The sequence below is a fragment of the Mirounga leonina genome, unplaced genomic scaffold, assembly GCF_011800145.1.
Source record: "Mirounga leonina isolate KUSES-001 unplaced genomic scaffold, KU_Mleo_1.0 Mir_101609, whole genome shotgun sequence".
Classification (NCBI taxonomy): Eukaryota; Metazoa; Chordata; class Mammalia; order Carnivora; family Phocidae; genus Mirounga; species Mirounga leonina.
The window spans coordinates 5,815,114-5,959,292 of record NW_023270164.1 but is presented as its reverse complement, the minus strand read 5'-3'; the positions used below and the strand labels follow the sequence as shown (position 1 = coordinate 5,959,292).

At 41.1% G+C, this 144,179-nt stretch overlaps 4 protein-coding genes across 7 annotated transcripts; 2 read left to right on the top strand and 2 right to left on the bottom strand.

Moving 5' to 3' along the window:
- Nucleotides 1-33,480: 33,480 nt before the first annotated feature.
- MED14OS (MED14 opposite strand) lies at nt 33,481-37,002 on the bottom strand. Its single transcript, XM_035003227.1, is given in 4 exon segments — nt 33,481-33,751; nt 34,212-34,315; nt 36,424-36,794; nt 36,796-37,002. Coding segments are annotated over 2 exon segments (417 nt in total). The 3' UTR covers nt 33,481-33,751; nt 34,212-34,315; nt 36,424-36,584.
- Nucleotides 36,675-110,003, top strand: MED14 (mediator complex subunit 14). 2 transcript variants are annotated; one of them, XM_035003179.1, is made up of 31 exons: nt 36,675-37,253; nt 41,989-42,015; nt 44,321-44,426; nt 50,247-50,420; nt 51,056-51,185; nt 51,624-51,752; nt 52,072-52,179; nt 52,730-52,862; nt 53,834-53,984; nt 54,489-54,600; nt 66,406-66,531; nt 68,657-68,735; nt 72,766-72,925; nt 76,669-76,863; nt 77,232-77,366; nt 80,037-80,113; nt 85,478-85,638; nt 85,729-85,875; nt 86,535-86,626; nt 87,576-87,728; nt 88,045-88,314; nt 91,655-91,795; nt 93,334-93,445; nt 95,995-96,126; nt 98,195-98,377; nt 99,316-99,551; nt 101,524-101,703; nt 102,217-102,324; nt 104,405-104,530; nt 105,072-105,264; nt 107,838-110,003. In XM_035003179.1, the coding sequence occupies exons 1-31, from the start codon at nt 37,039-37,041 to the stop codon at nt 107,909-107,911; spliced, it is 4,365 nt and encodes a 1,454-aa protein (XP_034859070.1). In that variant the 5' UTR covers nt 36,675-37,038; the 3' UTR covers nt 107,912-110,003. The 2 variants fall into 2 exon arrangements, with proteins under 2 accessions (XP_034859070.1, XP_034859079.1); XM_035003188.1 differs by lacking the exon at nt 95,995-96,126 and having other exon boundaries at nt 36,688-37,253.
- A 2,099-nt stretch (nt 110,004-112,102) lies between these two features.
- Nucleotides 112,103-134,277, top strand: CUNHXorf38 (chromosome unknown CXorf38 homolog). Of its 3 annotated transcripts, XM_035003195.1 has the most exons (7): nt 112,103-112,396; nt 112,549-112,683; nt 118,903-119,022; nt 120,624-120,773; nt 121,067-121,246; nt 131,428-131,590; nt 133,141-134,277. In XM_035003195.1, exons 1-6 carry the CDS (start codon nt 112,181-112,183, stop codon nt 131,587-131,589), a joined length of 963 nt encoding a protein of 320 aa, XP_034859086.1. In that variant the 5' UTR covers nt 112,103-112,180; the 3' UTR covers nt 131,590; nt 133,141-134,277. The 3 variants fall into 3 exon arrangements, with proteins under 3 accessions (XP_034859086.1, XP_034859091.1, XP_034859101.1); XM_035003200.1 differs by lacking the exon at nt 118,903-119,022 and having other exon boundaries at nt 112,104-112,396; XM_035003210.1 differs by lacking the exons at nt 112,103-112,396; nt 112,549-112,683 and adding an exon at nt 114,179-114,197.
- A 3,643-nt stretch (nt 134,278-137,920) lies between these two features.
- Nucleotides 137,921-138,656, bottom strand: MPC1L (mitochondrial pyruvate carrier 1 like). The gene has a single exon (XM_035002749.1). It carries the CDS (start codon nt 138,568-138,570, stop codon nt 138,028-138,030), a length of 543 nt encoding a protein of 180 aa, XP_034858640.1. The 5' UTR covers nt 138,571-138,656; the 3' UTR covers nt 137,921-138,027.
- Nucleotides 138,657-144,179: the final 5,523 nt, after the last annotated feature.

The window sequence follows — 144,179 nt, the reverse complement described above, 5'->3', positions numbered from 1 at the left end:
GGGTCCTGGGATTAAGCCCCGCGTCAGGCTCCCTGCTCAGCTGGGGAGTCTGCTTCTCTCTCTTCCTCTGCCCCTGCTCCTGTGCTCTCTCTCTCAAATAAATAAATAAATAAAATCTTAAAAAAAAAAATGTAAAACATAAAACTAAACCATATAGAAAGAAAAATAGGAGAAAATCATCACTGTCAGTGGTTAGGCAAAGACTTTTTAAAAAAGATTTTATTTATTTATTTGAGAGAGAGAGTGAACACAAGTGGGAGGAGGAGCAGAGGGAGAGGGAGAAGCAGACTCCCCACTGAGCAGGGAGCCCAACACAGGGCTGGATCTCAGGACCCTGAGATCATGACCTGAGCCAAAGGCAGATGCTTAACCAACTGAGCCACCCAGGTGCCCCTAGGCAAAGACTTCTTAGACATGACAGCAAAAATATGATCCATTAAAAAAAAGAAAGGACTTGTACCCAGTATATATACAGAACTCTTAGAACTACATAATAAGAAAATCAACAGCCAGCAAAAACCTTAAAATACAACCCAGCAATCATACTCCTGGGCATTTATCCCAGAGATATGAACATTTATGTCCACACAAATGATCATAGCAACGTTATTTGCAATAGCCAAAAACTTGAAACAACCAAAGCGTCCCTCAATAGTTGAACAGTTACACATACTGTGCTACATTTATACCACAGAGTAATTACTCAGCAATAAAAATCAATACATTATTGATGTATGCAACAACGTGGATAGATCTGAAAGGTAGGCTGAGAGAAAAAAGCCCATCTCAAACTGTTACATACCATGTGATTCCACCTATACAGCATTCTCAATGTGCCAAAAGTATAGAGATGGAAAACAAATTGTTGGTCACCAGGGGTTAGAGTTGGCTGCAGGGAGGTGCATGGCCATGAGGATAAAGGGAGCGCAAGGGAGGTATTTGTGTCAATGGAACAGTTCTGCGTCTTGCCAACTGTGGTGGTTACACAAATCTACACACACGACAATATGGCATAGAACTATACACACACATTATACCAATGTCAATTCCTGGTTTGGCATCATACTATAGTTATGCTAGATGTAATCATTGAGGAAAGCCAGTGAAGGGGACACATGACATCTCTATAGTATCTTTGCAACTTCCTGTGAATGTAAAGTTATTTCACAATAGAAGAGGTTTTTTAATGGCAAAAGACCTGAACAAACATTTCACCAAAGAAAATAAACAGATGGCAAATAAACATGTGAAAAGATGTTCAACATCATTAGCCATTAGGGAAATGCACATTAAAATCACAAGGAGGGGCACCTGGGTGGCTCATTCCGTTAAGCGCCGACTCTTGATTTTGGCTCAGGTCATGATCTCAGGGTCATGGGATCGAGCCCTGTGTTGGGCTCCACACTGGGCATGGAGCCTGCTTAAGATTCTTTCTCTCTCCCTCTGTCCCTTCCCTTGCTCATGCTCTCTCTCTCTCTCTGAGAAAAAAAATTTTTTTTAAAGATTTTATTTATTTGAGAGCGAGAAAGAGAGCACTAGTGGGGTGGGGGGGTAGGAGTAGAGGGAGAGAGAGAGAGAGAGAAGCAGACTCCCTGCTAAGCAGAAAGCCCAATGTGGGGCTCAATCCCAGGACCCTGAGATCATGACCTGAGTTGAAGGCAGATGCTTAACCGACTGAGCCACCCAGGTGCCCCAAGAAAAAAAAATTTTGCAATAAAACCACAAGGAAACATCACTATATATCCATTAGAATGGCAACAACAAAAAATACTGACAAAAATCAAGTGCTGGCAAGGATGCAGAGCAACTAGAACTCTTGAGAATACACTATTGGTTGGAATGCAAACTGATACAGCCACTGTGAAAAACTCTTTGGCAGGTTACTTTTTATGAAGTTAAACATATGTTTGCCATATGACCCAGCAATCTTACTATCAGGTATTTACCCTAAAGAAATGAAAATTTACATTCACCCAAAAATCTGTACATGAATGTTCATAGCACCTATATTTATAAATGTCAAAAAACTAGAAACAACAGAAATGTCCCTCAATAGGTGATTGAATAAACAAGTCGTGGTATGTCCATACAATGGAATTCCACTCAGCAATAAAATGGAAAGAACTATTGCTAAATGCAACAATATGGATGAATTTCAAAGGCATTGTACTCCAAAGTCTCAAAAGGCTGCATACTGTATGATGCCATTTGTATGACATTTTCCAAAAGACAAACTATAGTGACAAGAAAGATAAGTAGTTTCCAAGGGGTAGGGGTGGGGCATGGATGTGGCTGTAGAGCAGAAGGTCAGCAACTATTTTCTTCCTTTTTTTAAAAACATTTTTTTAAAGATTTTATTCATTTATTTGACAGAGAGAGAGAGACAGCTAGAGGGGGAACATAAGCAAGGGCAGAGGGAGAGGGAGGAGGAGGCTCCCCATTGAGCAGGGAGCCCGACACGGGGCTCCATCCCAGGACCATGGGATCATGACCCGAGCCAAAGGCAGACCCATAACAACTGAGCCACCCAGGTGCCCCTCAGCAAATATTTTCTGCAGAGAGTCAGATGGTAAATATTTTAGGCTTTGTGGCCTGCATATGGTCTGTGTTGCATATTCTTCTTTGTTTGTTGCTTCTGTTCTTTTTATAACACTTGAAAATATAAAAACTATTCTTAGCTTCTGGGTCCTAAGAAAACAGGGCATGGGACAGATTTGACTCGGGCGCAGTTTGCTGACCCCTACTACAATGAGATAGCACAAGGGAGTCCACGATGTGGTGTGTGATGTAATTGATCTGCATCCTAACTGTAGTGGTGGTTACACAAATCTATAGATGTGTTAGAACTCATAGAAGTGTATGCACATAAAAATGTCAGTAATATCGTACGCTAATTAAGAAAAAAAGACCCCAGTACCCAATCAGGTCTGCTCATCTGTCACGAGAGATCAAAGATGGCCTTTTCTCTAAGATACAGAGATCAAGAAATCTTTTTAAAGATGGTTTCTACTTACTCTATTTATAAAATTGTTTACCATAGTAATTCCCTCAGTTAAAATGGCACCCTTGTTTGAATATGATACTGAATTCAATTGTAATTTATTAGGTTATGATGATGACAACTGTTTCTTTGAGGACAGGAAAGGCACGTGTTGATTATTCTCTACTACAGAGAAATAAATGTATTTAGCACTTATAACAATGTCCAGTTTATTAGCTGAGCCATGAACATTGAAGCTCAAAGCAGTATGTGAGTTTTAGCCTGCAAACAGCAATTCAAGCTGAATTGTTCTCTAATAAGTTGCCTTTGTAAGCGCCAGAAATGGTAACTTGTGTTATGGAGAATATGCCCTTTCTTAACTTTTCTAAACTGGAGACGAGAATCTGAGATTTACTTGGATGCTCCAGAAAAGAGGGTCACTGTACCATAGCAGCACTTTTCCACAGGCCTTGCTTACTGCCAGAAAGAAGACTCAGCATACTGTATTTAAAAAAATCCAGAGAACTGACTTCTGCGGTCTGGCCAAATGAATAAATTTTTAATGCTTCCCTAAAAATAGTCCTTAAGAAAATAAAAATATTTCATCTTTAGTAGTGATTCTCTTGGTGGTAGGTTATGTACCTCGGGGTCAGTGATATTTTTGGAAATTATACGACCTAATCCAACAATTGCTGGCCTGGTGATCCCTTTGAAAAATAGTATAAAATCTTTCATCTAGGCAGTCCTTCAAAGTATATTTATCAAGTATATACTCTGGAAAACAGTATGAGGTTTCCTCAAAAAGTTAAGAATAGGGTGCCTGGGTGGCTCAGTCAGTTAAGCGGCTGACTTCAGCTCAGGTCATGATCCCAGGGTCCTGGGATTGAGTCCCGCATCAGGCTCCCTGCTCAGCAGGAAGCCTGCTTCTCCCTCTCCCTCTCCCTCTGCCTCTCCCCCTGCTCATGCTCTCTCTCTCTCTGTATCTGTGTCTCAAATGAATTAAAAAAAAAAAAAAGTTAAAAATAGAACTACCCTATGACCCAGCAATGGCACTACTAGGTATTTATTCAAAGGATACAAACACAGTGATCCGAAGGTGCACATGCACCCTCATGTTTACAGCAGCAATGTCCACAATAGCCAAACTATGGAAAGAGCCCAGACGTCCATTAATAGATGAATGGTAAAGAAGATGTGATATATATATGAAATGGAATATTACTCAGCCATCAGAAAGAATGAAATCTTGCCACTTGCAATGACATGGATGGAACTAGAGGGTATTATGCTAAGTGAAATAAGTCAGTCAGAGAAAGACAAATACCATATGATTTCACTCATATGTGGAACTTAAGAAACAAAACAGATGAACATAGGGGAAGGGAAGGAAAAATAAAATGAGATGAAAACAGAGAGGGAGGCAAACCATAAGAGACTCTTAACTCTAAGAAACAAACAGGGTTGCTGGAGGGGAGGTGGGTAGGGGGATGGGGTAACTGGGTGATGGGTGTTAAGGAGGGCACTTGTGATGAGCACTGGGTATTATATTCAACTGATGAATCACTGAATTGTACCCCTGAAATTAATAATATACTATATGTTAACTAAATTGAATTTAAATAAAAAATTTTAAAAAATTGCTACCCCTTAATAGTCACATCCCCTTCTTCCCCTCTCATGCCACAAACTCTAACCTCTGGCAACCACTAACTTGTTCTCCATCTCTATAATTTTGTCACCAGAGAATGTTATATGATGGGTGTCTGGGAGGCTCAGTCAGCTCAGGTCATGATCCCAGTGTACTGGGATTGAGCCCCGCATCGGGCTCCCTGCTCAGTGGGGAGCCTGCTTCTCCCTCTCTCACTCCCCCTGCTTGTGTGCTCTCTCTCAAATAAATAAATAAACAAACAAACAAATAAATAAATAAATAAATAAATAAATAAAATCTTTTAAAAAAAGAAAAAAGAGAATGTTATGTGAATAGAATCATACAATATGTGACCTCTTAAAAATGGCTTTTGTAAAAAAAAAAGGGGGGGGTTTTGTTCACTCAGTGTAGTGCCCTTGGAATTCATCCAAGCTGTTGCAAGCACCAATAGTTACTTCTTTTTATTGCTGAGTTGTATTCCGTGGCACAGATGTACCAGTTGTTTAACCATTCACCTGTGAAAGACATCTGGGCTGTTTCCAATTTTAGGTTACTATAAATAAACTGCTAGAACAATCATGTATAGGTTTTGATGTGGACATAATTTTTATTCCTCTGGGATGAATGTCTTAGAGTGTGACTGCTGGGCCATATGGTAAGTGTATGTTTAGTTTTTAAAGGAAATGCCAAATTGTTTTCCGGAGTAGCTATACCATTTGACATTCCATCAGCAATGTATAAGAGATTCAGTTTCTCCACATCTGCGCCAGCACTTGGTGTTGTCATTATTTTTTCCCAGTTTGAGATATAATTGACATGCAACAGTATATAAGTTTAAAGTGTGCAACAGAATGATCTGATATATGTATGTACAGGTTTCCTCTGCTATCCAAAAGTAGGGTGTTCCTATGAAGCTTCATAAGCTGAAAGGGCATAAAGCAAAGCAATTGCCATTAATTTTTCTGGAAAAAGTTTTGAGTGTTCTCAGCTCCACCAAAATCACCCCTCTTAGGCTTGTCTGATACCTTAGGACACATCTTGCTAATGAGATGCACAAAATACATCAAGATAAAGCACAAATGCTCATAGATGCTGTTGAAAGTTCTGGTGGCTAGATGCTGAGATGCCCAATGTAGTTCTGAGGGAAGAAGCTTGGCGGGGCTGCTCTCACTGCTCTTGGGGTACACGCTGCCTCTTTTTTTTTTTAAAGATTTATTTTATTTTATTGAGAGAGAGAGAAAGAGAGAGCATGAGCGGGAAGGGCAGAGGGGGAGGGAGAGAGAAACTCAAGCTGACTCTGCTCTGAGTGTGGAGCCCAACATGGGGCTCGATCCCATGACCCTGACTGAGATCAGGACCCGAGAGGAATCCAAGAGTCAGAAGCTCAACCGACTCTGCCACCCAGGTGCCCCAAGGTGCCCACCACCTCTTTAATGGCTCTCTGCAAAACAAACACCAAATGCTATTTTCGCTTTTCACCTTTTGTCGTAAAAGCAAAAATCTTCAGGTATCTTTTGACTAGCAAAAATAGGTAATGATGTAGGTTTTTTGTAGAAGTGAAGTGGTATAATGTGAATGTTTGAAATGCGTGGGATACCAGTGTTGCTGAATAATTACCACAATAAGTTTAGTTAACATGCATCACTTATTCATTTGGTCATACCACGGAAGTCAGTTCTGTGTATACTGTATGATCTGTCTTACGTGTAGAGCCTAAAAAAGCAAACTCATGGAAACAGAGGTCAGATTTGTGGTTGCCAGAAGCGGGGATTAGGTGATGAGAGAATTGGGTGATGGTGGTCAAAAGGTACAAACTTACCATTTATGAGATAAATAAGCTCTGGGGATATAATATACAACATGGTGACTATCGTTAATAATACGGTATTGCATATTTGAAAATTGCTAAGACAGTATGGGGTGCCTGGGTGGCACGGTTGAGTACAACTCTTGGTTTTGGCTCAGGTCCTGATCTCAGGATTGTGAGATCGACCCTGCTGGGGACTCTCTCTTCCTCTGTCCCTCCCCCACCCCCCCACCCCCGTGCTTGTGCGCGCGTGCTCTCTCTCCCTCTCATGAATGAATGGATGAATGAATGAATGAATAAATAAATAAGAAAGTTGCTAAGAGAGTAGATCCTAAAAGTTCTCATAAGGTAAAGAAAATTTTTGTAACTATATGAGGTGACCTCAACTCATTTTTCTCTGCTCCAGCCACATTGGCCTTCTTATAATTCACTCAACACATCAGACAAGCTCCCATCTCAAAGTTTTGGCATTTCTTCTTCCCTCTACCTAGAATGCTCTTTCCCCAGATAGTCTCACTTCCTTTGGATATTACTTAATGTCACCTTCTTATTCATCTCCACACCACCACCACCATCACTCTTGCCCAAGACATCCTATCCCCCTTCCTGGCTTTATTTTCTTCTCCATAGCACTTAGCACTATTGATACAGTTCTTTTTATATCTATATTCTATAAGTTTACTTATTTACCCTGTCTTTATCTGTTTTTCCCACCACAATATAATCTTATGAAGGTATGATTTTTTATCTGTTTTGTTTTCTCTTCAGTGTCAGTGTCTAGAACCAACTCTGGCACACCGTAGGTGCTCAACAAGTATTTTAAGTGAATTATGTTGTCGCCTCTAATTGAGGGTGTTTCAACAAAGAACTGTTGGTTGACTATTATGCTTTAAGGAGTATAGTGCTGGTTGCTGGGCAAATATTTTCTACAACGTATTTCTTCCATATCCTTCAATCATATTTTCACTGTATCAATAGGTATAACTCTAAATAATAAAAGATAATTTTGTCTGTCAGATCCCCATTCAATGCATATATAGGAACTGTGAATATAGGCTCCTCCTTCTTCTTCAGACTGCAGATCTTAATGAGCCAGGATTTTGTTCGTTTTTTCCTTAGGTATGTATTATTCTCTCTTCTAGCAATTTCTTTGTGATCTCTTTCCCTTCTTATGTCATTCATCTTCTTCCCCCACTCCTTGCCCTAAAAAATTTAGGAGACTGGTTGATATCCAGGAAAACCTTTCGTCTTTTACCTTGATCTTTTTTTCAGTATTATCTCAATTTCGAACAGGCTTAATTAAAAAAAAAAAAACATTTCTTAGATACATGTATTATTAGACATACAGTTTTATCATCAAGCTGTGCTTACTATAAAGCTCTCTCCATTGACAACGTGTACAAATTGCATTGGTAGGATGAAGAAGGAAGCAGGAGAGGCTTCTGGAACTAGCATCTGTGTTCTTCAAATATCAGAATTACTTGATGATGTTTAATGAGGCACTTGCCCATTAATTTTAACTTGGCTTTTCAAATTCTTTGGACATCATCACTCTGCAATGTATTTTTAATTTTCCAGAGTAAAACCTTTAATTATTCTTCTCATAATTTTAAAGTATAACCAATCATTATGGCATTTAATGGGAATATACTAGGTAGTCAGAAAAATATTTGAAACTAGATTGATTTAAAAATAGAGACTTGCTTTCAAATGTATGCACGTTAAAAATATTTTGAAAGTATGTGTTTTCTGCTATGGCTCCTAAATAAAATATAATGACCAGAGAGGTACATCCCCTACTTTTTACTATGAAGGCTCGATATTCAAGATAAATGCCTTTTGTTAATCTTTCCTTTTTTGATTATTTGTAATTCTTTTTTTTTTTTTTTAAAGATTTTATTTATTTGGCAGAGAGAGACATAGCGAGAGAGGGAACACAAGCAGGGGTTGTGGGAGAGGGAGAAGCAGGCTTCCCACGGAGCAGGGAGCCCGATGTGGGGCTCCATCCCAGGACCCCGGGATCATGACCTGAGCCGAAGGCAGACGCTTAACGACTGAGCCACCCAGGTGCCCCTGATTATTTGTAATTCTTAAGAAGTTACTCTCAGCTAATGAACTGGAATTACATTTCCACACTTGGGCATACTAGGAATTGTTTAAGGTTTAAAATGCATGATTTTAAGCATCTGGATAATTTAAAAGTATAAAGTTATTTGTGGAGAAATTTAAAATGTTACACAATGGCTGAAATAAAATTCTTGGGATAAGAATAGTGTGTGTGGAGGTGGGTTTGAAAAATCCAAAGTCCAACATTTTACTTTTTAAAAATGGCAATTCCCTGTTTTAGTAACTGAGAATTCTAATCACAGAGCATGCCAGATTTAAAAATATTTATTTTAAAACTTGAATCTATATTTGTCTCTTTATAAAATACCTTATGGTGCAAAGGCACAGTTATTTGGTTTAAAAGTATTTACCTAGATAGAGCCTCTAGATTACTTTTCCTGCTTTCAAATTTGTTGAACTTCAACCTACTGAGTAATCACTTGTACTTAGGTCATGAGTATTTGTTTATTTTACTTGTCTACTGATGGCACATGGGAGTAAAATCCATTTTCAAGGTCTCCCTCCTTGAACAGAGAAAATACTATAATAATAAGCCTCATTATCTCACCATGATAAAAAAAACAACAACCTCTAAAGTCTTTGTTTGAAGGATTCAAATAACATCTGTTGCAATACCAAAGCACCAGTTCATTAACCACCTTTCTTCTCTACTCATTTTACCTGCATAAAATATAACTCCAGGCTCCCTAAGGTAACTTAATTTTCATTGAATTTTTTTTTTAAAGAAATTAGTAAGTTGAAGCAGTAGAGGTGAAGGCTGTCATTTTTTAAAATTGTTTACTTCTTGTCCATTCCCAATTATTTCTGCCACCTGGTGCACAGAAGATGTGGTCCAACAAAAGGGATTATCTCACACACACACACACACACACACACACACATCTGTCATAGTCCTGGTCCCAGGAGTTCACATATTTCACTTTCGTTCTTTGGTTTGCCATTTTCATGTTCAAGTTATTTAGTTGCTAGCTTTCTTTTTAAATAGGAATTATTTGTGCAACAAAACAAGATGATAAATTATCCCACCCAGAAAACAAAATATGAGCAAGTGGGGACAAACTAGTGACAACTACAATACCTACAGTATTATCTTATATGCAGAAGGAAGCACAGGGAAGCAACAGGGCCTCTCACTGACTTGAAAACAAAAAAAAATAATGAACAGGTACTCACTGAATGCTCATAGAGCCAACATGAGGACAGGAGCTAAAACTGTAAAGGGTTTAATATTCCAATGGCAGGTGAGTACCATGGGTCTGCAGTAAGGTCTAAGAGGGCTAAAACAGTCTGGCTAACACATATGGACTCTTAGAACTAATCAGCTAAAACATCCTTTAAGGATAAATATCCACACTGAGGAGATCTGCTGGTGAATCTAAATTGAACAGGATAGCGAGAATAGAGACAAAGGAAAGAACAGGTCAGGAAAAAAAAAATAATAGGGGAACAGAGTCTAGAAATCCCAGAAATTAAGCCACCATAGTTTTTGACACTTCACAAAAACAACAGGAGAGAGCCCTAGTCATAAATTTACAAAATCCCTATCTCCCTTCTAAAAGTTCAGGAAAATTAATCCACTTGAAAATGAACAGCAAGGGCACCTGGGTGGCTTAGTCAGTTAAGCGTCTGCCTTCGGCTCAGGTCATGATCCCAGGGTCCTTGGGATCGAGTCCCTCATCGGGCTCCCTGCTCAGTGGGGGGTCTGCTTCTCCCTCTCCCTCTGCCTGCTGCTCTGCCTACTTGTGCTCTCTCCATCTCTCTGTCAAATAAATAAATAAAATCTTAAAAAAAAAAAGAAAATGAACAGCAAAATAAAATAAAGAACAGAAGCCCCCTAATCATCTTGATAGATACAGAAGAAAGCATTTGACATTCAGAATACAAACTTTCAAGAAACCTAGAATAGAGGGGGAAATCCTCAACCTGATAAAGACATGTACAAAAACCCTGCAATTAACATGATACTTACTGATAAAAGACTGGATGTTACCTCTTAAGATTGGAAACAAAGCAAGGATGCCCACTCTTGGCACTTCACTGTTGCCACTTCAACACTGTACTGAAGGTTCTGGCCAGTGCAATCAGGCAAGAAAAATAAAAGCCATCCAGATTGTAAAGGAAGAAGAACAACTGTCTTTATTGCAAATGACATGATCCTGTATGTGTCAGAGACACAGATGGTGTATTACAGCATCCAGAGGAAGGAGTTGTAAGGAATTTACAAACAAAAAACTATCAGATCTAATAAATAAGTTCAGAAAAATCCCAGGATGCAAAATAAGTTTATGAAAATCAATTATATTACTATTTACAAGCAATAAACAATTCCAAATGAAATTAAGAAAATAATTCCATTCATGATACCATTAAAAAGAATAAAAATACTTAGGAATAAATTTAACAAAATAAGTACAAGTATACTGAAAATTTAAAAACACTGATGAGGGAAATTAAAGATTTAAATAAATGGAGAGACATCCTGTAACATCCCCAAATTGGTCTATAGACAAACACAATCCCTACCAAATTTCAACAATTTTTTTGTGTGTTTGTGGAAATTGATAAACTGGCTGTTGGGAGACAATTCTCCATGGATATTCCACAGTTCTGCAGAGTGTAGGTCTTCTGAGCAAAGAACATGTTTGAACAGCAAAGACCTTGGAAGCCAGAGATTGAGAGATATATCTCCCTAAAGACATTTGCTTACATTCCAAGATAATAAATCCAGAGACCTTTCCCTCCCCTCCCCAGAGAAGATTTCCTTACATTCCAGAGTAAAGATGAGGTTATTCTCTCTCCCAAAAGAGAGGAATGGGTAGATGTGTCAGCAAACCTTATGTGAGCTTAGAGTCTCATAATTTTGGGGGTCCATTCCTGTAGCGAAACCCACTGCATATGCAGGTAAACATCTGAGCCTCATTTGTATTGCCCTGTGGAGAGCTGCTGCACGGAGAACTGACGCAAGATGCTACTCTGGATGCTGTAATATACCATCTGTGTCCCTGACACACGGATCTGATGTCTTCTGTCAGCATATGCATGTGAAACTGTGACAAACTTAGTTGGAAAGTAGGGCAAAATCTCAGACCCTTCACAGTTTTTGACTTAACACTGATCCTAAAATTAAATGGACCTAGAATACACCCCCCTCCAAATTTTAAAAATGAAAAACAAAGTTGGAGGACTTTCACTTCCCAATTTCAAAACTTATTATAAACTGTAGTTATCAATATAGTATGATGCTGGCACAAAGACAGACCTATAGATCAAAGGAAAAGATCTGAGAATCTAGAAATAAACTTTTACATTTATGGTCAATTGATTTTTGACAAAGGTGCCAAGGAAAGGATAGCCTTTTCTATAAATGGTGCTGGGAAAATTGGATTTCCATGTGCACACTACACTCCTACATTAACTCAAAATGAATCAGAGAACAAAGTGTAAAAGCTAACATTATAAAACCTATAATAGAAAACAGGTGAAAGTCTTAAGCACCTTAGTTAGGAAAAGATTTCTTAGATATGACCCCAAAAGTATGACTCATAAAAGAACAAATTAATAAATCCAGTGTCACCAAGATTCAAAACTTTTGTACTTCTAAGTTCAAAACACCACTAAGAAACACCAGTAAACACCCTAAGAAAATGCGAAGAAAAGCCATAGACTGGGAGAAGATATTTGCAAATCACATATCCACATCACATTGCAAGTCACATAAAGGACTTGTATATCCAGAATATACAAAGAACTTACAACTCATTGATAAGAAAACAAACCAATTTTATAAATGGATGAAAAACTGGACTTGTTCTCTACGCCTAACTAGTACAGCCTGCTTATAATGATTAAGTGGGATCCAGAGTTTCACAATATAATACCCAAAATATCCATGATACAGTCAAAGATGACTCATTATATGAAAACCCAGGACAATTGCATCAGATGCCAACACAGATGACTCAGATATTGGAATTATCTGACAAGGATTTTAAGGCATCAATCCTAAAAATGCTTCAATGAGCAATTATGAACACTCTTGACACAAATGAAATAGAAATTCTCAGCAAAAAAAAAGTTTAAAAAGAACCAAAAAAATTATAGAACTGGAAAGTCTAATTACTGAAATAAAAAAAATTCATTGGATAGGTTCAACAGTATACTGGAGAAGACAGAGGAAAGAATCAGAGAACTCAAAGACAAATCAATAGAAATTACACAATCTGAAAAATAGGGAGCTCTTACATTTAGGTCTTACTTTTTTTCTGGTACTGTTTAAGGAATTTTTATTAAAGTAACAATTTTATGATCCAATTTACGTTTCCTTTCTCAGTTATCAATTCTGTTATTTAAAACAGAAGAGACATTCTGAGCTATTCCACAGTAAAGAATTACAAATTTAAAGAAAGGAATGCTTTAAATTTTTGTACTTTGCTGAACCACTGGTGAGAAGGCAGTCTTTGATATATTTTGAATTAATTTCTGTATATGGATTGAGGTATCAATCCAAATTCATTCTTTTGCATGTGCATATCCAGTTTTCCCAGCATCATTTGTTGAAATGGCCAGTTGATTTTTGACAAAGGTCCAAAAGTAATTCAATGAAGGTAGGACAGCTTTTTCAACAAATTGTGCGGGAACAACTAGGCATCCATACATAGGGAAAAAGAAGAAAAAGTAAGCCTTGACCTAAACATCATACCATAGAAAAGTTATACTCTTTTAATACAAAAGTTAATTCTAAGTGAATTATGAATTTAAATGTAAAATGTAGAACTGTCAAACTTTTAGTAGAAAACAGGAGAACATCTTCGGGACTCAGAATTAGGTGAAGAGTTCTTTAAAATGACACTAAAAATACTATTCGTAAAAGAAACCATAATAGATTAGACTTCAGAATTAAAAACTTTTATGCTATGAAATACTTTACTAAGAGGATGAAAAGACAAGCTACAGTGTGGTCAAAATATTTGCAAAGCACATTTTCAGCAAAAGCTTTCTTTGTAGAATAAGTAAAGAACTCTCACAACTTAACAGAAAAGAATCCAGTTGTAAAATGAGCAAAAGACAAACAAACATTTCACCCAGGAAGAGATGTGGATGGTGAATAAGTACCTGAAAAGATGTTTAACTTCATTTGTCATTAGAGAAATACAAATCTAAACCACAAGGAGCGATCACTACAAACTTATTAGAACAGCAAAAAGAAAATATATTGATGATACCAAATACCGGTGAGGATGCAGAGAAGCTGGATCTCTCATGCACTAGTGGTGAGAATGTAACCTGGTGTGGCCATTCTAGAAAATATTTTGGCAGTGTATCAGTTTCCTAGAGTTGCCATAACAAATTACCACACACTTGTCAGCTTAAACAACAGAAATTTATTCTCTCATGGGTTTGAAGGCCAGAACTCCAAATCAAGGTGTTGGCAGAGCCATGCTCTCTCTGAAGACCATAGAGAAAGAAGAATCCTTCCTTGCCTCTCCCTAGCTTCTGGAGGCTCCCCGCGATTCTTAATGTTCCTTGGCTTATAGATGCATGACTTCAATCTCTGCCTCCATTGTCACGTGATCTTCTTCCTTCTGTGTATCTCTCTCTATAAATCTCCCCCTCCTTTCTCTCTTTTTTTTTTTTTGGAAAGATTTTATTTATTTATTTTAGAGGGAGAGGAAAAGAGATTGCGTGTGTGAGCAAGTGGGAGGGGCAGAGGGAGAGGGAGAGAGAATCTCAAGCAGACGCCACAGTGAGCAGGGAGGGTGATGTGGGCACAGTCGGTTAAGTGTCCGACTCTTGGTTTCCGCTCAGGTCATGATCTCCGGGTCGTGAGATGGAACTCCACATCAGGCTCTGTGCTCAGCGCGGGGTCTGCTTGAATTTCTCTCTCTCCCTCTCCCTTTGCCCCACACCCAAATCTCTCTCTCTCAAATAAGTAAATAAATCTTTTAAAAACCCCTAAGAATTATTAATGAGTTAGAGGTGATTACTAAAAGGATAAAAGAGAACTCTGAAGAACACAGGAATAGCATTGCAGAGAGCAGCCATTATCTCTAGAGTTGAGGGAGTAGATCCGAGGACTTGAAGGAACACTGCCCCTTCCACCACCCTCAGGGTGGGACTCAGACCTTGGCACAGAGGGTGGGTTGCAGCCCACTGGATGGTGGAGAAGTCCTCTGAGGTATAGCAGGTCAAAGCTGGCCCACACCTGGCAGGCCCAGACTGGCAAACAGGGAGCTGCTCACCGGTGCTGGAGACCTGGGGCTAGTAAGCTAGGGCTGGCAAGCAGGGAGTTGCCTGTTGGGGTGCCGGGGAAATCCACTGGGCAGGGGGGTGCCACTGGGTCTCCTGTACACTGCTAGCAAGGGTGCCGCCTGCTTGGATTCTGGTGTAAATTACCGAGTGGTAGGCACCGCTTGGTCTCTTGCACACCACGGGCAGTTGCATGATAGATTCAGGAAAAGAAAACGCCCCAGACCAGAAAGATAAGCTCCTGCCTCTGCTATGCTCTACACTGTTCCTCCAGCACCCTCACCCGACAAAGCCTAACATTATACTATCCAGCTGAGGAAAATGTTTACAAGGTCCGGTATCACAAAACAGGGCAAAGAAGGGTAGATTTAAAGCTTAAGAGCAATAAACTGATAATTGGTACATCAAGTTCTTCAGGAGGTATCACTGGACTGGGACTAATTTTTTACATTAGTTGTATAGTTTGGGATTACCAAACCATGTGGGTAGTATAAATTTGGACTTCAAACCCAGAAGAGGTATATTCTTGGAATTTTGATTTTTCAGGGAGACTCCCTCCCTTCAAAACTTCCCATATAGCATTGCCTACTCGTAAAGGAGGCCTTAATCCTATGTGGCAGGGAATTATATAGCCATAATAATATTTATGCAAAGATACTTATATGTTTTAGTACTGAAAGTATTATGTTACAGATTAATTCAGATATCTGAAACCTATCTAGAACCCCTCACTGCTAACAATGCCAAATTCATTACATGGAACAAAAATCCATGGACAGAATACTAGAACATCTGAAAGAAATACAAGCACAAAACCAAGAACAACCATGAAAGAAAGCCAACTTCCCAAATGGAAGAAATAGCTAACATAGCAAACTAAAGAAGACTTTAAAATTAAGTATAATATCCCAGAGATATTTTAGACAAAAGTACATGAGAGAAAAGATATAACTAGAGCTTTTAGAAATGAAATAAATAACCATTGAAATAAAAAATTCAAGGGAGGGGCTAAAAAGAATAACAAACACACCTAGGAATGATATTAAAAATATTTACTGACTAGTATGACACAATTATCAAAAAATCAGAATATCCGCCTTAGAATAGTATGCCCTAACAATGTAAACCAGCTTAATTTCAGCCTTAAACACAGATGAAGATTGAGCCAGACAATTTTTTCAGAATACAATGCACAGGGGCAAAAAAATGAAAAGACATATCAAGAGACATGGAAAATAGATTCAGAAGTTTAAATACTCAGGGTGCCTGGGTGGCTCAGTCAGTTGGGTGTCTGCCTTCAGCTCTGGTCGTAATCCCAGCATCCTGGGATCGAGCCCTGCCATCAGGCTCTCTGCTCAGTGGGGATCCTGCTTCTCCCTCTCCCTCTGACTACTTGTGCTCTTTCTCCCTGTCAAATAAATAAATAAAATCTTTTAAAAAAAGTTTAAATATTCACATGATTGTGATTCATGGTAAAACAGAGATAGTGAGGGGCACTTGGGTGGCTCAGTCAGTTAAGCATCTGACTCCTGATCTCAGCTCAGGTCTTGATCTCAGGGTTGTCGAGTTCAAGTCTCATGTTGGGCTCCATGCTTGGTGTGGAGCCTACTTAAAAAAACAAACAAATAAAACCCCCCAAAACCCACAGAGATAGTGAAAGGAAAGGAATACAGAAATAATGAACAAGATATTATCAGAGTTCAAGATGTCAGTCTTTTGGCCACTAAATACACAAACACACATATGGATTTTTTATAAAATCCCCCACCTATATACATTATGGTGAAAACTGAGGTCTTATAATTTAAAGAAAATCCTAAAAGCATTCAGAGAAAAATTAACTGGTTACCTATACAGAAACCTATACAGAAATGAGAATAAAATTGGCAACCATGGATGCTATAAGACAGTATCTTGAAAGTTCTGAGGGAAAACATTTTGATCCTAGAATTTTATACCAAGCCTCAGTAGCATTCAACCTTGAGAGCTAAATGAAACATTTCTGTTTAGCGCCTCTAAATTGTTTTTTCAGACCCTGACAATAGCAAAATTCCTCAGTGTCTAGACATGCAAACTATTTTTGAAAGAATTATTTGAAAATGTACTTTGTCAACATAAAAATGAGTCAAAAATTAAGAAAAAAGAAAACAAATCTATGTCAATATTGCTGAATACTGCAAAAAAAAAAAAAAAATCAACAGTCCAACTAAATTCCCAGGTGATTTCTATGTGTGAGGAGCACAGGCAGCACAGGAAACTGCATGTTAGGGTTCTTGTTTTGTTGGGGTAGGGTTAGAGAAAAAGGTATAGGTATTTATTGATGGTTCATGTTTATAAAAAATACATTTAAATAATGTAACAGGAATGAAACAAACAGAACTACTCAGTAAGTTATTTGTAGCACTACATTTACATTATGTTCTCTTAGGTAGGTCCATCTGAAAACGGTCCCTCTATTCTTAGCACCTTTAATCTCAATTTGCTAATGGGCTATTGGAAAATTAAGTAATAGCTAATATATATTGGGCAATTACTTTGTGCCAACACTGTTTTAAGTACTTTATATGTATTATCACATTTAAGCCTAATAAAAATAACTCTCTAAGATGGAGAAAGGGTCATTATTACTATTTTATTGGTAAGAAAATTGTGGTACAAGGTAGATATATAACTTGCTCAAATAAGCCAAGATTTGAACCCGGGCCATCTGGTTTCGAATCTCCTTATGTACTACTTTGCTGCCATAGTGGCAGAGTCTTCAGCTTTACTTATTTATTTAATAACTTTGTAAGCACCTCTGAATTCCAAGGCAGTGAATGAGTAAAGGAGGGGAGCCTAGTTAGAGGTGAATAAGACTCTGTTCTTACTTTAATTTACCCTCTTGCAGCTAGTGGGTAAATAGAGAAAGCAGTATGGCATGGTTTTAAAAGAATGGATTTGGAACTGGGGTTGAATCTTCACACTAGCACTTACAACGATGAGATTACTTCATTTTCCTAAGCTCCAGTTTCAACAACCATGGAATGAGAATAACAATAGTACCGACCTCACTGAGTGGTGGTGAAGATTGAGAAGATGGTCTATGTAAAGAACTCAAGCCATTGTTATTTTAGGCAATAAGAACGTGTCTTTGGAGCCCACAAATTTCGAGCTGGGGAGATTAGGAAACACTTCATGGGAGAAATAATATTTGAGCTAGGTTTTGAAGAACAAGTAAGATGTTTAATATGTAGAAATGGGAAGAGGTCTATTCAGGCTGAGCTAACATTGCGAGCAAATGCATGGAAGCAGGAAGTTAAATTGGGTCAGATCATACAGTACACTAAAGGAAATATTAGTAAATAAAGCTTGAACAGTGGCTTTGATTTGTATTTTGGGAAAATAAATGAAATGAGATTATGAACTCCAGGCAGACAGAACTTCTTTGATTTCCTCCTTAATTTTGCTACCCCGTGTCCCATGGAATAGAACTGAAGAGCATAGAAGTTACATGTGTATCACATGTGTTGATGGGGTAACCCCATGTCTGTATCCATCTGCTTTTGCCCCCTCCTTGTGTCCATTCTAGAGGCTACAAAAAGCCTTGGTTTCCCAGTCTCCCTTGCAGCCAAGAGTGGCCATGCTTCACAGCCTGACTAATGAACGACAAGCAGAAATCTATTGGAGGGCTCCTGGGAGAGTCTGGCTTTATTTATTTATTTATTTTTAAGATTTATTTATTTATTTGACAGGGAGAAAGAGCACGCAGGGGGAGAAGCAGAGAGAGAATCCCCAAGCAGACTCCCCGATGAGTGCAGAGCCCAAGGTGGGGCTTGATCCCAGGACCCTGAGATCATGACCTGAGCTGAAATCAAGAATGGGCCACATAACTGACTGAGCCACCCACGCACCCCCAGAGTTTTGCTTTATAATGAAAAGGAGGACAAATATCCTGGGACCATCTCTTTTTCTCTACTTCATGCCATGTCTGGAGTTGCAGCAACCATCTTCTGATCATGAACTTATGGAGCAGAGAATCCTGATATAGTTAAGACATTAAACCAGTTCCTGGGGCACCTGAGTGGCTCAGCTGGTTAAGCATCCAACTCTTGGTTTCAGCTCAGGTCATGATCTCATGATCTCAGGGTTGTGGGATCAGGCCCCATGTCCAGCTCTGCACTCAATGTGGAGTCTGCTTATCCCTCTCCCTCTGCTCCCTCCCCCACACTCTGTCTCTCTAAAATAATAAATAAATAAAATCTTAAAAAAAATTCCCCAGCAGCTGCAAATCTCCAGACACCTTGTTATGTGAGAAAAATGAACTCCCATCCATTGCTGGCCACATTGTTCTTGCACCCAGAATCATTCCTAGCTGATACAATGGAAGATATTCTGGCTTTAAGAATTTTAAAAACAAAGTAGAACTAGTTTTTACTCAGGCAGAGTTTTATTTATTCTGTTTTTCTCCGGTCAATGCCCACAGTCCTAATGATTTTGAAACCTAATCTAGTATTTGGCTGAGGTCAGACCAGATCTGGGAAAGTCTGTAAATGGGCTGTGACAACTACATACCAGAGACAGATGGGTTTACTGTTCAGTGGCATTATTCATCAATACAGGTTTCTGCATGGGCCCTTAAATCTATTTATTATTTGTTCTATCTGCAAAAGTGTCCTGTTGTCAAAGAGAAAATACTCTGGCATTAAATAATGACCTACAGTATCAGAATAATTGAACACAACATACATAAAGTGGAAATAATTGACCAGTATGGAAATTCAGCATGACAGAACTGTTACTTTGCTGCAATGTAGTCTAACTTTTCTGCAGTGAAGAAATTGTCATGCAATGATTCCAGGGGATGATAAAAGCTTAACCCAGTATCAGATTTCAAGGTATAGATTTATCCACATATATTTTTATATCTTGGTGGCCTTCAAAATCAGATCGTTTGGGTTCAATATCGTCTATACATACAAAATATATACTAAATATACAACACATACATTTCTGGTTGTTTGAGTCAGCAAAAAGATAAACCTGAAAAATTAAGAAAACACATATAAATGAAATTACTGAAGAATCAACAATCTCATAATATTTGGCAATCTTATTTTGTGCCTTTGGTTTAGTGAATGTTGCTATACCACTACCTATCTCTCGATAGTAACTAATTCAACAATCTTTTGATAACATTAGAGGAACTAATTTTGGCATCCTTTGTAAGTATCAAATAAAAACCAAAGTTATAATTCACATTTTCTTGAGGAGCATCATTTTCTCTCTAAACTTTGCTTTTAGCTTAGAGTTTCCTTCCCTTTTGGCTCATTCTCTCTTGTTCAAAAATCTCTAAAAATAATGGGCTACAGTTTTTTGAAGTAAAAATGAATCCTTTTATGAAAAAGATTTATGTATTTGAGAGAGAGAGAGAGAGAGAGAGAGAGCGTGCAAGTGGGGGTGAGGGGCAGGGGGAGAGAGAGAAAGAATCCTCAAGCAGACTCCCCGGCGAGTGCAAAGCCTGAGGTGGGACTCGATTCCAGGACCCTGAGATCATGACCTGAGCTGAAATCAAGAGTCAGACACTTAACCACCTGAGCCACCCAGGTGCCTAGTGAAAGTGAATTCTATACAAATATTTCCATTGGTTTATGGGAGAGGTAGTCACCACCGGTCTCAAGCATCCTTATATTGCCTTGCTAAGTGTTCCACACTAAGGCCTTACCATCCCCTGATACTGACTAGTTTCTATAGTCACATATACAGTAAGGTTAGTCAGGGTGACCAAAAGATGACTACGATGTGATGGTTTGCTCCCTGGAATGGGGAACAGACTTGTTTGATGCTTGCTACAAAACATGCCGAGTTCTCGATGAGTTCCTCAGCCGTGGCACAATCCACTAGGCATGTAGCCTCTCATGTCACATCGGGAGACTTGGGGACACAGGAACTCACTGCTATGCTGATGCTCCTACTGTTTGCTGTGCTGGAATAAAATGTCTCATTGTGATTTACTGAATCTTGTTGCCTACTTTTTTGACATCTGTGGAAGTAGGAGTTTTACTCTGTTAGCCCCCATCAGACTACCAAAAACAAACCTATAGTGTAACAAAATCAGGTTAATCAACCCACTGCAATGAGGGAGATCACATCAGAGGAACCATGAGACATTTTATCAAATGAAGGATAAGATAGAGGCATTATAGGATTGGGGGGGGTGGAGTTTAGGTGAAATTTAAATGAAGCCATAGGCTCAAAGCAAGGCTATGTGTAAAGGGACCAAAATCAGCTCTAAGCTGCAATGTAAACCCCTGGATTCCTTGGAATCTACCAAGTTAGGATATATGTACAATGTTGAATCCAGAACCCCTCCCTGAAGCTTTGCACCTACGGTAATAATTGCAGCTGTTTCTCTAGATCAAAGTGACTTAAATTCTCCAGGCAAGAACGGGATGTTGTATTTTTAAAGATATATTTTGAAAAAGCCAAGTTTCTGATAGTCTATGATTTTAGAGAATAAAGTTTCTCAGTGAGTATGGCAGCAGTAGTCACCCAAAGAAGGTGGTTATTATGACATTTTATACCTATAGCATGTCCTTGGGAGAAATATTACTTCCTGTTAACTGTGCAATCATAATTTTTAAATGGAAAATTCAGTTATATATATTTTTAAACCACAGTAATAATTAACAGTGGCTGTTTTTAGGAATTTAAACTTAAAAAAATAAAAAACTTTTTTCAAAATTATTTAAGAGTTTGATATAAGTACAAAAAGTAAAAAGAATATTTTGAGTTTAACAAAATATGTTCTACGATTTTTAAATAAGTCATAACAGAAACCCTCTGTTATCTCAGCAGAGAATTAGTTGGTGGTTTTACCAAAAAAAAAAAAAAAAAAAAACCCAGAACAAAAAAAACTAATTTTTTCTATTCTTGGTCAATGGACATTTGGGTTGTTTTCATCTTTCAGCTATTGGGAGTAGTGCTGCTGTGAACATCTGTGTACAAGTAATTATATACCCACTTTCAATTCTTTTTGGATATTTACCTAAGAGTGGAATTGCTGGGTCATATGGCAATAGTTAGCTTAGCTTTTTTGAAGACCAACCAAACTGTTTTCCACAGGAGCTGTGCCAATTTACATTGCCACCATCGACGCCCTGTGGGGCCCCAATACTCCACATCCTCACCAACACTTGCTATTTTCTGTTTTGTTTTGCTTTTTAAAGATTTTATTTATTTGACAGAGAGACACAGCGAGAGAGGGAACACAAGCAGGGGGAGTGGGAGAGGGAGAAGCAGACTTCCCGCTGAGCAGAGAGCCGGATGAGGGACTCGATCCCAGGACCCTGGGATCATGACCTGAGCTGAAGGCAGATGCTTAACGACTGAGCCACCCAGGCGCCCCTAAAAATTTATTTTTTTTAGAGATAGAGTGCAAGCTTGAGTGGGGGAGGGGCAGAGGGCGAGGGCAAGAGAGACTCTTAAGCAAGCTCCATGCTCAGCACAGAGCCTGACATGGGGCTCAATCTCACAATCCCGAGATTATGACCTGAGCTGAATCAAGAGTCAGACGCTTAAAAAAAAAAAAAAAAGAGTCAGACGCTTAACTGACTGAGCCACCCAGGTAGGTGCCCCTGTATTTTCACTTTCCTGATAATGTCTTTTGATGTGGGAAAGTTTCTAATTCTGATGCAGTCCACTGTATCTCCTTTTTCTTTCATTGTTTATGCTTTTGGTATCATAATTTAAGAGTCCGTTGCCAAATCTAGGGTAATGAAATTTTTATCCCTATGTTTTCTTCTAAGGGTTTTATAGTTTTAGCTTTTACATTTAGGTCTTTGATCCATTTTTGAGTTAATTTCTATACACAGTATAAGGTAAGGCTCCAATTGCATTCTTTTGCATGTGGATATCCAGTTGTCTGGCACCATTTGTCGAAGAGACAATTCCTTCCTCATTGAACGGCCTTGGCACTCTTGTCAAAAACCAGTCAGCCACAGATACACAGGTTTATTTCTGAATTCTCAGCTCTAATCCATTGATCTACACTGTTGCTTGCTTGTTCAGTGACTTTTCTAAACTATTTTTGTAAAGTCTGTATTCTTTGTCACATGTGGCTACCTAAGCCTCTGTTCTGTTAGCTTTGTGATCAGTTAGTGTTTTGACAGTTTCCTTAAATACCAAAAGAGAAGAAAGAGGAAGAAAAGGGAAGGAGGAAGAAGAGAAGGAGAACAAGGAAAAGGGGAAGAAGGAAGGAAAAAGAAAAAAATAAACTACTCTCCCAGTTTTCATGGATTGGCTCAATATGGGAGCACTTCTCCAATGCTTAGCCAGGCTCATTTGCAACCCTGCCTTAGCCTTCACATCCTGCTTTCGTGGAGGCTGTAGTCCAGCTGGAGGCAAAAGCTTAGGGTCTTTGAGGTTCTTCTGAGCTTGTATCAGGTCCTGGGCATACATGTGGCCTTCTTGATTCCCAAGTATATGTGGGAGCTTCTAGAAGTCTGTATTTCCCCATGTATCTTCTTTCCTGATCTCTTCCTTACTAGGCTTTATGGTCTATTTGTCATCCTGACTGTTGTTCCTTGCCCCCAGGCTGCTACAGCCAATCCGTAGGCCTCTAAATGCTTTGGGCAAAAGCTGTTCAGGAAGCTGCCAGTGGTCCAGGAATGCTCCAAGTTGCCAGAAACAAAGATAAACGTTGTGCAGGTCCTTTAGAGAGCCACCAGACAAGTCTAAACCCACAACCACAATTATTTGAGAATAAGGTCCATATTCCTCTCTTAGGCACTAGCAACCTGCACCCAGAGTATGAGCTGCTGTCCTCATGGGTGCTGCCAATCTAGGGCATGGGAGACCATAAGTGGGCAATTTAAAATGCACTGTGCTCTCTTTCCATAACTCAGCAGCTGTTGTCTTCACCAAGCCTTCCTCTGGTTGTTTTAATTGTTTGACTAGATTCTAGAGTTTTGCAAAAGTTGATTCTGATAGTTTTTGTCAGCTCATTAGTTGCTTCTGCGGAAGGATGCAGCCCTGGAGTTCTCTAATTCTGCAATGTTCAGTGACATCACTCCTTAATATACCTTCATATGAATGTGTTTGAATGTAAATATATAGCAATGTAAATAGACAATAAAATTAAAGGCTTTAATTTTAAGAAATAGTGTTAACGTATTAAAATGTATTTTTTTAAGATTTTATTTATTTAATTATTTATTTAGAGCAAGTGGGAGGAGGGGCAGAGGGAGAGGGAGAGAGAATTTCAAGCAGACTCCGAGCTGAGCACGGAGCCCAACACGGGGCGCAATCTCACGTCCCTGAGATCATGACCTGAGCTGAAATCAAGAGTTGGACACTTAACCAACTGAGCCACCCAGGTGCCCCTTAAAATATGTATTACATTGAAATCACTATTTTAATAAACTAGCAATTTCCTTAAGTAACAAACAAATCATATCTATTTTCCTGCATGCATATTCATATTTTATGTAATTATTATATTGTATATAGTATAATTATTTTTATTATCTCCTTTAATCTACACAGTCAACTTTTGTTTTCTCCAGACCCAGAGAAAACTAATAGACAGGAAATCAAGAACCTCTAGCTAATTTTCCCTGCATACACTTTTTAGATTATATTAATAAATTTTAATGGGGAAAAATAAGGACATGATCTAAAGCACTGGAATGTTCCATTAACTCACAACAGTTTTATAACTTACAAGAATGAGAGTAAATTGAAACTACATTTAGTGACCAAAGTTTTATATATTTTGTACTTAGAAATTGTCCAAGTATCCAATGATTATTTGTCAATGAATTCAATCTAACGTTTAAAACCTAACCAGATATTAACTAAAGATATGGATAAAAGATGTCTGTTAAACTGTAATCTGGTGAAACACCATTTTTTATTTTGTAATCCTTAATATTTTGTGCAATGAAAATGTATTTGTTCCATAAGACCAATACAGGAAATTTAGGAAGTTTAAATAATGAGAAGTTTGGCCTTAGTTGCATAAACTAGAACACTGACTTGCATTAATTTTACAGACTAAAACCAAGAGAAGACATTCTTCTTACCTGTAATTATAGTAAAAAAGGCCACGATTTACTTTTCGTGTTTTTTAAAGTGAAAGAAACACAGTTTATTTTCTTTTTTTTCCTTCCTCATGGACATTTATAACTATCTGTATTAGATATTCCTAGAATATGCACCCAATGACAAAATAATTTTTATTATTATCTTTAAAATTTCCCAAGTGAGGCAGAGAAAAACTGTAAAAGGAAAGGAGGAGCCAGTTTCAGAATGAAGTTAGCACTGTAAAAGCTAAACACCCATTTTGACATACGGTTATATACACCTTCCCACAAGAGTCATTAGAGGTGTTTTAACCAGTAACTTGGGGCCTTGATAATTTTATCAAGTCATACCGCTGAATAGTCAGTACTTGCTAATACACAGTGTATGGAAAAATAACGTGATTTCTCTTTTTCAGACAGGATAGTCTCCTCGTGAGTTTTTTTCCTTTTGTTCTAAAGCACCTCTCAGATGAACAATCTTATTTATGTCAAAGTTACCTAAGGTGGGCACTACAATTCCAAATTATCCTCAGGGAAGTTATGCCAGAAGTTAGTATGTTTATTAGCAAACAACTCCCTGAGAAATTACCTGACGCTCAGTTAAACATAAAAATATCACTCACAAATGACTTGGGCCCTTAACTCTAATAATGTTAAGTCACCTCAACTGCTCACTGGAAAAATCAGCAGCTTCCTGGAGGGCAGAATATTTACAAAGATCTCTCCCAAGGCCAATTTCTCACAAGTTCTCAGACAACATACAAGATGATAGACAGGAAGAACACAGAGGATAGTATTAAAAGACATATTTCAGGGGTGCCTGGGTGGTTCAGCTGGTTAAGCATTCTGCCTTTGGCTCGGGTTGTGATCCCAGGGTCCTGGGATCAAGCCCCACGTGGGGCTCCCTGCTCATCGGGGAGTCTGCTTCTTCCTCTCCTTCCGCCTCTCCCCCAACCCCCTGCTTGTGCTCTCTCTCTCTCAAATAAATAAATCTTTAAAAAAAAAAAAAAAAGACATATTTCATCAGAGGACACCAAAGTCTGATCGGAACTCTAAAATCCCAGGATGGGATAACAAATCTGATACCAAAGGGCCAAAGAGATCATCAGAGTCCAGATTCAGTGCAAAACCCATACTATCGCGATAGAAATGCCTCAAGTAGGGGAGATACAAGGGGCTGCAGACGTGCACATTTTACCGAGTGAAGGGCCCTGGTCCAGAGCAGTGAGGGTCCTGACCCTACCTTGGTAGAAACCCCAAATTATCCTAGCCTACTCAGCCTAAGATCACCCAGGGACAAACCTGTAGTCCAACAAAAATCAGTTTTTGTTGAGCCATTGTGGTGAGGACACCTGGGACCACTTTGGCTAATGAGTGGAGAGCTGTTGAAGACCTGGCCGGTATGTCTGAGCCTGAGTGCTGTCGGTGCTCCAGACTGACTACAAAATGGACAGAATGAAAGCCCCCATGATGAGCCCTTCACTTCAGAGAATGGCTGAAAGGATGTGGTCTGCCCCACCCCCACGTTGGGTGGAAGACCCCACTATCTTTGCTTTTAGTACTTGGAGGCCCTCAGTGGTAGGCGGTGATGACACTGAGCCAAAAAATGCCTGGGATAAAGATGGGCAGCCCAAACAAGGCAAAGACTCTGCAGTGCAAGACAAAACTAGGAAGGGAATATCAAACTCCCTTCAAAGGGACCCATAAGGCAATGTGGATATGGCTGTTCAAGCAGGGGCTACCCACAGAGGAGATCGATAGGGTGAGGACCAAAGAAATTTGGTCCGGATATTGAGCCATGGGAGGAGGGGCAGCAGACAGTGAGCTGTCCACCCAGCTGGAATGGGGAGTGCCTCTATGAAACCAGACTCCTCCACAGAAATCATTCTCTCTACTGGAAGAACTAAGAAGCCAAGTGGCTGCCTTACAACAAATTCCTCCTTCGGCACTTTTACTGCTTGACTGTCAACTCTGTATTCTGATTTAACTGCCTTTAAGGAGAAAGGGGACTGAGGATGGGGGTTGAGGTTTCTCCACTCCCAGGGCAGACCAGAGGCCTTAATCTCTAATGAGGGCACAGTGAGGTGAAGGGAGGGCAAGGAAGCAGGATAAAAATTTTTATGACTCACTCAATTACCAGTGCTCGTTCACAGCCATGCATTCACCTGGCCAAAATTGGAAATGAATATGAGGAAGGGAATTAACTGTAACCATCTGAGTCTAGGTTTTTGGACCCTTGTTGTACACCTTTGGCAAAGGGAGCCTGCTTCTGCTCGGAGGCATCCCAGGGGGTTCTGGACTTGCTGCCACCCTGACACCTACCCACGACATTCCATTTGCAAAACAGCTACTGGTCTGCTATTGGGCAGGCACTTGGAGAGACTGAGCATCTCACCCAGTACCTCCGGGTTACACTGCACCTAGATATTCTCATCTTAGGTTGGCTCTACTCAATGCTAACAGAGTCAGAAAGGCACAGTAGTCTTTTCTTATTTAATGAAAATGGCACGCCTAGTCCCATAGGTGTGTCCTCCTCACCTGAAGATATTGTGGCCACAACTTTAGGGGCCATGGTAGCCCCCCACTCCTAGATCACTCATAGGGGCAGCCTCCAGCTACGTAGCCACTAGCAGAGTGTCCTTGAGGATGCTTGGGCTTGGCTTACTGATGGCTCAGCCAAACTAAAAGCTGACGGTGTGTCCTGGGCGGCAGCAGCTGTCCAGCCCCAAACATGTGGTAAGGACTGGTTCAGTACAATGGGCCAAACTGAAAGCCATCACTCTTGCCCTAGGCAGTACTGCTGAGGACCACCCACGTTATATTTTTCCTGACTCTTGGGCTGTGGCTTAATGCCCTAGCTCTCAGGTCAGGCACCCGGATGACGACTGACTGGTACAGCAAAGACAACCCTCTGTGGGGCTGTGAACTTGAAAAAGCCATTGCTACAGCCCAACAGGACATCTATGTAGCCCATGTGGACACTTGTAGAAAGGGTCCACACCCAGGAGAGACTGAATGCAGCCATATGGCTTATCAGGCTTCCAAGGGAACATCCTTTGGAACAGCTGAGTAGAGAAGGTCAGTACTGAAAGGGTGGGAGCAACGGGAGACTGGGTACTCCATATTTATGATTCCACCCGGACAATCTCTAGTCCCTCCTCTTTTTTCTCCTCTGGTCCTAGTGCCTGGGAAGCCTGGCTGGTTTCATCTTAAGGTGGCAGTCAGACCACAGGGGGAAGGTGACTACAGTCTTTGCTTCTGCTACAACTTGGTTTCAGTTGTTGGGGGTGGAAGAGCACTGACCATGAGGAGAACAATCAGTTGGTGACATTCATGAGCCCTAGAGTGTCCCTCCAGTGGCCTGCTTGATGACAGGGGACATCACGGTCCCACCAAGTTCTACCATGGTGCCCATCTGAAATGGAAGAAGGTCTGGGTGGAGGTGGGAGTTAGCTGAGTGAAGAGAGACGTAGTGGCTACTGACTTAGACCAAATGAACTAGGTGGCCATGGAAAGGGAACAATAACCCTGATACCTGATGATGGGATACCTTCATCCCTACAAGGTGTGTGTGTGTGTGTTCGGGGGGAAGGAGTGGGAACATGGAATGCTTTCTCTGTCCCCTTCACCCAGCACTGCAGCATCACAAAACAGTCACATGGTTCATGTGAGTCAAGCAGCAGCTGTAAGTGACACTATGACCCTGCTGCTGGGTTTGTCATCTCATCCCTGCGCTATGAACTCATCTGGGCTTGGCCACATTGGAACTATTCTGCTGTGCGGGACACCCTCAGGATGGCAGGGCTATTCAGCTCTGCCTGGTACCCTAACAAAAAAGCAGGACTGCTCAGCTGGGCCTGACATCTCAGCTCTCTCCTCACGCATTCACCAGTGCAATCTTGTTTCATTCTGACTGCTAAGAGTTAAGGCACTGAAGTGGGCCCCAGGGTTTCTCAGTTATGATGCAGCTCACTGAGCACAGGGTCTCCATCTGGGCCCATCACATCATGCCACAGGACTTGGGGGCATAAGAACCAGAGCTATCATGGTGGTGCCCCTGCTGTCTGCTGCACTGAGGCTCACTCTGATCATATGGTCTACTTTTAGCACCAATGGATGGCAGGTTTACTCCTAACAATCCAGAGGGCGGGGTTCTTCCCTAACAAAGATAGAAGAAGGCAAGATAAGATTTTTATCTCTCTCTTTTTAAAAAAGATTTTATTTATTTATTTGACAGAGAGAGACACAGCAAGAGAGGGAACACAAGCAGAGGCAGAGGGAGAAGGAGAAGCAGGCTTCCTGTGGAGCAGAGAGCCCGATGCGGGGCTCGATCTCAGGACCCTGGGATCATGACCTGAGCCAAAGGTAGACGCTTAACGACTGAGCCACCCAGGCGCCCCAGATTTTTATCTCTTAATGAAGAATATAACTATATTCTAAATGGGTTCCTTCTTCCTTCTATTTCTTTTTCCTTTGTTCACCCATTAGAAATCAGTTATTTAAAAGATAATGAATTTTACGAAGAGGTATCTGTACCCCCATGTTCACTGTGGCATTATTCACAATAGCCAAGACATGGAAACAACCTAAGTGTCTACTGATGAATGAATGGATTAAAAAAATGTGGTATCTATTTATCTATCTAAACACACACACGCACACACACACACAGGAATATTATTCAGCCATAAAAAAGAAGGAAACCCTGCCATTTGGATAAAACTTTGATGGCAATAGGCTAAGTAAAGTAAGTCAGACATAGAAAGACAAAGATCATACTGTATGGTCACACTTACACGTGGGAATCCAAAAAAGCCAAACTCATAGAAACAAAGAGTAGATTGGTGGTTGCCAGGGGCTGGGGTGGGGGACATGGGGAGATGTTAGTCAAATGTTATAAACCTCCAGTTATAAAATGAGTAAGTTCTGGGGATCTAGTATACAGCATGGTGACCATAGTTAACATGTGTTGTATATTTGAAAGTTGCTAAGAGAGTAGATCTTAAATGTTCTCACCACAAAATTTTTTTAAAAAGTAACTGTAAGGTGAAAAAAAAGACATTGAATTTTAGCACAGCTAGAAATTTTTAAGATTATACATTTGGATAAGTTTTTGTTTGTTTGTTTGTTTTTAGAGCTCCTTGCAAACATTCTTATTTCAAGGCCTGAAACCAAAGTTGTTAAAATATTTGACACTTTCATGTCTTTTATAAGCAGGTATAATTTTAGGTTTCCTGGTAGTTTTTTTAATGTTAAACACTCTATAAATTACACAAATGTTTTAAAAATCTGAAAGATGGGGTGCCTGGGTAGTTCAGTCAGTTAAGCGTCTGACTTAGGATGAGGTCATGGTCTCAGGGTCCAGGGATCAAGCCCCATATCTGGCTCCCCGCTCAGCAGGGAGTCTGCTTGTCTCTCTCCCTCTGCTCCTCCTCCCGCTTACGCTCTCTCTGTCTCTCTCTCAAATAAATAAAGTTTTTTAAAAATCCAAAAGATTAAATATATACTTAATTTATCACATATATTACATATTATATTTATTACATATATATTAAATATACATATATATTTTTAAAGATCTTATTTATTTGAGAGAGAGAGAGAGAGAGAGAGAGGGAGCACAAGCAGGGGGAGCTGCAGAGGGAGAAGGAGAAGCAGACTGCCTGCTGAGCAGGGAGCCTGATGAGGGACTCAATCCCAGGACCCCAGGATGATGACATGAGCCGAAGGCAGACCTTAACCGACTGAGCCACCCAGGTGCCCCTTAAATATATATTTAATTTATCATATATTATATATATATATTTTTTTAAAGCTGTTGATTAGGAAAGAAAAAAATCTGGACCTTTAGTTGACTACCCATTTTCAATTATTCAAAACTTTTTACTATGCATATTCTCACACCTACAGAAGAGAAGGAATAGAGGATAAGGAACTTCCATGTATCCATCATCAACTTTAATAATTCTCAACATGTTGCCAATCGTATTTCATCTACCTCTGCCCACTTTTTTCCCCAGAGTGTTTTCATAGAAATCCTAGACACTTCATTTCACATGTAAATATATGTAAATCAATCTTAATACCAAATAAAGGAATGCAATATAAATAGAACTACAATGTACAGATGAAGGAATATACCTGTGCCATTCATTCATGAAAGCCAGATAGCTAGGCACACTATGCTAGGTGCTGGGGCTATCAGAGAGAGCTACATGAGTATAGGAAAAGACAGTAAGTTCAGAGGTTATTAGGTGAAAAAACAAATGCAAGAATTATTACTCCTAAGTGATGATGATGGTAATAGTTAATATTTATAGATCACTTACTGTTTGCAAATGTTAACTCATTAATTCTTCACAATCATCCTCTGAGATAAATACTATTATTACAGATGAGGAAATTGAGACCCAAGAATTGAAATAACTTGCTGGAGAGCATTCAGATGGTAAGTGGTCAAGCTAGGATTTTAACCTAAGTGGTCTGATTCCAGAGGCTGTGTTCTAAGGAAAAAAAAAAAAAAAGAGAGACACAGAGAGAAGACTACTTTAATCTTCTGGTAAAAACAATGCTATTTATTCACCAAACCATTTCATTTTCTACCTAGGCACACAAGAAGACTGTATTTCCCAGCTCCCTAGCCTTTATTTTAAAAAGAATTTATTGGGGTGCCTGGGTGGCTCAGTCGTTAAGCGTCTGCCTTCGGCTCAGGTCAGGATCCCAGGGTCCTGGGATCGAGCCCCATGTTGGACTCCCTGCTCAGCAGGAAGCCTGCTTCTCCCTCTCCCACTCCCCCTGCTTGTGTTCCCTTTCTCGCTGTGTGTCTCTGTCAAATAAATAAATAAAATCTTATAATAAATAAAAAATAAAAAGAATTTATTATTGGGGTGCCTGGGTGGCTCAGTTGGTTGAGTGTTTGACTGTTGGTTTCAGTTCAGGTCATGGTCTCGGGGTCCTGAGATCAAGCCCTGCATCTGTCTCTGCACTCAGTGCAGAGTCTGCTTGTCCCTCTCCCTCTGCTCGTCTCCCCACTCTCTAAAATAAATAATAAAATCTTAAAAAAAGAATTTATTATTGAAGTATAGTTGATATACCATGTTATATTAATTTCAGGGGCACAACATAGTGATTTAACAATTTTATACGTTAAGCTGTGCTCCCCACGGTAAGTGTAGTCAACATCTGTCTCCATATAACATTATTATATTATTATTGACTACATTCCCTATGCTGTACTTTTCATCTCTGCAATTTATAACTGGAAATTTGTACCTCTTAATCCCCTTCACCTATTTCACCCATCCCTCACTCCCTGGCCCTCACTGCAGCATTATTTATAATAACCAAGTTATGGAAGTAACCTAAGTGTTCATTGATAGATGAATGGATAAATAAGATGTGGTATATATACAATGGAATATCACCTAGGCATAAAAAAGAATAAGGTTTTGCCATTTAAAACAACATGGATGGATCCAGCTCCTAGCCTTTAAAAGGGCCATGTGACTAATTCTGGCTAATGGAATTTGGGTGGACATAAAAAAATCTCCCGGTTAGAGTGATGGCTTCCCAAGGTAGGAGCCTGAATCTCTGGGTTATTACTTAGAGCTTAGGGTAGTATGGGCCTCTCCATCAGGTACATCTTTCCTGAACTTTGTGAGCATGAGAAATAAACTCTTACTGTGTTAAGTCACTGAGATTTGGGGGTTTGTTATGGCAACCTGTGTAAATTATACTAATAGAAACACTTTAATTTAAACTGTAACAAATTATGAAATCTTTAAACATACTGAAAAGTACAGAATATATTAACAATCATCTCTCCCTACCCAGATTTAATAGATATTAATATTGTCACATTACCTTCAGGTATTTCTTCCGTAAACCCATTAAATATAACAAATAGCTAATAACCAATAATGCACCACTCATCCCTCATCCCTGCCTGTAACTACCATCCTGAAAGTGCTGTCCTCCTCATTTACATTTTTTACTTTGACTACAATATATGAAATTATAGAGTGTTACTTTGTGTGCTTCAAAAATGGACAGAAGAAACAAAACAAATGAGCGAAGGAAGAAAAGAGAGAAAGAGAGAGACAAAGCAAGAAACAGACTCTCAAGTATAGAGAACAAACTGATGGTCACCAGAGGAGAGGTGGTTGGGGGGGAGGGATGGATAAAATAAGTGACGGGGAGGAAGGAGTGCACTTGTCACAATGAGCTCATATAAAATGTATAAAATTGTTGAATCACTATACTGTACGCCTGAAAATAATATAATAGTGTATGTTAACTATACTGGAATTTAAATTAAATTTAAAAAAATAAAAAAACAGGGGCGCCCGGGTGGCTCAGTCGTTAAGCATCTGCCTTCGGCTCAGGTCAGGATCCCACGGTCGTGGGATCAAGTCCCGCATCGGGCTCCCTGCTCGGCCGGAAGCCTGCTTCTCCCTCTCCCACTCCCCCTGCTTGTGTTCCTGCTCTTGCTGTCTGTCTCTCTCAAATAAATGAATAAAATCTTAAAAAAAAAAACCCTAAAATTAAAAAATAAAAATGGACAGAAATGGTATCAAAAAAGATTGGTGTTTTCATTCAGTTTTGTTTTTGAGATGTATCCACACTGGTACATGTAGGTCTAATTCCTTCATTTGAACAGCTACATAGAAATACAGTAATTTGGGGCACCTGGGTGGCTCAGCAGGTTAAGCGGCCAACTCCTGATTTCAGATCTCAGGGTCCTGGCACTGAGTTCCGCGTTGGCTCCACACACAGCGGGGAGTCTGCTTGAGGATTCTCTCTCTTCCTCTTCCTCTGCCCCTTCCCCTGCTCAAGGGCGTGCTCATGAGTGCACGTGCTCTCCCTCTCTAAAATCAACAAATCTTAAAAAAAAAAAAAAGAAATACAGTAATTTACTTAGCCATTCTTCTACTGAGACAGTTAAGATCATTCACATGGTTTGGCTTCTACAATAGAGCAATGAAATTCCTTGTACATTCCTAATATCATATATTCAGGGGAGGCCTCCCTGAGGATTTTCTCATTTATGCTGATACTAGAAGGATGAGAAGCTAGCCATGTGAAGAGCTGGGAAACAAGTGCTTCCCATATTTGGAACAGTGGACAAGCCCTAACACCGTAGAAAACAGCACATATTAGACCCAGTGAGGTTACAGGTATAGTAAGTGAAGGAAAGAGTGGCAGGAGATAGTGGTGGAGAAGCAGGCAAGGGTTACTCTGTTAATGGCTTTAGAGACCACAGTAAGAAGTTTGGGTTTTCTTTTACAGGCAAAACAATTAAAGTTTTCTCATTTTTTTCTAGGGTGGTCAGACCATACTCACAGTATTGTGAGTTCCTTTCCTCAACTTTACCATGAACGGAGCATCTCTTGAATGAATGCAGTTACTGCTTTTGCTCTCTGTTTTGGAGGAACTGGCTGCAGTATCTCATAAAAAGAAAGAAAAAATTACTTTTTAATTTCTTTCCCATTCATTTGTGTCTGAGGGGCAGCTGTATGCTTCAAAATGAAACTATATTTATCACAATTTCATTTTTCCATCAAGAGGGCTTAAAAGGAAATGTTCTCTTATTTCTCCATATTTTGCAATCAATTTCTTTTATTAAAATCAGATTGACTTCATGAAAGATGTCAAGTGTTTGGGTCAATTGAAGAGCCGAGGAAATATCATGCTGCTAGTTCTGAAACTATGTGAAGTGCGACAGAATCTGGTGATGACCAAATAGGGGAACAATTGAAAAATGTGAAAGAATTATGTATATACACTACAGTGCCAAACATTGTACTGTAGGCTTTAAAATTATACATTACACGATTCCCAAAAGTGATTCAGATGAGTCATTCCTTTAGTAACTCAGTCAAACATGCTAATATTTTTTCTCCTTCCCCGTTCATTTCTTCACTAGCACTTCCTGTATTTGTCTAGCGGCTACACTATCAGGTTGGGAGGTGGGCTATCACCTCTTTGAGGAGCTTCCATTTATATTACCTCCCTTATTGCCAACAATTCAAGCATAGCACCTCTCACAGTTCTATTCCTTGATCGTTGCCCTGTTTTCCTTTGGAATATCTTTTTAACAAGTACTTTTCAATTTTTAAAGGTATCTATTGAAACAGAGAAATTTCAATAGAATCTAATTTGATGGATGTGGGTGAAGTCTTCTCTATTCTAAAACCACCCCATCCAATTAATTTTTCTCTTTTATTTGCAAGTTGGTTGTACTGTCTCTAGGTAGAACCTTATTGCCAAATAGAATGTATACCAAAATACATGCTGTGTAACTGTTTAATATATGCAATAAGGCAGAGTTAAAATCCTATCAACATCACACAGAATCAGAATCTGAGTTAGAAAAGACCTTAAAGACCATCTTGTAGGACCACCTATCTTTCCTGTGTATGTGACCACCGGCTTTTTTTAAACTCAAGTCAATAGTTTTCAGAAAGGTGTGTGTGGGGGGGAACTTCAATAAAACAAATCAAAACAACTGCAAAAGAAATGGTACCATTCTAGCTAACATAAAAATGTTTGTTCCCTGAGGTAACTTGCATAGGGAGGAATAAGTCTGTGCCCTCCAGCAACTGCACCTGTAAGGGGTGTAAGTAGTCCTAAGGCATTTTGATGAGTACCATGATGATACTGCGTGTAAATATGCTTGAAGGCCACAAAAGAGGGAGCAAGCGACTATACTCCAAAGGTTACAGGTGAATGGCCTTCAAGAATGACTGAGAATCACACAAGTGGACAATAAGAGTATTTTAACCTTAAAGAACAAGGGCATCTCCTACACCTAAGAGTTACAGATATGAAATCTGCAAAAGGATGTTTCATAAAAGGGTCGCAGCAATTGACGCTTTTTAACAGTGGATTTCTACCTTAGCTGCACATAAGGAAGATTTTAAAAACCTCGAACCCAGACCTCACATCAGACCACTTAAAGCCGAATCTATGAGCGTGGCATAAGTATTTTTTAAAGCCCCGCCCCCCGACGCCCCGCGATTCCAACGCGCAGACTGGGTTGAGAATCACCAATTTAAAGCAGGAAGCAAAATACTAGACGTGGATTTTGAAGGGGAAAACTGGAGGTAGGACATAGAAAAAGAACTGAAAACCCTGGGAGGGCAGGGCGTCTACAACAAGAGCAGGGACAAGAACCGAGTGAGAGCCAGCGGTAGAGGATTTAAGGGCTGTTTCTGTGGTAGAACTCCCGGGATTTGGGGGTCGGTAACGAGAGCGGCATATGTCCAACTCCATTAAAGTGAAGTTATTCTGCCAGCAGCCTTGCTCCTACCCCCCATCGTATTTTCTCACATCTTTTCCCACAGTTAAGAAAAAAAAAAAAAACAATGACGGAAACGTCTATCCCACGAAAGGCGCATGAGCAGACTGTGGGAGGAGCAAAGATCTGAGAAGCCACAAGAGCGGCCACAGCCGCTACAATTTCTTCGCGATTCCAGAACCACAACTCACGAACATCTTGGGAGGGAGCCTCCCCAGCAGCGTTTGAGCCCCACTGGGGAGCGCTGATAAATACCTCAGTGTAAATTGGAGCCTTTTAAGCACCGGAGGGCGGCGACGGCAAGGGCGGGGCAACTACTGACGTTCGCGGTGACGTAGCCGGCTCCGCCCCCACACCCGCTTCCGGCGACGCGCGGCCCCCGCTTCCGCTTTCCAGGCCCGCGCGCCGGCCCCGCCTCACTCCCACGCGCCCCCAAGCGTCACGGCGCCGGACTGCCGGAGAAAAAGCACAGGTTGCTGTCGGAAGTCCCCCTGCAGGTTCCCCTTCCGTTCTGCCTAACGACTTCCGCTTTGGGCCGTCAACATGGACGCTGCGGCTGCTTGCCGAAGCGGACTCTGATCGGTGGCGGAGGCGCAGCTTCTCTGCGGAGGCCGCCCCGCTTCCCCGCCCTCCCCGCCTCCCCCCTCCCCCCGCCTCCCCCCCGCCCCTCGCTCCAGTCGCTGGGGCCGGCGGGCTCGTCGCTACATGGGGGCGGGCCTCCGCGGCCGGCGCACGGCTTCCTGTTCGGAGGCGGCCTGGCGGTAGGCGGCGGCGACTCTGCCCGCGCCCACTTAGGCGCGGTGACCGAGCGCCTGGGAGGCTCGAGGGCTTCATCTTGTGCCGCTGCGCCAAGCCCGGCCCTGCGCCGCCATGGCCCCAGTGCAGCTGGAGAACCACCAGCTGGTCCCGCCTGGAGGCGGTGGCGGGGCCCCCGGTGGTCCCGCGTCAGCCCCGGCGCCGCCTCCTCCCGGAGCCGCCGTGGCGGCGGCCGCTGCAGCCGCCGCCAGTCCGGGCTACCGGCTGAGTACCCTCATCGAATTTCTTCTGCACCGGGCCTACTCCGAGCTCATGGTGTTGACGGACCTGTAAGTGCCGCGAAACCCATGCCTGCTCCCGAGCCCCCCCCCCCCCCCGCATCGCTTCCCGCCCAACCGGCTTAGAGAGGCTCGCACCTCCCCACGGGGCTGCTGTTTTTTCCTTTCCTCTGGGCTACTTAGTCTAGAATTTCTGAACTCTTGGGGCTCAGTGGAGGTGGAGGAAAAGCTTTGCATTTGGGGTCTTTCTGGAGAGGAGCAACGGAGACTTGTTAATTATGTATGTTAGACTCACTGAAAATCCCATTTTTGGGGTTTTTGCTCGAGTTGCCAGTAGAACCCTATTGATTCCTTGGTTGGAAGCTTTTTATCCGAAAGCCCCAGGTTAGGGTTTAGGAATACATAATATTCGAATTCCCAAAGACAGGAAATCTGTTTTACAGCGTCTTGAGGGTACATTTTAAATTTAGGTTTTAATTGCTTCTGACAGTTGGAACTCAGGAGATCTATTGTGTATAAAATAATCCAAAATTTTGGATTCCAAGGTTTGTTTGTTTGTTTTTTCCTGAAATGTTTGAGAGTGTTTGAAGTCTTAACGCATTTAGTGTAAGTAAAAGATTTATTGTAACTGGTCTTCTGTTATTGTCTCTTGGAGTATGTAAGGAGTTTATAAATCAAGTTACCAATGAAATGCTTTGGGACATGATTAGGTTGTTAATCCCTTCAAAATAGGATCAGAATACACTAATTCTCAGTGTGTGAAGAAAAGACACTATAAAATTTGGGGGTATGGGGCGCCTGGGTGGCTCAGTTGGTTAAGCGACTGCCTTCGGCTCAGGTCATGATCCTGGAGTCCCGGGATCGAGTCCCGCATCGGGCTCCCTGCTCGGCGGGGAGTCTGCTTCTCCCTCTGACCCTCCCCCCTCTCATGTACTCACTCTCTCTCATTCTCTCTCTCTCAAATAAATAAAGTCTTTAAAAAAAAAATTGGGTATATATACCTTAATTACTGTTATACATTTTAAATCCAGGTTCAGAAAAAGTAAGAATTTTAAGTTTTTACTTAATTTAGTTTTTATCTTTTATGTTGTTACACTGCAGATCAGTGTTTTCATTTGTATGCATTAATATGTAGATATTAGGCTGTAAAGTGGCATAGTAATTTGTTACCAGAGACTTAAAATATTTGTTTGCAGATGACTGAGTTAGAATAGGTTCCACTTATTCCTGTAAAACATCATTCTCACTCAATTTTGACATATGGTACTTTATTGAATGGAACAGAAAAAAGTCTTCCCTGTCTAATGAGAAACTTAAATAGCTGTCATGATTAGGTGTTATTAAAGTAATATACTTCTCTGAACCAATTATTTTTGGATTTCATGAAAATTTAAGAGTGTCTATGAAAAAATTTCATATATATGTGAAGATCACCTACCCAGTGTATAGCTATGGAAAAATGCTGAAAACTGCTATCAGTGATTGTATAATTTGTTCTTTCATAGAGGATTTCTAGAAATTTTTTGAATTATATTGTGTTCTTCCTATTTTACAACTTAGTTACAAAGAAATGTCTATTTTATTGCAGTAGAATAAGTGTATAGTTTTAATCCTGCACCCTTTTTATGATGATGATTCCCATACTTCTGTCTCCAGCAGAGACCCCTCCACTGAACTCCAGACTCTATATCCAGATGCCTACATTTAAATACCTAATGGGCATTTCAGTCAATTCCACTTGATATATTCCCCCCCCCCCCAAACCTCTTCTGTCTCACTAAAGAGTATCTCCATTCTTCCTGTTGTGGCTTAGGCCAAAAATTTGGAGTAATTCCTCTTTCTTCCAACCCCATACCCAGTACATCAGCAAGTCTTGTCATCTCTGACTTCAGAGTCTGACCAGTTTTCAACATTTCCATCAAGTGTGAATCCTTCTCCCATGTTGACTGCAGTAGTCTGCCAGTTGATATCTCTAACTGCTACCCTTGCCCCTTTACAGTTTTTGTCATCCATAAAATAGCCAGGACGATCCTTTTAAAACTTCTCTGCCCACAACTCTGCTGCGGTTCTCCATCTCACTTATGGTTAAAAGGTTTTATAGTCACCTGTATTTGGAATGACCGTAAAACTTATGGTCCAGATCAGGACACTTTTGAGCATGAAAGGTGGTGTTCTTAATAATAATGCTGGGCGCACCTGGGTGGCACAGTAAGTTAAGCATCTGACTGTTGGTTTTAACTCAGGTCGTGATCTCAGGGTCATGAGATCGAGCTCCATCCTCAGTGAGGAGTCTGCTTGAGATTCTTTCTCTCCCTCTGCCCCTCCTGCCCGTGCTCTCTCTCTTTCTAAAATAAATAAATCTTAAAAAAATAATGTCGGAGCAACAGGCACGAACCAGGACTATCTTGGGCAAACCAGGACATGTGTGCGGTCTGTGCCTTCTCCCCCTTCCCTCTTTATCCTCATTTCCTAATACTCTCCTCTTTGCTTATTCTGTTTCAGCCACACTACCCTTCTTGATGTTTTTTGATAGTGCCAGGCACACTCCCACCTTAGGGCCTTTGCTTTCCCCCCAGAAATCTGTGTGGTTTGCTTTCCTATTTCCTTTAGGTCTTTGTTCAGATAGAACTTACCAGAAAGACTTTCTCTGACCACGCATGAAAAGCACTCTGCCCCTGCTGTCTATTTTTTACTCACTGCTTTGTTTTTTTCTTATCGCTACTGGGTACCATTAATTTATTGTCTACTTCCTCCCCACTGGAAGCTCCCTGAGGATGGGAATTTTTGTTTGCTATGCTCCCTGGGCTAGTTAGGCACATAGTTGGGGATTAACTAAGTATTATATTGACTTAGTACATTAACAAATGAATTTTTAGAATTGCCATTGTAGACCATGGAGTATTTAATGGGAAAATACATTCCTGCTCTTGATACTTGGGTATATAAAATAACTCTTTTCTCTTTTGATTTGTGCTAGCCAAATTAGTTTAGGAACTTACCTTGGAGTTCCTAAATCATATATTTTTCCTTGTTCCAGGTGGGAACTGTCAGAATCAATTTATTGATGTAAAACTAGTGTTCTAGGTTTACTTTTTATAAGAGTCTTATTTCTGCCATATTTGATGTTCGCTTGTGAACTATTGAAAGTAAAAAGGACCGCCTTGGCAATTTCAGTGGTTTGTTTTTGGCCACAGATTTCTGTGTTTTTTTTCCCCCCCTTCTGCTTGTCTACCCCCACCTCCTCCCCAACATGCATGCTCTCATCTAAGAGTTTATACTCTGCCTTGACTTAGGGAATTAGGTTCTACCCTTTTTTTTTTTTTTAAACCTGTTTTAATTAAAATAAGAAAATGCTAGGGTCTCAGTCATGTAAACTTGTCTTACTACACTTCAGTGTAAATAAGTGTCTGCTACTTCCAAAAATTTGCATTTTAGGGCTTTTGCCCCAAATGGTGAATTTGTTATCCATAAAGGAATTTTAAATAGATTAGGAGGAATTGGGAGGAAAGGGATGTAGACAACAAAGCCTAATCTTTGTCCCGGAAATGATACCGTCTCTGACATGAGATGATCCTTTCAGGATCTCTGGGGCACGTGGGAAGAGCTGGAACAATGTTTCCTGTTCTCTCAACCCCCAGAGGCTCTCCTCTTTTGTTTCTCTCTGGCTCTTATGCACACACCTGCATTCAAGGTTCTCATTCTCTCCCTCCCTTGAGGACGAGGGTTGTGGCTTCTCAAAGGGAGTGTTCTCGGGAGCTTTCACATGTAGAGGAACTTGCCAGTAGTTGTTTTTCCTTGCAGTCTTCTAAGGCCTTAATTTCTGCTTGTACCTAGTTTCCTTTATCACCTGGATCATAACTTCAACTTCTGTCGCACTGTCTACTCTCAGAATTATTGTTAACTACAGGCCAGAACTCATTTTGATAGTTTCCCCTCTTTGTACCTCGAACTCTGGTTTTATTTTTTCTGCACCTGTGGCCTGTGGGTGGGAGAAGAGAATCTAAGCAGCTCAGTGTGTGTTCTTCAAGAAGGAATTAGATGTAGAGGAGGCTTTAGAGTTGCTCAGGCCTTTGAATCTTGAGCCATGGGACAGAGATTTCCAGAATGTGGTGATTCAGGAGGCAGATCAGGACCTTTGTAAGCATCAGTGAATGTGAGAGTGTTAAATGGTATAATTTAACAGGGAAAATAGTGACATTGGTTGCTGGCTGTTGTACTGGAGTACTAGCAAAAAAGAAATCAAAATCTTACTGGAGCTTAAAAGTAATCATTTACATCTAACCACCATGCAACATCATAATTACCATAAAACCCTTGGCTGACACTGGTCCTTTTGTGTGCTTAGCTTCCAGTTTTGCCCATTCTGACAAAACATGGAGAGATTATTTCTTGGAAGCAAGGTTCCATTGGATAGAAGGAGGCTAGCAGCTAGTATTCTGCATCCGTGTCTATTTTGGTTTTAAAAGAATATCTTTTCTAACTCTGTGATATAGTAGTGTGTTTAATGTAAGACTTGAACTTTTTAAATGTTTGAGGTTCATGCAATACCTTTTGGACCATCTTGAATGGGGGAGGAATGTTCCTTTGTTAGTTTTTTCCCTTATAGCCATATTGCTAGAAACTTGTAAAAAGGAGTAGGTAGCCACATACGCCTGTAGTGGCTATTTATCTAGTTTTTCTGAAACACTAAGGTGTGTAATAGAATTGAAATAAAGACTGTTATCATAGTTTGATGAAGGTATGTGTATATTTAGTCAATTTCTTTTGTTTTTCTTTTTTCTCTTAGACTGCCAAGGAAATCTGATGTGGAAAGGTGAGTATGAAAAAAAACTTAAATCTATGTCTGTGTTGGTATATCTATGAGAGTGTATGTGAGAAAGAGTGTGAGTGTGTGTGGATGTGTATGAAGGGTAGGGCTGTGGATTGGAAACCTAGGTCCAGAGAACCTAGGGTGATGTTTTACACCATTTGTTTAGGGAACCCTGGGAAATGTGATTTCCTCATCCTTGACAGTTCTTGGTGTAGACCAGCTCTGGACCTTGTGTTCTAGAAACCTTTGTTGTTAAGTCCCTGAGGGGGAGAGGAAGATGTAGAAGGTATAGAACTTAATAGAAGCTGAGGAACAGACTGACTTAAGTTGGCTGCTGATTTACTGTTTGCTATGAAGATGCTATTAGATGTCTTTAGAGAACTGACATTTGCATACTGCTATTGCTGTTTCACAGTTGAATTTTGATTGAGTTGGAGTTTGGGGCTTAAGACATAACTAAACACCACTGTGCCCATAGGCCAAAGGAACAAGATAAATTAAGGTTTCAAAGTAATCCTGTAATGGAGGTTTAAGTTGTGGCCACAGTATGTAGGCTACTTGACTGTGTCTCTGGCACTCTTATGCTCCTTGGTTAATTTTTTTTTCCCTAAATACCAAGTCACTAGGGAAGATTTATTAGTGACTCTACTCCCCACCCCCACCCACCACCAGCTATCTTTCTGAGGGAATTGGATCAAAAAGGTAGAGATGGGGGAGACCGTTGAAGCATACTTTTGTTATGGTTTGGCTGGTCAGTTTTAAAGGAAGGAAATGTAAATCCGGATTTCTTCTGTCCACTCTGGGGTGGGAAGGGAAACTGGGCCTTGAAAAACTGACTCATGCTGCTGATCACTTGAGATTGCATGGTGTCAAAAAAGTCATGTTACAATAGTTTACAAAGGTGGGTGTTTGCTTTCCAGTACAGGAGATCATTTGGGGAACCAAGTTAATAATAGACAGATATGTTTGCTCTAGGAGAAGAGCAGAGGGCTCACGTGCTCTGTAAGTCATTGCTGAGTTGGAGTTTGAGTACTGGGGCTCCCAGCACTGAGATGGTGCCAGGTCTTAATGTACATTTCCTATTTCTGCTGTGCTCCAGTCTTGCCTGTGATGCTCTGCTTGTTATCTCTCTTAAGATCCTTAACAGACACTGGCAAGGAGTCTTAATTTTATCTGTGCCCTTGCTTCTTCTCTTTGTACTACCAATAATCATATTGCTGGCTGAATCTTAAGGAAGCCTTTTCAGGTTTTTTTGTGGGCTACACACACATGCTCTCGCTAGGAGTTAGACTCTGTAGTCCTCAGTCAGGATTATACTTCAACAAAAGCTTTTATTTTGGTGCATTGCCTCATGGTGTTGCTATTGGTGAGATACAGAGATGTGGGTTGGATCTGTAGTCCATTGAACAGCTGTACTGAGATTAATATAGGTCAGAGTCCACTTGGAGGGAGGTTGATGTCCTGCTGGGTCCTGTCATCAGTCCCAGCCTGTCGAATATATTTTTCAGTATCTTAAAGTAAACTACGAAAGTGATTTTCAATTTTATAGCTGTCAGGAAATTGAGAGGTCTAGCTAACATACTGACAAAGCTTTTAAGGCTTTATGAGATGATAAAAATACTGATGAGTATTGAGAGAATAAGCATCGTAGTGGATATAGCATAAAAATAGATACGGACAGACCATCTAGCTTTTATTTTTAGTGCTCAGTTTAACTTTGTTTAGATGATTTAATATCTAAGTTTGTCACTGAAATTAGTTTGGTAAAGTGTTGCATAGTTCTTTGATTATTCAGGTGTTTAAATCACGCTCTTGCAAGATGGGAAATGGGCCCTTGCTTTTGTAGAAGTGAGACACTTTCAAGCTTTGGTAAAGATCTGTTTCAGTTCCTTTCTCGTAACAAAAAGGTTGCAAATTCATAACTCATAGTCTTAATTATGAAATTCCTGACTCTTAATTTGTTCCTCTCTGTGACCTAGTTAACTTTTACGTTGTACTTTTATGTCTGTGAATTGGGTATAGTTCAGTAAACAACTTTTATTGTCACACAAAATTAATTTTTAAAATGTGATGGTGGTTTATTGCTAAAACATTTTTTTTGGATTTATTACTCGGAAGTAGAAAATAAAAAAATGCATGCAGTATACAAAACGTGACAATAATTCATATTTAGGTAAGTACCTTAGGCGGTTCATTTTATTGTAATGGTTATAAACAAAGATTGATTCATATTTTAGCCCAGATGAAATAAATTGTGAAATACTCTTTTCAAATATGTTCGTTCATTAATAATTGTTTTATCTTATAGGAAAATAGAAATAGTGCAGTTTGCTAGCCGGACACGTCAACTCTTTGTTCGACTATTAGCTTTAGTAAAATGGGCTAATAATGCTGGCAAGGTGGAAAAATGTGCGGTGAGTTAAACTTTTGATTTTATTTTATATAAAATAACTTTTTGGAATGTCAATTTATAATAGACATAGCTTCTAATTTTAGCTTTAATTTATATCTGTTGATTTGTTTTGAGAGACAGTACTTAAGTGAGTAATCCTATTTCTGTACGAAAATGTGTAAGGGCATCTGGCTGGCTCAGTTGGTTAAGCATCTGCCTTTGGCTCAGGTCATGATCCTGGGGTCCTGGAATCAAGCCCCACATCGGGGCTCCCTGCTCAGCGGGGAGCCTGCTTCTCCTTCTGCCTCCCCCCCGCCCCCCGCTGGTGCTTTTTCTCGCTGTCTTTCTCTCTCGAATAAATAAGTGAAATCTTAAAGAAAATGTGTAATATATTTCTGTAGAAACTTAGTATTTGATCACCCAAGCAGGAAAAGAGACTAGGTCGTATCTGGAGACATCGTTACTCTAGAAGACATTAAATATGAGACTTAAACTACAGGGGGGAAATAGCTTTACATTTGTACACTTCCTTAGAGTGTGCAAAGTACTTCCTTGAATTTTGCCTATTGATTATTGAAAACCCTCTTGAGTATGGCAGAGTTGGTATTTTCTTCTTGTTTTACAGATGAGGGAATAAGGTTCTTAGGAGCTAAATGGCTTCTTCAAGGCCACAGAGCTGATAACAGCATTTATCTGTTTGTTATGCATCTACTGATTCTCCAAACCCTTTAGTGAGCACAGGGCATAGGATATGGCAGATGAGATTTAAGAAAGGCACAGCCCCTGCCCTCAAGAAGCTCATAGGCTTTGTCTGTTAAATCACTCTTGAATTCAGAGGAGTGACATGTAGTGAAGTGTACCACAGATGCTAAAATCAGCCTCCCCTGCCCCCCAACCAAAAGAAAAGAAACCCAAGTTATGAGCCCATAACTTGGGGAGGATGGCGCCGTGTTAACAGACGAGGCACATGATTACTCCCTTCTGTTTTACTTCGGTCACTTCCTGTGAGGAGAAAGGAAAGAGAGTAGACTACCCTTTCATATTGGAAAGGGTAGAGTAATCATTCATAAAGTGAATAAAGTCCTAAAACAATGAGAGCATTTATTCACTTTGAGGTCAGCTCTACAAAGCCAAGTAACCTTCTAGCCACTGTCAGTTATATTTGGAAAGTAGGTAGATTCTCTAAGCTTAACACTGATGCTCATATTTTTTTTTCATTCAGTTATGTAATAACATTAAAAATTTTTTATCAGTTTTTATCAGCAAAGGCAGAAAAACAGCATTACATTGGTTCAGTTTTATTTGAGTCCTTTTCAAATTCTCTTAAAGTTTACAAATTAAAATGAGCAGCCACCTGGTCATTATAGAGGTATGTAATAAATTTCTTTTTAGCACCCTGACAAGCTAAGTTGAAACTATTTTTATAGTACTTTTATATTTGCAAGTCTATCAGGGTTTGCCTCTTCCATAAAATCCCACATCAGAAAGGAATCTAGGACACAGTTGTGTTTCTGCACGTGATTTCCTGACCTCTCCCCTCCATTGTAGCCACTGCATTCACTGTCCTCGGTTCTACTAGGTTCCTCATCATTAGGCACAGAGCCTAGGTGAAAGTTGCTAAAGTGAAAGGAGAAAAGGGGTTGTGAAGAAGTTGAGAATTGTAAATGCTAGAATAATAATTTTTTTTAAGTTAAAAATAAAACCCAATTTTCACTGAAGTCGATACTCAATTCCAGCTCTACCAACTAAGCTAGTGACAATGCTGGAAGAATTCTACCAAGATAAATTCCAGCCACATATCTTTTGTCCACAGGAGTAAGCTGTCATCCTTCTGAAATACAGCCTCGATCACAGATTTATTTAGAGGGAGAATATTTTGTACCCCATATATTGTTTTTCTCATGGGGGAAAATGTTCTTTGATTCATCTGTTGTCTGTTGGTATGATAGGGAAATTAAAGTTTGTATTCAGAAGCTCTTTTTTTTGTCCACTGAAAAGCATCATTTGAAGGATAGTTGTGATTATAAATATTAATAAACAGACTTATACCAAGCTTATTTATCAGAAAGTTTTATAATTCATTTTTCTGGAAATTTGGGAACACCAAATGTAGTAAATCTATTTTGGTTGAAATGAAGAAGCATGGTATAATATTTTTGAAAAGCCTAGGGTATTTTCTTAATAATTACTTAACTTGGGGTAATCTTTTCTTAAAAATGTTCAAACTTGCAATGAAAAGTTAGGTGTCACTGAAGTATATCAAATCCCAAGTGTTCAGTCTTTCAAACCTGGTGTTAAATCCCTAATCATATCATGGGTATTTCAGTTATCTGTTTAATACTACTGAGTTGTGCTTCAGTAACATAATGTCAAGGAAAATCCAAAACTCTTGGTTTTGAAATTGAGCCGTATTGTAATTCATCTTTCATTAATTCATAGTTCAGCATTCTTTTATTAGTTTTTTGAATTGGCTGTTCAAATAAATCACATTCTAAATAAAGTCTCATACTGAACTTAATGTAAAGTTTTGGTATTTTTGTTTTGTGAATGTAGATACCACAGATGTGTTTATGTCAGGTATTAAGTCCATCAACTGGAGAATTAGAAGATTATTCATGTTTTGATTCTTCTGTTCTCAACCTAGTGATTATTTACCTAGTCTCATTTGAGATTCTTAATAGATAATGATCTTTAGCCATACCAGACATATTAAGTGTGTAACAGTGTATAATATATAAATACAGTTTATAACTCTAATGGTAAAACAGTCTCGATCAGGTTTTATTTAAGAAAAAGAAAATCTCTCTCATTCCTGGAGCTTTTTAAAAAACAGCTTTATTGAGATATAATTCATATACCATACAATTCACCCATTTAAAGTATACATTTCAGTGGTTTTTAGTATATTCAGATATGTGCAACCATCAGTCAATTTTAGAACATTGTCATCATCTCAAAAAGAAAATTTGTAGCCTTCTGCTGTCACCTCCAAGTGGCCCCCCGCCAGCCCTAAGGAAGCATTAATCTGTTGTCAATAGATTTGCCTACTCTGAACATTTCATATAAATGGAATTATAATATGGGGTCTTTTGTAACTGGCTTATTTCACTTAGCATAACGTTTTCAAGGTTCATTCATGTTGTAGCATGTAGTAGTTAGTACTTCGTTTCTTTTTATAGTTGAATTGTATGGATCTACTATATTTTGTTTATCATCAGTTTGTGGACATTTAGGTTGCTTCTAGTTTTTGGCTGTTATGAATGTCGCTGTAAATATTCATGTGCAAGTTTCTGTATGGACATTTCTCTTGCATATGTGCCTAGGAATTGAATGGTTGGGTCATATGGTGACTATGTTTAATCACTTGAGGAACTGCCAGACTGTCTCCCAAAATGGCTGTACCATTTTACATTCCCACCATCAATATTTGAGGGTTCCAGTTTTTCCATGCCGATACTTGTTATTGTCTGACATTTTGATTCTAGCCATCGTATTAGGTGTGAAGCTGGTATCTCGTTGTGGTTTTGATTTGCATTTCTCTGTGGACCAGTGATGTCGAATATGTTTTCATGTGCTTTTGGCCATTTATGTATTTTTCTTAGAGAAATGTCTATGAAGTGCTCAGTTAAATTTGAAAGGAGAATATTAACCATATTAACAGCTGGCATGTGAGTGCTTAAAAAAAAAAAAGGAATGCGATGATCATTAGGGACCTGTATAGTTTTACTAAAAACTAAGTTACTCAAAACTAAAATTTGATGTTTATTCATTAGATTTCTAAGTCAAAGGAGTATAACTGAAGCTAGTGTATTTTGAATTGAGCCAGAGTAGTGTCAAGAATGTTTCATTAATTACCCACGTTTAAGGTGGAGCAATGTGGGCCGGATGAACTGTAGTACCCCACTAGGGTTGATGCAGGTCTTCCCAGGAGGTCTTTGGTATTCTTTGGCCTTGGCTTTGGTCTGATAAGCATTTTTACAGTGACCTGGATTGGAGACTTGGGATGATCTAAATCTGAGTAAAAACCAGCTCAGAAGTAAGGGCACAGTTGGTTGAGCATCTGACTCTTGGTTTTGGCTCCGGTAGTGATCTTGGGGTCATAGGATGGAGCCTGCATCAGGCTCCACGCTCGGTGCAGGGTCTGCTTGAGATTCTCTCTCTCTCTCTCTTTCCCTCTGTCCCTCCTGCTCGTGCTCTCTCTTTCTCTCTCTCTCTCTCTCTCAAATATTTTAAGATTTATTTAAATCTTAAAAGGTTAAGAGAAGTAGGATCCAAGTGGTTTTAATGTGTTAGAATCAGACAGATTACAGTCCTGCTTTAGTTTCAGGATGGAGAAAGGACCTTGCTTGATAGAGATTCACGTACAAAATATCAAGGCCTTTTAGTGGACTCCCAGCTTGCTGTGTGTTAGCACTGTCATTGCTGCTAATAAGTTAATGTTGTTGTCATTGATAGAAATCCATTTTAGTAGTCATGCAAGGTAGCACTTCTGGGCAGTCTAAGAGAAGAAACATTTTTTGGTTCCAGTTTCTCTGATTGTTGGCTTTCTTTGGGCAGGTGTCTTAACCTAAGTCTCAATTTTCTCATATCTAAGGTGATAGTCATTATCTGGTTTTGTCTATTTCCTAGAGTTGTGAAGATCAGATAATAAAAATGAGTATGGAAATACTGAGAAAATGTAGGACATTGTGTACCGGTATTAATTGTGGGTGTGATGTGGTATTAATTCTGGATACCATGTTTTAAGTTGACCACTGATAAATTGGAGTATTTCCAAAGCAGCAGAACGAGGGTGGTGAGTCAGAAATTTGGAGATACAGACTAAATGAAGTGACTTGGGATGTTTAGCTTGGAGATAGGATGGGCTTCCCCTATTTGAAGGACATGAGAGACATTACTGCTCCAGAATAGAAGATAAAAGTTTCAAGGAAGTAGTTTTCAGCTCCGTGATGAACTCTGCTAGTTCAGGTACCCTTATGAAATGCATTCAATAGAGAACTGATGGAAAGGATTTCTGTTTGGGGTATGAAGTTGGCCTAGATTTCATATAACAGGCAACATTTAGGGAGTATTTTATGTGTTCTGGGCAGTGTTCTGAAGGTTTTGTAATGTACTAACTCTTTTTTTAAAAAAAGATTTATTTATTTGAGAGAGAGAGGGAGCACTCAAGTAGGGAGAGGAGCAGAGGGAGAGAATCTCAAGCAGATTCCCTGCTGAGCACAGAGTCCAATGCAGGGCTCCATCCCATGACCCAGGAGATCATGACCTAAGCCGAAACCAAGAGTTGGACGCTTTAACTGACTAAGCCACCTAGGCAACCCTGTATGCATTAGCTCTTAATCCTCAGAACAACCTTGCGAGGTTGGAAATCATTATCTCCATTTCACAGTTGAAAAAACTGAGGCCCAGAGAGGTTAAGTGACTTGCCTAAGGTTATTGGGACAGTAAGTTGCAGAGTTAAAATTGAGACTAAGGCAGTCTGGGTCTAGGAGTCCATGCTTTTAACTACTTTGTTACCAGCCAACTCCAGAAGTCTGAGAGTAAAAAGCATTTTATTCTATTTATTTTTCCTAACTTCTGATAATGTACTTGTAATGTTAAGGATGGAGAAACAAATTGGAAGACCTTTTACTTAAAGTGATAGAAAGTTATTGTTTTTAATGCCAGATACAAATGTATTAAATATATCTTCACATTACTGGGAAATTTCTTGAGGAAATGTTTCAAAATGTGGAAAACTATTAATTCCCTCAAAGTTTACTTTGGAATGAATAAATGATATTTGAAGTGCAAAGCAGCTTGTTATCAATGAAGCTTAATATATTTACCCTTTGCTTTAAAGATGATTTCAAGCTTTTTAGATCAGCAAGCCATCCTGTTTGTGGATACTGCTGATCGCCTGGCCTCGTTAGCTAGAGACGCCCTAGTCCATGCACGCCTGCCTAGTTTTGCCATCCCGTATGCCATTGATGTACTGACTACTGGGTCTTACCCACGACTGCCCACCTGCATTAGGGTAAGTGCATTGCTCACCATTCCCCTTCTTAAAAAAGTTGAAGGGTTTGGCAATGAAGTGTACTGTGTTACCAACAAAACAACTATTCTCTATTTTTAAAACAATTATTTCATGTAATTCACTTGTTTCTCTATAACTAAAATTGTGGTTTTTTGAAATAAATTGAGGGCCAGAATGTGAATAACTATCAAAATGGATGAATCTATGTGTGTGTGAGGTTAAACATGTGCACATTAACTTATATCTATTTCAGATGTGAAAATACTACATGCTAGTTGCTTTTTGGAAGGTTGTTTTTTTTAAGTACTATTGTGGTAGTTGTTTACTGACTTGGTGCTATTGTATTTTATACTTTTAAGAAGTGGTGCAAGTCATCTAGTGACATGAACTTGGTCTCATAAATAGAGCATGAAGAAGATCGTGTTGTATTACTGACTTAGCTGGGTGACTGGTGGAATCATTGGCATTCTAAAGCATGATAGTAATGGTCATGTCACTATTATTGGATGTAGACTGCAGAAATGAGTGTTGAGATTCTCTTGGGCAAAGTACAAAAATATTATGCTAAGACCGGCACAGGTAAAGATTGTGTCTCTTTGTAACATTATTTTAAAATCACTTAATTTTTTTTGTAGGATAAAATTATTCCTCCAGACCCAATTACCAAGATTGAGAAACAAGCCACACTTCACCAGCTCAATCAGATTCTTAGACATCGGCTTGTGACCACAGATCTTCCTCCTCAGTTAGCAAATCTTACAGTTGGTATGTACCTGAAGTTTATTTAGTTTTTTTTAAAGAATTGACTTGTTAGAATTTTTTTTAAACAGCGTTTAGGGTTTCGTTCGAAGAAGTACTATTTTGAGGTTTTGGCTTGCAATTCAGGTGGTGTTCAAATATGTGACTTGTCAACCCGATCATTTTTCTCTTTAGTACCTGGGGATAAAATGCTGGTATGTGAAGCTGGGAGCAGGGAGGAGAGAAGAGGCGCCAGAGTTACACCTCAAGAGAAAATTGTTAGTTGATGTTAGAAGTGTTAACTGCCTTTGGCTATTGCTTATGCAGGAACTACTGAATTCTTTGGACACGTAGGAAAGAACTTCCAAGCTATTTAAAATTTCTTGTAAGTTAGACTGAACGTTCTAGGTTAGCAGGAAGCTGCTTGTTTTCTAGCAAGTAGTAATGTTTTTCTTCTTCTCAAAGCAAATGGCCGGGTGAAGTTTCGAGTTGAGGGAGAATTTGAAGCCACCTTGACCGTGATGGGAGATGATCCAGATGTTCCATGGCGTCTTCTCAAGCTAGAAATTCTAGTTGAGGATAAGGAAACAGGAGGTAAATCAGAAACAGTAATTCAGATGCTTGGTGTTTTTATATTACTGAAAAAACATTCTTGCAGAATGATAAATTTTAGCAGTTTATCCTGTCGTTTGAAGCAGCTGTTAGGATGATCATGCCTACCTACCTACCTCTCCGTAGAGGCTTTAGTGTTTCTCAAGTATAATGTTCTCTGGTTTCAATAGATAACTTCAGTTCTTTTTTCTTTCTTCTTTTTTTTTTAATTGAGTGTTAGTATACTCTTCCTTAGTTGGTACTATAATATGATCTGTACACTTTTCTGATTAACCACCTTCTTTTCTCCTGCCAATGGAAGATGGGCGAGCCTTGGTTCATAGTATGCAAATCAACTTTATCCATCAGCTGGTGCAGTCTAGACTCTTTGCTGATGAAAAACCTCTTCAGGACATGTATAACTGCCTACGTATCCTTTTGAAATTTGAGACATATATTTGTAAGGAATTTGTGTGTCTCTCTCTCCCCCACATTTCCATTTGCCTCCCCCATCCTGAACTGTAGCAGACTCAACTCCTTCCTCCCCCTTCCTTTTTGGGGGTAGAAACAGGGCTGGGGAACAGGTCAGTGTGAAGAATAATTATACATTTGTAATAAACCAAATTTTAAATTTTACTGTTCACTTTGCAGGTAAAAACAAAAATGAATTAGAAATAGTACAACCTGGAGGAAAAAACCAGTGCTATTTGGTCTACTCATATTCTCTAAACTGATGAATTAGCGGGCAACCTGGACCTTACAGTTTGTTTATGTTGGTTCAAAATTAAACATAAAAGTTCTTTCTAAAATTATGCCACAAATTGTAACACTTTTTAGTATATGTCATCGGAGAAATATAATTCCAGAAATTTCTTTCATAGCCAGCTTTTGGGGAAATAAAGCTTTCGTTAAATGAAGTTTGCTTGTACTTCATTGGCTGTTGTAGTGATTTATTAAGTTTGCTTAACGAGACCCATCAGATTCTTTCTGCTTATCGCTTCAGTTAGAAGTGCTACATTCCCAAACTCTAATGTTAATCCGAGAGCGGTGGGGAGACCTTGTGCAGGTGGAAAGGTACCATGCTGGAAAGTGCCTCTCCCTCTCAGTTTGGAAGTAAGTGAAGTTGATTCTGGTGAGTTCATGCTATGACTGTTAATACTGTCTTTTTCTTCCTTTTTTTCTCTCATGCATCTGATTTACTATATACCAATAGCTGTGTACCTCTTAGCAACATGATTTTATATAGTAAGGTTCCTGGTATCGTATAAACCACATAGGGCATCTGTAACTGACCCCTTTCTTAGAACGTGGCATGTTTTAAATACGTAGACTTTTATTTGTATTAAGATTTGCTCTCTTAAAAAGTTAGATTACTCTGGGCTCACACCAGATTGCTGAAAGACCATTAAAATTGTTGGGTATGTTTTAAAACATGCTTGCTTATCACTGTTTTACATTTTGAATTGTGCCCTTTAAAATCTTTTTTTGGGGAGGGTTTTGGGGAAAATCAGTATCAGGCTGTTTACAGTCCTTGATTCCCTGGAACTTGGCTTGATTCCCATTTTCTGTGAAGGAATCAGAGATTAGTAGACACCTCTTAGAACACAGGTTGTTTTGTTTTGGGATTTTTGTTTGTTTGTGTGCATGTGTTTTGTTTTTAAATTCTGTGTCTTTTTTTTTTTTTTTTTTTTAAGGACATAAATCAAATACTGTGTTGGATTATAGAATAGTCTGTGGGCCTGTCATGTTCTAGGCTCTGGCTAAGGTACACAATAGATTGTTTCTGTTTTATTCCAAAAATTAACAGGCTGTGTTGGGAAAAATTTTTATTAATATTTCTTTTTTTCTTGGGGTGCCTGGGTGGCACAGTCAGTTGAGTGTCCACCTCTTGGTTTCGGCTAGGTCGTGATCTCAGGGTCATGAGTTCAAGCCCCGTGTTGGGCTCTGCGCTCAGTGTAGAGTCTGCTTAGGATTCACTCTCCCTCTTCCCTCTGTTCTCCTGCCTGTGCTCGCTCGCTCGCTCTCTCGCTCTCTCTCAAATAAATAAATGTTTTTTAAAAAGAAAATATTTTTTTTCTCTTTAGTCAACAGGTTCTTGGGAGAAAAACAGGGACGGCATCTGTTCACAAAGTTACAATTAAAATCGATGAAAATGATGTCTCTAAGCCTTTACAGATTTTTCATGATCCTCCTCTGCCAGCTTCTGATTCCAAATTAGTAGAAAGGGCCATGAAGGTAAAAGATCTCAATGTATTTTAATACTGTTTTAATTAAATGAATATATATAACTTAATATTTATACTTAAAACTTTTAACACAAATTCTTTAAAATACCCAGTTGTTCCTAAAACCTTTTATGAAACTTGTTTTAGACAAATGTTATGCTTTTGCATTTTTTTAATAACTAATGTTATATATAATTTTTAAAATGTTCCTTCAAATTTTTTAACTTAGGTCAGATCACCATTTTATTCTGAAGTTCTGCCATTTAATCACTGATAACCAATACATATACTGTCTTGATACGTACTTGCCAAAATGTTAGCTGTGGTCTTTAAGCTACCAGTACCATATACTGCTGTATATTTCTTTTTAACTTTAAGCTTGCTTGCTTTTACTGGTTAAAAAATCAGTGTGATTCTAAAAGGAACTGTCTTGAAACACAATAATCTGCTGTCAGACTTTTAAAGTAAATATGTTTAAATTGCACATACGATCCTGTTCTTTTTGTTTATGCAGATTGATCACTTATCAATAGAAAAGCTCCTGATTGACAGTGTCCATGCACGAGCTCATCAGAAACTCCAGGAACTGAAGGCCATTCTGCGAGGCTTCAATGCCAATGAAAACTGTAGGTTCTTTTAAACTAGCGTTTCTGCCTTTCTTTTGTTTGTGTTAGTATCCACTTTTATGAAGCATCTTTCTTAATCTGACTTTTTTTCCTGTGTTTTGTTGTGTCCTAATTTTTCTCTTATTCTTACTTTTTTAGCTTGGCCTTATTTTTGAAATGTATGCATATTGAACCTCCTTAAAGCCTTTTTCCTATTGAAATGGAAGTTATTTTAACATCTTACTATGAATCTTATTTTTTTTAGGTCTTCTAAGAATAAGGCAGCTTTGCAGATACTTATTTATAAAATACGTGTCTGAGGGAAGCAGAATTTATCCCTGGTCTTTTTAAAGATTTTTTTTTTTTGAATTGTTAATACATTAGTGGGATTCAGATAAGAAATATAGATATACACACATAGTGCAAAATCTTCTAAGTTTGCTTACTTAGTAAGTATGTTTAGAGCTTTGGGGGACAATCATTTAGAAAGCCAGTGCTTTCATTCTAGAAATAGTTTCACAGTATCATGAACATACTCACTCTCCCTACCCCACTCGTTTTTGGTTGTGATGACCTCATGCCCACAGTGAACAGCCTTTAATTAAGTGAGCTGATGTAGGGGAAGTGCCATAAATATTATGATGTCTTTAATAGTTCTGGTAGCAAAGGGACTGCCTTTCATTGCCACAGAGCCCAGCTCAGTCCATTATACTTTAAAAAGCAGCTTCTTCGGTACCACTTTGACGAATTAGGTAAAAATACTGCCTGAAGGAAAGACAGTCAGGAAGATACATTTGTATTTAGAATACAACAGTCATTCGAAGAAAGTGAAAGAAAAGAGGTGTACAAGAGGGTCTGAAAACAAACTGAAGACTGAGGGGGGAAGGGCAGCTTAACTTAACAAAACTGCAAGTGTTGGCCTTAAATCTTGTTTGCGGGGACATGCCCACTAGCCCCATCGGGGCTTAACAGATTTATCGGGTTTTGATAATTTTAATTTAATTATAAGATGCAGTGTAAGTCCTCATCCCCCACCCACCTCCATTTTAATCCCTCAAGCAAGGATGTTCAATACAGACCTAAAATTTCTGATTGGAAAGTATACAAAACTTTCATTGGGGTTAGAAAGCACACGTAACCCCCCCTCCCCCCGTTTTCTTCCTTTTTGTAATAGTTTTGAGATAAAATTCACATACGGTGCACTCATTCGGTGGTTTTTAATATACTGAAGAGTTGTACAACTAGCTCCACAATCTAATTTTAGAACATTTTAATCATCCCCCAAAGAAACTCTGTATCCATTAGCAGTCACTCCCCCATTCATCCCTCCCTTCAGCCCCTGGCAACCACTAATCTACTTTGTCTCTTTAGAATTGCCTGTCCTGGACATTTCAGATAAATGAAATCATATAATGTGTGGTCTTCTGGATATTGTTGTTAGCATAACGTTTTTAAGGTTTGTGCATGTTAAAGCATGCTTCAGTACTTCATTTTTATTGTCCAATAATCCATTGTACAGATACACCACATTTTGCTTCTCCATTCATCATTGATGGGGTTGCATCTGATGTAGTTTCTGGATATTGGTGTGTTTGGTGGGGTCCAGAGCCAGTGGCCAAGAAGGAATTCTTGAGACGTCTTTGGTGCAAAATGGTGGTTTTATTAAAGCACGGGGACGGGACCCATGGGCAGAAGGAGCTGCTGCCCTGGGATTGTGAGAAGCAACTGATGATATACTTTGGGGTGGGGGGAAGTAAAGATAAGGGAAGTTTCAAAAGGATTTTCATATGCTAAAAGAAGACTGGGGAAACCTGAGGCCTTGCTATTGTCAAACCAAGGTTGTTTTTCCCTCTAGCAAGGCATTAACATTAAGACAGTTGGGATCTTTTACTCTGCCTGCCTCAAGTATTTGTCAGTGGGCTGCAGGTTATAAGGACAGCTGATTTTATCTACATTTCCTTCTGCCTTTGTTTCTCACATCATTCCCCCCTGAACAGTTTGACCCTTACATCTTTAAGGTTGCTGAGGGTGGAAGGTCTCATCTTCCTTAACTTCCTTCTGCTAATAGGGGTGTAGAGATGTCCCTACTTGTGGGTCAACATTGGTCAGTTGGGGAATATATATATCGGAGTTACAAAGGCCAAGGCAGCCAGTCCAAGGTAGACAACATATATGAACCTCCTTGAGTAGAAAGGATCATCCTGTCAGCTAGAAGTTACGGTAGTGAAGGAGTCTTGGCACCAGGCAGGAAGACACCGAAAGAGACAACAAAAGAAGGTTAATATTATAATGAGAATGAGAACTCCGAGTAAAAGGACCTCTGATAGTTAACTAAAATTTTCCTCCAGTCCTTTATTGTCATTTGAAAAGAAATTTGAGGTTTTCACAGGTTCACAGGAATAAAAAGGCATGCTAGAGTTTGCTCATTGGTTTCCTGTGAAGGAAATACAGGTTTTATTCTAGATATGTGAGTCCATGAAGAGTGCCCCTCTAATTTTACTGCAGTGGGAGTGCATAATATGACCCGGTAGGGGCCCTTCCATTTTGGAGTTAAATCCCCAGCTGTATTAGACTTCCAGTCCTTTAAATAAACCCTGCCTCCAGGGTTTATATGGGGTAGGTTGCTAGTGACTGTCAGGTGAGGTTTAGGGAGGACATGGTTTGCATATTCATTTAGAGGTTTATGAATATAACCCAGCCTCAAGAGAATAATGTAACAAAGCATTATAGTCTCCATCTATTGATAGGTTTACAGTGAGAAAAGGTTTTTCATATAGTAACTCAAAAGGACTTAACCCTATTGGTTGTTTTGGGGCAATCCTCATTCGGAGAAGCCCTGCTGGTAAAAGAGTAATCCAATTTTCTTGAGTCTCAATGCTTAAAATCTAGCATCTACAAAAATGTGTTATTGAAATATTTTCATTTTTAATCAGAGATAGCCATATCAGGACTATTTTGTTTGTAAAACAAGTCCAGTTTTAACAGACTTGGCCTAATGATTTACATAAGCTCAACAAGAATAGTGAGTGATCATAGAGATCTTTTACAGTTTGCTTTGCTGGAACTTTTTAAAAGGAATCTCTACGTTTAACTTTTAGTAGACTCCCGAGGCCAGAAGCCAAGCCAAGTGCTTGCCAGACATGCCTGCAATACCTGTAGATTTGGGCAAATTCCTCTTTTTGAGATCCTCAAAGTATCCAGAGGTTCCTGCACCTGCCAGGACGTGATACTCTTTACTCACCTGGTAAGGCTGCTGGGAACTCTGTAAGCAAGCTATCAGGCCAGCAGTTCCAAGGGGCTCTATTGGCTCCATGATTCATAAAGTCAATCTTAGTTTCTTAAAGCTGTCTGGTCATATCTGAGTCGATGCCAGTCTCTCTCAAATATGACATCCCAGTCAAAGCCTTGGTAAAATAACCACTGTTTCCAGTGGTGTCCTGTTACAAGGAGAACACATTCTTACTGAACTTAGGCAAGTGACTGTAATTGCCATGGAAGAGAGAATACTTTTCGGAGACCTTTTGAATTTCAGAGGGTTCAGATAAGTAAAAGGCTTCCGTTTGTTCAGAGGAATATTTATCTTATTTTTCTGTATCATAGATATCTTAAGAGAAAGTTTCCTTAGTCTGGAAGTACAAATATTAAAGAACCTGCAAAGCTTTAAACAAGAGTCAAACTATAATCATCCTCAGTTTAGTTAGTTCTGGAAATTCTTAACCATTTCAATTTTATGATCTTAAAGATATAAAAAACCTGTATTTATCAAAAGCCCTTTTTATGATTCTCCTTGAAGATGAAATACGTTTTGCAAGAGAATAAGAACAATAACTATAAATGAAAAAAGACTCAAAAGTGGACATGGTTAAAGATCTGATAAGAGGTTACAACCATAGCTGGCAAGGAAATTTGGTTATTTCTGTTCAGTAATCAGAATATTAAGTAATGGCCTCATACCAGAACATATTAAAACTTTAGAACTGCATATCGTCTCTAGAATGGTTATAGCATTTACCCAAATGTAACCTAAAGCTTATTATTTGTTTAACGTGCTTCCAGAATAACATACTAATAAGAAGGCCTAATGAGTGAAAGAGACTTTATTTCCAATTTAAATCTTGGGAAGTTTGTTAAAAAAAAAAACTCAAAGTGGGGTGCCAGGGTGGCTCAATTTTGCTTCCATTTTGGAGTTGAATGGAGTTGGCAAAACTTAACTCCTTTAAGATTGAGAAGTTTTAACTAAGTGATCAAAGACCTGATAAAGACAACACATAGAAACAGGTTTTCTGGGCAGGCAAAAGAGAATAAAACCTTTGTTTACATTTTCTTATCAACAGCACACCAATTAATTCAAGAAAACTTTGTCTTTTTAACAGAGAGAAAAGCAAGTTTCAATCTTATGCCCATGTACTTTTAAAATCCCTTCATTTTAGGGGTGCCTGGGTGGCTCAGTTGGTTAAGTGTCTGCCTTTGGCTCAGGTCATAATCTCAGTGTCCTGGGATGAGCCCAGTATCAGGGCTCCTGCCCAGTGGGGAGTCTGCGTCTCTCTCTTTTTCCTCTGCCCCTCCCCCCTGCTTGCGCTGGCTCTCTCTCTCTCTCAAATAAATAAATAAAATTTTTTAAAAAAATCCCTTCATTTTAATCTTAGTCTGTCTTGACCACATGTAAAATTCCTTTCCAGAGATTTTCCTACAACAGACCTACAACTTTTTCATTCAGAGTTGCTTCCCTTATTTCCATCAGTCTTAATTATATTTAGCAAAATTTTAACTCTTAGAAACCTTAGTCTCCAGTGAAAGCTAAGTAGTAACAAATTGTGAACTGGTATACCAAAACTCTTTAGACAGCAAATTTATGAATCAGTTAAGCACAGAGCATGTTTACTGACAGACCCAAATATCCTTAGTTTCTCTGCAATAAGAAGTCAAAAGCACAAACTGACATCCAGTAATCAGTGCTTTAGCACTTTATCCTATTTGGAAAAGATCTAGATGGCTAATGAATTCAGTCCCACTTATCTAAGCAAAACTTTGAAGTTTCAGGTTATCAAAGACTTGGAAAGCTATCTTAACAATTACCCATGAAAGCTTGAGACAATTAACCATCATTTTAAGTCATCTTTTTGCTAACAAATTGTAACAGAGATAACACGAGCTTATTTGACCTTCAGTAAATCTTGATAGAATAAAAGTTTCACCTTTAATGCTGATAACTTTAAAGACAGGTCTACCTTAAACCAACAAACTTAAGTTAGTTTAAATAACTGAATTATATTCCACCTGGATTCTCTTTTCAAAAGTCAGTTTGTTCTCCATTGTCAATATATCAGGAGGGAGTTTACTTGTCTGATTACGACCAAACACATTCTGCAAGAGGCCCTTAGGTTTGGGACACTGGTGGGGAAATCTTAAGTGGGTGGTGTTAAGTCCAGGGGATGCTCTTCTTCACTCCTTGATAGTGAGGGAAGGAGGAGGAGGCACGAAGGATGGTCTAAAAGCCAGTTATGCAGGCCGCACTCAAGGTGATGCAGAAACAGGAGGAGAGGGAGGCAGAAGAGGCAAGGGGCTGCCAAAAGGCAGAAAAAAGGGTTCCCAACTCTAGAGCTCATCAGCTCCAACAGAGGAGCAGATGCTGTTTTCCCACCAGCAAAAGGAAATAGGCAACCCATGGTAGGCCGGAGAAGACAGGGAATTTCCCTGAAACAAAGGTAGTCTTAGCAGCTCCTTGGGAATGTTCCTTAAAGTCCCCATCCCAAGGTAGACTAACCAGAGCAAATTGGTTCCAATTATATCCATTAACCTGGGAAATGAGGGAGAAGCCCTCATGTAGTGCTAGAGTAGCCTGGGTCTATTAGGAGGAATAGTGAGAGAGTCCCTTTGCTGGGAATGGCCTGTGTTTCCTCCAGTAACCTGGGTTTATTGGGAAGAGGCCTATGTAGATAATTATCATTCATATATCAGGAGGGAGTTTACTGGTCTGATTACGACCAAACACATTCTGCAAGAGACCCTTAGGTTTGGGTCCTGATTTAGAGCCCTGAAGGCCTGGATGGGTTTAGGGTACCTCCATCTATTTGCTGTTCCTTGCAGAAGAGAGCTAACTGATAGATCCTACTGAGGCCATGCAGTACCTTTCTTAAATTTTGTAATCCGAATGGTTTCCAGTGGATTAAAAGGCATTCCAAGGGAGAGTCCTTGGGGACTGAAGAGAAATGGTCCATTACCAAAAAACCCCCATACCCCCGACTCCCAGGTGGGGTCCCACGCGCAGGATACGTCAGAGGTTCCTGATGTCAAAGCAACACAGGACCTCTCGAACAAAATTGCTATGATCACTGTCTGCCCTAAAGGCCCTGTAGGAGGGAGGCCTGCCTTCCTTCCCCCCCGCTTCCCCATTGCATTCTAGACTACAATGGGTGCCAGCATATGGACCCAGTTTACCTTATTTTGAAGGCCCTATCATGCCTTGGTTAGCCTTGCTGAAGGACCCACTGTGAAGGCCACACTGCGCCTTGGCTTACCTTGCCCTGAAGGCCACACCGTGCCTTGGCTTGGCTTGGCACAAAGGTCACACTGCGCCTTGGCTTGCCCTGAAGGCCCCACCATGAAGGTCACACCGCACCTAGGCTTGCCTCGCCATGAAGGCCACAAAGAACCCGCCCTTTTTAACCCATGGAAAATACTAGAAAAGTGTTACAAGAGGTAAGTACCCAATTTTGTAACTTAAGTAGTTAGAGGACATTGACAGAAAACAGTAAAGATAGAAATCCATGATGATTTAAGCGACATTCCAACACATGTAGTCTTTACAGCCAACTTCCCTAGGAAACCGGTCCCAGGTTGGGTTTTAATTCAATTGAGTACTGGTTTCAGCCGGATCCCAGTGGAGGTCTTGAGGCCAGAAATGGCAAGACCAGGGATGTGGAAAGGGATCACATTCAACGAGTAAGGAGGAAACCTCACGTGGGAGTCTTAAGATTGGTAGCCATGCTAGTCACTTAGGTGGCTGTCCTGTGTCCAAGAAAGACAACTTTTTATGAGGACAGGAATAAAGAGAGGGCATCAAGTTTCTGGGTCTCGTTACCATTCCGGCCATTGTACTAACTTCCAGCCAAAAGGCAGGCTTTCTCCTCCCTGTAGAGTAGCCATGGGCTAGAGGATTGGAGCTTGGGCAGTCGACATGAAAGGGTTCCAATAAGACTGTACTCCTTGAAGAGCCACTGAAATGAGAGTAAAGGGAGAGCAAAGTACTCCCCAAGTGTGCACCGAAGCTCGGAGTCCAGATGCCAAGACTTTTGAACCCCACGTTGGGCACCAAATGGCATAGTTTTTGGATGTTGGTGTGTTTGGTGGGGTCCAGAGCCAATGGCCAAGAAAGAGTTCTTCAGACATCTTCGGTGCAAAATGGTGGTTTTATTAAAGCACGGGGATAGGACCCGTGGGCAGAAGGAGAGGCTGCCCTGGGATTGTGAGAAGCAACAGATGATATACTTTGGGGTGAGGGGAAGTAAAGATAAGGGAAGTTTCAAAAGGATTTTCATATGCTAAAAGAATTCTGGGGAAACCTGAGGCCTTGCTATTGTCAAACCAAGGTTGTTTTTCCCTCTAGCAAGGCATTAACATTAAGACAGTTGGGAGCTTCCTGGAGGAGCATTATACTCTGCCTGCCTCAAGTATTTGTCAATGGGCTGCATGTTATAAGGACATTTAATTTTATCTACATTTCCTTCTGCCTTTATTTTCCACATCACTTCCACTCTTTTTTCCTATGATGAATAACACTGCTTTGAACATTCTTGTACAGGTGTTGGTGTGGACCTGTTTTCATTTCTCTTGGCCATGTACCTAGTAGTGGAAGGGCTGGGTCTTTTGGTAACTGTGTTTTACCTTTTTACATGTTTAATACCACCTTATAATCTCATCACCAGCAGTGTTGTGAGGTTTCCAGTTTCTTTGCATACTTACCAATACCAGTTACTGTCTTTTGGTTTCTAGCTGTCCTGGTGGGTGTGAACTGATGTATCTGCTGTGATTTTGATTTGCATTAGTCTAATGATTCTTGAACATCTTTTCATCTGTCTTTAGTTTCATAGTTTTAGCTCTTATATTAGGTTACTTTCTGAGTTAATCTTTGTATGTGGTGTGAAGTAGGGGGTCCAGCTGTTTTCTTTTGTTTGGGGATATGCAATTGTTCCAGTAACATTTGCTGAAAAAAAAAAACAATTTTCCCATTTAATTGTCTTGGCACCCTTGTAAAGAAGACTTAAGGATTTTTGCAATCTTAATTTTTTTTAACTTCTAACTTTTCAAAATAGTAAAATTCTAAAATTTGTTGGGATTGCGGAAAATCAGAGTTTGTGTTCTTTTGATAGGCTCTGGTTTATTTTAGTATCCTCCACAAACAAGGTTTATTAGTAGTAGTAAGTAAAAAAACTGCGATTGCCCAGGGGATATTTAAATTACTTTGAAAAATAGACTAACCAAGTATTTACATAAGAATAGTTTTGTCTTGTTAATATAAGTTGCAAAGATTTTTCTTCAGCGCCATTTTGTAGAGATCTCACTGGTTGGGCAGCCAGAAGGTTGAGTAGCGCTGAGTAGAGCTGTGTGCTTTTGAACAAGTAACACTCTTTGGGCCCCATTCTCTTCTGTAACTCAAGGATGTTAGTCCAGGCTCTTCCTAGATCTCTGCCTTTAGTGGGAGTATGCTCCAGCAGTGGTTTTCATGTTCTGCATGTCTGTGGAGTCCTGGTGTGAGAGAGAGGTGCTTTGGAGACTGTACTGTGTTTCGGAGGAAGGAGAGGTAGGTAGGTGCTTGCGTGTGGGGTTGGGCCCCTCAGACCTGCGTTGATCAGAACGGTTCTGGAAACGAGGACTGCTATAGGAAAGGGCCTGCGGACCCACCATTTTACAACATATGCTTTAACTTGTTTTTAAACTCGTGTTCGTGCATTTGTATTCTTCATGCTGTCTTACTTGATCCCTTTTGTGATGGGAAAACATGCTTTAGTCACATCCTTTACTGGGACCAAGGACTGTTCTTGGAATCCTTTAGTGCAATCACCCTTAATCACCTGGCTTTTCTTCCCACTCCTCACTGTCATAAGCCCAAGAAATGAGTAGCTTGGACAAGGGAGCATTTCAAGGGAGGGCTGGGGGAATGGACAGACAGCAGGTTTTGGACAGTCTAGATGGCAGTGTGTGGTTTCATGGGGGTGGGAATGTCTCGAAGCAGAGTAGGCAGAACTTTGGAGAGAAGGTCAAAAAAGGCAGTGCAGGGCGCACGTAAGGTCACGTGTCAGGTAGCCCCGTTTGCAGCATTCCTGTCTCTTGAAAGCCAGGGTAGGCTCCCTCCTGTTGAGATGTGGCAGCGCCAGAATCAGGGTCTCGGGGGCAGTTCAGAAGCGGGCTTAGTTGCCTCTCTTTCATCTTCACACTTTATATTACTGTGTATCGGTCCGTTCCTCATCTGGTCCTCAATACATAGACAGGGAGAAACAAAAGAGATTGATACATACATTCCTGCTGCAGGAAGTAGTAGTGTACCATCCTGTAGGCTTGCACAGCCTTTAATTCTTCTATATTTTATTGGTAAGTTTCGCCTTGTTTGGATACCTTCAAACCAGTTGCCTTTAAATGCTTAGGACCTTATGGATTTTATTTTCCGTAAAGAAAAATATGGACATTGGCAGTTAGGAGGGATACACATCAAAGTATTTTTTATCTTTTGGACTGTGCTTTCTATATTCTCTGCCCTGTCTTTTCAGGAGTACTCAATTTTGATAATTAGATTGAAATTATAATTGTTACCCCAATTGTCAGAATGAGCTTTACATCATTTCTCCACTTTAAAAATGTTTTTGCTAGAGAAAGACAATGATCATATGATCTCACTCATGTGGAATTTAAGAAACAAAACAGGATCAGAGGGGAAGGGAGGGAAAAATAAAACGACAAAATCAGAGAGGGAGACAAACTGTAAGAGACTGTTAATCATAGGAAACAAACTGAGGGTTGCTGGGGGGGGGGGTTGGGGGACATTAAGGAGGGCACGTGATATGATGAGCACCGGGTATTATATAAGACTGATGAATCACTGAACTCTGCCTCTGAAACTAAGAATACACTCTATGTTAATTAATTGAATTTAAAAGAAAAAAACAAAAATAAAAATGGTTTTGCTTTAAAGAATACATTTCTAATCCATTAGGACTTATAACAGTACAGATATGTGTTAAAAATCGGCAATCTTGCTTCAACTCTATAAGCACTGTTTATTATATTAACAGTAAATTCAGCAAAACATAATCTGAACTAATTTCTCACACTGCTCTGAATTATAAAATACTGTAAAAGAAATTTCTATACCTTTTTGTTCTTTTGTGTTTTAGGTGATAGTTCTGCTGGCTCTGTGTTGTTAAACATTTCTTTACAAATACGTGGTAGATCTACTTGAAAGAAATTTGTTTTCATCTGATTAAATATGTCTCCTGCCATTTTTTGGCTTTATTAACTTGTTTGATAATTTCTTTGTATGGATCGCACCAACGGTAACTTCACCCATTTTAATTATTGTGCAAATTCCTAATAAGAGGTTTTGGTTTGTTTCTTTGATTCATAGAGGATTATAGATAATGTACGTTGTTGAGCACTTTGCTTTTTTTTTTTTTTAAAGATTTTATTTATTTATTTGAGAGAATGAGAGAGAGCACATGAGAGGGGGGAGGGTCAGAGGGAGAAGCAGACTCCCTGCCGAGCAGGGAGCCCGATGTGGGACTCGATCCAGGGACTCCAGGATCATGACCTGAGCCTAAGGCAGTCGCTTAACCAACTGAGCCACCCAGGCGCCCAGCACTTTGCTTTTTAAAGCACCTTCACAAACTTGTCATTTCTTCCTCCTAAGGACCCATGGCATAGACAGGAAGATGTTATTGTTCTTGTTTAACAGAGTAGCACAGACAAGTCACCTGGTGAAAGGCTAGGCCTACATTACCACTCTGCTCACTGCCTGCCTTTTCTTCTGTGCTGTAGCGTTAGAGGAGCGTGGTAACTAGAAGAGTATATTCCTTTTATAACTCCTCAATCTGAGAGGCAGGGGCTGTGCTTTGCTCCTTTACTGGGTTTTGTTACGCCAGTTTGTGGGATTAAGGGAAGAGTTAATTGGGCCTGGTGGAAATACTATGAAGCTCTAGAACAAGTACATTGGCAACTTTGGGAATTGGTGTTTAACAGTTGCTTGTGTTCTTATTTCATCTGTGACTTGAAAATGAGGTTGCATAAATAACCGGAAAAAATTTTTTCTTATATAGCAATAATGTGTAATGGTTTTCAGGTTTTTGTTTTTGTTTTTTTTTAACACACAGGCCCTAATTGCCAGAAAACCTCTGTTTTTGAAGAACAGCATTGAAAATATTGAGGCCTAGATGAAATTTATTCTATTTACCAATTTTCTTCCCACGTATCAAAAAGAAAATCCTTAAAAACTAACTACTTAGTAATTACTGAATGGAAGTAAAACTAGAACTCAGCTCACTGATGAAGTTCATGTTTTCACTAGCTCTTTTAACCTTTTTTAAGGAATCTGGGGATTTTTTTTTGCTGTAGTATTTCGAGAGGGGTCTGTTTGTTCCAAGTCACCTCGGGGGAATACATTCTTCCTTTTGAGCTACTAATTGACATAATAGTCCTATTCCAATTTTGCAAAATCCTGTTTTTCCTTTAACATTGAGGATTGTTTGATAGTTCATTTGTTTCTACTCACTGAGAAATATTTTTTTTTCTATAAAATATTCAGATAGAAATATAATTTTTTCCTTCTTAACCTTTCAGCTTCCATAGAGACTGCACTTCCAGCTCTTGTTGTTCCCATCCTGGAGCCCTGCGGTAACTCAGAGTGTCTGCACATTTTTGTAGACTTGCATTCTGGAATGTTTCAGTTGATGCTTTATGGACTTGGTACGTGACTCAATGATAGTCACTCAGCGTAAAGAAGAATGCTTTCACAAAAGCAAACTAAAATTTTTCTGCCATTACCTCTGGTATTGGAGGGGGTGGTTTAGCAGTACAGAAAGTCTATGTGGAAGGGATAACTCTGGCTGATGTCTATTCCAATTTTAGTATATGTGCTGCCGAAGCGAGCACTGGCTGATGTCTATTCCTTGAGGCCAATTTTAAGTCTCCTTTGGATTTTCTTGTATCAAAAATTAAACCTCCCAACATGAAGTGCATTCATGTTGTTTCTCTTTTTGTAAAAGTAATAACGTTGATGGCTGATGTTTTTTAGATTAGCGATATTACCACTCATAGTTGGGTGACATGGAAACAACTACAGAGGATTCTGATGTCACTCATGGCTGAAGAACAAATTTATGACAGTGTAAACATCTAAATGTTAACTTAGGATACAGAATCCTGGAGAAGAGGGTTTTTGGGTTTTTTTGTTGTTGTTGTTCCTAGCCTAAACACAGTAGACATTAACATTGGATTTCTAACATGATCTGTTACCAAGTTGGTGGTCTGAAATGATGAACCACTTGGCACTTAGTGTTTTTGTATTGCTAATGGAACAGTGTTCTTGCACATATTAGCACATTTACCGCTTGAAATTAATATTAAGCTAGATCAATGAAAATAAAAGGTTTTCTGGTTATACTGTATAAAGATAAATTTGTCTATGAATTGTTCATAGAACGCTGGTCTCGTTACTTTGAATCACGTTGCATTTATGTTGGCTAAATGATAAGTGGCACACTTAGGAATTACCTTTTAACTATGGTTCCAAAGCACAAGGCAATTGTTCTTCAAAAAATTTTTTTATTTAACTGTTTTCTTGACTTTTTACATAATACATACTCGTAAAGAAGGAAGATGAACGTGTAAAATGAGAGAAACAAAAAATAGTTACCTGTTGGCAGTCATTCTTGTTTTAGAGGATATATGCTTGGCTCAGTTCAGGCTACCATAACAAAGAACCACAGAGAGGTTTGCCGAAACAGTAGAATTTCATTTTGTCACAGTTTTGGAGTTTGGAAGTCTAAGATCAGGTTGCCAGCATGGTTGGGTTCTGGTGAGGGCTTTGTTCCTGGCTTGGAGATGTAGGCCTTCTCTCTGTCATCACGTGGCAGAAAGGCAAGCTCTCCAGTGTCTCTTCTTTTAAGACACCAATCACATCATGACCTCAGTCCTATACCCTCATGACCTCCTCTAAACCTAATTATCTCCCAAAGGCCCCACCTCTGAATACCATCACATAGGAGTTTAGGGCTTCAACATACGAATTTCCATAGCAATGGTATTCTGATTTTCTCCATACTTTTTTCTTTAGTTGAAATCATTTTATATTTTGCTTTTTGTGCAACATGCTATTATAACATTTTTTGGTGTCATTGAAAATTCTAAGTGACATTTAGCAAGCTGAACTTAAGCCAACAGCTCTTGCTTATGCCAGAAATTATTTGTGTTTAATAAATAAACGTTTTATTTTTTAAAGATTTTATTTATTTATTTGACAGAGAGAGAGAAACAGCAGGAGAGGGAACTCAAGCAAGGGGAGTGTGAGAGGGAGAAGCAGGCTTCCTGCTGAGCAGGAAGCCCGATGTGGGGCTCCATCCCAGGACCCTGGGATCACGACCTGAGCCGAAGGCAGACGTTTAACGACAGAGCCACTCAGGCGCCCCAATAAATAAACATTTTAATGGAGTTTTATAGTTTTTGCACTTCTAAGGTTCTAAGTTTAGTGATACTAGGAATTTGAAATACATGTAAGTGAAAAAAATTAACTACACCAAGAGTTTTGGGAATTAAAATGTAGGCAAAGAATTAATTCCTGTATTTGTTACTTGTTCATCCTGCTAGTGTACATTTGCTATTAATTAGTTGTCCTGTAACTCTCTTTAAATGTTAAAGAGGGTAAACAAATTGGGTTAATTGATGCCTGACGATACGTTTAGTTTGGTTTTTCTCTGACTCAAAAATAATATTACTTTCTGCCTAAAACAATAATTTTCGTGTAAGTTTTGGGCTACCTAAATATTTTATGCCTCATGTAAGCAGTGAATTAATGAAGTGCTATATTCTATAGACCAGGCCACGCTGGATGACATGGAGAAGTCTGTGAACGATGATATGAAACGAATTATCCCTTGGATTCAACAACTGAAGTAAGCTTATTTATTTAGCTCAAGACTAAAAATGGAAAGTTACTTTGGTATGATATATTTTCTTCTCCATCATTACTCTTGATCAGTCACTGTCCTTAATGTTTATGACATGAAACTTGAGCACCTTTTGGTACTTGGAATCGAAATTCTCTTGGAATAGGGCCGAGATGGCAGTGTTTTGTACCCAGTTCCCTTTCAGAGCAAATACAGGTTTGAAGGTCATGGCACTCTACTTTTCATTCCTTGCCACATTTCCTCCTGTAAAAGCACTGTATAAATCACAGTGAATTTTATTGAATCTAGTGTTCTCTGCAGTAGAGTCTTATTACCCCGGATAATCTTCATGGTATGAATCTACCAGCTGACACTTCCAGAATAGTTGTTTCTGCTTCTCTAACACTGTCATTCAATACTGTCTCAAAATCCTTTGAGTGCTTCATACTGTTAAACTAAAGAACACTGGAAATGGAACTAAAGAGTCCATTATGGCAACTCTAACAAACTCTTTTTTAAAATTAATAAAACAGAATTCCAAGGGATAAAAATAAATTTCAGAGATCAAAACCCAAACTGGCAAATGGAGAAGGGGGGAGGGGGCTAGACTGTTCAGAGAGCTCTGTTGATTTTGTGATCTAGCCTTACCCCTTCTCGCTGCCAGTTTGAGTTGTATAAATATTTGAAGACTTCACTATAATCAGGTAATGTTTTCATTAACAAGATAAGATTTTTAATGCCAGTAGATAGTGTTTTATGAGCCTCCTTTTGAACAGCTGCTTAGTGTAATTGTATATGAAAAATGATAATCATTATTTTGGGTAACACATTCCAAAATTTTTAGTGATTTAGCATATTTTTGTGCATTTGGCTAAACGAATAAGGTTTAAATACTTAAATGCTTAATAACTCACATCTTGCATGACTCAAGATTATCTGGCAGTCCAGCTAGCAGAAATATAACATAAAACCAGAAAGCTAAGTCCCCAAAGCCTTAAACTTATCAAATGTGTCTCTGTACTTAAACACATAATTTCTGAGAAAGGTCCCCTGGTTATCACTTACAATAGTGCTTCTCAAATGATCTTTGGTGAATGACCAGTTGATTGCTAATCTATCATGGGACATTAATGTTTTTGAAATGACTTTATTGAAGTATTTCTGTACCAGAGAATTCACCTATTTTAAGGACTTGTAAATTTACTGAGTTTTGCATCCATAATCACAATCCAGTTTTAAGACATTTGGAACATTCTCATCACCTCAAAAAGGTGTTCATTTACAGTTAACCCCCATTCCCAGCCTGAGCCCCAGGCAACTATGAATCTACTTTCTGTTCTTACAGATTTTTTTTTTGGACATTTCATATAAGTAGGATCATAAAGTATGTGGTCATTTGTGACTTGCTTCTTTTCACTTAGCTTACTGTTTTGAGGTTCATCCATTTTGTAGCAGGTATCAAAGCTTAATTCCTTTTTATGGCTGGATAATATTCCACTATATGGCTTTGTACCACATTTTGTTGATCCATTCATAAATTGACGGATACTTGGGTTGTTTCACCTTTTTTTTTTTTTTTTTTAGATTTATTTATTTATTTTAGAGAGAAGGGCGCACACAAGCAGGGGGAGGGGCAGAGGGAGAGAGAATTTCAAGCAGACTCCCCGCTGAGCAGGAGCCTGATGTGGGGCTCGATCTCATGATCCTGAGATCATGATCTGAGCCTAAATCAAGAGTCGGCCACTTAAACCGATTGAGCCGCCCAGGCGCCCCTGGGTTGTTTCGCTTTTTGGCTATTATGAATAATGCTGTTCTAAATATTCACGTGTAAGTCTATGTGTAGACATGCATTTTCATTCCACTAGGAATGGAATTGCTGAGTCACAGTAAATTTATGTTTAACTTTTTAAAGAAACTGCCAAACTAGTTTCCAGAGTAGCTGTGCCTTTTTAAAATCGCATCAGCAGTATTTGAGGGTTTCCGTTTCCCTGCATTCTTGCCAACACTTGTTACTGTTTTTTACTATAACCATCCTAGTGAGTGTAATGAGGTATTGCATTGTTGTTTTCATTTATATTTTTCTAATGACTGAAGATGTTGAGCATCTGTTCATGTGATTTCTTATAACGTGCAACGAAAACAAATTCTAAAAAAAGAAATGAAAAAACGTGTAAAATAAAAGCCCCAGTTTTTAATTGTAAGAACCAACAGAAAATTACATCTCAGTAAACATAGAACAGTATAAAAATAAAAAAAATCTATACACATTTTTCATTGGAAGTGTACATAGACAGTTAATACAGAAAATTCACTCTTACGTTCAGATTTTTCCATGAAATCAAAACAAAAAGAGTAAAATGACAATTCTGTGTGCACATTGAAGAGAGTATCTTGTATTTAAAATTTATATAAATACACATTTGTATATATTTAGAATTTATATTGTATTGATACTATCTTGTATTTAGAATTTTTAATGTGACAAATGGGCTTGTTTCTTGCTTGTTGGAACTAGTCTAGATTGGGTTGATGATGATGCTAATCACAGGAAATAACGTATATCTTAACTGTTTCTATTTTTCTTCAAAAACATACATAATGGAGATCCCAGTCTCACAAAGTCTCACATGTTGATGGGAATGGAAGTAGAGATTTGAAAGCAGTTTTGGCAAGTTCAGAACATTCATTTTTAACTTTTATCTAAAACATAGCAAGTATTGTTGCATCTTCAAAATTTATCTTCATTTCTTCATTTATAGCCAGTTCTAGCAGTTGATCCTGTGAAGTTGCAGATAAATTTAAGTTGTTTTCAGTGAAAAAAAAAAAAACTGCTTTCTAGACTTTATACATTTTTGGGTAATAGTTGACAAACTACCCTTAAAGTGTTGTATGTTATGACCTGGTTTTACTGCACGTGACTAGTACAGAGTTTGTACCACATGCAGCTCACTACATAAATTGCAGCAGCGCCTGAGCTGGTCTGTGCCCTGTTGAGCCAGGCCAGCCTGCTGATCGTGAGCTTAGATGTTGTAATTGTTACGTCGCTGTGGAAAGTTTCTAAATTTGTATTCTTATACTCTGTAGTTATTTCACTGTGAACCAGTGAGAGTTTATGGACCAGTCATTTTATGACATGGTTTTGCTGCATGTGACTAGTACAGTACTTTTTCCATATATTTTACACACATATACACAGTGTCTAGCCTCAATGATAGCTAATCAAATAAAAGAAGTGAGAGGAATACTATAAAAAGCATCAAACTAAAATCTGGTGGCTTAACCGAGAGAGAGGAGGGAAAAAAGGTAATTAATACTTATTGGCACCTGCTAGATATAACCATCACTTTACACATACACAGTATAAAAACTGGGACTATATATCTCTAGTGATACTAGAAAAATTAGGTACATTTATACCTGTTTATTGTTTTATTTTCTTTTATAAACATTTCAGGCATTTTATAAAAGATGTTGAGGTTAGTTATTGCTGTCTTTTTTTTTTTTTTTTAATTTTTTTTTAAACTTATTTGAGAGAGAGAGAGTGAGAGACAGAGAGCATGAGAGGGGGGAGGGTCAGAGAGAGAAGCAGACTCCCCGCCGAGCAGGGAGCCTGATGCGGGACTCGATCCAGGGACTCCAGGATCATGACCTGAGCCGAAGGCAGTCGCTCAACCAACTGAGCCACCCAGGCGCCCAGTTATTGCTGTCTTAATAAACCATAGGAAATCCGTCATTTTCTTTAATACACTGCTACAGTGTCCCAGCTTTAATACTAGTTAATTCTACCTTATGACTAAATAAAATCATTCACATTGTAGTTTCAGCTCTTTAAAGTAGAACTAGAACTAACAGACCAATGCAAAACTTGGAGAAATGATTCATCATTATGGTTATGTGTCTTTTTACTAGTTCAGTTAAACTTCAGATTGTTATTTTTTAGTGGTGAATCTTCAGTAATCAGTTTACAAATTAGTTGCACACAGTTAATCAGAAGAACTTATGATTTTGTGATGTGAATTATCTCCTTTCAATTAAGGTTTTGGCTTGGACAGCAGCGTTGCAAGCAATCTATAAAACATCTGCCTACAATAAGCAGTGAAACATTGCAGCTGTCCAATTACTCAACCCATCCTATTGGAAAGCTTTCTAAGAATAAGCTGTTCATTAAACTTACCCGTCTTCCTCAGTATTACATTGTAAGTATGCAAAGGGGGGATTTGGATGATCAAGTTCAGTAATTCTATTAGTATTTCACATGATTTATTGCTTAATTTAATTGCAAACATTTTATTGGATATTTGACTTTAGTGATTCTCAACCTAGGAGGTAGGGATGGGGGAGAGAGGAAAATCATGTCTATGAAATGATACAATGATCAGGCAGGGTTGGGGAATATAAGGTATGTCTCCATCCCTCACCCTCAGATCTTTCCTGTAGTGAGGCCTAGTTTCTCTTCGGGATGAAGCATCTCCTCTCTATGGGAGGGAAAACATTGAAAGCAACTACTGTGAAGGTGTGTGGAGATGTTTTGGTATCAGATAAACTTGCTTGCTTTTAATCAAATGTTAACTTGCATAATGCATCCTTTTAAATACAGCTGGCTGAAGTAGCTTTATATTCTCATCCTTAACTGATTGAAGGCATATATATAGATTTTTATTAATTGCATTTTTATTGATTGCATGTACCTTTCAGTGCACAGTAAGATCCTTTCTTATTCTTTTTTCACTCTAGATTTCTTGGTGTTTTGTAGTTAGTTTCTTTGAGATCTTTGAATTGGTTAAAAGTTGTAAGAATTTGAAATATGAATTCACCCTAAATATATTTCCCTGCTTGTAGAAATTTCTGTATATACCACATAGATATTTTTGGCTAAGAATCTTGAGATATTTGAAAAACTTAATTCAAGCTTGTTGGTTGAAGGTAATAGGAGTGAATTTTTTTAAGATTTTGAGTTGTATTTTTAAAAGATACTATCTTAAAAAAAAATGTACCCTGTCTAGCCTGACATATCTGAGGTTAGCGTTATTTGTATAGAGCAATAGGTTTGTCATTGATGTGAACTTCACTTTTTTCCTGAATTTTAAAACCCCAGCTGTTGAACTAGATTTGGTACATGACAAAGGATTGTTGTCTCCGTCCTTGGTGAGCTGCCTAGTCTACATATAGAATGATACTCAGAATACATGTATAATAATCAAACCTATTGAACACACAAAGATCCTTATACTCAGCCACAGACAAAATGGTTTTATTATTTCTGACCTTATTTAGTATCAACAGAAACCAGACGTTAGTTTCAACGACTAATGGTTTATTATAAAGCAATAATTTGTTTCACGTGGCTTAGATCAAAACTGAATCTATGTTACTCTTCATCCTTCTTATTTCTCACTTAGGGGTGACACATTCATAGAAGTGGGAAAAACTGGGGACATTAAGAACAGAGGAAAGGATTGCTGCCTTTAAATGTCTGCCATTTTACTTTTGTCAGCTTTATTAAGATACAATTTACATATGGGAAAAGTTTAGACTGTGTCTGAGTTGTAATAAATGCATACACTATTGTAATCCGCCTCTCAGCAGAACACAGAACAGATCCATCACCCCCAAAATGCTCTCATGCTGCTCCTCTATAATTGGACCCTCCCCCCACTCTCAGTTGGTAACCACTGACCTGTTTTATGTCTATATAGGTTTTCCCATCAGTCTAGTTTCTTTCACTCAGCATAATGCCTTTGATTTTCATCCATATTGTGATGTGTATTATAGTTCATTCTTGTAATTGGAGTAGTAGTCATGGTATGGATGTACTATGGTTTGTTTAACCAGTCTCTGGTGGAAGGACATCTGGGTTATTTCCAATTTGGTGCAATTATGAATAAAGCTGCTGTAAGCATTTGCATATAGGTTTTTTTGTTTTTGTTTTTTAGTGAACTTAGGCTTTCACTTCTTTGGGATAAGTAACCAGGAGTAGGATTGTTGGGTTAGGTTATAATGTCAGTGTATGTTTAGCTTTTGCCAAACTGTTTTCCAAAGTGGCTGGGCCATTTTGCATTACTGATGGCAATACAAGAGAGTGCTAGATGTTCTGCATTTTTGTCAGCACTTGGTATTATAATTTTTTTTTTTTTTAAAGATTTTATTTATTTATTTGACAGAGAGCGCTAGCGAGAGAGGGAACACAAGCAGGGGGAGTGGAAGAGGGAGAAGCAGGCCTCCCGTGGAGCAGGGAGCCCGATGCGGGGCTCGATCCCAGGACCCTGGGATCATGACCTGAGCCGAAGGCAGACGCTTAATGACTGAGCCACCCAGGCGCCCCATTGGTATTATAATTTTTAAAGTTTAGCCATTCTGGGGGTACCTGGCTGGGACTCTTGATCTCGGGGTTGTAAGTTCGAGCCCCACATTGGGTGTAGAGATTACTTGAAAAATAAAAAATAAAAATCTTTTAAAAATAAGTAAATTTTAGCCATTCTGATAGATGTATAATGGTATTTTTTTGTAGTCTTAATTTATGCTGCCCTAATGACTGATGATATTGAATATCTTTTCATGTATTTTTTTTTTTGTCATCTCTGTATTTTCTCTGGTGAAGCATCCATTTTCCTTTTAATTCTTCCATTTCCTCGTGCATCAGTGTGATACTAGGTGTTAGCCTAAGAGTTTCCTGAAGAGAGTGTGTGGGGAGGGGGTGGGATAAGGGAGAGAAAGGAGGCAGGAAGAGAGACAGGAAAGCATATGTTGGTCAGAGCAATGGTCCAATGGCATTTATTTCTCCCCTTAAAGTATTTAGGGGACTTTTCTTAAATTTTAGGTAGAACTTGAAAACAGTAAACTGGTATAGTGGGTAAAAGCAAGGTCTCTGGAGCCAAACCGGAATCAAAGCATGAGTCCATCGCTTCTCAGCTCTTGAGACCTTGGGCAAGTAACCTAAGTATTTTGTGCCTCAGTTTCTTCATCAGAAAAATGAAGGCAGTAATCCTTTCTTTACAGAGTTATTAGGAGGTCTGAATGCGTTAACATCTGTCAGATACTTGGGATAGTATGTGGCATCTAGTACTCTATATCAGTGTTGGCTGTTGGTGGTGGTGGTGTCATCCTCACGATGACCATATCTATCAGGGTTTATTTATTTTTTTATTTTTTTAAAGATTTTATTTATTTATTTGAGACAGAGAGAATGAGAGACAGAGAGCATGAGAGGGAGGAGGGTCAGAGGGAGAAGCAGACTCCCTGCCGAGCAGGGAGCCCGATGCGGGACTCGATCCCGGGACTCCAGGATCATGACCTGAGCCGAAGGCAGTCGCTTAACCAACTGAGCCACCCAGGCGCCCCTATCAGGGTTTATTTTTATATGCTTCCAATTGTGAGAGTTATTTGTCATTTTTCTCGGCTCTAACAGTGGAATTCTTAGGAGGTTTTATTTTTTTTTAAGATTTTATTTTTGAGTAATCTCTATACCCAGTGTGGGACTTGAACTCAACAACCACAAGATCGAGTTGCATGCACCACCAACTGAGCCAGCCAGGCACCCTTAGGATGTTTTAATGGTTAAGGGAAACAAGGCAATTTGAAATAGGTAGATACCATTCTAGAAAATCTAGCAGTTCTGCTTTACTTAAGCATACAGTGTTTTAAGCTAAGATATGAATATCCAGAACACTTAATGCTATAATAGTCTAAATGTCCCATTTTCTGTAGTTTATGGTGGTTTTTGCTTTTATTCATTAGTCTGATCTATTTTTTAGAGAACAAAGGATATATTTAACAGGAATGCTTTTTTTGTTGAGAATCATGATTGATTTGTCCTCATTTAAAGAAGAAAGACCATCTACATTAGATTTACATTTCTGAGCCCTACTTGCTATAAGGTGGAAAATATGCAACACTCATTAATTATTTCTCTGAGTCTCATTTCTGACTTGGGCCTTCTTAGGTTGTGGAGATGTTGGAGGTTCCCAATAAACCCACGCAGCTGTCGTACAAGTACTACTTCATGTCTGTGAACGCTGCAGAACGTGAGGACACCCCTCTCGTGGCTCTCCTGCTGCAGCAGTTCAAGGAAAACATCCAGGACTTGGTTTTTCGCACCAAACCTGGCAAACAGCCTAGGACCAGTCCCAAGCGCAAGGTAGGATCACATATAGAAGTGAGCACAGGATTGGTGTGTGTTAACTCTCTTGTGTTCTTTAACCATTTTTAACATGGGAAAGAATGAGTTCTGGTTTGTAAGAGACTGGGGGACAATCAGGTTTAAGTAACAGTTTTCTACATTTTCTTGAAAATGCCTCTCTTAATTAATAATTAATTATACACCATTTCCACAAGAGAGTTTGCTAAATACACAATATTTACGTAAATTTCCAGTATTGAGGTTGAAATATTTGCTCAATAAATACTTGTTGAATGCATAACATTTGTTTTTGTTAACCTTGAGCTATAGTAGTTTAACTGCCTTAACTAATTGCATCACCTGTACTTTTTTTACCCCAATTCTAGTTGTCTGATGATCCATGTCCAGTAGAACCCAAGAAAACAAAACGATCAGGAGAAATGTGTGCCTTCAATAAAGTTCTAGCTCACTTTGTTGCTATGTGTGATACAAATATGCCATTCGTAGGACTTCGGTTGGAGGTAATTTTTTGAAACAGTTTTGAGTACTCTATATAAAAGTAATTTTCGGGGCGCCTGGGTGGCTCAGTTGGTTAAGCGACTGCCTTAGGCTCAGGTCATGATCCTGGAGTCCCTGGATCGAGTCCCGCATCAGGCTCCTTGCTCGGCAGGGAGCCTGCTTCTGCCTCTGACCCTCCCCCCTCTCATGTGCTCTCTCTCTCTCATTCTCTCTGTCTCAAATAAATAAATAAAAAAAAAAAAATCTTAAAAAAAAAAAAGTAATTTTTAAAATGCCTTGCTAAAGCTACATGGATTCCATTAGGAGAACCGGAATAGCTGTGATCTTGTTCATTTTGGGAGGGATGGGGTTGAAATCATAGCATCTCATGGTGTACTTGTAAAACATGACTTACATTATTTCATTTTTCTGATTCCAAATTGTGAGCGTTCTTCCCTTTATGGAAATGGAAAGTAAATTCTTCCTAATTTAAAAAAAGGACAATTTTTGAGTATTAACGTCTTACTTGCATACCTCTTAGTAGGAACATTATCTCTTAGAGGTGGTTAGTTGATTTTTTTTAATGTTTATGAATAAAACAATTGAGGATACAAAAAAAAAAAAGAGAAGAGGCCTGGGAATGTAGAAGTGGATTATTTCAGTGAAACTGATGGTGATAGTCTTGGGAAGACTTGTTGAACACTTTCATGCTTTAGAGCAGGAGTCGCCAAACTTTTTCTGTAAAGGGCCAGATAGTAAGTATTTTAGGTATTGTGGGTCATATGGTCTCTTATTATAGCTACTCAGATCTGCTTTTGTAGTGTGACTCAGCCATAGTTGATGTTTAAACAGATGAGTGCGGCTATGTTTCAGTAACACTTCATTTACAGAAACAGTCATTGGGCTGCATTTGGGCCATGGGCTGTTGTATGCTGACCCCTGCTTTGTAGGGTTTCAAGGTCTGGAGCCAGAGGGTGAGGTGTAAAACTATGAAGAAGGGAATAGCCCAGAGAAACCGAGGCCCAGAAATAGGCATCTAAAATAGATACTCATGACTGATGTCCTAGCTCCTAGAACTGTGAGCTTGATGAATGTCTTCTTGCCTGGGTACTAGCCATATAGCTCCTAAACTGTACAGACAGTGTCCATGCTTCCTGTCTACTTGACTGTGTTCTTGGGCTTTTTTTATTGTGCCCTGTGGATTGATGACATGCATGTCATTCATTTACTACCTTTGTAGTGGGAAGGGAGGCTACCTGGTACCTGGGGGCAATGTGATGTGTCTCTCCCTGCCTGCCCTCCACCCTCACCACCTGCAAAACTTGCAAAAACTTGTCTCTGTAGTGCTCACGTAGCCTAACACCTGTAGACCTAGTCCTCTCTGTCCCTCTTCCCTGGGCTCCTATACCTGTTGCACACATAGGACATGTAAGAACATTGTATAGTAGTACTCTGTTGAAAGACCCTCAAGCTCTTAAACAGCCTACTTTTTCTTATCTCAGTGAAAAAGCCCTGTTGAAGACAAAAGCAAACACATTTTCTGCCTAAAGTACTTTATACTGAGATGTGAATAACTCAATCTAATCTTACCAGGGATGTTTATATCTCTGATCCATAGGACAGAGACGGTGTTTTTGAGTCCTCCTACACTTGGCCTCCTTTTGAATCTGAACTCCTATGGCCTATTTATAGGGTTAGCAGCTATTTTTCTTAAACCTCTGCCCTTCCCAGGCCGAAAGAACAGGGCTCAGTCAAATACTTAGGGCTACTTTAAATCCTTTCTGGAACAAGGTGGGTGTAAATAAATAGCTTGCCATAGAAGACCTGTGAATATGTGCCAAAGACCAGCTTCTCTCCGGTAGATCATCAGATGACTTTTTGGCATACCTACATAACCTGCAGCTCCACTTACGGGGTCTCACGCATTCATCTTCTTAACTCACTTTCTGAATCCTCCAGTTGGGAAAGCTATCTCATTGGGTAAATGCATAAATTGGAAGTCTTCTTGGGTTTCACAACAGGAAGTAGTTTAATTGTTAAAAATAAAAATGTATTCCAGAGGGGTGGCTGGGTGGCTCAGTCAGTTAAGTGTCTGCCTTCAGCTGGGATCGAGCCACACGTCAGGCTCCCCTCTCAGCGGGGAGCCTGCTTCTCCCTCTCTCCCCTTCTCTCTCGCTCGCTCTCTTTCTCTCAAATAAATAAATAAATAAGATCTTTAAAAAAAAGTATTCCAGAAAAGTTATATGCTAAAAACTATTGTTTGTGATTAAAAGTAGGATGTGACTATGACTCAGACTTTGTTTTGAACAGACATAATTAAGAAAAACATAAGAAAACCAGTCTTATTTTACACTTGCATCAGTTGGAACCACCAGGATTGATTCTGGATGACTTTTGGCTCACTGCCGGAGTAGATTAGTCTCCAGAATTCTGAAGATTTGCCACTCGGGGTGTGTTGTGTTTTTTTTTTTTTTTAAAAAACTAGAAGCTCTGGGTCATCTTTGGGTTTCACAGGATTTAATATAGTTGCCCAGGAAATCAGATGATGGAACTCAGTGCGCATGTCTAACATGTTGTTACTTTGGAAGAGAGTGGCCCTGAAACAGGTGCCACGAGAATAGACACTAGTACTTACAAAAGGTAGTTTCCTTTGTAAAGTTGGTGGTCTGATCTTCCTCCTTTTCTCTTACCAGTTGTCCAATCTGGAGATTCCCCATCAAGGAGTGCAAATGGAAGGTGATGGCTTCAGCCATGCAATTCGCTTACTGAAGTAAGTCCCTGTCCTCTGTCTCCCTCGGTGCCGCACGTTAGAGCCACACTGCTAGAGCTACTCCTCTCCCGTGACACAGCATAAAGCAGAGTTCAGCACCTGTGGATGTCAGATTTCTGCACAGAATTACTGTGGTCTGGGGGAGGCTTCCTTTTCACCTGCTGAGTGGAGATCCAGCACCACTTGGTATCTTAGGATGTCTTTCCTCTGCATTTCTTTTCATTCATTTAATGGATGTTTACTCCGTGTGCCTGTTTATCAGGTTGCATTCTGCTAGGGCCCTTCAGGATGCTGTGGGTTCATATAACAGGAGGATCTGAGCTAGTTCTAAAGCCAGAAAGGGTAGCCCTGAGGAAGTACCAGTGGTATTTGGACTGAAGGAGAGCTGAGAATTAGCCAGAGGAAAGGGAGATTGCAGGGGTGGGGCGGGGAGTGCTGACCAGAAGGGATAGCTGCTAAGGTGGAGGCAGTTTCTCTCTTCTCTCTCTTTCTCTTGCTTGGGGCAAGAGAAAGAAAGCTCTGTACCCGGGAACTGAAAGGAGGTCAGAGTGGCAGGAGTTGAGAGAGACGAGGCTGGACCTGAGCTGTAAGTGGGAAGGGATCAGATCCTGGAGGGCTTTGTAAGTGTCCTTAAGGAATGTAGACTTGATCCTAATGGCAGTAAGAAGCCATCAGACGATTTGAAGCAGAAACTGATATCATTAGCTAGGTGTTTTTGAGAGCTCATCCTGAAAGCCATATTGAGAATCAATTGGAGGGTGGGGGACCAAGACTGATTGGTGAAACCAGTTGCTGAAATGGTTCACACCAGAGTTGGTAGCTTAGACCTGGGAAGGTCCCACAAGGACTTAGGGGATGGAATACTCAAGGGTTGGTGAGGAGATTGATGTTGAGGGTAAGAAAGAGGAGAAGATGGCACAGGTGCCTGTAGGTTTTATCTTGGGCACGTGATGGGTGATAGTGGTGTTTTCTGAGATAAGGGACACCGAAGATGTGAGTTTGAAGGGGCTTCGCTACGTTTGAGGTGTCTACGCATCCCTTTGGCCAGGCAGGGCTAGATCGCATGCTCTGGCAACAGGGCTGGGCAGGAGAAGTAAATGAGTCATCACCAAGGTGATAGTAATTGAGCTGGGATATTAAATAGATACAGAGGGAGATGGGCAGAGGGCTTGGCTCTAAATGGATCGAGGACCAGGGGCCAAAGGATGCTTAGAAGGAAAGCCAATATGGTGCGTGTGCTATGGAAGGCGACCAGGATGGACTTGGCAAAACTAGCGTGCCATTTACGAGAGCAACCTTTCTGGTGCAGAAAACAGATTTTAGGGGGCGGGGTAGGGTGGGCATTTGTATTGTTTCTTAGATGTTGCTTAATAAAACAAATCACAGAAGCAGTTTTTATTTATCGAATTCCTCTGACTACCAAGACATGGCAGCTCTGCCAGCGGAGCTTTAATTTTTGCTACTTGGGAATCAGGTAGTTTCTGTGGAAGATGGGAAGAGCTAGCCCATAGCACGCACTCTACCCGTGTGTCAAGGTGCTCACTTGAGACAGAGTTGAAGAACTAGGATAGCTTCCCTTGCTGGCTATCTGAACACCATCTCTACAAAAAGTTCTCGGGAGAGAGAGCTGGCCTTATAATGGAAATCAGTAGGAAAATGTGATACTTTTAATGGCTTTTGGTTTTGAATTACTTCTGCCTAAAGTATAGGGGCTTGGGGGTGTTTTTTTTTTTTTTTTTTTTTTTAATCTTTTCACTCTCTTGGCAACTGCAGATAAATAGATAATGTTAACATTTGTGTTCTGTTCTCTTAGTTATATTTTTCATGTTTTGCAGGAGTCTTAAAATATCTTGTTCTCAGCATTTTTATGAAGAAATTTCAGTCCCCTTGAATTCGAGAGAACCCATAATATAGTCCTACCTAAGAAGGAAGCATTTCCTATTTTTTAAGCTTCATTTAATAATTTTTAAAAAGTCTTTATTATATCCTGGCTATTATTTTCTTTATTTAAAACTTAAAAGGAAAAAATATAGAGAAATGGATAAATTAAAGATAATGAGTTTGTCTAGTATCTGCTGTCCATTATGAGGATTATGGGGATAGGGTATAGAAATGAAGAATGAAACCGTAAACAATAAATGTCTAAACACGATTTTACTAAGTTAAAATCTAGCATAGGTCTAATTAGTATATAATTGCTCTAATGCATTTAATCTTTAGAAAGTCTTAAGCCTTTATTCGTAGATATATTAATGGGAGTATGAGTTGATACATCAAAGCTTTAAAATTGAGCACATTTTTCTCCTCTTTGTTAAAAATATGTTCTGTTCTTATTCAACTTCTCTTTTTGAGACTCCGTTGAACAGGCCTCCTTGAAGTATCTGTGAAAGTATCATGGTAAACACCTTAGATTGCTATGGTTCATGGGCCTGTTGCCCTGTGTAGATTCCAAAGAGTCTTCATCCGACAACACAAATGACTCCGCTTAACTCAGGTCTCGAGAGCAGCATGCTCACAGTTGCCTCCATTTGAGCTCTTGAGCAAACTTCCCACCTTCTCCCGAACTAACATTACACTACTGGGCAGTGGTGCTGGTTTGCTAGCCACACCCACAAGGTTTATTCATCTTGTCCATTGTGTTTCTTTGCCTCTTGTAGCCTATGCAAATAATGCATAGGCACAGTTCATTTTTGCAAGGTGTGCGACACAGCTTCTGTCAGTTGTGTGACTCAGTCCTTCTGCATTTGCACGTGCAACCTTTATAAAACCCTCTTCACTTTCCTTGTGGGCCTAATTGCACTTATTTTACTTACAAGCACGTTCAGTGATCTCCCCCCTCGTGCACCGCAGGGCCATAATGTGGTTACTGACGTTCGTAAAACCCCTCAGAATGAAACTGACATAGAGTATACGATGGCGGCCCGCGGCCAAAAACGAGCGGTGCTAACACACATCTGCCCTGGAAGACCAGAGCCCAGTTCCTCCATTCTTCCCATACTCAGAATTACAGGAGAAACATCAGTCAGGAATAGCTGTTTAGATCAAAAACCTTTTTTGGACTGCTAGAAATTTTCAGATAAGGTTAAGCCATTGTCCAGGAAACATCTTCCTCAGTTCTTCATTTTTTGGTGACTCTAATAGTATTTTGCCCTATCTTGAGTTTGTAACAGTTTTGTTTCAAAAGTTTCCTTTTGGGGAACTATCTATTTTCCTCCTCACCTGGGGGAGCATTAAAGTTATAATTGTCTTTTATTCTGTTAAATTTGTAAACCTTAAAAGCAAGTAAATAGTTTACAGGTTCCTTGAAGCTGAGCCAATTACTTGTGTATCGCAGATGAAGAAGGTGACATAGAATGCACTGTTAGGGTCGTGCTGTCCCTCAGAGCATAAATTGAAAGGAGTCTTACTCTTTACTTGAAGACATGCTGGCTTCTCTGGGTTCATTTTCTAACCAGATGGATTTCACGAAACACCTATTTATGTGAGAGGAAGATAATGTATGCATTTATATTTTCTAAACCAAGATTTAAAAATCGATCTGAATTGGCTGCTTTATAACTCCTATGGGTTGGGGTTATGTTTTCAGGGATAAGGATAAGCAAAAGTCTTCGGTATACCTACGGAATTGACAAGCATATATGCAATGTATGTGATTTTTGTAATTTACCACAAATAATATTGGACAAAATCTTTCTGGTTGTGAGTGATAAAAATTATGTAGTATGAAAGATTAACTTTAAAAAAAAAAAAGATTTTATTTATTTGATAGAGAGCGAGCACAGGAGCAGGGGGAGGGGCAGAGGGGAAACAGACTCCTGGCTGAGCAGGGAGCCCTACTCTGGGCTCATCCCAGGACCCCGGGATCATGACCTGAACTGAAGGCAGATGCTTAACTGACTGAGCCACCCAGGTGCCCCAAAGATTAACTTTTGAAATGTTGAAACAAAACAAAACAAAACACGCTATACATTTAAGAGGAGCTGTGGTGGAATTTTTAATTAATTGACAAAATTTTAGTACTATGTTGATTTTCTTTTTATGCAACCTATGTAGCTGTTTTCTCCCCTACAAATTTTTTTTTATCATCTGCAATCTCTCTCTCTCTTTTGCCCTCTTAAATTGTTTATTCTAGGCAAGTGGTTCTTAACCCCAGGGCGATTTTGCCCTCCAGGGGGACATTGGGCAATGTTTGGAGGTTTTTTTGGTGATCATTAACTGAGAAGAGGGGGTGGGAGATACTGCTGGCATCTGGTAAGGAGAGGCCAAGGCTACACAACAAAGAATTACCCAGCCTCAAATGTCAGTATTGCTGATGTTGAGAAACCCTATTCTAGGTGTTTCTGAATAAGAGGCCTGAATCAAGATTCCATATTTCCAATTTTTGTAGACTTAGATGTAGATAATCATTATACCAAGTCTGAGAATTAACCCACCATCCCTAGGAGTTAAAGGACAATGTGTAATTAAAAAATAATATTGTCTCATTATTTCATCTGTTACTGAAAAAAACAGTGAAAATATACTACTTCATAATGTTTTATGACAAGACAGTCCATAAAGGTGCAAGAGGAAAATGGATAGGTAGGTACTTTCCGACACCAAAGCTAATACATTCCTCTCCTATATGTGACATATTTAAGTGAAAATATGTTAAATGAGTTAATACATGCAAAGCTTTATCACATGAGTGTTACCTCTACTGGAGAGGGAGAGAGAGATAACAAATCTGGCATTTTATCTTGGCATCAGTGAGACTTGGTTTTACCACAAAGGGAACTAACATACACGAATACGTATTATATCAGCTGCCATGAACACTTTACGTACGGTGTGCCATGTTTCAAAATCAGTGACCCATAAGGTAATTATCTCCATTGTGTAGTTGGGAAACTGAAATTCAGAGAGGTTAATGTGGCTGGGTCAGAATTAGAATGCAGGTCCCTGATCCAAAGCCTGTGTTCTTTCCACTGTATCATTCTGTTCTCAGGGGTGGTTTTACACCTTAGCTTTTCCTTGAGGATGTTCTAGGTAGATTTCATAGAAAGCCAGTATCTTTGATTTTCACTCTGAAGAATCATAGTGTTTCTAATGATAGGAATAAGGATGAAGACAGACACACTTCGTTAAAACACTAGAACACTTCGTTAAAGCAAGAGGTCCTAATCTGTGTTGATGTGAGTAGAAGTGGGTTCAGTGCTGTGAATTGCCATGAATTGCTATGAATCGCTTCTTTTGCAGAAAGCACCTAGTAGTGGAGCTTGAACTGAAGCACTAACGTGATACCCCGAACGTTGTTGTGTAGATTGGACTCTTGTCTTTCTGTGATGCAAAGTACACTTCATATGCTCTGTCTTTCATTGCCAGAATTCCTCCCTGTAAGGGTGTGAATGAGGAAACCCAGAAGGCTCTGGACCGCTCTCTTCTCGATTGCACTTTCCGATTGCAAGGTAGAAATAACCGCACGTGGGTGGCGGAGTTAGTGTTTGCGAATTGTCCACTTAATGGCACTTCTACTAGGGAGCAAGGTGAGCTGCTTCACACATTTTGTCTTTGCGTGTTTTGGGGGTTTTCTTTTTAGTATTGATAGCTATTAATCCTCTTTTTTAATCCTGTAGGGCCATCGCGGCATGTTTATCTGACATATGAAAACCTGTTGTCTGAACCTGTTGGTGGTAGAAAAGTGGTTGAAATGTTCCTTAATGACTGGAATAGCATTGCACGATTATATGAGTGTGTGTTGGAATTTGCACGTTCTCTACCAGGTACATGTGATAATCTTCCTTTTGGGGGGTACCCCCCCTTTTCTTAACTGAAAAAGTAAAACATCGTAAAAAAATTTTTTTTTCAAAAGAATATCTAATGAAAAATAAGTTTCCCTTCTACCTCAGACTTTTGCCCAGAGACAACCACTGTTAAGTTTCTTATGTATCCGGAAATTTTTTACTCCCGAGCTCTACCATATTATAGTAACAGGGAGTATTTATTGAGAGTCTACTATGCACCATACAGTGTAACAGTTCGCTCTTGTTAACCCATTTAATCCTCACAGTCACCCTGTGAACTAGTTGAGTTATTCCTCATTTCACAAGTGAAGAAAACAAGTCGCAGAGACTGCGGAACTTGCTGAAGGTCGCACAGCTAGTAAAGGGTAGAGCTGGAATTGGAACCGCCCCACTGCTGTGCTGTACCACTTCAGTGCTCTGCCTGTGCCCTGGACCCCTTCTGTAGAAATGGGCATGGAAGCCCACTGTCTATGCCATCGCTTTCCTTTTTTTATTTTTAATTGTTTTAACAAAATGATGTATCTAGAGATCTTTCCAGCTAGGCATGTGATACTGCCCAGATGCCCTCTTCTCCAAATATGTGTTTTAAAGTTTTGCATGTATCATCTTCATCTCCTTTTTGCTTCCTTTCTCTTTAGACATACCTGCTCATCTAAATATTTTCTCAGAAGTCCGTGTTTATAATTACCGAAAACTTATTTTGTGTTATGGAACCACCAAGGGAAGCTCAGTAAGTCTATGAACTAATTAAAACTGAAATTCCTCTCATAAATCCTTTAAAAATGAAGAATTCAGAAGTTATGCAAACTGCCTTGAACTAATTGAGGACTCAAGTAAAAATTAGGGTTAAAATGGTAAATTTTAAATACTTTGATGATATATAGTAGACTAGTATACTAGAATGCTTAACTCTTTAAAATTGAAAGCGAAAATTATGCCCTCTTTGATGGGATATATAATCTTGATGAGTTTTGGACCAGGTAATGTACTTTTGGTGTTTGTATTTTTTTTCTTTACAGATTTAAAATCTGGTTAGCAACATGATTACTATAATGAAGATTATGAATGGTTTTGAACAATACTGTACGTTTATGCTTTTGGTCATGTGATTATTAATGTTGTTTGATCCTGTCCCAGTCTTGAAGGCATTCCCCGTAATCTCTGTTTCCTCATTTTCTTCCCACTCCATATGTAAAGTCCTAGAAATTTAGTATAAAAATTCAGCGAGCTGGCTTCTTTCTGGACTCTTCCACGTCAAGTAATATCAGAAATTGAGTGTTTAAAATCTATAAACTGAAAGCATCTGTGTTAGAAGTGGCTTCCTTTCCCTTTATGACAGTGCTCATGTAGAGGGTGACTTTTCTTCAGTCCTAGATAAAAATGAAAAATAAGAAACACCAATGATCATTTTCAAATAAAGTTTAATCCAGATTTTTTCTTTAGCACCTTTTCTTTCTGTTTTATTTGGTGGAAGTGGACTAATACACACCTACTTCGCAAATGTACCGGTCCATAGGAACGGCACTTCTGGAGTTTTAAAGAGTCCAGTCTTCTGATTGGCTTTCCAAAAAGACCTCATGTTGATCTTTGGCATTTTGCCTTACTGGTTAAACATTGTTTTTTCTTCTACTTGAATCTTACTTTCTCAGTTTCTGAAACATGTAATCTCTTTGATTTAGATTAGCATCCAGTGGAATTCCATACATCAAAAATTTCACATTTCTTTGGGCACTGTTGGCCCAAACTCAGGTTGCAGTAACTGTCACAATACCATTCTCCATCAGCTTCAGGAAATGTTCAACAAAACACCAAATGTGGTTCAGTTATTACAGGTAATTAAGTTTATTTTCTGTGTAAAAATAAGACTCCGTCAGTGTTAGTGGCTCATGTAAAACTAAAAATCATGTGGGCTTAACTTGTCTTCAGTGACAAGGGTACATGTTTTGTCTTATGTCTCGCACTCTTCTTGGAGAATTTTTTTGATTCAAAGTGGATGCAGTGATGTAGTTTGCATTCTCTTCAAGGGAAAGGTACATGGAATATGCCAGGAAGACCTTGGCTCATTTATGACTGTTAGACATGGAAGATTCTGAGACTTCAGCATTTGTACGGAAACTGGCTGGCTCTCACTGTGTGTGTTCCTTTTAGGTACTCTTTGATACTCAGGCTCCGTTAAATGCCATCAACAAACTCCCCACTGTGCCGATGTTGGGCTTGACCCAGAGAACCAACACTGCTTACCAGTGCTTCTCCATCCTGCCACAGTCGTCCACCCACATCAGACTGGCCTTTCGGAACATGTACTGCATCGACATTTACTGCCGGAGCCGAGGCGTGGTGGCGATCCGGGATGGTGCCTATAGTCTTTTTGATAATAGCAAGTTAGTGGAAGGTTTTTATCCTGCACCCGGACTAAAGGTAACCGACTTTAGTATTCTAGCATAAATAAACATAAATGTCTCTAAAACAATTCCTTTAAAAGGGGGAAGTAATGGGGAAAAGCAACAAATTCCTGTTTAATAAGCAGCTGTGTTAGTTTATCACCTCTGCAGCGTCCTTCCAAAGGAAAAGGAATTTCTTACAAAGCACTGTGCCTACATGTATGAGATGATAAAATCTCCTTTCCTTGTAATGCATATGGTGAATGATACCAAAGAGAGTCCTGTTTGCTAGTTGGAACTTTAAGGAACTTCAACAATGTCTTTCTCATCGATTATTGAGAAACTTTGATTCATCAGTTCAACCATGAAGTTTTTTTAAAATGTAGGGTCCTGGGCCACAATCCCTGCAGATTCTTGTATAATAGCTCAACTGTATGTGCTTATAGTTTAGAGTCAAATAGTTCCAAAGGCTTGTTTTGAAAATTAGTTGCTTGCAACCCAGTCTTGCCCTTTTCCTGCTCTGTTTTCAACTCTTAAGTGGTGATTCTCTTGGTATTTACATCCTTATCTCTAAATAACATGCTTACATTGCTGTTTATGGACTTCTTAGTTGAGGGCATTATCTGATCCTCACAATGGAAGATGAGGGTTGAATTCTGTTTTAATTCCTGTATGCCTCTTCATCCTCCCAGGCTGCTCCCAGTATACCTTTTTTCTTTCCTTCTATCCTTGCAGTATGGTTAGGCAGCAATTTTGATCAGATGATTTTTCGGTATTCTCAATATTATAAATATGTAAACACTATACACCAAGCTTACTGTAATTACTTTTCCTTTCTTGTTCAACATTTTATTTTTCTGGGAGTTATTAATTTACTTTTTTTGCTTACCTTTTTGTATACTTAACCACTAACTCAACCTTAAAGTCTCTCCCCTGTATATAAACTCTCCCCTCTGTGCGTTCACATATCAGAAACCTCATTGGTTTCATCTTGAAGAAATCTCTTCTACAACCATCTGACCTCCAATCTGGAATGGCAGTGCCCCATGCCCTTTACACAGTGTTGATTTAGGAATCTGTAGAAGGATGGGGAAGAGGGAGAGTCCTTGGCTTCCCTCTCGTGTGGCATGCCCTGTGGCGTGGACTGCAGGTCTTTTTCTTGGTTTACTCCATTGTTTTGGTAGAATACCTCTACGTAGTTTCCTGGGAGAAGGTATGTGGGAGATTATTTTGAGACTTTGTGCGCCTAAAAACATCTTTAGTTTACCCTCATCTAATTGAGAGAATGGCTAGGTGTAGAATTCAAGATTACAGTCATTTTCTGTAAGAATTTTGAAGACATTGCTCCATTGTCTTCTAACGTCTATTGTGACTGTTGAGTTGTTCAGTCTCGTTCTAGTTCTTGAACCTTATGTAACTAAGTAGGTTCTTTCACGCTGGAAACTTACATCCTTTGGCTCTGGGAATTTCCTTGTATTATTTCTTGATTCTTCTTTGTTTTCTCTGTTAGCTCTTTCTGGTTACCACTACTATTCTGAGGCTTGGTATCCTGGACTTAATCCTCTGATTTTCTTATCTTTTCTGTTTTTATCTCTTTGTTTCTGGGAGATTTCCTCATTTTTTTCCTTTCAGTCTTTGTATTTTTGATAATTTTTTTGCCATCTTTAAAAAAATTTCCAGGAGCTCTCTTTTGTTTCTAAGTGTTCATTTTATGACATCTTTGTTGTATATGGCTATCTTATCTTCTCTTACCCCTTTTCTTCCTACATAATCTCCATTTCATGCACCTTGCTTTTTTTGGTTTTGATCTCTTTCATGTTAGTGATTTTTAACTCTCAGCTCTTACTAGAAGGTGAGACTTACTGACTGTGGTCTTCATTGCAGGGTGATCTGCTTGGGCCATTTCTTAGGGTAACTCCCAGTGTCAGTAGATTTAGGTCTTTCTGTTGGGCTGGTATGAGTACCAAGAGAGGAGTATTCAAGTCTCTGCATAGATGGTGTGCATCTGGCCCCCAATTTTTGGCAAATCAAATAAGAGAAGGAAACTACTATTTTCAGCATTCAGTATGTAAACTTTAATCTTCTTCTTCTTCTTTTTTTTTTTTTTTTAAAGTAATCTCTACACCCAACGTGGGGCTCGAGCTCACAACCCCGAGATCAAGAGTCGCATGCTCTTCTGACTGAACCAGCCAGGTGCCCCATAATCTTCATTTTTAATATGGCATTCCTCTCGATCAATGCTAGAGTCCCCCTAGTCAAAGACCCTCCACCAGAGTGGTAGAAGTCAACCTCACTCAGTGAGAGTGACAGAGGCTCTGGGAGGCTTTCAGTGTCTCTTAAAGAGACTTTCGACCAGTCCTATTTTTAATCCCACTTTCATCCCCACTTCCAGAGGTGTCTAGTGCTGCCAGTTCCTACATGTCTTGAGGATCTGGATGGAAATAGCTTTGCTTCTTGGCTTTCCCCAGTGCTAGCTTTAGGATACAACTTCCTCACATTGGATAGTTCACTTACCACTCAGCCATCTGCTCCGCAGCCTCCAGAATTCATTGCTATTTTTTTCTTCTCCCATTCTTTCTGTATTTGTAACTTATTGCTTTAAGAAAATTTTTTTAGGAGTTTCAGTGGGGTATTGGGGAAAGATAAAATGTGTGTTGTGAATCCATCATCTTTTATTAGAAATCAGGCAATGTGCTTTTAAAAGCTTTCTAGCGATCCTGGTAAGCTTTTGATCTATGTTTTTGAGGATGGGGAAGGTGGGGAGTATTAAAAGGAAGAGAATGCTTGAGACACAAACTCTGGTAGCCTTGCTTAACTTTTGATGACTTATCCCATAAAATGAGATTGTCCCACTCTTGGTGGTTCAAGATTTCAGTCACGTAAGATAAAAAGAGGAAAGATGGCTTAGTTTCTGCATTCAGTTTTCCTCTGTCGTATTTTCTAGCTTACAAAATGACGACTCTCACCCAATAGGAAATTTCCCAAGTCACTGGAATTACTTAGATGGCCAACATACAACTTTTCTTTTGTTTCCTGCATTTCTGGTTCAGAAGTTAGTAAGGAAATACTTTGACCTGGTGTGAGGAGTTACCAGGGTGTACTTCTCTCTTCAACTTTGTACTTGCACAATACTTCTTAATGGACAGGATTTTTAACTTAGATTTTGTTTCTGTTGTTGCAGTTAACCAGTTTCCTCAGTTTCCCCCCTTCAAAATTATCAATATATCTTCTAGGTTGTCCTCATAATAGTGTATACCAAACTTCTATTTTAGAGATGGGTGTAGTATATTTGTTTCTCTTAAAATAGTCTAAATGATTAAAAATATCTTAGTAAAGTTAAGTAAAATAATCTGAATTCTACCTGTTTATATCCATAGACATTCCTGAATATGTTTGTTGACAGCAATCAGGATGCTCGGAGAAGGTCTGTAAACGAGGACGATAATCCCCCTTCTCCCATAGGAGGAGATATGATGGATTCTTTAATCTCACAGCTCCAGCCACCACCCCAGCAACAGGTGATGTCTAGCTGAAATTCCAAATGGTATCGCATTCGCGTCACTTAATGGGTTCTTCAGGTGTCTGAGCGTCTTTATTGAAAGGCAAGGAGGTCCTTGGTGGGCCCAAGGTGTCCCGAGAAGTCCATATGAAAAAATAGTGACAGAGGGAGAGAAGGCGGCTTCTAGTGATGGCAAGTGAACAGTACCAGAAGTAACATTAACCTCAGACTCGTGCATTTAAAATGATGTGAGGTGATTAGCCATGCGATCATGAAAGAGTATGATATCCAAACGGCTGGTAAGCACAGAAAGGGTGTTCAACGTCATTTGACATCACAGAAATACAACTTAAAACCACAGTGAGATAATACTCAAAACTCACAAAAACGGCTTTAAGAAGAAAATTGATCATTCTTGGCAACATTTGGTATTAGCAGCAACTGAAACTCATTTACTACTGGAGGGTGCATAAAATGGTATAACAACCGTGCAGTGGTGTTTAGCAGTATTCCAGAGCACTAAATCTGAACATTAGGCATAACTGTGATTTAATAATTCTACTCTTAGGTATATGTACAACAGAAATGCATCCAAAAAACACAAGAATGTTCACAGGAACGTTATTTATGTAAAAAGTGTAAACTAACCCAAGTATCAAGCAACAGAATGAGTGAATAAACTGGGTCTATTCAGTATACAATAGAATACTTTATAGAAATGAAAAAACAAACTACTACATGGTGAATCTCGCTGACGTAATGTTGAACAAAAGCCAGACACTCAGAAGTACATTCAGTATTTATATGAAATGTGAAAACTGGCAAAATCAAGCTTGAGTGACAGAGGTCAGAATAGTGCTTACCTTTGGGGAAGTGATAAAGCCTTGGAAGGTGGCTGAGGGAGGCCTATGGGGCACTGGTGGTGTTCTTCAGGGTCTCGATCTCTGTGGCGGTGACATTTGTGAAAATTCATCAGACTGGACATTTTCTAAGATTTGTGTCCTTATACTGTATGTGATTTGTACCTCAAATGAAAAACTAGGAAGGATTTCATTGTCCTAGGTTTTTCATTGCTGGAGATGAAGGTAAAGGTGAAGAGAGGTCAGGTTAAACAACCGTATTTCATTGCCTTTAAAAACTCCACCAAGTGTAAGATGCACTACTTTTTATGAATTGCCAGTTAAACTGTGCCATACCAGGAATCAAAAGATACACCTGACTTCAGAAATACTAAAGGGGTGGGGAGAGACTCTTAGAATCCGGGAAATGGGAGAGAAACGATACAGATAAATCAGTGATATGGTAGATAAAATAAGCAAAAAACATCTTGAGGGATAAAAGCAATGGTATTACAAGGTCAGGAGTGAGTTCTTGCTGTTTTTTAAACATTTTGAAAGTCGGGGAGTTTTTAAGAACTTGTGTTACTGATGTGTATTTTGCACATTTTCACATCTTGTGTTTCCTCTTGGTAACCAGTGAGTTAACTCTTCAGCCGTATGTACTATATACTATACGCACATGGCTCGTTTGACCAACATGTACTTTTTTTCTTTTCAGCCATTTCCCAAACAGCCGGGATCGTCAGGTGCTTATCCCCTTACTTCACCCCCTACGTCTTACCACAGCACAGTTAATCAGTCTCCCTCTATGATGCACACACAGTCTCCAGGTAAGATATTACTTACTCTTTTGTTGTGTTCAACTCTGACATCCAGAACATACACGGACACACCCAAGCACCACACATGTAGCCTAGACCTTCAGAGACCACTCCCTTATCTGTGGCTAGGTATCTGCCATTCGTTCCTTATGGCAGGGTTGTGAAAGGTGCGTTCGTGACTCGGGAACATGTTGAAAGGTTTGAATTAAGTGGAGGTTTTGTCACCCAGAGCCAGGCTCGTGGCACAGCTCCAAGGAGAGCTGATCACAACACGATCCTGCCCATCACCTGTTTTTGTAGTTTTGGGGGAACCCAGCCACACCCGTTCATGCAGTGTCAGGGGCTGCTCTCCTGCTAGGACGACCCCTTACAGAACAAGTTTGCTAAGCCCTGGTATATATGAAAGGTGCTGTGCCCCGCAGAGTGGGCCAGTGCAGAGCCTGCTTATCCAAACAAAATGACTCTGTTGGCAGCCCCATGGAGTGCACTATAAAATTGCTTGAGGATACCTAATTTTTACTTTGAACTGAACAATTTGCTGGTATCGCTTGAGTTCTTGCCCTGGGCCAGATGCTCCATGGTGCTGGGGATACAGCAGCAAGCCACATACCAGTCCTGCTCTCTAGCATATCGTCTAGCAAGGAAGACGGGTATCAGATTTCTTGGGTAGATGACCCCTTACCTGCTCAGCAGAGATGGTGGAACCACAGATGAAGATTTGGAAGTCATTGTCATATCACTGAAGGTCATTGAAGGCTGAGCTGGGTGGGTGAGCTCTGCCCTTGCGGAGTACCGGCAGCTGCTTCCCAGTGTAGGAACCTGAGAAGGAGCTGCTTAGGGAGCAAGGAGCAAAACGGGAGATATGGGCAGAGAACGCAAGGGGCATGTGTTTCTAGGATATGAGTGAGGTTTTATGTAGAAGGAAGTAGAAATAATTATTTTGAAATGATTATAGTAGCAGACAGGTATATAGTGCTTGCTGTGTGCCAAGCCGTGTTCTGAGCACTTTATCCATTTAATCCCCACAGCAAACCCACAGCTGAATATCTAAACATGACACTTAAAGGTTAATCGAGTTGATGAACATACTGCACGTAAGGCACTGCATTAGGTATAGAATGTAGAAAATATGAAATTCTCTTAGTAGTAGAGAAATTGAAACATGTGAAAACTGAGGATAGTAATGGTAATGTAGCAAGTGTCTCTGTGTCGCATTTATTCATAGTTTGGGGAGCATGGTTCCCTCTTTCCTGATCCTCAATTGAAACTAGTCCTGTGGCTAAATCCCATCTTTAAGCTCACTGCTCTCAGTTTTTTAATATCTGCCATCTAGACCTCTCCCCTGAACTCAAGTCCTGTGTTTTCCAGCTGTCTGGTCAGCATGCCCTTGTTAGATGGGTAGACAATGGCTGAGCCTCAACTCCTAACACCTGCCCGCCCACCCCCGCCCCCTGCCCCCCAAACTCCGGAAACGGCAGCCCCTTCCTGCCTGCCGCTTGGCCAGAGCTGTTGGAGTCATGCTGGACTCCTTTCTCTCACACCCACTTCAGTCAGTCCCAGATACTGTTCCCTCTGTACTGAGAATTTATCCAGACTCTAACCCTCCTCAGCCTCCACCCTCACCCAAGCCATTAACCATCTCTCACTTGGATTATTACTGTTGCCTCTAACTGGTTTCCCTGCCCTTGCCCTATAGTCTGTTTTTTACACAATGGTTAGGGTGATCCTTTCAGAACAGAAGCTAGTTTATGACTCCTTCACTCCAAACTTGGCAGTGGTTTCCCATCTCATTCAGGGCAAACCCTAAGTCCTTAGAGTGGCCTACGAGTCCCCGTGTGATCTGGGACCCCCACCACCACCTCTGTCCTCATCTCCTCCCACTTCCCCGTGGCTCCCACTGATCCAGCCACACTGGCCCCCTCCCTGTTGTTTTTGCTGCTGCCTTTGGGGCCTTTGCATTAGCTCTTCTTTTGGCCTGGAATCTCTTACCCCCTGGGTATCTTCACGCCTTACCCTTCACTTACCCACATGCCCCCTTCTTAGAGCGGTCTTCTGGGGTTGCTTTATAGAAAGAACAGCACCCACCTCTGCCATTACATGATATTGCCCCCTTTCCTTGCCCTGGTTTTCTCCATACCACTTATCACTACCTGACATACATTTGTTGTCTTTCTCATTCTACTAGAATAGAAACTCCACAAGGGCAGGAATTTTTGTCTGTCAACTGCTGCATCCCCAGTGCCTACAGCAATGCTTGGCATGAAATTAACATTCATGCCCACTTGCTGAAAGAGTGAATGAGCGAACACAAAAGTACACTGGATTTTTTTTTTTTTTTTTTTTAAACTCAGGTCAATATAAGAGCTAGAATTTGGGCCCCATGGAATTGATCTCTCTCTCTTTTTCAGTAACAAAATCATTTCAGATTTTCTCTGTGCTATTTAAGGGAGCTTTACTACTTATTTCTTTAATCCATAGAGAGAGTCTTAACTTGAGGTCCTTGGCCAGGACATGCTATGTGTCCTGCAAGATCATCTGTAATTATTTTCCTTTATTAGGAAATCTGCATGCTGCCAGCTCCCCCAGTGGGGCTCTGAGGGCCCCTTCACCAGCGTCATTTGTTCCAACTCCTCCCCCATCCTCGCATGGAATCTCAATAGGACCAGGGGCCAGTTTTGCTAGTCCACATGGTGAGTCCATACGTGGAAACCGCGATAGCATAAGAATTTGATGTGGAAGTAGTTTTTTGGTAAATAAATTCTTTTCGTATTGCAAAATTAGCACTTTGTTCATTGGGGAAATCGCCAAAGAAAATGAATTTGTCCTCATCCCACCACGCAGAGATCTACCAGTTAGTCCGTCTGCTTTGGACTCTCTCCCCCTCCCCTCGCTTCTGCCTTGCTCTTGCCGTCACGCACCCCCTGCTCACCTGCCTGCTCGCCTCTCTGTTGCTCTCCACCTGTCTGCTTGTCTCTCCTCTCAAACACCTCCCCCCACAATTGGGACTATACCATATGTAGTTTTGAGACTTGAATTTTTTAACTCAAAAATTTTATTTTGAATTGGTTCAACTAAAGAATAAAAGAAGTAGCCAGGGGAGTGTTTCGAAGCCACCAACCACCCAATTCCTCTTCCCAGAGGCATTCAGTCTTGTTAATTTCTTATGTGTCCTTGCAGAGATGTTGTCTGCATACACAAGCAGATGCCTGTAAGTGTTCTCACCCCTTTTACACATACTTCAGTGCCTTACTTTTTTCATCTATTTTTCCTGAATGCCGTGCCAAATCACAACATAAAGGACTTCCTCAGTTTTTACAGCTGTGTAGCGTCTGTGGTTTTGTCTACTATTAATATTTGTAGGGACATTTCTATCAGTAAAAACTCTACATCGTTATACTAAATGGCTTCATAGTATTCCCTTGTCTTGACATAACATAGTTTAACTGCCCTCCTATTATATGTTTAGAATGTTTCCATTTTTTTTGTTTTAACAACTGAAAATGGTATCATCTCTGCTCACATGATTATTCCTTTAGGTAAGTTCCTAGACATGGAATTGCTGTCTCAAAGGGTTTGAGAAATTCTAAAGCTTTCGAAACATACTGCAAATTGCTCACCTGAAAGGCTGTACCAATTTCCTCTAGCTTCAAACAAGAATGCCTATTTTCCTGCATCATTGCCAACGCAGGGTATTACGACTTTTAGAAATCTTGGTCATTTTGATAGGTGAAAAATGGTATCTTTTTGTTGAATGTGCATTTCTTTGATTATTAATGAAGTTAAACCTTTTTTCTCTCATCGGTCTTTGGTATTTCTTATTTTATGCCTGCCTATATGTTCTTGTGTTTTTTCTTACCAATTTATAAGACTTCTAAGTTAGGATCATTTACTCTCTGATATATAGTAAAAGTATTTTCTCAGTATCCTTTGGTTACAGAGGGGTATAAATAATACATTAAAAGTAACTGCAGAATGACCTTTAAATATCAAATTGTTCAGGAAGTTGCTGCTTTTTTTTTTTTTTTTTTTTTTAAGATTTTATTTATTTGTTTGACAGAGACACAGTGAGAGAAGGAACACAAGCAGGGGGAGTGGGAGAGGGAGAAGCAGGAGAGGGAGAAGCAGGCTTCCCGCAGAGCAGGGAGCCCAACGCGGGGCTCGATCCCAGGACCCTGGGATCACGACTTCAGCTGAAGGCAGACAATTTAACGACTGAGCCCCCCAGGCGCCCCTGGAAGTTGCTGCTGTCAAAACTTGATTCTTGGCTCATTTCTCAGTCATTGTAGCATTTACTAAAGAAAGAAGAGGGAAAATTTCCCTCTCCTCAGCCTTGAATAGAATGAAAAACATAATTTGTCAGGGTTACTTGAAAAATATAAGATTTCTGCCCTGAAGTGAGCTTTGAGATTTTTTTGCTTAACATTTTTAAAGACGTTTGCAAATGGGTTTTGAAAATAGTAGGTGGTTGCATAGTGTAAAGTAGATTGTTACACATTGCATATGTTGAAGCTTGTGTGAAGGTAAATTTTATCCTTTCTCATTCTGTATTTTTCTAATTTTGTATCACATTAAAAAGTACGTACACTATACAAAATAGACCTTCAGATGTGCCATATGAAGAAGCATCATACTTCAGTGAAATAGCGAAAAGAAAAATAAAATGAGCACCTTGTAAAGTGTCAAGCATTTCAGCACCGTCAAGTACCTTTCAGTTATTAAAATACAGGTTTTGAAAACCATCTGTTCACTTGTTTACAGGAACCCTGGACCCTAGTTCTCCATACACTATGGTGTCACCAAGTGGACGAGCCGGGAACTGGCCAGGGTCTCCTCAAGTGTCCGGCCCCTCACCAGCAACACGCATGCCTGGAATGTCACCAGCCAATCCATCACTACATTCTCCAGTTCCAGATGCTTCTCATTCCCCTCGAGCTGGAACAAGTGAGCGTCATCACCATTTTTGTGTTGGTTTTAGTCTAACCTCCAGATGACCTATTTTTTTTCCATCCTCACATTTGACGTTGTGACCTACTTGTTAAATGGGGATACTTAATAACTTAAACTTTAATCCATTTAGTAAATTGGTTAACGATAGTTAATTTGCACAGTTAAAGCAAAATATAAAAAAGGGAAATGTCTCCTCCAGAAGTCTAGTGAGGTGAGCCCCAGTACCTTTGTTATGTCTACTAACTTAGCTGCAAAACTAGACCTTGAGGGACACCTAAAGTTAACTGACAAGGTTGTACAAATTAACACAGAACAGAATTGTGCACATATGTTAGTTAGCTTTGCCAGGTAACGTTTAATGACTTAGAACAGCAATCTTATTATTAGCTCACCATTCTATAGGATGGCGATTTGGGCTAAGCCAAGCTGGGTGATTTTTCTAGACTCTGCTTTGCTCACTCATGTGTCTGTGGTCAGCTCCTGTGTGGGCTGGGGCCTGGCTGGTCTAAAATGGCCGCAGCCGGTGTGGCTTCTTCTGCTCCATGTGGTCTCAGACTTGATCACAGGCTTGATCACCTGGTGGCTGGATGGGGTTTCAAGAACATGAGTGAAATCCTAAGTTTGCAGCCGGTACCACGTCCCTTCCACTGCATTCTTTAAGTCACAGGGCCAGCCCAGATCCCAGGAAGAGAAGTAGACTCATCCCTCTAAGGGCTTGCTACGAAGTCACTTTGTAAGGAACCTAGCTACAGGGAGAAGAAGAACCCTGGCCATTTTGCTAAAAGGAAGCTAACATATGATTGTTAAGCCACAAGGAGTAATGAAAACAGTATGGATTGCTTTAGAATATCAAAGATTTATAATAAAAGCAAAACAGAACAGTGGGACCGTATTCATTTGTGACTGAAATGACATGTTTTCCTTCCCAAAAGGTTCCCAAACTTTGCCAACAAACATGCCTCCACCTCGTAAACTACCTCAGCGCTCCTGGGCAGCCTCCATACCTACCATCCTCACTCACAGTGCCTTGAACATTTTACTGCTGCCCTCTCCAACACCAGGCCTTGTGCCTGGCCTGGCAGGTAGTTATCTTTGTTCTCCGCTTGAGAGATTCCTTGGATCGGTCATCATGAGACGGCACCTTCAAAGAATTATTCAACAAGAAACGGTATGGGTACCTAGTGAACTCCTCAGTGGTGGTTGTTGAAGGCGGGTGCTGATAAGTTGCCCCACAGAACAGCATCTGAACTAAAATGATGTTCCCTCACTTCCTTTAACCAGCTCGCTGGAACTGTGCTTTCCACCCTGCTCTAGCATTAAAAACGGACTCCACTGTTTTCTTTTCCATTCTTAGGTTAACATGTTCCTGCGTTTTATAGTTTGCTGTGCTAATGGGCCCAGAGATAGGTCCCACAGGGTCCCCACAGCGCCATGGGACAAATGCTCCCAGGATCTGCCTTTGCAGAGAGTAGCATACAAGCAACTATGGGCCTTCTGGAATCCCCTTGCAGGCAGGCTGACTTTGAACTGGATTCTCCATTGAAATAAAATTATTTTGATCACAAGGTTGAAAACTCCTTTTTAAATTCATGAACAACTGAACTGATTTAGAAAAAGTCAGAAAAAGACGTGTCCTGTAGTGATACCCTCAGGAGATAGTTCAGAGTTGATAGCCCCAGCTCCAGAGTCTGACTCTCTGGGTTTGTACCCAGGCCATGCCACCAGCTAGTACAAGCTTAGGCAAATCCCTTTACCTTTTTGATAATGGTAGATAATAGTATTTACCTAACTCATAACAATTGTGGGAATTCGAGATACTTCATAGAAAGCCCTTAGCATAATGTCTTGGTATTATTCAGTATCTGTTAGTTATTTATAACTCTTGATATATGTATGTGTTAATGAGGTAGAATGGTGAATGTTTGAAATATCTACTCCACGGATGGCACCAAGCTATTTTGCAACCTTTATATTCAGATTTGAAAATAATAGAGGTTTTAACATAAGTTGAATAAATTAGCATTTTATAAAATGATTATTATGAGACCTGTGATCTACCCTCCCTCTGCCACTTACAAGCCACGTAAGCTTTCAGCTCTTTGAACCTCATTTTGCTCCTCTGCATAATCAGTATGTTACGATAGAGCAGGGGTCAATAACTACTGGCCCTGTAGTGGGGGTGGGGAAGGCAAGTCCTACGCACCACCTGTTTGTAAATAAAGTTTTACTGGAACATAGTCACACCCATTAATTTATGGATTGTCGACAGCTTTCAACTACAATGGCATCATTGAGTAGTTGCGACAGAGACCATGTAGCCTAAAATATTTATTCTCCATTACTTTACAGAAAAATTTACCAACCCCTGGGCCAGTGTAAGGTCCCAATCCAGATCCAACATTTTGTAATGGTACTCTTTATTCTTTTCTTCTACAGTGCCATTTTTTTAAAAACTTCTTGTGGAAAATTTTTAATCATATATAAAAGTTGAGAGTATAACAGTATAAGAGAGTATAATGAACTTCTGTGTTCTCATCACCTACCTTCCAACAGTGAACCCCTGTCAATCATGTTTATTCTATAGCTCCTTCCCCAGGTGGTTTGACAGCAAATCCCAGACATCGTTTCATCCATGAAGACAATTTCTTTATCATCAGATAGCTAGTTGGTGTCCAGATTTCCCATGTTGTCACGGTTTTTACAGTCTAAAGCAGAACCCAGACAAGTCTTTAAGTCCCTTTTATTATTGAAGCAACTATATCCGTTGTCTTGTCGAGTTTCTCACAGTCTGGATTTTGCTGATTGCGTCCCTTTGGAATTATTTAACATGTTCTTGTGACCCTCACATTTCTATAATATTGGTCCACCCTGCAGATGTAACTACCGAATTCCAGCTCAAGTCTGTTGTTATTTTACGAGAATATTCCATAGGTTGTGTTCTGTTCTTCCATTGAGAGGCACATAATGTATAGTTCCTTCTTTGGGGTGTTAGCAGTCCATGGTGCTCAGTGCCTAGATATTTTTGTTTGGGAACGGGTATCACCTTTTAGTTGTTTTCCCTCTGAAACAGTTCTCTGAGCAACGTTTTCATTTCCTCTTTGTCTTACGTACTAACTTGATGCATCCTTCATGTTTTGTAGCTGCAGCTGATAAATTCCAACGAACCTGGAGTGATCATGTTTAAAACTGATGCCCTGAAATGCAGAGTAGCCCTTAGTCCCAAAACCAACCAAACACTTCAGCTAAAAGTGACACCTGAAAATGCAGGACAGTGGAAACCCGATGAACTTCAAGTTTTGGAGAAATTCTTTGAAACAAGAGTATGTGTTTCTTAATGCATAGTCTTAATACGGGCATACCTTGTTTTATTGCTTCGCAGATACTGTATTTTTTAACAAACTGAAGGTTTGTGGCAACCGTGCATGGAGCGAGTCTGTCAGGGCCGTTTTCCCACCAGCATTTTCTCACTTCATGTCTCCTTGGTCACATTTTGGTACTTCCCACAGTATTTCAAACTTTTTCGTTATTATGGTGCTCGATGATTGTGACTCACTGAAAGCTCAGGTGGTGGTTAGCATTTTTTAGCAATAAAGTATTTTTTAAGATAGGTACATTTTTTTAGACATAATACCATTGCACACTTACTGGACTACAGTATGGTGTAAATAAACATAACTTTTATATGTACTGGGGAACCAGAAAACTTCATGCGATACTTGATTTATTGCGGTGGTCTGGAACTGAACTCCCATCGCCAAGGTATGCCTGTACAGTCAACAAAAGAGAAGAGTCAAAGTAGAATGCAGAGTAACTTGCTTTATTCATCCCTGTAGGTTGCAGGACCGCCGTTTAAAGCCAATACTTTAATAGCCTTCACCAAGCTGTTAGGAGCTCCTACACACATCCTCAGGGACTGTGTGCATATTATGAAGCTAGAGCTGGTAAGTTACAGTGAAATGCATACTTCTGTATATAGCAAGGTCTCTGAAGAGGTTGGAGTTGGTGGGAGCAGTATTTATTGGTTTTCACCTATTTATGTACTTCCGTTTTTCTCTTACACTCTTTTTATTTTTTAAGATTTTATTTATATTTGAATAGGTAACACAGTCCTCCTGTATCTTTTGACCTGAGATCAAGATGTGATATGGGGGAAATTTCCCATCTATCCTTGTCCAGGTGTCTAGTCTCCCTCCCCACAAGCAACCCGAGTTACCAGTGGCTTACCTCTTATAAAAGCAAATACATTTAATTCACTCTTCCTGCTCCTGGATACTGAAATGATGTTCCCATGGCTTCTTGTAATACTGTTATGGCTTCGTTTTTTAAATTACTTATTTATTTAAATTTTTGATCCGTTTAAAATATACCTTGGTGTCAAATGTGAGGTGTGGATCTAGCTTTTTCAGATGCCCCCCAATTGACCTAATGTCATTTATCAAAAAAAATCTGTCCTCCCTGGGGAGGTGAATTCCTCCCCTTTCCTGTGAAAGCATACAGTATGGAATCCAGGTTGTGGCTGATTATACTTTTCCAAGCCTACGGGACTTGGGTTCAAATGTTTCTAGTATTGCTTTGGGTAATTCCAAATACCTCATTCCTTTTTCCAGTCGGTGTTTTACTGCTAATACCGGGGACAGCAGTGTTCCTTTGCTAATAGTCTCAACATTTGGCTTCTGCTCTGGTAGCCTATAGGAAACAGTATTTATAGCAAAAAGATACCCATTTGAGTTTTTGAAGGAGTAAGTATTCATGTGGCTAAAAAAAAGCACCAGTTGGGGGCGGCGCCTGGGTGGCTCAGTCAGTTAAATGGCTGGCTCTTGATTTTGGCTCAGGTCAGACCATCTCAGGGTCCTGGGATCGAGCCCCGCGTTGGGCTCTGCACTCAACAGGGAGTCTGCTTCGGGATTCTCTCTCTCCCTCTGCCCTTCACCCTGCTCGTGTGCGCGCTCTCTTTCTCTAAACTAAATAAATACATCTTTTAAAAACAAAACAAAAGGGGCCCCTGGGTGGCTCTGATGGTTAAGCGTCTGCCTTTGGCTCGGGTCATGATCTCAGGGCCCTGGGATCGAGCCCCGCATCGGACTCCCTGCTTGGTGGGGAGCCTGCTTCTCCCTCTCCCTCTACTGTTCCCCCTGCTTGTGTTCTCTTGCTCTCTTTGTCAAATAAATAAATAAAATCTTTAAAAAAAACAAAACAGAACACCAGTGAATACAGTTTGAAATTATTAACATAGTTTGACAAGTATGTTTTAGGGAAGGAGCTGGGAATGAGGCTGGGAAGTCTAGGTTGGCACTAGTTACTGTGCTTTAAAGTTAAAGGGCCTTGAATGCCAGGTCTTGGTCCTGGCGGGGTAAGGGAAGGGAACAGCATGTGTCACTGCACATCACTAAACATTTGTGAGCTCGATTAGAACTGTGCTTGAGGACATTCTCCTGGCAGTGGTAGATGGAGGAACTGGGAGAGGCAGCCACTGGAAGAGACCGTTAGGGGCCACAAGAGAAGTCCTGAATCCTGGAGCTTGGTGGCATCCGTGAAAATAGAGAGGTGGGAACAGAGGTCAGAGACAGCAGGGAAGCAGAATCCATAGGCCTTGGGAATTAATGGAGCAGGAGGGAAGGAAAGGGGAACATGTCACATAGGTCTGGAGTGGATTTTTCATGTAGGAACGTCACGTATGCCCTTTCTTTGAGATAATGCAGGGTGTCATCTTTATGTTCTGTTAATAATGGATTGTATAGGGATGCCTGGGTGGCTCAGTTGGTTAAGCAGCTGCCTTCGGCTCACGTCATGATCCCAGAGTCCTGGGATCGAGTCCCACCTTGGGCTCCCCGCCCAGCAGGGAGCCTGCTTCTCCCTCTGCCTGCCAGTCCTCCTGCTTGTGCCCTCTGTCTGTCTCTGACAAATAAATAAAATCTTAAAAAAAATAATGGATTGTATAAAATAAGATTCTGACCTTTGAGACTCCTCTACTAAAATGTAATTTTAAATGTTTATATGACTTTATCATGATTTCACGAACAGTTTCCTGACCAGGCAACACAGCTAAAATGGAATGTCCAGTTTTGCCTGACGATCCCTCCCAGCGCACCGCCGATTGCACCCCCAGGGACGCCTGCTGTGGTGCTGAAATCCAAAATGCTATTTTTTGTAAGTACCACCCAGCATGTGTGTGTGGGGGGGGGGGGGGGGTGCGCGCACGCGTGCACAAAACCCCTAAGGAAAAAGCATGCAAGGATAATAGAACAACTTTGGATTACTACAGAGTAAGTAGCACCTAGCATATATATGTGTGTGGTGTGGTGTGGTGTGGTGTGGTGTGTGTGTGCGCGCGCGCACAAAGCCCCTGAGGAAAAAGCATGCAAGGATAATAGAAAAACTTTTGGATTACTACAGAGTTAACCGTCACTGCCAAACACAGGCTCAGATTCCTTAATGGTCAGTTTAGACGTGATGTACTGCCGGTTCCTTTAGTAATAACAAATATATTGAATTAGATAATTGTGTGGCACGGTTGCATCGTTAACCATAATACTCAATTTTTTGTCACTTTTCTTGTCATCTCTAGTTTTCTTATGCCCGAGGTATCTTAATCTGATGGAGTAAATAATAGTACCTTTGGTAAATGTAGGCAAATGTTTTATTTTCTTATTACGTTTTTATTCTCTTTGTATGTGTTGTGTGTCTTCAGCTTCAACTAACTCAGAAAACATCGGTCCCTCCCCAAGAACCTGTTAGTATTATAGTTCCAATCATTTATGACATGGCTTCAGGTACAACCCAACAGGCAGACATTCCCAGACAGCAGAACTCTTCTGTTGCTGCTCCCATGATGGTCAGCAACATTCTGAAGAGGTTTGCAGAGATGAACCCGCCACGACAAGGTACATGACCAGTAGATAATATTTTATTGCCTATATGTTACAAAAGTTCTTTTGACAGATTGCTCCTCCTTCCCTCTGCTCCCTCCTTACCCCACTCTCCCCCCCTCCCCCAATCCTAGTAACAGAGCGCTGATTGCTGTGGCCCTGTTAATGTCTGCCTGTCGCTTTCTTCCTTTCTCACTGGTTTCTTCATTTTTGTCCATGTCTCTGCTGCCTGGACCTCATTTTTGTTAGTGATTTACTATTGGGACTGACCCAGTTGCTAATGCCAGAAGCTTGTATTTCTAGCACACATTGCCACAGAGCCGTAGGTTAGGATGATAGACTTTTTCATGGCTGTGAATTCCTGCCCTACCATCGATACCTGCCACTCTGTACATCACCAGTTGAAATGCATGTCGGTTTCTCATATTTCATGGTTCAATCATGAATAGAATATTATCATTCAAAGTTCTGTATCTTCTAAATGTTTTGTGAAGAATAAAAGCTGATACAAATGGCATCACTGCTTTTTGGGCTTCTTATATAAGTGTCAGGCGGGTGCAAGTGAACCTTTTCACCAAGTGCACAATGAAGCTCTCAAACAACATTTTCGAGGAACCCTGAATGTTTCTGGCAGGTAAACCAGGTCCCTTCCATACTGTGGTAGCCTACACGGAACACACAACTCCTGGCAGTTTTGAATGTTTCGTCACAAAACCTAAAGCTCAGCAAAGAGAACTTTTCTTCCATTTTGCTTGTTGCTAATCTTAAGGAAATTAAATTTAAATTTAAATTTGCTTATTTCTACTATTAAGGAAGTCCTCTGTAGCTTTCTGCTTAGAGTAGTAGGATAACAGAATTACATTTTTAAATGAGGGAAAGTTGTTCTCTGAAACATTTTTTAGGTACCACAGTGTAAAATTTTACTAGAAACAGGAATCATGGGAGAAATTATATATTTCGCTGTTTATTTCTCCATATTGTATATAACATAGGCAAGTTTTCACTCACATAGAGTTTACAAGGAATGCACCGGGCAGTAGAGAAGGGTACGCTTCTTTTGTTGTAAGACTTCTTCCACTTCTTACAGTTTTCTGCTTTCATCCTTTGACTTATCTCTTCTTTCAGCTAAAAATAGGTCCTTCAGAATCGGAAGTTTAAAGCTAAAATAATTTTCAAAGTAGCAGTCCAGTAGAACTTTGATGATAAGACCATTCCTTCACAAGTAGATGATTATCATTATTATGTCTTGTGGAATTTACAATTTAAGGAAAGAATGTTTTGATCCTCTTGGGATCAAACACGTTTTTCTATCTGTCAATAATCAAAATGTGTTTTTGAAAAGGAAAAAGAAGGATATAACTTTTCCTTTTATTTGAGAAATTGTTGGGATGTTTTGGGAGTGTTTTTCTTTTTCTTTCCTTTTTTTAGTCTTTTTTTTTTTTTTATGTCTACCTTAGACTGGGCAAACCTGGGGTTTCATTTTTTTTCTGTACCGGTTGGAGGGAAGCTTGCACAGGGTCACTGCACATCCTGCCCTTGGCCAGAAGGCCCTTCTTCCCTCGAGGTCTCCCGTTCTCTCACTCGCGGCCACCGTAGCGTTAGGCCACATACCAGGAAAGGGACCCAGCTTTTGATTTATATTATTTACAGCTGTTTGGGTTTATTATATTTAAGTCTATGTAATGTTCACAAGAAGTACGAGGCAGGGTCTCTGGGTTCTTTGAGCAAGGGGGAAATTGAAAGGATGAGTCATTAGCCCCCACCTGCAAACAAGTCTTGTTTTTGGATTGTCGGTGTGCCATACTTCACCGCCCCCCCCCACCCCCTGAACCCATCACTTCCTCCCCTCCCAGTGAAGTGCTTTTAAGAAAAGTCACTCTCTTTTTATTAATTGATACTCATGTTGAACTCCAGAGGTTGATCATTTCCTTTACATTTGAGAAAACTCCAATATATGTCATAGAAGTGCACTGCCCAGTATAACTGTCACTAACCTCCTGTGGCTATTTAAATTCAAGCTAGTTAAAATTAACTTTTTTGTATAGTTCTTCAGGCACACTAGCTACATGACAGGTACTCAGGAGCCACAGTGCACATACAGAATATTTCCATCAGCACAGAAAGTTCTATTGGACAGTGCGATCATAGACATTTTTATCTGGCTTTTAAAGCAACATTAGAAGGACATCGTTGATGTTGTAACGGATGCATAAATCTAAACTAGATCTTTTCATTAGATTCAAAATACATAAACTGTCAGTAGTCTTGAAACCCAGCTTTAAAGGCTTATTCACTGCTCCAGTGTTTTCAGTGGAGAAACTCAAGGCATATCTCCTTAAATTCAAACCTAACTGGGACTTACCCAGAATTTTCCCATGAGAAGAAAAGCAAACAAAACCCGAACCAAGTATTTGATACTTAACACCAAAGCTTAATCCCCAATAACCTGTGCAGTTAAAGTTTAGTCTTTTATTTTGACCCTTGAAGTTCTTGCTGATTTTAGATTTAATTATCCCTACCCCCACCAGTGTGTTGACAGCATCTTTCCTGTATTGCGAATAGCTAATGACCATTTTTCTCTGTTGCAGGTGAATGCACAATATTTGCAGCTGTTCGTGATTTAATGGCTAATCTTACACTGCCCCCTGGTGGGCGTCCATAGACACTATTGTTTTTAAACCAGGAAGGCTGACAAATGAGACAAAACAGAAAAAAAAAAAAAAAAAATCTGAATTTAGCCTTCAGTTTAAAAAAGGACTTTTTTGACTTTAAGAGCTAATATTCTAAACTGGCAAAAATTTTCAGGGTGCACTTCTTTCATCAAAAAGACCATCAGTCTTTTTTGTATAGTGAACTTGTATAGTGTGTTTAAACGGGACACATTTCAAACTAGATAAAACATCGGTGTCCGCTTGCCAGTAATAGATTTAATATTGTTTTATACTATAAAGTTATGGAAATGCCAAACTTGTTTATTTAATTGTTTTCTTATGTTTTGGGTGTAATAGTCCTTTTTTTGGTTTTTGTTTTGTTTTTTAAGGCAGGTCTGTCATTTTTGAATACTGTAAAACTGTGATAAACTTTATATTGAAGCTGTATTTTAATATGCCCGCTTTGAATCCTTACATGAAAATGTTCTGGGAGTTGTTATAAACACATCCCAAAGAAGCAATATTTAATAAAACTAGGTTTAAAAAAACAAAAAACAAAAAACAGTGACACTCACTTGTGTGTATATCAGCTCTCTAGACTTCTCCTGGCCTCCCTTCATCTTTCACCTGGTGGGGCCAATAATTAATTTCTAATGATACATGTCTGAAATTTGACCAAAAACATCATCTTTGTTTCAAGTTTAATTTATTTTCTTCGAACATTCCTAACTTGACTGGTGGTGAATGTTTAGCACCGTAGTTGTCTTTTAGTGTAGGATTTGGGTAAAAAAGAAGGTGAACCCGTCTTTGAGAAGAGACAATGAGTAGTTCATATTGATCAAGGATCCCAAATACTGCAATCATTCTCATCTGTTGAAGATACAGAAACTTTTCTGTTAAGCAAATTTAGTTTACAGGATACTTCTGCATACAGCATGAATTAGGAAACCTAGAACTTGAGTGTTCCACCCTTGCATGAAATTTCTGTGACATTTCTTTATCTTGCTTAACTTCTCCCCCCTTGCCTTCCCCACCACACTTGGGGTTCTAAACAATCCCACCTTAATTCATTGTCAACAAAACGGTAAAATGTTTTGCTTGGAAGAAACCTGGTTACAGTGCCCTCACTTTGAAGAATCCAAGATCCAGTGCCCGTCCAGGGTCAAGTGGAGCTTCTGGTACTGACACATCTCAGCAGAGTTTCTTTTTGGAGCACCGTGTTGTCTCTCCCAGTGAGTCAGGGACTTTTTTAAGCTTCAGAGAATGTGATCAGAAGCAAAGGTCTTCTGGTGACCTAATGTTATTTGGGAAGGTTTTTTATATGATAATACTGTACTGAGTTATCTGGTCACTGGAATATTGGCTCTCCAGTAAACTGTAGACGCTCTAAGTCCACTTTAAGGTGATTTGAGCTTCTGTTAACTATCAACTACCAAATTCTAATTTCAGGCATCTCACTGCAGCTATGTCCTATCTGTTCTCAACTTCGCTTGATTCTCCATTCACTTCTGGTCAGAGTCGAGGCCTTCTTTGCCTTTCTTCGGTGTCTTATTTCTACTGTTATCCCCTGCTTCTCGCCCAGCTCTACCGCTGTTCAGGAGCAGGTGACTGGACTTTATCCTTCCTTTAACTTACCTTTATCCTTCGGTTTTCAGTTCTCCTTACAATGGGAATCACATCAGTTTGGCAGTCTAACATGTCTTTATATCAAGGGTCAGCCCTTTTCTGTCGGGAGCTGAGTCCTTTCTTTCATGTAGAAATCTACATGTATATACAAGAAATGTATTTTTATCTGCAGGATAATACTGTCTCATTTTATGAAAAGAGTAAACTTTTCGGGTATTCTCCTTTTTAAGTGTGGTTTTGAAACGTTAATTGTATTTTTTAAAACACGATGCATTCAGTGGATACTTTTTTCCTGATTATAACTCATCTCTGAATGCCTCATGCAAATCAAAATAGGATTCAGTGAGCAGAATTTGCTTTCGATGCTTAAGAATAAACCCATGAATATGAATTTTGATATGTTTGGTACTTGGAATTGGTATATACTTTATTAAAGCTTGAAAACACTAGCGTTCAAATCTTAGGTTTCAGCATAAACCATGTCTTTTGCCTCTTTTGTTACCCAGGTTCAATCAAAGGGACGGGATGCCCATAGTGATTTTTTTTCTGATAGGTGGTTGGGGTCTTTTAAGGTGTTTTCAATGTGATTTTAGTAATCTCGGTAATAAAATTTATACTAGTTTCAGAGAACTACCAACTCTCTCTAGTTAATTTGCACGGAGATGTTTTGGATAGTAGTCTGGTTTAGCATTAGTTAGATCTCGAAAGAAGAAATGGTCCTGATTTGCCAACTTCTTTTTTTCGTTTGCTGAAATGCCATTTCAGAATGTATAGAAGTACTTTCAGAATTAGGAAGAAAGTGAAAAATTCAACAGAACATATCAAGTTATTAATAGCAGGGGCTGAACCTTATGTTTGAAAGTTAACTCTGAGCTAGTGCAAGCAGAAACTAAAATATACATGATTTGAATTTAAATACCACTAATAACTGTGTTGCAGTTAATACAATAACTCATTCAGCCACAGGATACTAACCGTTAGTCATTTGGACCATTATTAATTCGGTAACTTCAAAAAGTAAAATTTTGCTACTCAATTCAGAATCCAATTTCTACATTAAAAAAGTTCCTTTCTTTCATGATTTTTCCCACAAAGAACTACCCATTATATTTTACTTTAATATTTATTATCCAGGTTCTTGGTATAAAATCAATATACAGAAAATTGTAAGAGAGCTTATCAGAAACTTAAAGGACAGAAAGGAAAACTGTTACTATATATTTCGTTATTTCTTGGGGAAGTTCCTTTTTCATTTGGTTTGATGGGAGTGGACAGTATGTCTAAGGAAATGATTTGAAATTTACTTAGGGTGGATTTAGTATTGAGGTTATTAAGAAAAAGGCAGCAGAGGTTAGCCAGCATGCTGCTGCACAACCCCAGGAGACTTCCAAGTAGCCAGTGATTTGTTCAAATACCTTGCCCAGGAATATGAGATTGGTGGAAGGGCACGTTTAGATCAATGTAAAAATAATAGCTAATATTTACTGAGAGCTTACTATTGCTAGGCACTGCCCTAAGTATTTCAATGTGTATTTAATCCTCACAACTCAGTGGGGTAGGTATTGTTATCCTCCTTTTACAGATGAGTAAACTGAGGCCCAGAGAAATGAAGTAATTTGCTGATATCAAAATTAAGTTTGCTTAAGATCAAACAGTTAAAAGGGGGCATTTTAAATTCAGAGCTAGAGCTCCTACATACTTGTGCCACTTTGCTCTTAACCACGAAGTCAGGGGAAAGTTTTGTTTAGACTCTTCCCCCAGAGCCCTTTGACTACACACAATTTTAACACTCTTCCAAGCTCAAGAAGCTCACTAAAACGCAACTAAAACTGAGAGGACTTCTTGTCGTACAGAGCTGACAGTCCATTGCCTTCTGATCCTCATGGCACTTAACTTGGAAGTTAACTAAGACTGCCTTATGTAAGAAGCACTAATTATAACCAAGAGTATTAAATAATGATCTAAGCTGGATTCTTCAGGACCGTAGTGGAAGAAGCCCTTATCCCGCTCTGGGCGGCGCAGCCCTCCACAGAATCCAGGGGATGCGTCGTCCTGTTCGCTTTTGCTAGATGGCCCAATGGCGGATGTTTTTGAGTTTTGTGTCACCTTGGCACTGCAGACGCATGGTAGATGCGTGCTGCAGGTAGCCAGCGGTCACACTGCACTAATACCCTTACTTGCTACAGCCAATCTGTTGGGCTTAGGGACAAAATAAACTTTATAGAATTGTATAATGCAAGGAACATAACGTAATTCAAAAAGTGTGCGTTGAGCATCTTCTGTGTTTTTACAATAAAAGAGCACAGACAGCAGGAGAGGGAGTCGAATCGGGGACTGGCAGGGTCTCAGTTTGGGGGAACAGACAAGAGGGCGTTAAGAGTTTCAGGTACAAGCTCTCTGGGCAAGCACGGGATAAAGGAATTACACATCTGCTGTCACCTAACACGGGTGGGGAAGGCGTACCCTTGAAGCCAGAAGGCTCCGCCCCGGGATCCAGGGCGCAGCGCGGAGAGCTCTGGCCCCGCCCTTCGCCCTGCACGTAGGGGCGGGCTCCGGGCGGGGCCGGCGGCAGCGCCCAGACGTCCGCGTCTGCGCACTGCCGCTCGCCCCGCCTCTCGCCCGTGTTCCCGTACCCTCCCGGGCCCGAGCGGGACATGGTGCTGTCAGAACTGGCCGCGCGCCTCAACTGCGCGGAGTACAAGAACTGGGTGAAGGCGGGCCACTGCCTGCTGCTGCTGCGCGGCTGCCTGCAGGGCTTCGTCGCCCGCGAGGTGCTCGCCTTCCACCGCGGCTTGCTCGCCGCCGCCCCCAGCCTGGGCCCCCGCGCCGCCTGCCGCAGCGGCTCTCGGTGTAACCCGCACGCCCGCCAGGTGAGCCCCTGGCCCCCGCGTCTCCCGTCCCGGTCCCCGAGCGTAGGGTCCCGAGCCCTTCCTGGGGCGGGGCGGACCGCAACGCTCCGGGCTCACTTGCCCAAGACGCCGCCCCTCCCTCCCGGGCCCCTTCTCACCCCCGCCCCCTGTAGTTTCAGCCTCAGTGTCAGGTTTGCGCAGAGTGGAAACGGGAGATTTTGAAACACCACACTAACAGGAATGGAGACGTCCACTGGGGAAACTGCCGGCCGGGCCGCTGGCCCGTCGACGCCTGGGAGGTGGCCAAGGTAAGCACCTGCTCAGGAGGGTAGGAGGTGACCCACCAGGCAGCCGGTCACCTGGAGCCCAGAGCCCCATAAACAGATGCAAATATAGAAAGAGAGGAATGGGTGTTTGATCTAGGGTCTAGTGTCCAGGCGGTTCAGAGCTGCTGTCTGGATCCGATCTAGCTTAGCGAAGTAGAAGCTTGCTTCTTTCTTCTAACAAGGCATTTAAGTTTGCTACCCCTGCTTGGACAGCTGTAGCAAAGATTTGAACAAGAGACGCTGACCCAAGATGTAGAGCGAGCATCATGAGCACAGGCCCAGAGGGAGAAACACATAAGGGTTGAGTGTAGGCTCCCTGAGTAGCTCATTTTGGCTGTAGGGTGCTATCAGGATGGCAGAGGAAGCCAAGGGAAGTTAGGGCTAAAACAGAAAGGACTTTAAGTGGCCAGGTAAGGAATAAAACTTTGGGGAGGTCGGGTGGAGTGGGCAGCCAGATAGAAGGCTTTTAGATCTTGCCACTCTGACTTGCCAGCTGGGCCAGTTGGGGATTTTTTTTTTTTTTTTAATGTTTTCCAGAAGCCCAGTAAGGGGTAGGGCAAGGCAAAGTCACCTCCTAACACACATTAACTTTTGTAGTCTGCCTACATGCTGATTAGCAACAGGCACAGGGTTGGTGCCTTGGAAGCAGGGATCAGAGTCCCAGCTCTGCTGCTGTTGTGTGACCTTAGGCCAGCCTCTGTTCCCTAAACCTCAAAAATGAGGAAGTTGGACTTGAGCAGTGGCCACAGACTCGTGGCTATCGTGGGCCCATAAACCCACCGCATCTACACCCTTATCCCAATTTTTTTTGTTTTTGTTGTTGTTGCCACCATAGAATTGCCAACTCTTACTTTTACCTACAAAAGAAAGAAACTTAAAATTCTGCCCTTTACTGTGACTGTCCCTCACCTGTTTGGTCTTCGTTGCTGCTTTCATACCCTTAGAATCCTCTCGAAGCCCATGTCCCCTGCCCATGCCCCTTTTTGCTGCTGTCACCCACAGACCTTCTAGTCCAACCCCGGTGTTTATGTTTTCCAACCACATCCTCCTTTTTTTCCTCCTTTCTCTGAACTTGCACGGCCCAACGGCAGCCCTGATGACACCATCACCTACTTGTGCTCAGGGGAAGAATCTCACAAGGGAACTGACTGGTTTCACTTTTAGTTCTTGATTCTGTGCCCCAGTGGTCTGGCCGCGGCTCTGTAGAGGGCTCCTGCTCCTGGGGACAGCTGTTGCTGTCTTTCCCTCGCCAAGCTCCGATTCCTCCACCCTCATTCCCAGCTGCTGACTCCGTGCATTTTCCCTGCAGTTGATGCATGCCCCCACATACATGCTTCCTCATCTTTTTACCAGACCTGCGAACCTACCTCCATGTGCACCATCTTCTTCCTTCTGCCACAGAAGAGGAAGGGTGTCTCTCTTCTTACCACCTTGACCCTCCACTTGTAGGTTGGACCGTATCGCCTCCCACCTGCCCACAGACTTTCAGCCCTCAGGTATCCACTCTGTCTCCCTCGCAGTTTATTCCCATCACCATACAGATAGCTTTAATATCGCCTCGGTTTATTCAGTTTTTTTTTTTAATTTTTAATTTTTATTTATTTTTTATTTATTTATTTTTAAATTATGTAGAGAACTACTTTTAAAGATTTTATCTATTCACCTGAGAGAGAGAATGAGACAGAGAGAGAGAGCACGAGATGGGGGAGGGTCAGAGGGAGAAGCAGACTCCCCGCTGAGCAGGGAGCCCGATGCGGGACTCGATCCAGGGACTCCAGGATCATGACCTGAGCCGAAGGCAGCCGCCCAACCAACTGAGCCACCCAGGCGCCCCTCAGTTTTTTTTTTTTTTAAAAGACAAGATTAAACACAGGGTTACTATATGACCTAGCAGTTCCACTTCTAGGTTTGTAGCCAATGAAATGAAAATACACATCCACACAAGAACCTGTGCTGCATGAGTGTTCATAGCAGCACTATTCATGACAGCCAAAAGGTGCAAACAACATAAATGTCCATCAGCCGATGAATGGATGAGCAAAATGTGGCCTGTCCATACAATGAGATGTCATTTAGCCATGAGAAGGAATGAACTGGGGAGCCTGGATGGCTCAGTCAGTTGGGCGTCTGACTCTTGATTTCGGCTCAGGTGGTGATCTCAGGGTGCTGGGATCGAGCCCTGCATCCGGCTCTGAGCCCAGCAGGGAGTCTGCCTGGGATTCTCTCTCCCTCTCCCTCTGCCCCCCCTCTAGAATAAATAAAAATCTTAAAAAAAAAAAAAAAAAAAAAAGGGCACCTGGGTGGCTCAGTCGGTGAAGCGGCTGCCTTTGTCTCAGGTCATGATCTCAGGGTCCTGGGATCAAGCCCCCATATCAGGCTCCTTGCTCAGCAGGAGTCTGCTTCTCCCTCTGCCCCTCCCCCTGCTCATGTTCTCTCTCTCTCTCTCTCTCTCTCTCTCAAATAAAATCTTTAAAAAAAAAGGGGGGGGGCGCCTGGGTGGCTCAGTCAGTTAAGCGTCTGCCTTCGGCTCAGGTCATGATCCCAGGGTCCTGGGATCGAGTCCCACATGGGGCTCCCTGCTCAGCGGGGAGTCTGCTTCTCCCTCTGCCTCTGCCCCTCCCCCTGCTCATACACACACGCTCTCTCTCTCAAATAAATAAAATCTTAAAAAAAAAACTATGCTTCAAAGGGGTGAATTATATGGTATGTAGATTATATCTCAAGCCGTTTTAAAAAAAAACCCTTGAATAAATATTTGGAAAATAAAATTTAAACAGAAAGAAAAGCTTCCCTTGAGCCATTCCCTCCAGCTCTCTCCCCATTTCTGTATCTGCCTCCCATACCCATACCCAGTGGAGCTTCTCAGAAAGGGTTTTATGCCTGCCCTCTCTTCCTCAGCTGCCGGTGACTCTTCAACCCATTCCAGCCTGGCTTCTGCCCCTGCCAGCCCACCGCGTCTGTCGTGTCGGGCATGCGTGACCTTCAGTTCTCCAGCCTCCTCTTCCTTCCTCTCAGGCATTTGGCATGACTGGCCCCTCTTCTTGAAACACCCGTGGCTTTGTGACGTCATTATCCCCGCACGGGCTCCTCCTCTTCAGCCTCCTTCCCGTCCTCGGCCGGCCTTTCTCAGGCCTCTTCTGTCCCCCTCTTCTGCTCTGGCCACACTGCCCCGGCCCATGGAATTGACCATTAAATACTACACTCATGCTGATGGCTCCCCAATTTGTCCCTCCAGCCCTGCCCTCTCTTCTGAGCTCCAGGTGCCCCTCTCCAGCTGCGTGCTCCACCCCTTTCCTTATTCCCGCCTGGGCACTTTTGAGTTTATTTCTCAAGCAGGATTCGTCATCTCTACTCCCCAAACCCACGGCTATGCCCCAGCAGCCACGACCTACAACCACCCTCGCTTCATCTCTCCCGCTCACCGCCCCCTTGTTTACACCTGCAAACCAGTTTTGGATTCCTTCTCTCTGCCTCCTGCCTGGCCTCTGGCGACAGCCTCCCGCCCGGCCACCTCTGCCGCTGCTTTGGTTGCCTCCGGTCGCTTCTGGTCGGTTCTCCACACAGCAGGATGTGTGGTCTTCAAGGGGGAATTAGATTTAGTTTTAAATTAGCTTCCCTTGCGTAAAACCCTTGGCTGGCTTCCTGATGTCCTTTTTTAAAAATTTTTTTTCTTAAGATTTTATTTATTTATTTGACAGAGAGAGACACAGAGAGAGAGAGAGGGAACACAAGCAGGGGGAGTGGGAGAGGGAGAAGCAGGTTTCCCAAAGAGCAGGGAGCCCGATGCGGAGGCAGACACTTAACAACTGAGCCACCCAAGTGCCCCCTGATGTCCTTAGAATAAACTCCAAACTCCTTTCCAGGGCCAGTAAGGCCCAGCGTGATCTGGCCCCTGTTTGTTTCTGCAGTCTCATCTCCTCCTACTCACTGAAGAGGCAGGAGAGGGTAATGGGACGCAGTAACATATGTTTCCCACTGCTGTGCATTTGACATCTGGAACACAGTGGCACATGATACCATTTTAAGAAACTCCTTTCGGTGGCAAGGAGGCAGCAGAGCCTCCCTGTCGGCTTCTAGTTCGGAAGAAAGGGAATAATTGCGAGAATGAAATGTGAGTGTGGAAAAAACAGGTCTATATTGGTGAGAAAAGGCCAGGTGCAGGACATACCTTGTCATGGAAAAGAAAAACTATGCCTGGTTTTGTGGCACCTAAGACCCCTCTAACTTTGGGATCATCCTCCCAGCAGGAGCTGAAGTAAATTTTTTTTCCTTCAGTTTCGTTGCATTAGTTTGGCTGTGATACAGGAGTTAACTTGTGTGTTAACATCATAGCATCCATGGGCGCCTGGGCGGCTCAGTTGGTTGGGCCTCCGATTCTTGATTTTGGCTCAGGTCATGATCTTGGGGTCATTTGATTGAACCCCGCGTTGGGCTCCGTGCTCAGTGCTGAGTCTGCTTGGGATTCTCTCTCTCCCTCTCCTTCTGCCCCTCCCCCTGCTGGTGTGCTCTCTCTAAATAAATAAGTAAATAAAATTTTTTAAAAAATCATAGCATGTATCATAGACTTTCAGAGGCTCAGCATGTCAGTGGCTGTTAAGACATGGAAAGAGTGATGGTACTGGCTACTGTACCTTCTGATATGGGCCATTCATGCATACAAAGTTCTTTTTTTTTTAAAGATTTTATTTATTTGAGAGAGAGTGCACGAGAGAGCACGAGGGGGTGGGGCAGAGGGAGAGGGAGAAGCAGACGCCCCGCTGAGCAGGGAGCCCAATACGGGATTCGATCTGAGGACCCTGAGATCATGACCTGAGCCAAAGGCAGATGCCCAACCGACTGAGCCCCCCAGGTGCCCCTACAAAGTTCTTCTTAATTATGAGAGGCTCCAGCGGAGGATTCCACCGCTGTGAGGAACGTAGCCCTGACTCTCCTTGGGGTGTGTGAGCCCTGACCATAACCCTTTTTGGAATACCATTACAAGCAGCACTGTAGGGAGCATTGCAGTTGCTTGCCTGCTGAGATGTGTTTCTTTTCAAGGGAACAGGTCTCTTTAGAATTCTTATTGCAAGCAATCTTCATATGTCATCTTTTCTAGTCCCTTGGCAGGAATGTACTGGTGAGCTTCCGAGCTTGGTAAAGTTTTTGCATTCAGGTGTAAATTTGGGACTATTTCAGGAAAGAAACACACCCAAGCCTTGTGGTGACACCATTTTGGGGGTCCCTGCCTTAAAATCCTACAAAAGGCAAGATCATGCTAGAACAAGGCCCTTCTGATATATTGAGCATCTCAAACCCTAGGACTCATCTGTAACTCCTGGGAAGGTCATGCTCACCTTGCACCATCAACATAGTAATTGCCAACATTTACGGCCTATTGGTTTACCATGTGCCAGGCACCTTGCAAGTGCATCCCCTGCATTAACTCATTTAATTCTCACGATGTCCTTCGAGGTGGATGAGGACACTTATCCCCTACTTACCGATGAGGAATCTGAGGGTAAGTAACTTGCCCAGGGTCACACAGTTGGCAAGTGGCAGACCTGGGATTTGAACCCAGCTGTGTCACACTGCAAAGCCCAGGCTCTTAACTTTATGCTACCACACGAACTTGCTCGAGTCATCTTTATTTTTTTAAAAAAGATTTTATTTATTTATTTGAGAATGCACAAGCAGGGGGAGCAGCAGAGGCAGAGGGAGAAGCAGGCTCCCCGTGGAGCAGGGAGCCCGACGCGGGGCTCCATCCCGGGACCCTGGGATCATGACCTGAGCCGAAGGCAGACGCTTAACGACTGAGCCACCCAGGCACCCCTTGCTTAAGTCATCTTTAAAGTGCCCATTTGGCAGTAACTATTATTTTTAAATTTCAAATCTTCTCCACAACTCAGCCACTGAAACTTCAGTGCTTCCTACCCGTGCAGCCTGCTTCTACACCATTAGGAAAGGACAGGAAATCAGTTCTGTTGAGTGTTTAAGTATTTCCGATAGCAGAGGGGACAGGCAGAGCAGCCCTTCGGTTACCACCCTTGGCCAAGGCTTAGCTCTGACACCAGTTCCGGAACTTACATTTTGGACTCACAAGGCTCGACCTCGAAACCTCAGAGAATTTCAGTCATCATTTGGGAAGCGGGCAAATGACACCTGCCCCTCTAGCTCCTAGGGTTGGAGGAGACTCAGGTGTCCCTTGTGCGTCCCCTATCGTAGGCCTTCATGCCCCGAGGACTGGCAGACAAAACCAGCCCCGAGGAATGTGATGCCGTTGCTCTTTTAAGTCTCATCAATTCCTGCGATCACTTCACGGTTGATCGAAAGAAAGTCACAGAGGTAAGAGCCGGCGGATTTAAAACCATACAGTGAGGGTCAGTCGGGTCGGTACTGTGAAGACCAGCTGAGAGACGCACCCTGTGGTGCCAAAGCAGCCGTGCACACATAGCACACAGGCTGGCCCCAAAACAGTGGTGTGCAAGGAACGTTAAGCTTTGGTTCAGGGTTGGCGTCACTAAGTGGGCTAGTGGGGCTCACGGCACACGCACCTTCTATATGTCCGAGAAGCCCCATGCAAATGCAGGCAGGAGATTGACCCCTTAGTTCTCCCTCACTGAGGTTTCCCAGCACCTTGATCTTATACTGTTTGCTACTAAAATAGATAAATCACAAATTTCTCTTCCCTGGTATGCCATAAACAGAAGCAAAGTAATCTTCTATATTAAAAAAAAAATAAATAGAAAAGCAGTGCATCACTCTGTCCATCATATGCCAGCATCTGAATCTTGCCTTTCTGCATCTCTTTGGCTAGATAATTGCAAGACCAAGGTACACAGAACTGAAGGAAGTATAAACACTAATGGACAATGTCAGAATAGATCACGATGCTTGTCAGATTTCCTCTGGGGGATTTAGACTTTCTCTGTTTCACCAGAGAACAGCTCTTGCACATTTATTACTCTGAGAGTCATCAAAAAGAGTATATAACATATCTGGATTATATATAACATGCAGAGAAAATGCATGTGTATTTTATTGGCATACCAGCAGCTGAAAGGACTGAGAATCTTGCTTGGTATCAGCAGAGGCAAAAACTGTCACAGTACCAAGTTGACCCCTTTGTATCTTTTAACCAAGAATGTTGAAGACTTTGTGAATTATATATTAATATATGAGACATGGGGCACCTGGGTGGCTCAGTCGGTTAAATGTCCGACTCTTGATTTCAGCTCAGGTCTTTGTCTTGGGGTCGTGAGTTCAAGCCCCATGATATATATTTAACCCCTTGACCCAGCTTCCTGGAGCTCCAACAATATTTAAAAGATTTTCGTATTGTCTACTTCAGCCTTTGGGTGTACCCAGAGCCAGAAACCAATACTCTTGCTCTTTAGCAGGTGGTTTTAAGTTAAGAGATTTGAGGGATTGTGTAAGAGTTAACCAGCCAGTCACAAGATTTCAAGAGCTAACAGTAGTTGTAGGCTTGATTGTATTTCTTATTCCAATGACTCCCAAGTAGCAAGCGGTTGAACATCCCCTCAAGCCCTGGTAGCATCTATAGGCCACGCTTGTGGATTTTGTAATTAACAAAGCCTTTCTGCAGTTTTTCTTTTCTTTTTTTTATTCCATTTGACATATGTCATGTGGCATAGCTCTTTTTTTTAAAGATTTTATTTATTTGAGAGGAAGAGAGAGAGAGAACGAGCACAAGCAGGGGGAGCGGCAGGCAGAGGGAGAGGGAGAAGCAGACCCTCCCCTACTGAGCAGGGAGCCCGGTGTGGGGCTTGATCCCAGGACCCCGGGATCATGACCTGAGCCCAAGCAGACACTTAACCAACTGAGCCACCCAGGCGCCTCTGTAATTTTTCTTCAGAACTACAAAATCTCTTGTTTACCCCATCGTTTGACTTTGAAACCTTCTATCCTTTTTGGCCTTTCGGTAGGTGATTAAGTGTCGTAACGAAATCATGCATTCTTCAGAGATGAAAGTGTCTTCTCTGTGGCTTCGAGATTTTCAGATGAAGATCCAAAATTTCCTGAATGAATTCAAGAATATTCCAGAGATTGTGGCAACATACACCAGAATAGAACAGGTAAAAATCAGATTTAACAGTTCTGGCATAAAGAATTAAGGGGGAAAAGACAACTGCAGCCACTCATTAAAAGTTGAAGTTTGTTAGATTTAAATGAAATTTTAGAATGTAAGCAGAGGGGAAAATGTTGATATGAAATCCATAATTGTGCTGGGCTTGAGAAGCTTTTCTGTGGCCACAGGATGTTGCTAAAGTGGATCCAGTCAAAGATGTTTAGTTACAAGTTCTTTGAGCAACCCAGTGGAGCATCTTTTCCATTCCATCATTCACACATCTGTTCGGTAATCCAACAGCTGCTGACATCTGACTGGGCTGTTCACATCCCCGCCCAAGATCAGCGAGATGGGTGTGAATATGAAACAGGAGTTTACCTGAGTGAGAGCCAAGTCAACGAAATAGAAATGGAATTACTAAAGGAAAAACTTCAAGAGATCTATCTTCAAGCACAAGAACAAGACGTGTTGCCTGAAGAGGTAAAAAAAAAAAAAAAGAAAGAAAGAAAAGGTATCATATGCTTTGTGTGAGTAAACAAAACAAAGGTGTCAGGGAGGAAGAGTCGCTCATTTTAACAGCCAGCCAGCTATGTTTCTGATTGAGAAGTCAAATCGTTTCCAGAAATGAGTATGCTTTTGGCACAGACTAATATTACCTCTCCACAAATATTTTCACTCAATCAGCAAACAGTTGAGTGCCTAATGTGTGCACAGAGTGGACCAACACGGTAAGGGCTACAGCAGGATTCCGAACAAAGGCTCAGGAGGTTCTCGGCAGGTCAGGGGGGATTGCAAAAAAAAGACTTTGCCGAGAAGATGCCGTTGAGCCAGGACTAGCAGAATCACACAAGCGTGTGGCAAACTGGCAAGAACAGAAGGCTGTTGTTGGCCGAAGGAGCAGCACTTGCAGAGGTATGAAAGAATAGCGGGGCCGGAGCAGTGACAAGGCAAGTGTAGGAGGGAGGGTCCCGTGAGCTTGGAGCCATATTTTGAAAGGTTTGCTCTGCTGCTCCAAGGGGCTTGGGCTTTGTTCCCAAAAAGCAGTGGGGAGCCAACAGGTGTTTTTAAGCAAGAAAGAGTAAATCGAATTGATCCGATGTGGCTTTTAGAAAGTTAACTCATGGTAGTTGGAGGCTGGAAACTAGCAGGAGACTAGCAAGAGGCTGTCACAGCCGTGTGAGAATGGAAAAAGGACAGAAACTAGAGGTGCAGCGGAGGGGCCGGATTCTGCAGGCATTACTTGGGCAGAGCTGATGGCTCTTAGCGGCTGCTTAGATTACTTGGAGTGCGGCATGGGGCTGGAAGAACATGGGGAAGGAGGGGTTAAAGGATCAACAAGGTTTCCAGCTTAGGACATAGGCAGGCTGATGATGGTCTTAAGTCCTGCTAGGGAATACAGGACAAATGAATCCCCTTTGTTACATGCAAGGTATAAAAAAAGCAAACAGTAGTAGAATTGTATTCTAGTAAAGTTCATTCATGATTTTATTTATTTGGGTCCTTTCTCTTTTCTTTTTGATAAGTCTGGCCAGGGGTTTATCAATCTTGTTAATTCTTTCAAAGAACCAGCTCCTAGTGTCGTTGATCTGTTCTACTGTTCTTTTGGTTTCTATTTCATTGATTTCTGCTCTGATCTTTATTATTTCTCTTCTCCTGCTGGGTTTAGGCTTTATTTGCTGTTCTTTCTCCAGCTCCTTTAGGTGTAGGGTTAGGTTGTGTATTTGAGACCTTTTTTGTTTCTTGCAAAAGGTTTGTATTGCTATATACTTTACTCCTAGGACTGCCTTTGCTGCATCCCAAAGATTTTTATTGTTTCCATGAATTTTTTAAATTCTTCTTTAATTTCCTGGTTGACCCATTCATTCTTTAGTAGGATGCTCTTTAGCCTCCATGTATTTGAGTTCTTTCCAACTTTCCTCTTGTGATTGAGTTCCAGTTTCAAAGCATTGTGGTCCAAAAATATGCAAGGAATGATCCCAATCTTTTGGTACCAGTTGAGACCTGATTTGTGTCCCAGGATGTGATCTATTCTGGAGAATGTTCCATGTGCACTAGAGAACATGTGTATTCTGTTGCTTTGGGATGGAATGTTCTGAATATATTTCTGAAGTCCATCTGGCCCAGTCTGTCATTTAAAGCCCTTATTTCCTTGTTGATCTTTAGCTTACATGATCTGTCCATTTCAGTGAGGGGGGTATTAAAGTCCTCTACTATTACTGTTGATGTGTTTCTTTGACTTTGTTATTAATTGGCTTGTATAATTGGCTGCTCCCATGTTAGGGGCATAAATATTTACAATTGTTAGATCTTCTTGTTAGATAGACCCTTTAAGTACGATATAGTGTCCTTCCTCATCTCTTATTACAGTCTTTGGTTTAAAATCTAATTTGTCTGATATAAGGATTGCCACCCAGCTTTCTTTTGATGTCCATTAGCATGGTAAATGGTTTTCCACCCCCTCACTTTCAATCTGGGGGTGTCTTTGGGTCTAAAATGAGTCTCTTGCAGACAGCATATCGATGGGTCTTACTTTTTTATCCAATCTGATACCCTGTGTCTTTTGATTGGGGCATTTAACCCATTTACATTCAGGGTAACTACTGAAAGATATGAATTTAGTGCCATTGTATTGCCTGTAAAGTCACTGTTTCTGGATATTGTCTCTGTTCCTTTCTGGTCTTTGTTACTTTTAGGCTCTCTCTTTGCTTAGAGGACCCCTTTCAATATTTCTTGTAGGGCTGGTTTGGTGTTCACAAATTTTTTTAGTTTTTGTTTGTTCTGGAAGCTTTTTGTCTCTCCTTCTATTTTCAATGACAGCCTAGCTGGATATAGTATTCTTGGCTCATATTTTTCTCGTTTAGTACCCTGAATATATCATGCCAGTCCTTTTTGGCCTGCCAGGTCTCAATGGATAGGTCTGCTGCCAATCTAATGTTTCTGCTGTTATAAGTTACAGACCTCTTGTCCCATGCTGCTTTCTGAATTTTCTCTTTGTCTCTGAGATTTGTAAGTTTTACTATTAGATGTCGGGGTGTTGACCTACTTTTATTGATTTTGATGGGGGTTCTCTGTGCCTCCTGGATTTTAATGCCTGTTTCCTTCCCCAAAGTAGGGAAATTCTCTGCAATAATTTCCTCCAATATACCTTCTGCCCCCCTCTCTCTTTCTTCTTCTTCTGGGATCCCAATTATTCTAATATTGTTTCGTCTTATGTTTCTTATGTTTCGTCTCGAATTCTGCCCTTGTGATCCAGTAGTTGTTCATCTCTCTTTCTCCCAACTTCTTTATTCTACATCATTTTGTCTTCTATATCACTAATTCTCTCTTCTGCCTCATTTATCCTAGCAGTTAGAGCCTCCATTTTTGATTGCCCCTCATTAATAGCCTTTATGATTTCGACTTGGTTAGATTTTATTTCTCCAGAAAGGGATTCTCTTGTGTCTTCTATGCTTTTTTCAAGCCCAGCTAGTATCTTTATAATCGTCATTCTGAACTCTAGTTCTGACATCTTACTAATGTCCATATTGATTAGGTCCCTGGCAGTTGGTACTGCCTCTTGTTATTTTTTTTGAGGTGAGTTTTTCCATTTTGTCCAGAGAAGAGTAGATGAATGAGAGAATAAGATGCTAAAAGGGTAACAACAACTCCAGAAAAATATACACTAAACAAATCATAAGAGACCCAAAACCAGGGGGAAAAGAAAAGAAAAAAAAGAATATGATCAAACAGGTGAATGGAACAGGGGCACACACTAGATTTGGGGTGTATTTTGGTCTGTTAGAAGAAACTGCCTCTCAAAATTTTAAAAAAGTACACACAAAAATAAGGGTAAATATGAAGGAATGGAATATGACTGTAAAAATGAAAATTAAAAAAGATTTTAAAAAAGGAATTGATAAGTTGCTTAAAAAATTTTTTTTAAAAATTAAAAAGTTAAAAAAAAAAGAGAGAATGTGATCAGGCCGGTGAATAGAACAGAGCCATACACTAGATTTAGGGTATATTTTGGTCTGTTAGAAGGAACTGCATCCCAAAATTTTAAAGAAACAAAAACTTATATATATACAAAACTAAGGGTAAATACGATGAAGGGATGTAATATAACTGTAAAAATGAAAATTAAAAAAGATTTTAAAAAGGAATTCATAAGATGTTGGTTGAAAAGGAAAGAAGAAATATTCAACTAAAAAAATAGAAAAAGAAAAAAATAAAATTTTAAAAATTAACTTTGAAAGACTAAAGCATCATGGGAAAAAAGCCCCCCTAGCGCTGGGGTTTTGTAGTTCTCATTGATCGGTAAACTTGGTCTTGGCTGGCTGTTCCTGCTGATCTTCTGGGGAAGGGGCCTGTTGCCGTGGTTCCCAAATGTCTTTGCCGGAGGCGGAATTGCCCGGCCCTTGCTGGTCCGGGCTAAGTAATCTGCTCGGGTTTGCTCTCCAGAGCTTTTGTTCCCTGCAAGCTTTCTGCAGGGCTTTGGAGGATGAGAGTGAAAATGGCGGCCTCCCAATCTCCACCCTGGAGGAGCCGAGAACTCGGGGCCCTGCTCCTCAGTGAGCCCCAGAGAAAAGCAGTCAGTCACTCCTGGCTCCCCGGTCTCCGGCCGCACTCCGTGCTCACCCGGCCTGTGACCGCACGTTTCTATCTCTGGCACACGACCCCGTGTGGAGTCTCCAAACCCAGCAGATCCCTGTGGTGCGCTCCTGCGCCGCTCCTCCCGGGGGAGGAAGGTGAGTCTCCCTGGATCTGCCACTTGTTGGGTCCCTGCTGGAGGAGCAGTGGCCCGACTGTGCCCCAGATCACGGTTTATGACAACCCCGAGCTGAGAGCCTGCGCCTGGGCTCCATCTCTGCAGCTGGCTTCCCTGCTCCAATACCTGGGAGCTTTTCTGCACTCAGGCACCCCCGGTCTTTCTGTGACCCCGAGCGTCCTGAGACCACACTGTCCCGCAAGGGTTCCACCCCTGCTTAGCCACTGGAGCGACGTCCCTCAGCAGAGCCGACTTCTAAAAGTTCCAATTTTGTGCTCCGCGGCTCTATCACTTGCTGGTAGCGGCTGATGGAAGCCCCCTCCCCCGCCATCTATCCTCCCGAATATCGCCTCGGATTCACTTCTCTGCACGTCCTACCTTCCAGAAAGTGGTAACTTTTCTGTTCAGAGAGTTGTGCTATCCTTTTCTTCGATCTCCTGTTGAGTTCATAGGTGTTCAGAATGGTTTGATTTGATTTGATAGAATGATTTGATCCCTATCTAGCTGAATTCCTGGGACCAGACGAAATTTAGGTCTCCTCCTCCGACATCTTGGACCAACCCCTTCTCTAGTAAAGTTCAGACATATTCCAGTACTTGCTGGATTAGAGTTCTAGATCACCAGGAAATCTTGGACGAATCATTTTACCTCTCCATTCTACCTTGTCTCCAAGGAAAGTAGTTTTGCTGGTTACCTCTTTAAACAGTGTTTATTTAATACAACATGTGTGTTTCATTCATTAAGCCATGCTCCTCACTGCTCCATAGGCCTCTGTTAACCATTTTGACCTTGACCTAGCTGCTTCATTCAACTTGGTGAGCTCCTTTAGCAGGACTGAGAACCACTGGTTTTTGGATGCTCCCACCCCAGCACACCATAGGCGTTTACAGTGATGAAAAAGATGGTTGTGTCTTCTATTCTTTAAATCCGTGTGTTTTATCTGACTTTATTTTAAAATACCATTAGAACCAGCCCCAGTTTTGTTTCTGCTACTTCCATCAGAAGCCGTGTGGAGCGGGCGCCTGGGTGGCTCAGTCGGTTAAGCGTCTGCTTTCGGCTCGGGTCATGATCCCAGGGTCCTGGGATTGAGCCCCGCATCGGGCTCCCTGCTTGGTGGGGAGTCTGCTTCTCCCTCTCCCTCTACACCTCCCCCCTGCTTGTGCTCTTTCGCTGTCTCTCTCACACACTCTCTCAAATAAATAAATAAAATCTTTTTTTTTTTTTAAAGATTTTATTTATTTATTTGACAGAGAGAGAGATAGCGAGAGCAGGAACAGAAGCAGGGGGAGTAGGAGAGGGAGAAGCAGGCTTCCCGTGGAGCAGGGAGCCCGATGTGGGACTCGATCCCAGGACCCTGGGACCATGACCTGAGCCGAAGGCAGACGCTTAACGACTGAGCCACCCAGGCGCCCTAAATAAATAAAATCTTAAAAAAAAAAAAGGCCACGTGGAACAGGAGAAGACACAACCAGGTCAGGCTTAAGGCCCCAGAGGTGTCAGTAGCTCTGTCTTCTCTCTTGAGGGAGCTGTAGTTCTTTTTTCTGTTTGTGTAACAAACAACAAAATGCATCCATAGCAGTGTACTCAAGCCAGGAGTCTATGTAAGTTAGAAGCTGGCAGGGAACCTGGCAGGGACCAGATCCCCCAGCTTTCCATGCGAGGCAGCAACTGCAAGGACAGGCGCTGACAGACTCCAGGCCACATGGCTGGCGAGTGAGGGCTGGCCCCGGGGGTCTCGCTGCTCTGGTCCTGTGCCTTTTTGCATGCAGCCCTGCAGCTCCTGTCTCACCAAGGAGCTAGCTGCCGTAAATTTTGAACCCTCATCTGTTTCACAGACAGGAAATTGGGGTGAGTGGGCTTGTCCTCTGGGTCCCCAGAGTCTCTAGATAGAACTGATAAATTCTCATTTTTCATGCTTTCTGTTCAGTGGCATCTCTCTTGATATTTCAATTGATCAAAATGTAAGTTAGGATTGATTAGCATATTATCGCGAAGAAGTTGAAGGTTGGCTTTCCACAACGTGTGGAACTGCTCTCTTTTGAAAGTTCAGTACCATATACGGGCTTCCATGTTCTTTAGCGTTAGTCTCCAAAGTCAGAGGATTTAATAAAGCAAATTTCTTCTAAAGTGCCATCAACTATAAGACACCATGAATCCAGTTACTTCTAAGAAAGAAACAAACAAACACCACTGCCGATTTATTGTAAGACACTATCAACGGTAAGGTGCCTTCTCATCTGAGATGCTAAAAGATGAAGAACCAGGCATCCAGGAATTTAGAAACACCATGCTTATAGTAGGTGTTTGTGAAAACAGCATGGCTAACATTGGAAAGCCACGTTGAGAAGAAATGGTTCGTGGTGGTAATTTAGGGTGCCAGTTTCCGGCAGCGCATCACGGAGCATGGGGGTGCCAGGGACCGCATAGCAAACAGAGCTCATCACCTCCGTCCTGTTCTGTTCAGGTGACGAGCCTCAGTGATATCTCGCATTATGAAAAGGGGTTCCCATTAAAATACACTCTGCCTGTAGAACTGTGATTGTGAAATGCATTCTGCTCCAGAGCCACGTAGGAGCAGCAGCTGCTCAAGCCCTCTGAGACATGTGTGGACTCTGTCTACCACAGGCCCATCCGCAGCAGCCTCCGGCCGCCGCCCAAGACCCCTCCATGTCGCCCTCCCAGCCCTCAGTGCTCTGTTAGGATCCAGTGGATTTAACCATTCAGCTAAAGCACGGCAAGTGCAGTAAGGGGCTGAAAAACATGTAAGGAATTTGTGCATTCTTTAAAATCTACTGATTTCTTAAACCCTGGTGAGGGAACTGTCTCACCCCTGGGAACCTTGAGCAGCAGGGGCAGGGACAGAACGTACCTGCAGCAGTCGGGGAAAGGGTTCAGCGTAGTAAGTAAACGACGCTCGTTAGCATTAGAAGAAGTGCTATGTGGAGCACGGTGTGGGGGATCAGGAGTTAGCAGAGGGGGGCCCGAGTAGCAGGTTGCGTTCTGGTGGTCAGGGGGGCCTCGTGGAGGATTAGCCAGGCGCATATATCTGGAGGAAGGGCCTTCAGGCAGGGAGCACAGCAGGTTGAGCAGGGCAGCTGGTGTGGGGGTAGAGAAAGAAAAGTGGGTGAGGACGATAGAGAAAGGAAGGTGGAGGAAGCAAGTCCTTGTGGCCCGTGAGCCACTGGAAGGGTGGAGGCTCTTCCTCCTGACATGGCAGCCGTAGGATGGGAGCGGGGAGACCCAGGAGGACACTGCTGCCCGTACCAGGTTCAGACCAGGGTGGAAGTGGAGACATAGGGTGGTGAGAAGGGGCACAGAGACACGTGCAAGACAAGCCCAAGAGTTTGGGAGAATGGAGGCGCTAAGCCTCTTTTGCCTGGAGCAGTGCATGGCTCGTAATAGACTAGCTCTGGATAAATATTTGTGGAATGAACATAGAAAGCAAGGGATATACCGGACACAATGCTAAGCCCTTGGAGTAGATTATTTCTAGTCCTCATGAGAATCCTAGGTGGTGTTGGTATCACCATCTTTCATTTGCATACGTGCAAGGAAGCTCAGAGAGATCGGGTGTCTGGCCCAGAGTTACACAGCTGGTTAAGTGGTAAAGCTGGGCTTCAAAATCCAAGTCTGTCTGACTACATTCCATAAGTTTTCTAGTACTTTCAGTTTTTCCACCTCTATTTCCTCTTCTCCCTTTACCTATAAATGTGCATAAGTCTTCCCCGTTCTTAATTTAAAAAATTTGTTTTGACTGTGTCAAACTGGATTTTTACTTTGTTCCCATGTGTTCATTTTGAATTTTGTACCTGTACGCTTACTACTATTAAACATATGAATATTTTATAAATATTTAATAGTAATAAGTGTATACATATATGTAATAGTAATAAATGTGCAGGTACAAATGCCAAGTGAAAGGGCTTCATGTTATTTTTTTAAAGATTTTATTTATTTATTTGAAAGAGAGAGCGAGCATGAGCGGTGGGGAGGGGCAGAGGGAGAGGGAAGGAGAGAATCTCAAGCAAGACTCCCCACTGAGAGCAGAGCCCATCAAGGGGCTCAATCCCACAACCCTGAGCTCATGATCTGAACCAAAATCAAGAGTCGGCTGCCCAACTGAATGAGCCACCCAGGTGCCCCTTGTTTTTATATATACATATATATGTATGTAAATATGTGTGTACATACACATATAGAGATAGAGATAGATATATAGCCCTTTCCTACAAATGTAGGAGGTTTTTAAAGATTTTTTTTTTTTTTTTTTTTTTTTTTAATTCATGAGAGACAGAGTGAGAGAGAAAGGCAGAGGGAGAAGCAGGCTCCCAAGGAGTAGGGAGCCTGATGCGGGACTCGATCCCAGGACCCTGAGATCATGACCTGAGCCAAAGGCAGACGCTTAACCATCTGAGCCACCCAGGCGCCCAAATGTAGGAGGTTTTAAAGCAAAAAAGAATTTTTAAAATTGTTTCCATTTTTATTGAGATATAATTGACATTGCACAAGTTTAGGGTGTACGGCATGATGAGTCGACCTACATATATTGTGAAATGATCAGCACAGTAAGTTTAATTAACATCCATCAGCTCATCTAGGTACAAAAAAAAAAAATCTTTTAAGAGATGCGACCACTTGGGATTTACTGTCTTAACAACTGTGTATCACAAGCAGTGTTAGCTATAGTCATCCTGTTGTACGTTCCATACCTAGTACTTACTTATCTTATAACTAAAGTTTGTACCTTTTGACCACCTTCTTCCCATTCCTCCTCTGCCTACCCTCTGCCTCTGGTAACCACAAGTCTGATCTCTTCTTCTATGACTTTGTTTTGGGGGGCTTTTTTTTTTTTAAGATTCCACATATAAATGAGATCATACAGTATTTGTCTTTCTCTGACTTCTTTCACTTAGCATAATGCCCTCAAGGTCCACACACATTATCACAAATGGCGGAATTTCCTTCTTGTAGATGGCTGAATATCCCACTGTATATATATACCACGCCTATTACCCATTCATCTATCAGTGGTTGCTTAGGTTGTCTCCATGTCTTGGCTATTATAAATAATGCTGCTTATGAACACAGGGGTGCAGATAATCTCTTTGACATGGTGCTTTCATTTCCTTTAGATATGTTCCCAGACGTGGAACTGCTGGATCATAGGGTAGCTCTATTTTTAATTTTTTGAGGAACCTCCATCCTGTTCTCCATACTGGCTGCACTAATTTACATCCCCACCAACAGTTCACAGGGGTTCCGTTTCCTCCACATCCTCTCCAACGTTCATTATCTCTTGTCTTTTTGATGACGGCCATTCTAACAGGCATGTGGTGAGATCTCATTATGGTTTTGATTTGTGTTTCCCTAATGATGAGCGATGTCAAGCACCTTTTCATGTATCTGTTGGCCAATCATACATCTTCTTTGGAAAAATGTCTATTCAGGTCCTTTGTCCATTTTTAATTGGATTATTTGGAGGTTTTTGGCTATTGAGTTGTACGAGTTCTTTATCTCTTTTGGATATTAGCCCTTAAAAGCAAAAAAATTTTGGGATGCCTGGGTGGCTCAGTCGGTTGAGCGTCTGCCTCCGGCTCAGGTCATGATCTCAGGGTCCTGGGATCGAGTCCTGCGTCGGGCTTCTTGCTCAGTGGCAAGCCTGCTTCTCCCTCTGCCTGCTACTCCCCGTACTTGTGTTCACTCTCTCTCTCTATCAAATAAATAAATAAAATCTTTAAAAAAAAAAATAAGCAAAAAAATTGGAGGAGACAAACACCCCCTTGTGTGGTCCCAAAACCATCTATTGGCAGACACATGAGCAGGAGCCGGTCTCGGACCTAGTAAGTTTTCCATCTGAATTACAAGCCTGCTATAAAATGATCTAAGCTGTACATTGTATGGTTTCCTCTTGCAGATCTTAAATCAACTGCAAGTGGTGAAAGAATTTCTGAGAAGCAACAAGGATCTTAGAAATGGTCTTACAGAAGATCTGCAGAAGCTAGACAGCCTCCATCTACAGCAGCAAAAACCAGATTCCGAGGAACCTGGGGCCCAGAAACCTGAAGGGAAGGCCTGAGGTAAGTTTCCGCATATGAAGATAAGTAAGGACTGAATAACCTCATCACCTTGATGCTTGTTCTCTTATATAAGGCCATGATGAACACACAATTTAGTCTAACCTGAAGTTTCCCTGTGTCCTTATTATTTGAAAGAAAGGACACTGAGCTTTGTGCTCTAATTGATGGTTCTCACATCTGTGAAATAATTCAACATAATCTCCCTGTCAGCTTTGTTTAGTCCAATATACCTGAAGTCACTGGTCTAGTCTTAAGTAAATCAACTTTCTAACTTAATCAAAGGCCTGTCAACCCTAAAACGATGCCACTGATGCCTAGCTCTTAGCAACTTGTTCATTTCCATAAGAAAAACTTGTTAAAATGACTGTCTCTGATGTTTCACGGTTTTCCCTTCAAATAAAGAAAATTAAGTGTTTTAGGTTGCCCTTTGACAAAAATCAGGCGTGTTATGTGAAGGTCAGTACGACTTCAAACTCAGCTCTTCTTTTCTATGCAAAAGGAAACACCAGAGTACCCCGCCCAAACAAAAAGGAATTTTTGTTGTCTTTCCTGGACTTCCTTTGACTCTTTGGGAATATATATATTTTTTAATATTCATAAGCTTGGTGTCATGTTATCTGTAACCACCCAAAAAATGTTAGATATTGCTATGTCAAAACTTGCTATCATCCAGGGGTTTTTTTGTTTTATTTGTTTGTTTTGATTTTGGGGTCTTGAGGTTTGGGGTTTTTGTTTTTGTTTTGTTTTGCTATTCAGAAGGTGAGATTCTTTTCTGGTCCTAAACTTAAAGGTGCCTCACACAGTAAGGTCTGTGTTTGGCCCGGCCTGTGTGAAGGGTCACACAGAGTTCTCTGCCCCCCGGCACCCAAGCCCTCTCCCCACACCCATTCCTGAAAGTCTCATTTACAAGGATGCCCAAGGGGTGGGCTGTGATATAAATGTTGAGATATAAATCCTTCCTTTTTGGAAGAAGGCAAGAAAACAAATCCCCTGAAAGGCCATTTCCTAGCCTTTTCCAGTTAGTACAGAACTGTTGCTCCCTGTTTCTGGTAGGCCGGGGCAGGAGGGCGAGGAGGTGAGCCCAGGCTGGTCAGGGGGCACCGGAGAACACAGTGACTTGACTGACCAAAGCAGGCAGAGGGCCCAAGCCAGCATCACAGACGGGGACGTCGGGGAAAGCTCCACAGTTGCTGGCTTGTGTGTGGTACTCCTGGGAAGAGTTACCTCCCGTGGCCATCGCAGCTCTTTTTGGTCAGTTCTATATATTCCGAGTGCCGAGCACAGGGCCCAGCCCTTGTGTGCTCTGTGGCTATTTGTTGACAGAAGGATACACCGACAATTTATTCTTACACATGAATGTGTGTCATACTGTTAAACTAAGCCTGGTCCTTTGTTAATGAGATTTAAGGATGAAATGTCACCATTCTACGGAAATTCAGAGGCATCAGTCTCTTTGCACAGATTGACAAATTCATTTGTGACTGCCTCTATTGCTTTACCCCAAGAGTCTTCCACTTCTGACTTTGTCCTGTTTGTTTCCTCAACTGCAGAACCCCTGTCCAGTCGTTTGCAGTGGTCCAGGGGATCAGCCTCACCCTCCCCTCCATCTGCTCCTTTTCAAAGCCAGCAGCACTTAACTGGGCCAGGTCACCTCTGGACCTTCGGGGACAGAAGTGCCACCTGCCCCGCTCCCTAGAGGAAGTGCTTCCACTCCAAGCCCAAAGGAAGCCATCCTTCGCTTGTCCAGCTGCCCATCAAGGACGTGGTCTGTAGACACTGGGCAGGGGGTGGGGGTATATTTGGTATGTTTTTACATTAAAATGCACGTATGTAATGCTGTAAACCCCGGATGAATGCAAATGTGCCTGTAACTGACTATTTGGTCTTGAATCGTACATTTTCTTTGTCCGTTCACTTCACGCCGTTCCTTCAGAAGACTTCCATAGTAAAGTAAGAATCTTCATTCATCTCACAACTATGCCCAAACTAAGAAATTTGCCGAGACGTTTCCCAGCTTCTAGATGTAAGGTATATCTAGAAGGTGGGATCCAATTAAATCTTGATTCACTAACCAAGTTAAGACCTGATTTCTAGCTTTAGGAACTTGCGGTTATGAACACTTTCGTTTCATCCCCCCTGTATCCAGTTAGCTTCTCCTTCTCTCCCCAACATTTATCAAGTGTCTGCCACAGCCGGGCGCTGAAATGGATGCAGATGTGAGGATTTATAAGATGTGGACAATGGTATACATGCCATCATCTCTGGATTATTGTCTGCTCTGATAAATGAAAGATACTGTGCAGAAAACATTATATGGCAACAATTTAATTACCTTGAAATCGAAGAAAGGGAAGACATGTCCAGAGAGGGCTTTAAAGCAAATGGAGCGTGTACAGGGATGTCAGCCTGTGGGCCTCTCCTCTGCGGATCTGTGCACGTGGCGCAGGATGTGCACACAAGGGTGCTCATAGCAGCGCTGGCCGCCGGGCATCAAGAGACGACTGGGTAAATCCCAGCGCATCCATGCCACAGAGCATTATGCAGCTGTAAAGAAGAATGTTGTAATGCTGCAATGCAGTAGTATGGAATGCTCTCTAACACACACGAAACGTAAAAGCAGAATGTTTAACAACGCATGGCATGCTGTAAAACTATTTGTCTTTTTCAGTAAAAAGTCTGGAAAGTTGTGTGCCTTTCCCAGGCTCCTTTGCTGGGTTACCTCTGGGAGAGGAATTGGGGTCAAGGGGGTTGGTTAGCAGAAATCTGGCTTTTCTGTTTTGGGCCTCATCCCATATGAAATTTGTGCAACAAACACGTGCTCCTGGTATTTTGAAAGTTCTTAACTACAGTTTGTTCATTTCAAGACAAGAGACATGAACAATACAAATTCAAACCATAAGACTTAACGTGTCACATTTCCTGGAATAGGTTGTAGCCTCCCATTTTTGTAGGTGTCAGCTCCACCTCCAGGGGCACTTGGGAGGCGTCAGGGTCCAGAGAAGCCCAGGAAGTGGTCTCCTTTCCACACAGGGCTGTTTTGTCTCCGAGGGCCTGGTTTTCATTCAGCAATATGATTTACTCTCTCCGCCTCTCCCTGCGACACAATATGTGGAAAGAATAAGAGGAGAAAAAGTTTCGGCATTAGGGTTGCAAAGGTAAGGCAGTTCTTTGCATTTTAGCCTGTGCTTTGCCAGGGAACTCAGAGGACCTAAGGAGAAGGACGTTACTTATTAAACTCAGTATAAAACACGAATTCTGGGGCGCCTGGGTGGCTTAGTCATTGGGTGTCTGCCTTCGGCTCAGGTCGTGATCCCAGGGTCCTGGGATCGAGCCCCGCGTCGGGCTCCCTGCTCCGTAGGAAGCCTGCTTCTCCCTCTCCCACTCCCCCTGCTTGTGTTCCCTCTCTTGCTGTCTCTCTGTCAAATAAAATCTTAAAATAAATAAATAAATAAATAAAAATAAAAAATAAAACACGAATTCTGGGTAATAACAGAAGTGTGTCAGTAACAAAAACTTCTGGAAAAATAGCTCTGCCAATTCAAAATGTTACTGGCTTCATAAAGTAGCAGAAGAGATCTGTGGACAGGTTAAACTGCCAAGGCCAGAAAGGATTGTGTTTGAGAGTTTGGGGAGATTATGAAGTGATTGTTACCCTAATGACTTGAAAGGCTCATTTTTATTAAAGTATTAATCACTTATATGGCTTTAAACATGAATATCCTAGGCAACAAAGGGTTAGACCTCTTAGGTGGGCATACTACAAATTAGATCCTGTAAGTGGAGCATTGCCTGAGAGTTGGAGGCATTGGAATCTTTTGGATTTTTTTTCTAATCATTTTGCCCTCTAAATTATAAATGTAGAGTGATAGGGAATTATCAGTAGGGATTATTACCTACTTTTCCCTTACCAGGTTAATTAGAAACCTACCTGCCTTTGATTGAAATATACTCAAATTACAAAATACATGTTGTAAGACAGATCTAAAAATATATTATTTCTATTCACATAGTAGTGAAGGGAAAAATTCAAGTTTTAATAAAAACCTTGATAAAAGGTTATGGCTCATTTCAAAACTTTAAGAACTGGTTTTTATTATTACATTATAGTCTGAACTATCTAAAATATGAAAATACTATCTTCCAGAGACTTCTTTCCCTCTTCTCAAACCCATGCTTCATGATATATGCATGTTAGTTATGACCACAAAACTGTAAACTGAGCATTTTGTGACGTCTTTGGGGAAGGTGGGTGATGACTTGACATGCTTTATTATTTTCTACTGAGTTTCAGAAAGGCATGAGAATTTTTATTTCAGAACCATATGTGGTAGCCAGCCTCCAAGATGGCCCCCCAAAGATCCTTGCCTCCCGGTATTCCCATCCTTGTATTTTCCTCCCACAATGTACTGGGGTTGGTTCATGTGGCCAATAGGACACAGCTGAGTGATGGTATGTCACTTCCCAGATGATGCTATAGAAGACTATGGCTTCCATCTTGGGCTTTCTCTCTCTTGGAACACTTGGAGGGAAGCCCTGTCGTGAGCAGCCCTGTGGCTCCCGTGCCAAGGGACTGCAACCTGCAAACAACTGTGTGAGTGAGCTTACCGCAGGCAAGTCCAGAGACTGCAGCCCCAGCGGACAGCTGAAACCCTGAGCCAGAAGCACCCCGCTAAGCCACTCCCAGATTCCTGACCCTCAAATTGTGTGAGATAGTATTTGTTGTTTTACACTAAGTTTTGGGGTGACTTACTCCATGGGAATAGATAACTAATACACAGTAGTTTTCCAGAGTTTTTCTCCCCCATATGCAGAATGTAAAATGCAGAAACTGCCTACAAAGAGGACTACTGCTTAGATGCCATAGAAGATAAGGGGAGGGGCGCCTGGGTGGCTCAGTCGGTAAGCATCTGCTTTTGGCTCAGGTCACGATCCCAGGACCCTGGGATCGAGCCCCACATCAGGCTCCCTGCTGGGCAGGAAGCCTGCTTCTCCCTCTCCCACTCCCCCTGTTTGTGTTCCTGCTCTCGCTATTTCTCTCTGTGTCAAATAAATAAAATCTTAAAAAAAAAAAAAGATAAAGGGAAATCTTCCAGAGTTCCACTAACATTGTGCCTGTCTTATCCGAGACCTGATGTCTTCAGAACCTTTCAGAGAGTTGTGTTCAATTTCTTTGCATTTGAAATCTTTTTTTTTTTTTTTTAAAGATTTGTTTTAGAGATAGAGTGAGTGAGCATGGGGAGGGGCAAAGGGAGAGGAAGAGAGAAACTTTAGCAGACTCCTTGCTGAGCTTGGAGCCCAGTGAGGGACTGACTCTATCTCAAGACCCTGAGATCACAACCTGAGCCCAAACTAAGAGTCAGATGCTTAACCAACTGTGCCACCCAGGGGCCCGTCTTTGCATTCAAAATCTTTAACAAAAGCAGGGTTTAAGCACTCTTCACCCAATAAACCACTCTAGAACTTCCTGCATCCTTCAGAGGCAGGAAATCTGGGGTCAAATCCTAGAGGGCAGCCTCTGCTGCAGAGACAATGGCCTTACACCCACAGCCCCACCCTTCTCTTTCCCCACCTCATGCAACCGGGTTTAAGACAAGTCCTTAGCACCCATAGGATTTCTAGGGGGACACTGTGGGCTAATAATGTTGACCACTGACCCTTACCCCCAACCCTAGCTAGCGTTCAACACAGGGCAATAGGCTTACCAGTTTTACCAACTGCCATTTCCCAAATTTTTAGGCATGAAGAAAAGAGGAAAGGATTGTGATTTTGTCGTTTTTATTTTCTGTTTACCTAGAATCCAGGCTTGATAGCAACTAACCTCAGAGTTACTTATCCTGTTTCCATGGTAGATTCTATAATTGCTGTCCAATCACCGAGAGATTCTAGGTTCTCTTAATAAGTACTTTTTAAAAGCCTAAACTGGTTTTTCACTGAATTCATTTAAACCCACTTCGAAGTATTTCCCTCAGTAGCAATAACCCCCAACTTACTTCTGCTATAAAGAGATTAATGCCCGTACCAAGTTTTAAAAATCATTTATGCTACCAAGCAGCGTTATTTGGCCTGGACACCCGAAACAAGGAACAAAACACCATCCCCGGAGCACGTTTCATTCGGTTTTCCTCCCCCTGTAAAAAACTAACCCTCCAGGTGAGGGTCCCATGAAGAGGAAGACCAGCCAATCTACCCTCACCCAAAGAACATTTTATTTCCAGATCACGAAATAAACAACACTCAACACTTTCCGTTCTGTATTTTCTACTTTTTATTAACCAAACTGCAGGTTTCAGTCGGACTCGCACTGTTTTATTAGAGTCAAAACCAAACTTCCCTGGTGTCTTCTTCAGGGAGAACAGTTCAGTGCTTGCAAGCTGCAAAGATTCGATCGGGCCCTCCCAGCCACGTTTCGGGGACCTTGGGTTGGTGCAGGCGGCTGCCTAGCAGGAGTCGTCATCCTCAAAGCCGCAAACAGCCACAGGATCGCTGGTGGGACCGGTGGTGGCGGCCTCGGTGGCGGCCTCGGTGGCAGCCTCGGTGGCGGCCTCGGTGGCGGCGGTATCAGCAGCCAGCTCGGCGTCCCCGCCGTAGTGGTGAATCAGGTAGCGGCTCAGCTGCACACTCTGCGCCACCACGTTGGTGCTGTGGCACGCCAACAGCAGCAAGTTTCGAGGCTGTACGCGATAGGCGAAACGCATGAAGGCCATCGAGTAGAAGATGAGCGCTGTTGTCATACGGCCACTGATGATGTCAGGCGGTTCGTTCATGTCCTTAAAGGCAGCCACCGGTAGGCCGCAGTTGGCCACAGGACCCCAGAAGTGCGTGCTGGTCAGGTATTCCCGGAACTCCTTGGTCTTCATGTAGTCCCTCGCCCTCCGCCACAGTGCCACCACCATCGCCATGATGGCCGAGCCGTGAGAGCACCAACGAAATAACAGCCAGCCCATGATGACGTAGGACGCAGAGCCTACCCCGCGCAACATGGGCCTGTGACCTCGCGCCTTCGCGTGGCTGCCAGAAACTGCTCTACACTGCACGTGTGGATGTCGTGCGTGCCTGTGGGCGTGGGAGGTATAGCCACGCCCCCGCGCCTTTGCGTGACTGCCGTAAAGTGTGTCGGACAGGCACGTGCTGCTGTCAAGGACGCCTTTGGGGGCAAGAGGCGTGGCTTCACCCTCACGCCTGAGCAGGATAGCCGTAAAGTGTGCAGAGCATGAATGCTCTCCTGTGTGCGCGCATGTCTATTTCTCTAGCAAGGGTGAGACCACAGCCTTGTCCTTTGCTCGCCATTGGGCTGTGACCACCGTAAAACTCTCAGGGCTCCACGCGCCACCCAGGGAGGTGAGTGTCCAGCTGTGTGCTTCTCAACTATCCAAAGGGAAAATTTGCCTGTTCTGCCCAGTCTGTGGGCACTGTTGACTAGATGTTGATACAAAATCCTTCAACCGGGTACAGAGTTTCAGTCCTTACACAATTTGCCTGAGTGTTGCAGATATAGTGACATTTCACCCATAAACATTTCCACATCTGGCTCTCAACAAGGACATTCTCCTACTTAACCACAGTACAATAATCCACTCAGATACTTAACATTATGTACAGTGCTATTTAATATGCAGTGCATACTTAAATTTTACGGTTTTGTGGCTGTTTTTTTTTTTCTTTTTTGTTGGAGAGGGGAGATCCAGTCAAGATTCACATTTAGTTACCTCTTTTAGATTAATCTCCCTTAATCTAGAGGAGTTCCCAGCGTTTTTTCTTCCATGACATTGACATTTTTGAAGAGTACAAATCAGTGGTTTTTCAGAATATCCTTAATTTGGATTTATATGTTTTCTCATAATTAGACTAAACATTTTGGGTCAAGAATACTACACATGTGATGGTGTGTCCTTAGTGCGTTACAGTGGAAGGCACATGATGTCACTTTGTTCCATCATTGGTGATATTAAGTTTGATTATTTGCTTAAGGATTTATCTGCCAGATTTCTCCCCTCTGTAATCAACAAATAATGCAAGGGGAGCCTCTTTGAGAGTGTATGGAAGTTCTACTCCAACAGTCTTTTACCTAATAGTTAATATCCATTGATGAAAATTCTTAATGACAAAACTGATGATTATTTTCTAAGTGTTTTCTATTTTTCTAATTGAAAATAATAACTATTGAAAAGTAGTTTTCATACATTGAGATACTAATACTTCAGTGATTTATAAACAAGACCATGGTATCTTTAAAAATTAATACATTCATTATCTTTATTTACATCCCAAATATTTCACAGATGTAGCTTAAAATATATAGTATAATCATTGCTCAGAAGGAAAACAGCATGATTTTTAGATAACTTTTTTAAAATGCTGGGCTTCCAAATATGGATGAGTGGTATACCAGTGTAAATTAGTTCAGTATAAGTTTGGATTAATAAATCAGCAACCATGAATTGAAAGACATTTTAGGCCTACACTGTCAGATGCTCGATGCTCCAGTGTCCTAAAAGAAAGGTCAGTTACCACTCCTGTCCGCAAAAAAACTTTCAGTACTTGTAGATCATCTCACTTGGGTTGTTACTTCATTTTGATTACCTATCGCTGTGTAATAAATTACCCTACAACTTAGTGGCTTACAACAACAGTCCCTTATTTTATTCACAAATTTGCAGCTTGGGTAGGACTCAGTAGCTCTCCTTATCACCAGCTGAGGCAGCTCAGTTTAGGACTGGAAGATCCGCTTTCAAAATGGCTCACTAACATGGCTAGCAAGTTAATACTCGGTGTTGGTTAGGAGCTCAACTGGGACTGTTGGCCGGGAGGCCTCAGTTCCTTTCCACAAACTGCTTATACTTCCTCACAGTATGGATGCCGAGCTCCAAAAATGAGCATAACAGGAAAATCAAATAGAAGCTATGTGGTAGGCAGAATTTTACCCCCAGTGATCCTTGCCCAGGCATATCTCCCCTTGAGTTGGGTGGAACCTATGAATATGATTAGATTTCACTCCCATGATTATATGACAAAAGGGATTTTGCAGGTGTAAGTAAGGTCCCAAATCAGTTGACCTTAAGATAGGGAGATTTTGCACGTGAGCCTGATCTAATCACTTGAACCATTTTAATCTGGGTCCATTCTAGAAGCCAGAGACAGAGGATGTCAGAGATTTGAAGTGTGAGAGGGATTTGATGTGAGGGAGATTATCTACAGCTGGCTTTGAAGGTGGAGGTGGCCACGTTAGCAAGGAATTTGGGTAACCTTTAGGAGCTGAGCGCAGCCCCCGCTGACAGCAAGGAGAGGCAGACCTCAAGTCCTGCAACCACAAAAAACTGAATTCTGCCAACAACGCTGGGAGCTTGGAAGTGGATTTTCCCCTATACTGTCTGAGAACTCAGTCCAGCCAACCCCTTTAGTTCATCCTTGTGAGACCTTGAGCAGAGAACCCAGCCATGCTGTGCCTGGAATTCTGACCTATGGACTGAGCTAATTAGTGGGTATAAGCCACTAAGTTTGTGGGTAATCTGTTGTGCTGCAATACGAAACCAGTATTAGCTAGACTGACTTCTGTGATCTGGCCTCAGAAGTCACATAACATGGCTTTCTCCAGTCACATGCCCACCCAAATTCAGTGAGAGAGGACATAGACCCACCTCTCAAAGGCAGGAGTATCAGAGTCCCTCTTTAAGAAGAGCATGTGGGATGGGAAATATTGTGGCCACCTTTGGAAAACACAGTTTACCTTATTACTTAACTTGAAATCACATAATTCTAGACCATTGGAGTTGAAAGGATCTCACGGATTATCTGTAAAATGGGGATAGTGGCCCCTACCTCACAGCAGTATTGTGAGATTTCAGTGTGTTAATCCTTGTTCAGTGCTTAGTATGGGGCCTGGTATAAAAGTGCTCCGTACATTTCTATCATCATTATTGTCATCCACTCCAACCCCCTCATTTTACAAATAAGGCATGAAGCCTTAGGACATCGTGTCTTTTGCCATGGTGACACAGTGAATTTGCAGTAGACCGGGATTAAGGTTTCCTATTTCTCCCATCAGTCCTCTGCACAAATCACTTTATTTTTTTAAATTTAAATTTAATTTATTTGACAGAGCGCACGAGCACAAGCAGGGGGAGTGGCAGGCAGAGGGAGAGGGAGAAGCAGGCTCCCCGCTGAGCAGAGAGCCTGATGTAGGGCTCAATCCCAGGACCCCGGGATCATGACCTGAGCAGAAGGCAGATGCTTAACTGAGCCACCCAGGCATCCCATGCACAAATCACTTTAACATCTGATGTGTTTCTGTCTTTCCAACTATGTTGGAAAGACCAGGGAAAATATCACCGAAGAAACTTGTTCCTTTTCCCCATGAGCCTTTTTCAAATGGGCTGACTGGACATGGTCCAAGTTGAACATGACAAGGTCTGCCTTTCAGTGGGGCATTTTACAGCTAGAGAAATGGAGGTACAGACAATGTGTGACTTTCCTGGTCGGTTCCAGGCTGGTAGATGCAGGCTGAATACAGTCTTTGTATAAGGTTTGTGCCTCGTAGATATTTGTTGGTCATTAGAGTTGAAATGAACAGCCCCATTGGAGGGTAAGGCATTGTCATGGAGCTTGGCTAGCACTTGAAGAGAAACTGGAGGAAGTATACAGAGCTAGGAATGAGCAAAGCTATAGAGAATCCTACCTGACTGAGGCAAAGATGGTGACAAAAGAGTTTTAGGATTAGAGAACATAAGTAATGTTACTGAACCCAAGCTCGGCCGCCTACTGCTTGAAAGGCCAGTACTCAAGAGACGAGTGTTGATTGGAAAGGGATATGAACTTTATTCAGGTGGCCGGCCACCTGGGGAGAAGGCAGACTCTTGTCCAAAAGCCAACTCCGAGGTTTCTGCCTGGCCCAGAGATTTTTAAAGGGGTTTAATCAGTTAAGGGAGTGCAATGGTCTGTGACTTTTTTTTTTTTTAAGGTTTTATTTATTTATTTGACAGAGCACAAGCGGAGGGAGCGGCAGGCGGGAGGAGAGGGAGAAGCAGGCTTCCCGCTGAGCAGGGAGCCCGATGCGGGACTCGACCCCAGGACCCTGGGATCATGACCTGAGCAGAAGGCAGACGTTTAATCGCCTGAGCCACCAAGGCACCCTTCTTTTTTTTTTTTTTTAATTAACATATAATGTATTATTTGTTTCAGGGGTACAGGTCTGTGATTCAACAGTCTTACACAATTCACAGTGCTCACCACAACACATACCCTCCCCAATGTCCATCACCCAGCCACCCCATCCCTCCCACCCCCCTCCACTCCAGCACCCCTCAGTTTGTTTCCTGAGATTAAGAGTCTCTTATGGTTTGTCTCCCTCTCTGGTTTCTTGTTTCATTTTTCCCTCCCTTCCCCTATAATCCTCTGCCTTGTTTCTCAAATTCCTCAAATCAGTGAGATTATATGATACTTGTCTCTGATTGACTTATTTTGCTTAGCATAATACCCTCTAGTTCCATCCATGTTTTTGCAAATGGTAAGATTTCATTTTTTTTGGTGGCTCCATAATATTCCATTGTATATATATACCACATCTTCTTTATCCATTCATCTGTCGATGGACAACTGGGCTCTTTCCATAGTTTGGCTATTGTGGACATTGCTGCTATAAACATTGGGGTGCATGTGCCCCTTCGGATCACTACATTTGTATCTTTGGGGTAAATACCCAGTAGTGCAATTGCTGGGTCGTAGGGCAACTCTATTTTCAACTTTTTGAGGAACCTCCATACTGTTTTCCAGAGTGGCTGCACCAGCTTGCATTGCCACCAACAGTGTAGGAGGGTTCCCCTTTCCTCGCCGACATCTGTTGTTTCCTGACTTGTAAATTTCAGCTATTCTGACTGGTGTGAGGTGGTATCTCATTGAGGTTTTGATTTGGATTTCCCTGATGCCAAGCGATGTTGAGCACTTTTTCATGTGTCTGTTGGCCATTTGGATGTCTTCTTTGGAAAAATGTCTGTTCATGTCTTCTGCCCATTTCTTGATTGGATTCTTTGTTCTTTGGGTGTTGAGTTTGATGAGTTCTTTATAGATTTTGGATACTAGCCCTTTATCTGATATGTCATTTGCAAATATCTTCTCCCATTCTGTGTGACATTGCTTGATTACATGCAGATTCCATGATGCCAGCTACAGAGTTCTCTCGGTGCTCGGAGGTTGTGCAGGAAGTTCTAGACGTTCCTTGGTGCCCCAGGGGGTGGGGGAAGGGGTTGTGCAAGAAGGTCTGGTTCCTTGGTACTTTGGGGGCTGTGCAGGAATACTCTGTTCTTTCTGCAAAGGCGCAGGTCTACAGATGCACAGAGGGAGGTCAGTAAAGTCATTTATGTGACCTTAAAAAGAGGAAAACATTTTGCTAAAGGATGTTTTAGCTAATCAGAAAGTTGAGGCAGCCTCAAATAGACTTGCTGGCCTCTGTGGTCTGGGAAAGTTCTGGTCCTCCACTCCCCAAGTCCAGTGGTCTGTAAATCAAAGAAAGTAAATTAGTTCTGTGACAGATCAAAGGCCTTAGGTTGGGGTGCCTGGGTGGCTCGGTTGGTTGAGCAACTGCCTTCGGCTTGGGTCG

What these genes read in the sequence shown, in the direction of transcription:
- MED14 (XM_035003179.1), top strand. Translation starts at nt 37,039, where the DNA reads ATGGCCCCAGTGCAGCTGGAGAACCACCAGCTGGTCCCGCCTGGAGGC. An exon ending in AGGAAATCTGATGTGGAAAG is followed by an intron (nt 42,016 to 44,320) that starts GTGAGTATGAAA and finishes TTTATCTTATAG; the next exon opens with GAAAATAGAAATAGTGCAGT. An exon ending in ATTTGCACGTTCTCTACCAG is followed by an intron (nt 85,876 to 86,534) that starts GTACATGTGATA and finishes CTTTCTCTTTAG; the next exon opens with ACATACCTGCTCATCTAAAT.
- CUNHXorf38 (XM_035003195.1), top strand. Translation starts at nt 112,181, where the DNA reads ATGGTGCTGTCAGAACTGGCCGCGCGCCTCAACTGCGCGGAGTACAAG. An exon ending in GTAACCCGCACGCCCGCCAG is followed by an intron (nt 112,397 to 112,548) that starts GTGAGCCCCTGG and finishes CGCCCCCTGTAG; the next exon opens with TTTCAGCCTCAGTGTCAGGT. An exon ending in ATCGAAAGAAAGTCACAGAG is followed by an intron (nt 119,023 to 120,623) that starts GTAAGAGCCGGC and finishes GCCTTTCGGTAG; the next exon opens with GTGATTAAGTGTCGTAACGA.
- MPC1L (XM_035002749.1), bottom strand. Translation starts at nt 138,570, where the DNA reads ATGTTGCGCGGGGTAGGCTCTGCGTCCTACGTCATCATGGGCTGGCTG.